We start from the raw sequence: 142228 nt of genomic DNA, 5'->3' as shown, positions 1-142228 counted from the left end.
ATCTCTTTTACAGGCAGATGCCAAGGACCAGGAAGGTTTTCAGATGGCAGCATCACTGCCTGGCAGGCAGCTCATTAGCAACGGAGCACTTGTTTCTGCAATGCTGATGCAGCTACAAGTGTTGCACAAACTCCTATTAGGTGATCTGGGCTTGATGCCACACACTTCTTTAGTAGCAGTTGTTTTTTTTTAGGCAAACAAATTTTACTCCTTTCATGTTCAAATATGAAACACTTTCATGCCACGTAAAATTATGTTAAAATGCCCAAACTTAAACACTGAAGTTTATTTTCAGCAGAGAGGCATCAGACATATATAGATAAAATAGAAGGATATTTCAGAGTTGTGTATCATAAACATTCATTGAAGTCGAGCAGAGTGGCTTTCACTGACTTCAGCAGACACTGGATGAGATCTTTGAAGATCAAAGGGTGCAATTATATCTTACTTGCTGCTGTGAATCTGAGTCTTAAGCAAATTATTATGATGGTCTCTTTTTGGAGGAAAGCTTCCTCTGAAAAAAGAGAAGGGACAGCTTTAGGATTGAAGCCTGCAAGAAGGCCACAAAAGAACTGCTACACCCCCCAAAAGACAACTGAGATACCTGTCAGCCTCCTTGAGGCTGGGAAAACTTATGTTCAGAGCCATATTACATCTAAATTCCAGGAATAAGCAGCAGGAGACACTTGCCAAGGGAGAGGGCAGGTGACAGCTAAGAGCAGCCTGGTATCCCAAGGACTGGAAGCATCAGCTGACATTCATGGTCTGAATCAGGCTGGGGTCACACCAAGCCCCAAGAGCTCCTCTGCTCTCTCAGCCCAGCAGCAGGTACTGTGGGCCCTTGGTTTCTGCTTATTACCTGAATTGTACACTCATTATGCTTACATGAAGAGAGAAGGGCAACATGCAATTATTTAATTCATTAACTAATCACTTCCCAAAGTTTCCATTCACTGTGCACCATTTTGACACACCTTATGTGCCAGGTGGCTGCTCACAGCAGGCCAAAGGCAGAGCTCACCGCCAGCAGCAGGCTGGGGATGCTGTGTCAGACAGATCCTGCAGAGTGGAATTACACAGCTGAGGTGCCTGGGTATGGCAAGGCATGGGAAAGACATAAACTTGTGCAAATATCTTGTTTTGGACAGTGCTACATGCCTGCTGGGAGCTAACAGATTAAAGAATGCATTCTTGCCCTCCAGTGCTTGGGTGGCTCATGACCAGCTGCCACCTCTTGCTTCCATGTGACTGTCCAGCATCTTGGTATGGCTGTTTGGTGCAATGCCACAAAAATCCCTGCCATCAGAGGTCTGAAGCAGCCCAGCACCTCAGGGACTTCCCTGCATGTAGACTGAGTACCTGAATGCTTTCCAGTACATGGGACATTTTGAGGCTGGTCACAGCAGTATTGGTCTGAACTTTGGCTCAATTCAGCAAACCTAGTGTCTGAGCCTTAAGCTAAATTTTGTCTCATCTTCCTGCACATCTTCCCTCCTCCTCACCTGTTTTCCCCCATTCCAACCCCACCTCCTCTCCCACCCCCCTGGCCCACGCTGTCTGTCTGTCCCCAGCCAGGCTGTCCCAGGGACACAACCGCAGCACTGAGAGGGGCCGCAGCTTTTTGCTCAGACAACACTGTCACCAGCAGAGCTGAACAAGAACTGCAGCTTTAGCTGCAGCAACCCCGACAGTATGCCCAGACAAAGCCAGGGGCTTTAAGGAGCTTTAGGTGCTCCAACAGGAGCTTTTGCCCACCCCAGAGACACAAGTGCCATGAGGACTGTGCCCTACTGGGTCCCATCTGGGTACCCAGTGCCACCTCCCTGTCTGACACCCTGCCAGACCTAGCATCCCAGAAGCCCTCTATTGCAATTAATGCATATCTTTTCCAAAAATGAAAATCCACAAGGAGTGCTATCAGATAATCCCCGGGATCACCCTTTACTTTACCCACGCAGCAACAGCCAACCCACTCCCCAGTGTGGCTGTGGATGAACAAGTGTAAGTCACTGACAAACAGATCATATTAGGCCGGATTAGTTAATTAACATCTGTAAAGGCCTTTGAAGTTGACAAGGACCTACAGCTGCTACCTGTTGCACTGCAATGGGATCTGGAGCTGGTCACTACATGGAAAGCCACCATGCTCTCCCCTGTCCTTCCCCACGAGTAACCCACATTGTGGTAGGACTCGGGGCACAGCACCATCCCTAGGCACAAGCCCTCACCCAGCTGCCCCCACAGCTGCTCAAAGCAGAGCTGGGAAGGAGGAGACCCAGAGGTGCTGGTTTTATCCACCAACATACTCCTTCACCCTATGTGCCTGCGTCACTTGTGTGATATGCAATTCACCTGCACTGACAGCAGAGAGAAACTAATGCAATTTGCATTTCTAAAGCACTCTACATCCAGTCTGAATCTTGGTGCTTTTAAAAAAAAAAAAAAAAAAAAAAGAAGAAAAGATGAAAACCTATTAATGAAAAGCATCGCCACCCTCCCCTGCCCCACGAAGGGCCCTTTGCCTTTGGTTTCCAACTGCCCTGCAGTCTCACCGTCACTTGCAGCTGGAAACACCTGAAGTGCAGCTCGTAGTGAAATAAAGCCCGAGTCTCTCCACATAAATCATCGAACCCTGTGACTATCAAACCTTCTGGGAGGAACACAGACAGAAAAAGTCTCACCCTATTTCCTCGACTACTGGAAGTTGCTGCAATAGCACACACCAACTGCTGTGCAACCCCCCTCTCCCCACTCCGGGTGGCTGCAGGGGCAGCCACGGGCAGAAGCTGGGCCAGCTGCCTGCTTGACAGCCAGAGTTTAAACAGATAACACAGCAAAGATTAGTATAATTAGCCCCAAAGTAAAGAGTTCCTGTTAAAGTGGGTTTTACTGCTGTGTGTCTGAACTCTTTTCTAGACCGCGCTCGCGAACCTCGCCATTCCCCCCGCGGGAGCCCCCCAGTTCGTGTGTATTCATTAAAATCCTGTCCTAATTGCTCCCTCATCAGCTATGAATCTTAAGAAGCTTAGCTGCTAAGTGCTTAAATTGTGTTTACTGACAGAAAATAGAATATTTGCTAATGACTAGATGGTGATGACTCGGGATTATTGCGGGGGCCTCACACCTTGGAGGAAAGGCAGCAATGCTTGCTTGCACTGAGATTTTGTCCTTAAGGATGGGAGACGTGGTTTGTCCAGACTGCAGTGCCAAACACAGCCCTGCAGTGCTGATGGGGAAAAGCCTCCAGCCCAGGGTCAGGGTCCCCTCCAGGTGCAGGAGGAGGGAAAGGCAGCGGTGTTGCAGGGAAGGATGCTCTGTGCCCTCAGACCAGCCTGCAACTCTACAAGCGCCTTCAAGGCATCCACCCACCTTGCCTGTACAGGACAGCCAGCAGCCACTGCTCAGGTACCAGGGCTGTGCTCAGCACCCAAAAAGCAGTCTTCTAAGCCTTAACATGAAAGAAACTGACTATTGCAGAAATATATATTAGGTTTTTTTGTTTGTTTGGTTGGTTGGTTGTTTTTTAAGCTCATATCCCTTGGCTTTTGCTCAGAAACTGCTGTGGGGCAGCCCTGCATTGAGTAGCTGATATATTTATGAAGTCCTAACTTCCAAAAATATTGCCAGCAGCAGGCCATAATTCTCTGACGTGTGACCTATGGTTTTTAAATACTGACCTGAACAAACTGGCTACTGGGAATATGTGTGTTTTTTCCTTCCCAAGTTCTCCTCTGAGACATATTTACTGAAATACTTTATTACCTCATCAGTGAGCATAATTTAAAACTGCAGTTAAGCACTCAGCGTTTAAGTAAAAGCATGCATCATTCTGACAGCATTTGGTTGTGAGGGTATAAAATTTTCCACGAACTATTAGCCCCCAAATTTCTTAAGATTCTCAGCTATTAGCTCTACAAGAAATGCTCCAATTTCAGCACGCTCACTGAAATGCATCTCAGAGCTTTAGCTTCAGCTGTCTGTGCTTTAAGGTAACTGTTGTGGATTGGCAAAATGTGTGAATTTAATTAGTGTAATCTAAACAAAAGAATCATTTCAGGGCTGCTTTAATCCATATGAGACCAATATGTTGATTTGTCAATGTGAATTTAATTAGTGTCTTCGAGTCTAAACTCCAACTCCCCCTTCTTTTATCTAATTATCACATTTATAAAAAACATTATCACATATTCGTTGGCCTAACTGTTTTGCCACGCAGTCAGACCAAAGTCCCAGAGTCAACATGCACTTCTAATAAGCTCAATATGTTTCAAGAGCACTGCGCTTGGTTCAGTGGCACCCCGTACAACAACTGCAGCACGCTTCCTCTCGAGAGGCCGAGGACAACTTAGCAGCCATTGTATCTTTCCCCTGTACTTTGCCATGCAAAGAGAGATCCTTCTGGTGTAGCCATTGGTGAAATGCATCAATTGCACGCCTTTCTGGGGACGGCCACCACAAGGCATTCACTTATGGATGACTAATTGAGCAGAGAACAATTGCTATTCATTTCACAAGTGGTTCCCAAGGGCTGGAAAGGGGCAGGGGGGACTGCGTCAATTCACTGTTCATCAAGTAAACATCCAAGTCATAAGCACGACCCAAATCTCTCTGGGGTGGTTAAAGATGTTCTCATTTCTCCCCGCAACCCCTATTTGTTAAAGGCGGTGCGGCAGTTCCCAAAACCAGCAGCACAGCTGCAGGCAGGGTGCTGGCCCCAGGAGCCCCACAGTCACAGCAGAGCCCACAGTGGCCAGGGACCTGCAAGGAAGCCCTGGTATAAGGTGTCAAAGGTCCCCATGGGAGCACACCTCCCATGCGAAGGAAGAAGCAAGGGGAGATTCCCACCTGGCCACCCACCAGCATTGCAACAGCTCTTGGTGCCTCTATGGGCCACAGCCACCAGGCTCCCCAAACCCTTCCATCTGCCCCAAGTCCCCAGACCAGGCAAACTCACCTGCTGGAGGCATGCAGGTGAGCTGTTGCTACCTACCAAGCTAGAAGCAAGACCCTCACTCATCCCTGGCTACAACTGCCCTGCCTTGTGCCTTCCCCTACAGACAGAAACCCTTCTGCAGGTTATTCATCAGGGAGCACACAATATAGTTCAAGGAGGTTGATACTTTAGGCCCAGATATTGTCTTTTTAGTTAGGCAGATTTCCCCCAAGTCCAACCCATTGCAAGTTCTTTAAGATAGACATGGAAGGAGTAATCCCAGAACTCCCCCGACCCATTCACAATACAAATCAGAACTACCCCTCTTTTCCCACTATAAAAAAAAAAATATATATATATATCCAGTACGAAAGAGAAAGGTTGGATTTTAAGAGGAAGAACAATGCTCTTCTCCAACACAGCTGTGCCCCATCCTCCAGATCATTCTCCTGCCTGCTCTCCTTCAGCAGGGCAGCAAGACATGGGTAGAGCAGCACATTGCTAGATTCTCCCTTCCACATGTAACTACTGTATTTGAAGATAAAACTGGCTTCACATTCCAGTTGTGTTTATCAGACAGTTTGACTAAGAGAGATCAACAAGACAACATTCACCACAAGCTGCTGAAGATAACATGAGGCTTTACAAGAACACTGATCAGGTTTCTACTCAGAAGGAGGTAAACAAGCTCTGCTAAGAGCTAAATCTTTCAAGTGTTCATACTGCACTTCAAAAGCCAAAACTGTGTCAGGATTGGTGTCTGTATGAGTTGCTTCGCTATCTTGCCTGTGTCATCAGCAATCTATGAGAGATTCTAATGTCCTGCAATCTAGCTCAGCTCCTCTCCTTTCCTCGCATGACGCGACGGAAATGCACACCCACTTCAGGAACTACATGCTGGAAATTAGAGAAGAAAACTTGAGAAAACTAGCCTGGGAAAGTTATTTAGGTCAAAGTTTCCTGAAAGTCTTAACCATGGACAAGTTGTTGCTCTCTAGAAATCCTGCCTCATGCATGTGGTCCTTGCAAATTTGGTCTCCTTGAAGTCAGCCTGAGCAAGCAGATAAGATGGAGCAGGGTTTTTTTGGGAGCTCATTTAACACAGCTGGTATAAAGAGCAAAAGCTTAGTCTTGCATTGGCTGGAGAGAAAGGGTTGCAGAAGGGTCAAAAACAAGCCAGATCCAACCACTAAACAGCCAAGCCACTACAAAGCTCTCCAGAAACAAAGGAACTCAGGGATGAGGCCAGCGCTGGGAGCAGGAGAGCTACGCAGCCAGCCATCTCCTCCAGCCATCTCAGAAATTACAGGGAGTGGAGCAAGAAGAGAGATTCCCTGGTCTGTTCCCCCCACCTCAAGATCATGTAAGCCTGCATCCCTACAAACACATTTAACATGCTGTCCTCAAGCCCTCCAGTGCCAGAAATGCCCTGGGCAATCCCGTCCTTGGTGACTCCTAACATCTCAGAAGGATTTCCAGGCACGAAGCCCACACGTTCCTGCTGCAGCCCAAACCCCTGACTCCTTGCCTTAGCAGATACAAGGAACAGATTACTCTTCTTCCCTGCAGCAGTTTTGGGTATTTGTCTGCCATGTGTGCATGAGATGGGGTGGCAGGAGAGGGGGAATCTCCAGCAGCAAGAGCCACTCTGTCATGCAAAAAGATGAAATTCTGCTTTTTGGCAAAAGTGAATTTTCATTAATTCCCCCAGCTGGAGATTCACCATTTTCCAGAGGAATTTGGCCGTTTTCCCAGTGTGCAAAGCCTCTGTGGGTTAGCACCAGCAGGGTTTCATTTTCACAAGATCAGTCTCCAAATACGCAATACAGCCTATTGTCTAAATACAGTATGAGTACAGCTAACACCACCTGATCGGGGGCCTGGTTTCCTGGCATTTTACTTCCCCCATCTGTTGGCTTTTAGCATAAATTGAAGCGAGAGTGCCTACTAATGCTAGTCTCTCATTTGAACGTGCTCATGAAGCCATATTCGAACATGCAGAGCATGTTGGACCAAGTTCAGTGTTTGCAAAACGCAAGGCGCATCCCCAAGACAGAACTGGAATTGCTTTGAGGGCGCATTCTTTGCCCAGACCACTTTCTGCTATGCATGCATATGCTGGAGTCTTCTTTTTGGAAAGAGAGAAACGCACGTAAGTGGGAGCTTCCCCCAGGCTAACTCTGATCCTGCTCCATTTCTCATCTGACCCCCAAACGGATTCCAAATGAGCTGGGAGGAATCAAGACCATTACGTGGAAGATGTGGAGTTCTGAGTGATGATCTCCCAAATTTCCTCGCACGTTAATGGCTTGGATGCATGACAGTGATGCAGCTCTGCACAGCAGGATGGCTTGCAAAAGCCAGGCTGGCATTTCCAAGCTGCATGGGGCTTTCACATTCTGCAAGGATCCTCTGTGCAGAAGTGCTATGGCAAACCTTAGCCCCTGTAACTGGTGAAAATGCAATGGATGGGTACAGACACCAAAGCTAACATTTCACCATCAATCATTTCTGAAGAAACTTTTGTGAGCATCACAGCTCAGCTTTGTCTCAGGGAGCTGGGACTCTGAGGGGCTGGGCTTTGCACTTGCCCTTGACCATTTCCTTCACTCTTCTGCCCCAGGTCACATCCCTGCAGTGCGGGGCCCCTTGCGTGCTGCCAGGGATTGCCATGCTCATCCCAGGCCTGAGTTTCTGAAGGTCAGTTACCCTGTAGCCCGGGCAAGGAGGGATCACACTGATTAGGTGCTGATTTTGGTAAGCTTCTTAGACCCAACCCATGAGGCTTTTCTGGATTTGTGTGCCTGTAATTTCAATAAAGGAGCTTCTTCCATATGTGCACCTTCTCAGTATCTCAGTTTGCCTTTATCTCTTTGATTCATCCTTAAAAACAGCCATAAAGGCATGTTTCACTTTTCATCCTGTATTTCTCAGAAGTGCCTCCCAAGGACAGAGGTGCACCAGCTCCCTTCCCAGGGACCTGCAGGTCAGAGCATGACTGCACCAATGGAGTTTGCACGCCCACGTGCATTGACTTGGTGATATATCCGATATTCTTTCTAGGGCACCCCCTGGGCCCTGCCCTTTGAACATCCAAGCAGCAGCACAGAGCTCTTGACAGTCAGCATGCTATTTTCTACTTTATATTCCTCAGCAAGTTCAGCCAAGACCTTATCTGCATCCCTACAAGTGCACAGCAGACCGAACTCCTTTCTGAGCTCAAATCTCCATTCACTTTCTCCTTCCGCCAGCACCACACGCACATTTTGTCCTCCCCCAGTGTCGCACGTGTGAGCTGCAGGCAGGAGCAGGAGAAACTGAGCAGGCACAAGAAGAGGGTGGCATAGGGTGAGGCAGGAAGGATGCCAGGAGAGCCACCACACAGCAAGGGATGTGGTCCAGCAGCTGCTCGTGCCACAGGCCAGCTCCAACCCTCCACCAGAGGCTCACAGCTACCAGAGGAAAAGAATAACCCAATCATCTTCCCCCACACAACGCCCTTCTTTGTTGGGAGGTCTGAAACGCTCAGCTGGAACCACCCCCATCTGCAGGAGGGTCCCAGCCCCTCCCCTGTTGCTATCCTCTCTGCTGCTTACCCCTCCTGTGGGAACCCCCCACACCAAAATACACTGACAGTACAGGCAAAAAGGGTGCCAAAGCATTCACAATGTCCCCAACGGCCAGTGCCGGCAATACAAGTGCCTCTTTTTCACGGCATTTGTTTCCTCACCCTCAGTTTGCATCATTGCCTGCACAAGCCCTGAGCTGCCAGGAGGTCCAGGGCCACATCCAGCACGGCGCAGCACTGGCTGCATCCATAAGCCAGCTCCATGGCACTTGTGGGGCTGAGGCAGATGAGGAAGCAGGAACATCCCCCAGGTGAGAATGAAAAGTGGTTAGAGATCCTCCATGCACACCTCTACTGCCTCTCCTGCTCCTGCCCTCATCCCTACCCAAACCCCACACGTTCAGGCATGTTTTTCCTAGAAGACTTTCCCCTTTGCTCCAGCTTTAGTGGGAAAAGGCATAGGTGCCCCACAACTCCGGGGGCTGTTCTGAGAGGGCAGCAGTGCCAGCAGGCATCATTCCTCCAGAGGACGGTGCTTTGGCAGGGAACATCCCGTTCCTCCTCTGGAGGAACAAAAGGACGTGGGTTTTAACCGCAGCACAAACATCTCCGTATATAGCCCTGTGCTATTCTCAACCCCATGCAGCTCCTGCCCAGGGAAGCCACTGAGTGAGAGGCACTGTCAGGGCTTGCCACACGCCCCAGTGCTGCATGGCAAGCCCAGAGAGACTGGAAGAAAGCTTTCAGGGGCCAGAGCTCTTCTCTTGCCTATGCAAGACACCTCTCAGTGCTGGCCCTGCTTGTGCTAGGAGCAGTGTAAACATTCTCCAAGTGACGCTGCATCCCAGGTGAGCCTCCACACAGGCATTGCCTCTCCTGAAGGCTGGGTCCAACTCGGCAAAATCCCTCCCCAGGCACAGAGCAAGGGGCTCTTTTACTTCCTCATGCCCAGGGCAGCTCCCCAGGGCAGGACCTCAGCCCAAAGAACCCCTCTCCATTAGCACAGACCACATCAGGAGACAACCACTCCTTTGCAACACCAGGAGTTTCTCAGCAGCCCTGGGTAGGTTTGGAAGCTGTGAGCCCAACACTGGGGGCGCACACACACACCCCTTCTTTAAGGAAAAAGGAATTTATCTCCCAGTCGATGAAGGAGTTAAATGGGGTGCTTAGCAACAGAGCCAAATGGTTGGGTCTGTCCTAGGCAGAGAAGGCTTTGGAAATGCTGTGATTCTCTCTCTCACTTATAGATGGAAAGAGAGGGAACTGTTGCTGACTTCCCCACCAGCAAGTGGTTTTGGTTGGAACTTGTCCATTTCCACCACTTTCTTGACAGCAAACCAAAAACCAAACTTTCTGCTGCCAAAGTGCTTTTTAATGTTGAAGCTGTAAATTCTCCTCAAAGCCTGTAACTCAGTCTGCTGCACGTTCCCTCTGCGTGGCTGTCCCCAAGGAGAGCTCCGCAGCCCCATGCCCTGCAGCCCCCACTCCAGCAGGGTCACCCAGCCAGGCAGTGACACATTACTGGTGTAAGAGGGGAAAACATTCTGTAATGCACCACACCAGACCTCCTCAAAGAACAAAGCCCCTTTTTAGCTAACTTGCCTCAAGTTGAGTGCTTTCTGCCCCATACCCATTGTGGCAATTGTGGGCAGAGCCCATGCCCCTTCCCCTTGCAGTGCAGCACAGACAGGCCTCCCAGAGGGAGGGACTTCCCACCTGTAAAATCCACCCACTTCAGTGGGAACTTCCCTGTGGACCACTGCAGGCTCTAGATCACAGAATCATAGGATATCCCGAGTTGGAAGGGACCCTTAAGGATCATTGAGTTCAACTCCTGGCACCACACAGGTCTACCCAAAATTTTAGACCATGTGACTAACTGCACTGTCCAAATGCTTCTTAAATTCCAGGCTCTGGTTTTCCAGAGCTGTTGGATTTGATTACAGTCACCTCCCAAATACACCCACTGCTTTTATTAATTATTTTTGCTGACAAGTATTTCATCCAGGCAGATTTGTGCACATTACTGCACGCCAACTTCAACCCAGGTAGGAAAGTAACAGCATATCACACCACAGAGAATCCAGCAGAGTATTTATACTGCGGACTTCAACATAAATCACATAAACCTTATATTTCTCAGTAAACACTCCGCCAAAAAGAAAATGCCTGCTCCCAGCTCTGTCCCTCCCTATCCCAGCATGCAGCTTTGGATTCCTGTGACTCCTAGACAAGAGGAAGCCTTGCCAGCACAAAGACTGAGTGGAAACACAGCTCAAGCTGGCCATCACCACTCCACATCCCATGGAGCAGCAAGAGCCAGGCACCTGCATTCCTGGGGAGCCAGCAGTCCTACACCTGGAAGTGACTCCAGCACCCACCACATGCGATCTCCATTCTGGTCTAGTTCTGCATTGTCAGAAACCAAACGAGACCCAAGTCCTGGGCAGATTTTGGATGCCATGGCTGGCCCCAGCAGCAGTCCCACACAGCACACATTGCCTGGTTGTCACCCTTGAGGTTCCCAAGCAGTGGTCCAGCCCCAGGAAAGATGCTCTGAATTTTAAACAAGGGTGCTGGGATTCACCTACTATAGGCAGCCTTTCAGATGCTGATATAACACTGCCTTCCACCAGTGCATGACTGTCTTCCTTCAAGCACAGCAAATATGATGTGTTTTTTGAACAAAGCATTACATGCAGCTCCTGGGCTGGAGTTTAAAAATGCTGATGTCCTTTGGAGGTGTCATTAACTAATCAAGGGTAAACAATGAAGTCCTCCTGAGTTGCTAACAATAGAGGTGCAAGCACTTTCAAACAGCAGTTGCACTGTGACAGCAACTTTCTATTACAGTGCAGAAAGGCAGCTGGTGGGCACGAGGCTGAATACCTTGTGTACTTGAGAAAGTGCATTTGCACACATAGCGTGCAGAGAACCCAAGCTCCTGGAAAAGCCTGCTCCAGTCAGATCAGATCAGACTTTAAAAACTGGCTGCTTTTGGGGAGAGGGGAGGGCAGGGAGGAGGCTAATGGCTGCTTTATTGCATTAGACAGTATCTTCATTAAGGCAGAAAGGAGTAACCGAGGGGAATGTGCACGTAGCGTGACTTCTTTGCTAGAACCCCACAAACCGCCAACTGGCAGCTCCTTGGCTCCTGGCCACTCAAATCCAGGGGACCATCTGGCAACTGGTTCAGTTATCCCTCCCCACTTAACAGATGCGCACTAGATGGTGTGGGAACAGCATTTTGCAGAAGCAATTAGTTTAATCCTTAGCTAAACAGTTTAAATTCCAAGCTATTTTGGAAAAAAAAAAAAAAAAAAAAAAGCCACCCCAAACAAGCCAGCTTGCTTCTAATGTCATAAAGAATAACCAACTAGCAGCCAGTTCTGCTGGTGACACTGCTGACACGTGCCCATGAGGCTGGTGGCAGCTGCACCAGCTTTCGCTCCTCGTGCCAGACAGCAGAACGCTGCCAGATTTGCTCCAAGGCTGCAACCAGCATCACATCACCTCGTGGTGCCAGCATTCACCGTCCGACTGCCGAAGCCCAGCTAGGTAGAGGCCGGTCTATGAAGTGTAGACCTGAACTCCAGCTCCCGGTCCAACCTTGGGAAAATCATTTAGCCCCTGTGCCTAGCCCGTGCTTCTCGCTGTCTCCAGAAATTGGGGTAGATTATGGGATCCTGCTCCAGGGAAGGTGGAATCAATTAGGGTCTGCGAAGCACTTGGAGAGTCTTCAATAGGATGAGTCATAGAAATGCTGAACATTAATGACAATTACACTAACTGATTAATTATTAGTGAATTAGAACAATTTCATTCTCTCAAGAGGAGAGAGATTTGTTTTCTAGCCATTTCTTTTGCTTGTTTCCTTAAAAGAGTGACTTTCCGACCGGAGAAGACTGAATGAGGAGCTTAACCCAAATAAAATAAATTGCCAGTAATTTCTGGTATCCCCTATGCCATTATTGAACAATTTGCATTTGAATCAAGGCTTTTTCCATCACAATCCTGCTTCACCTGATCCTGCTCTATAATCACCATCCCCATTTATGAAATCCCAGCATGTTGCCGCAGAAATTATGTCACAAATTCATCATTATGACTTCCTCAGCAGGAGCAATTGGAGCTGAAGATTGGCTGTAAAAGTTGCCTTTTTACCAGTCTTGCTTTAAAGATATTTTAATATTTTTAAGGTAGAGAAGTGAGATTAGCTACCATGGGGAATTAGGCGAACATGTCATAAATATCCCGGGGATATGAGATTACACCCATGAGTTACAGGAACCATAAAATATGATCAAGAGACTTTATAGAGGATGATCTTTGAAATCAACTCCTAATCTCTAAGAGGTTTACATAAAATAGACTATTAGTTAAAAAAAAAAAAAAAAAAAAAAGTAATTCAAAATTCAAAAGAGAACCAGACTGATAATAGCAAAGTTGTATCTATTTCCATAAAAAATAATAAAAAAAAAGCAGACCTACCAAGACACTCCAAACAGCAAGGCTTGCAGGTTTGTGCACTCCTTTGGTAACATGCTAATTAGTCAGATACCATGGCAAGAAACAGTCAGAGTGAACTTTTTTTTTTAATAATTCATATTTACATACTTCAGACTCTTCCCACTAGCTCCTCTCACTGCCACTTTTCAGAGACTGGTATGTGTCATATTTCCTAATAAGAACTACTGAAGAACTTTGGGAAAAACCTTTAAAAAAAAAAAAAAAGAATATTTACATTATAAACAATGTACTTTACTTGTAACTGTACTGTTCCTGCCCAGCCTAGGAACCACATGCAGCCTCAGCCTGCCCCACGTTTGGTGCTGCTCTCCCCATGCACTATGTTGGTACCCCACTGATCACTGCTCCATTGCTGCCAGGCAGCCCCATGCACACAGGTGGGCACCACCATGACCACAGCATCCACCTTACTCCAGCTCCGCAAGAACAATGCTGCTGCCCTAGCCTCTGCATCCTCACAGAGACAGGGCTAGGTGGAGTCCCCCAAATATCCCCTGGCAATTAGCAAAGGAGAGGGGCACAGACTTTTTTTTTTTAATCCTACTTCAAACCACCATGCAGTCCATTTGAGTCCTTGTCCAATAGGCTCAACATCATCCTGATGCTTGGCAACACATCACATCTTGGAATATATTTACCATCTTCCACTGTTCCACCAGTGCTTTGTGGAGCAGGGAACGATACAGAGGAAATGGCACAACACAGACAGGGTTTGGGGTGACCTGCACAGCAGAGAAGCAAAGCGTTGGGGCTGGAAAGAAAGAGCACATGGAGGAATGAAGGGAAAGCAAGAGGAAGTTTTCTCCCAGCCACCCTGGGCACTTGCTGGGCTCTGCTCCACTCAGTCCTTTCCAGGGATTGCTCCAACACTTGTGCACCTTTCCCACGTTGTCCAGGCAGCTGCAGGGCCAGAGCTCACCAGCTCCTTCTGGGTGGCTGGAGAAGAGGCTGCTCCTGTGGCAGAGGAGATCAAAGCCACCACGTGCCAGTTCCTCTCCGCACAGACTGTTAACTCAAGCTGCCATCAATTCTCATTTGTGCTAACACAAACTATGGCAGCTGGAAAATTACCCCGTTGTAAATCACAAGCACTTGTTGTCAGCCATCAGTCTGCTGGTTCTACGTGCAGATTTCTCCTCTTCTCCACACCAGCTTTCCAGCTTTTCTAAATTAAGAAGTGAGGAAGCCAGACAAAAGGTATGTCCTGTATTTAGTAACTATATACACATATATATATATATAATGATATTATTAAGCAGTCTTGCAGGTTAACTAGTTCTTTGATACTTCCTACCATGCACAGTTTGACTGGTAAAGGAGACACCAGCCATTTTAGACTAGTTAAAACAAGCAAGTGGCAAAACACAAAACTTTGCCAAAAACATGAAAAAACAGGGGGGGTCCTTAGCTTAGGAGATCAGCACAGCACACCACCAGTAATCATCAGCATTCAGGTCCCCCAGCTATAAGCAGGAGTTCTTTGAGCACTGTTAAGTCTGTTACACCACAATTGCACCCTTCCACTTCTGAGCAGCCACAAACAATAATTAATTAGCAGCAAACGCTCTAATGGCTATTTCATTCCTATTCTAGCAATTAGACTCTTTCAGCCAAGAGATCCGTGCCTGCATGTTCCCCACTTAGCTCCATGCAGCACAGCTCATTAAAGGAAAGAGAAGGAAGAAAACTCCAGAGGCATTCAGAGCCTGAAGAAGGGGGAAATAAAGGGGCCCATCCCTGTGGCTGGGTCCCAAGGAGCAGCTAATGAGATCCCCAGCAGACAGCAAGCAGAAAAAGCTGGTGTCACCCACAACACCTCAGCACCCATGGCAGGAACACACCTGCCCTGCCACCTCTGAGGGCCTGCCACCACGAGGTAAGCCCCCATCTCCTGGTTCAACACTCAAGTTTAAGTTTCACAGTTTAGGCACTTCGCCCCAAAGCCATTTGGTCTCAGTCAAGCTCAGGACAACCCTTTCCCCACCTTCAGGCCCTGCAGGGCCAGTGGCCCTTACTGTAGCAGTGCCATTACAGCCTGGGGACACCCCACCACAGCTCAGCCACCCTCCCAGCCCAGCGGCACCCCCACCCTGCAGGGAGCCCCAGAAGCCAGCTCCCACCTCCCCATTTCTGACCAGGCAACCCTTATGCCAAACACTGCCAAAAACACCCTCCTCTTTCCTAGGACCTCATTCAGAGAGGAAAAACTCAAAAAGCACACCATTTAACTCACATTACCGCCTGCTGCTCGGGACCACAGGACCAGAAAAAGCTCCCCCAGCACACGCATCCTGCCCCAGCTTCTCTCCCCACTGCAGCTGGGAGCACTCCCTATGGCAGTCAGGGGGCCCTGAGAGCTTTGCTGCTTAACCACCCACAGCTGCACAACGAGCACCAATTCACTGCTTGGTTTTGGTGCTGGGGCTGCTCACACAACCCACAGAGACACATGCTAAACCACCTGATCTGCTTTTCTTCTTCTTCTGCCTCAGTATCCCTAATTTCCATGGGACTCCTTCTGCCTTCAACACATGAAGGATGACGGGCAGTTGTTTTGGTGTAGTTTCAGTAACCTAGTTGCTTCTTTTTTTTTTTCTTCCCCTTTAACCAAGGCTTCACTGCCAATGCAACCTCTAGAGGAGGCGTTTAGCGAGGACACCTGGCTGTGTGACCACATTTCCCCCAGCCTGGCCAGGAGCTGCCCACTGCTGCCCCATCCACCCCACTCCAGAGGATACCTGACCACATGCAGCCATTTCACTCTGCTTGAACACATTGAACATTATTGGAAAAAATACCCCGTGCTAAGGCAGAGGAGAAGCTCCACATTGGTCCCTGCCAATCTGATTATCTGGATTGTTTCTTCTTCTTCCAGTCTCTGGATCTGGCTCGTTTAACCCCAAACACATGACTGACAGACAATGAGGCACCTGGGCAGAGAAAGGCACCAGCAACATCTGCTGAGTTGAGCCAAATGCAGACCTGGCCTGCACAGTTTGGGGAAAACACCTTCTTTCTGCTGGCCACAGCACCTTCAAGGCAGCAGCTTTTTCCTGCAACCCCCCAAAATGCCCAGCTATTACTCACATCAAGACCTCAAAAAGCCCCTAAAGAAGAGGCAGGGCTGCTGCAACCACGATGGTCTCAGGACAAAAATGAGCAAAGCTCCTCTGGAAGAGGGATTGTCTTTTACGAAGCTAACTAATCCAGCCTGGACACTCAGGTTTCCTCACTGTGTCTCTTTTTGCCTGGAGCTGTATCCTCGGGGATGAGCATTCCTGAGCACCTTCAGCAGCACACCAGGACCAGAGGCACAGCTGCAGGGATTTCCTATGTTGCCCTTTGCTGAGAGAAGTTATAGCTCAGTTACATGTCCTTTCTCTCCTAATGGTAGCTCAGGAGGGAGACACATACCCTCTAGATTTACAAATATAATCCTCATACTGTAGAATCCACTTTTTTTTTTTTTTTTTTTTTTTTTTTTTTCCAGGTCTCCCACGCCTTTTCACATTTTGCGAAGCCTGTCAAGGAGCAGCACAGGGAGGAAAACTGAACCAGAAAATATGGGAGGCACATGTGCACATCTGATTAACCTGACTTTTTATGATAAACAAAGCAGCTCAAGGGCCCTGTTCCCTCTGTCCCTGCAATAAATCTCCTGGTTTTACTGTTTTATGATGTCAAACAACTAGGAGTTTTCCTTTGCTTGCAAATAGAACATAAATTACCTTGGGTAAACTCCATGGAGGCTAATGTTATCTATAAAATCCTGGCACTAATAACTTCATGGAAAGTCTAAGGGCTTCCTATTTTATATGAGTAATGCTAATTAGCACTGTAACCAGGAGGCATCTAGATTGGGAAGATAAAGTACTGCACTGTGAACACCGTAACTGTAGCTACTTTGGATGCCAAAATCGACAGTGACTCTGACCTGAGGTTTTGGGTACAGGCTTGCAGCATCTCAATAGAACATGAAAGGCATCCATCCTCCTTTTATCCCATCAAAGTCAGAGACATCTCACCTGGGTGTAAAGTAAATGTACTAAGAAGGGTACTCCACGTCTCTGGGCAAGTTGCATGGCTGGTTGTTCTCCCACTGGAAAGCTTAGGCTGTTGTTAAACCCTTTCCTACCTGCTCTCTGCCACAGGAAGTTTGTTCTCCACAAGTGAATCATACAGCGCCAAGTCACCATTTTGCTCTTAACAAAGAGGCTAAAACAAACAGGTTGATCTCTTCTCATAACACTTTCCCCTTCTGGCTTTGTTGCAACCCCCTGGCAAAAGGGACAGGGTGTAATGCTCAGATGTTCATAGCTCCCCCAGAGCAGCACAGTTTTTAGTCCTCAAAGAGGCTTAAATAGGTAATGCATGAATCCCATATGCATATTGGCACCTGACTTACCCTCGCTGTACATCAGCACGGCCTTGTTCTGACATTTTCATTCTGAACTGGGAGTGAAGATGAAGTTGTGTCTGTGCAACACTATTCAAGCAAGTAGAATGAAACGTAAAACATCAGCACGGAAATTCCTTCCTTCTCTGGGGCTCTTTTGTAACTTGTCAAGTCTTACTTAAACTATGACAAACATGACATTCTACAAACTTTGCTGGATTTGGGTGTTTCTTACAAGAGAAGTCTCACAAGGGAAATGCTTTACTTCATTTTCTGAGTCCATTACTGGGAGGGATGCAAAAATGGGTTGTAGATACCTATAATTCTATTTCAGAAAAGGTAAACCTTAGCTTAATTTTTTTATTTTTATTTTTGAATAGAGTGCAGAAAGGCTCAAGTACCGGCAACAGGATAGGGAATGCTTTACTAAGTCCATTGTTCTACATAGAGGAAAGCCTATTCTGTGCCCAATAAAATTAAAACCAAGGAATTTGTCTACTGCTTTCTGGCTAGGTAAGCACACAACCTTTAAATTGATACATGCTCCTAACAACCTGCGTTTAACTTGCAGCCCTGTGGCTTTCTCTAGGGGAGGTGTAAAGCCAAAAGACAGCTTTCAACTTTTCCTCAGTCAAAAAAGATGCCAGAAAATTCTTTCCAAGGGTTATGTCCAGATTCTTTCCAAACTGTACAAATCTCAAATCTGGGACCAGCAAAAATATTCAGATGTGGAGGACTTCAAGAGACGAGAAGGGGAATTGTCTCTTCGGCAAGGGGAGCACAGTAGTGACAGCAAATCTCATTGCTGCCTGCTGGTGGGAAAACGACAATGGACAAACTGTCTTGAAACATGCATCATTGACTGTGGTTTCAGTTGCCACCTCCCCTCTGGATTTTAATAGCCAGGGTTCAGACACTAGTCAAGATACAGCCTGGCCCAGCTCACCATTGTAGCATACTTAAAAGAAACGAAAAAAAAAAAAAAAAGAAAAAGAAAAAAAGAAAGACACCTTAAAAATTCACTTTAAATATACATAAGCATACAGCCCATGACAGGCCATAACAGCAGAAAAATTGTCTTTGCCACAAAAAAAAAAAAAAAAAAAAAAGTTTTTTAGTGGCTGCATGAGAATGACTGGCTTTACTTTTACAGCCATGGCTCTAGCCTACTTGCAAGCTTCAGAAACTTACTTAAGTCAGCTTTACTTTTTAACTCCCTAGTATTCACAGTAAAGCAGAGAAGGCATTGTGAATATAATTTTACAACTCATTTTATTTTGTCTCTTGTGAAACACATATTTATTAATCTGGCAAAATTTCCTGCCAGCATTTCATGCCAATTGTAGCTCCAAATTCTCTCATGAATTCGTTTGCCTTTGAACACGTAAAATTGAAAAGGAGCTTCAGCCAGCATTTTTTTTTTATTTTTTAATGTATCTAGTAAAATAAAAAATATTAAATATAAGATTTAATAGAAAGGACCTTTTTAAACAGAGCAACATCAATTTCAATATGAGCATTAAGTCTTTAATAGAGGGAACGGTGTTCTTGGACTTGCAGATAACTGCAAGACGATCTCTCTCATGGCAGCTCTCTGGGCAAAACAGAAGTGGAAGCAGAGATTTTGGTGGTAAAACAGTCGGGAGGCCAAGTTGTGATCAAAAGCATACCTGAACCTCACTTGAAACAATCTTGACAGTTGCCAGTTCCTCCTGGTACACTAACTTTAAAGTGCTTGGATCTTTTTTTAATCAGTTTGTCTAAAGCTGGTATTCCACAGAATAAAATATATTGTATTGTCATAGCTTTATGAGAAGAACTCCTAAAAGTACATGCAATAACATGTATCCTTGTTGTATGTGCTTTGTAAGCTTTCATTTGAAATTGCTCCCTGTCTTGCCTTGGAAAAAGAAAAAAAGTACATGTATATGGCTTATGTGCTCTGTGGGACCTACCAGCAGTCTTCCCAAATTTGTAATAATTTGAAAGCAGCAGAAAAGCATCCGCTTGAAACAGAGTTATTAGTATAACCCTGAGCACAACAGTACGACACAGCCACTCCTCGGTTAATGCTCTAGTTGCTTGAGCAGTGAGGTTTCCACTGTGGCTGCACACTCCACCCAAGCTTCCTCTCACCTGAACTATATATTCATATCCTGTTCCCCAAGCATCAGGATTTTTAAAGCTTTTTTTTTTTTTTTTTCTTTTTTAAATGTCACAGGCACTGTTCTGCAGATGTAGCCAGGTACATCCACTTAGCCAGGTGATCTGTCCCACACATAAGTAACCTGGAAGGAACTACAAGAGGTGAAACTTGAAATCCTCATACCAAAGTTACAGCTTTGAAAGGATATTAAACACTAACTACAATTACCTGGTATTTATATGACTATGAAAAGATATGGAGTCATTTTGGGTCTTGTTAAATTGCTGGCTTAGACCTTGAAAAGCAGCTTCCAGCAATGAATGTTTCCATATGCCAGTTAATAAGCTTTGAGTATTTCACCCATTAATCTGAGTGAACATCCCCTTATTCATCTCCAGCAGGGCCAGTAACACAGCCATTTGAATTATGTCTGCAGTGACTTTCTGCTCAGCCTCAAGTGCAATTCAAGATGTTGGAGAGTCTCTTTAAAGCCTTGACATTCCTGAGAGAAGAATGCCTGCAATCTTGTAACTGAAGAAGCTATTAAAATATCCATATCATGTAATCCAGCATTTAAGCACAGCTCTGCAGAGTGGGAAGAAAAGGTTTCACCTTTAAGAATCATCAGTTCTCAAGCCCACTAGATTCACGGCTAAACCTTCTGACAAGTTGCAGAGTTTTCCTAGGATGAAGAACAATGAGATGCATGTTTCAAGCTGCTAAAAGAAGGGAAAGGGAATTTGCTCTAGTATAGAAAGCAAAGATTTGCTAAGCAAAAATGTTGTGGAGAGAAAGAAAGTGCACAGCTGAAGCACAGCAATTTCATAAGCCTCTGGCCATCCTAGAGACATAGACTCAAGTAGCATAGCAGTCCTGCTTGCAGAGACAATTTCCAGCCATAGAAGAAAAATAGTGCGTGGATGTCATAGCCAAGCTACTTATAAGCAATATAAATTGGACGGCTATCAACGGGTTAAGCTAATGTGATCTGCGTTCAAATAGTGAAGGCCTAATTAACAAAAAAGGCAACAAGTCAGGTGGAGTTGTGCAGTTTTATTTGAACAAAAACCAGTGTCGATATTTTTAATAAAGTCTACGTTACACTAAGAGCATGTACAGTTGTAAGAAGATATCTAGTTGTACAGAAGGTATAGGATAATATGTACAATCATAGTTAAGTTAAAAATTCACATTTTACATAGATTTACTTGACAGTCCTGTGCTTTGATGGTATATAATTGGAAACCAAAAAAAAATTACAAAAAAAAAATGCAAGAAAATTCAGCTGGAGGACTGGTATAACGCATTCATCTCTCAAATAAACTAGTTCACAGGGTTTTTATTTCTTCTAAATCAAATTTTGGATACAAGTTTTAGAATGATTAGAATTAACATGTTCAATGAACATACTGATGTAAACTTTTTTTTTCCAATGGTGCCATTTCCTTCCATTAAAAAAAATGTATTTTAAGCTCTAGTCTGCTGTTCAGCTTTTACAAATTAGAATTACACAGTGTGTTTCTCAATACATGGTAAAAAAAATATCAAACAGCAAGGGAGATATGTTCAAAAGACACTTTGAAGCTTTTCAGTCCACTTTCACAACACTGTAAATCTTACTTACAAACCAGAAGCAGGCAAAAAATCCAATAGTTCCTAAAATGAGAAAGTGAAAATGGTTAGTTTAATCCTCCAGTCTGTGTTGAGAAAAATTTAACAAGCATATCCCAGCAGGACAGAATATAACATTGTAATCCAGCTAACTATCCAAAATAACAACACTTGTTAAATTTAACAACACACGCACTCATCCCCAGGCTAAGTTATTTATTTAGATCAAAGATGACTTTTAGGACCAGACTACTGGATGGACATTTAATGCACTGAAGGTGGTGCTACTATCACCACTACCGGGCACACAAGTGCCATTTAAGAAAATGATTTTTAGATACAAGCAAAGTCAACATTTACCTAAATCATTCAAATTATTTTATTTTATTTTTAAGGGCTACAGTATCTCATGGTCATCTATGACTTATGCTAGAAAACATGAGCTTCAGAAAAGTCACCTGGCCTGGTTTTCTGTTCATTGTGCTCTACTGACACTCAACAGCAATGATCTAACTCTGTATATCCCGTTACTTCCTTTTGCTAAAACAACGCTCTGAGCACTACAGCAGTTGGGAGCAAGAATCAAACAAACTAGCAGTAGCAAGCTCAAACCAAAATGAACAATTTTTATGTAAAGTATATTCAAGCTGTGGATTTGCTTGCCACAAGTCACTACGGGTAATAAAAACATAGATGTTTCAGTCAACTGAACAAATTAATGAACAAAGAAATCCAAAGGCTATTAATTACAGAGACACCATTTCAAGTGCTAAAAATGCCTTTGAGCCACAGGTGATGGAAGGCTGAGAGAAAGTGTCACTAACATGCTTGCTCTGTTCTCACACCCCTCCCTTGGAGTACTGCTGTTAAGGTTCTTGGCTATAACCTTCCTCGATTTCTTACCAATCCATTTCTTTAGCCATCCAACCCAACAGGAGAAAAAAAAAAAAACAACAAAAAAAAACAACACTCTGCAGGCACTTTGTACTTTGGTAACTCAAGCCATAGGACTTGACATGTGCCACAGAGTAAGATGACGAAGAGATATGACAACACTGAATGAGATTGGCTATACCAGTTTTCTGTTTTTAACCTGAAGAACAAGACTGTGTTTTTCATCCCACAGTAACTATTATGGGACAACCGCAAAGACATTGTCCAGCACATTTATTTATGAATTCCTTTTAAAACTTCCTATGCAAGGAGACATTGACTCCCATACAATTAAGTCTTAAGCTACTTTGGGAAGTGACGCATTGTTTCTCATGCTTTTACCTATGTGTAAATTGCTATGCAGATACTAATATTTGCCAGTTAAAAAAAAAAAGTCTGTTTCAGCTGAACTCATTTCTCAAAGACACAACTACACACCATCCGTGTGACAACACTTAATAGCTACACTACCGTCACTTTCAAGATGATGCATTCAGCTCCACCAATTTTATATTCCTCATTTTCTATTTCTATAGCCCACGTTTAACATCAGCTCCAACCTTTTTCACTATTTCATTGAGACTGGTGTACTAACTAGGAGGTTCATTATTAGGTATTTGTCTCTTCTGCATTCATTACACTTCCTACCTTTCAGATTCCATCTATGCATTTGGTAAGTGAGGAATCTGTCTTTGGATGCTTATTATCTATATGCCAATTCTTGTGTCCTTCGTGCTACCACGTATATTTGCAGTTAAAGGCTTTTTGACAGCCTACTATTACGTGCCACAGATTACCCTTTCCCTCTGAGTTTGCAGTTATCATCCTCTGAAACAGTAGGAGACAGCAGATTTACTGCTCTTGATAGGAGATCAGACACTAACCACAGAAGGAATTTAATTCCTTTGTAGGCCTGACATCGCAAAGTCTTTGCAGTTTATGGTCAATTCTCATTCCTTCCTACTGTGCCCAATACTCCAATATCAGCATTGTTACTCTAAGCCTTACTCTCATGTTTTCTTTTCCTAATAATGGTGGTCAGCATCTGCTTTCTAGTTGTATTTATAATATAGCCCACTTTGAGCCTTCTATGGCTTTGAAAGCAATGTTTCTTCCAAATGTTTAACAGATGACATACCTTAAAATCTATCTGCTGTTCTACAACAGAATTGTAATATCACAAGAAAATGGTAGAACTTTAACACAAGAATGAGATTTACCAGTTTTCTGAACGTGTCATAATTTAATATGGGAACATACTCTAAATGCACAGCATTTTCCTCCAATCCCTGTTGTTCTGAATTTTTATGATACACCAGCTTTCTAAAACACATGGCTTCATTTATAGCAGAATCAGCAGACTTCACACTGTGAACAAGCATTTTATCTATAAACAGATTTTCACAGGTTTCAGTAACACTGATTTTCAACTTCCTTCTTAAAAAGGTCTGTTTAGCTAATCAAAGACCAAGTTCCCCCCACTTCATTTTTTTAAAACTTTATCAGAAATTTTGCCAATGTATTGGAATTAGAGTAAGTCAGTGTTTTGTAACACAAGCAGTAAGTGGTAATGTTTGTCAGACACCAGATTTGAAGCATGAACTTACAAGCTCAAGAGAGAAAGGCTAGACTCATCACCTAAAATAGAGCCTTATGTACTCATTACCTTCTTTGTCAGCGGAGTTTCCTTCTGTTATTACTTCCACAGTGCTTTAGTCCTACATCTATAATTAGGGCTTACCAGAACAGCAATTTCTTCTTCCCCAGAGACACAAATGTATCCTACAAATTTCAGGTGTGGATTGCTCCACAGACCATAAAGGTCAGTGCATGGGTGTGTTGATCTTACACCATCAGTATTAATGGATAGAAACTGACATAAGGAAACGTTATTTATAAGGTTTCCTTGTATAGCTACTTTACCTACAGCATAGCTTATGTTAGTGCAATGAAAAGCTTATTTATTTATTAAAGAATGTAAGCAGTACAGTGTCTGCTTCCACTGATATTCATTTTTTTTTCGCCCACCTCAGACCTACAGGTGCCGGTGATTCCATGAACTTCTAAAGAGGTCCACAAATTTTGTCAGGTTTCCAATTTTCTATAGAGCAGTACATATCCAAATTAGAAAGGGATATTCAAATGAGTAATGACTGGGGAAAAACAACTCTGACCTAGTTTGGTTTTATTAAAAACAAACAAACAAACAAAAAAAAAAAACCCTCTAGCCAGAGTGTTTCCTACATTTTAGACCGTTTCACAAATCTGCCATTTGTTACAAATTTTAGCACTTTATACAAAAGCTTCAACACACTGGACCTTTAGGACAGCGATGACTTGGGTAGCAGATTCTCAGATTCCTCTTTTGCTTTAACTAAAGTTAATTTTAATACAGATAAGCATACAACCAGTTTCCTACACCTGTCGCTCTACCCAGTAGAGTTGTCATTACTGGTTGCACTACTTATAGTACAACTTAGCCATCCAAAGTAGCATGACTTGAAGTGTATTTTCTTGAAAAGCACTCAGCTCTTCAATCTTGAGCATTTTTGTAAGCACATCCTGTTCCTAAATAAAAATCATCCCTCTCAAATTATCAAATTATGCTTCTCTCATTAGAATACCAGGACTACCTAGATAAGCTGTAATCACCCAAGCATCTTGCTTACATATGTTTCTTTCAAACACATTCAAACTGAAATCAAAGTCTTGAGGCACTATCAACAAAGAGCATACCTCTTCAGCTTGCCGCTTCACTGACACACATCAATGAACGCAACAAAACCGAAAACAGATACATAAAGACATAAAGTCTTTTTTCCCTTAAAGCTGTTACATTCTAGCAGTAAGTACTTTCAAAAACAAAACAAAACAAAAAAAAACATCATTAGTTCAAAGAAGTAACCTCTAAAGTTATTCTATGATTGGTCTAAACTCCTTTCCATTATAAGGTTTTCACAGCTTTAATATGCAAATCTATTAAATCTCACAGCACAAAGATACCAAGCCTGACACCAATTCCTCCACTGAGCCTGTAAAGTCTGTTTGTTTTAATTTAACATGATCAATTAATTTTGTGGGTAATGTCTACCTTAAACCAATCACAAGTACTCAGAAGCTTCAATTATATGAAAAGGCATTTGAAAACATACATTTAAGAACTCACTTTCGCAGAATAAGCCTTTATTTTTCCCTAAGTTGGTGACCTTCCTATCTTAAGATTCTGCCTCTCTAAATAACCCCTACTAGTCTAGGAGGCTGATGCCATCCTAGTGCACTGCAGCCCACTGCACATGACTGCTCTTCCTAGGGAGGCACAGCTAAAAGTTCATTTTTGTGGGAGACAGTTAAATTCAAGTACCTAATTGTAAAGATGCCTTGAGTAGTTTCTCCATCCAGGAAGCAAAATACGTCCAATGCACCTGTTTATACTTACTAGGGAGACACTGACATCTCAGGTTGTTTTTTTTTGAGTTTTTGGCCTCCAGTTCCTACAGTGTTGAATACTCTGGCCTGTAATATACACTATCTCTCAGCAACAGTTTTCTCATATGAGAAAGAAGATCAAAAGCTAGCAACTAACTGGTTAAAGGAAGGTTATTAGTAAACTAGTTTAGATTCAATGTTAAAAACAAGGATTATTCCACAGAATAATGCCAAAATACATTAAGCAGACTTTTCTGCTCTATTCATCTCTCCTAGCTTTATTGTTTAATGAAGAAAAAAGAATTCAAAGCACGAACAATTTGTAAGAAAGCAAATAGAAAAGCACTCTGCACTTGGCTGATACTTCTTATGTACCTTAAAAGCTCTCTGTATCATACTGGTTTCAATCATTGCACAGTGGTGGGTGCTTCAGAATCTCAGATTCTAAACACAATCTACCCAGAAGATCAAAACTCAATTTTGAAAATGGCATTAACCCACAAGTGAAAATGATGTTCAAAAATAGAGGTCACTAAAGCAACATGCTTTGACTACGATCAGCATTTTTGTCTCCTAGCATAAAATGCATGTAATCATGTAGCTATCCACATTTAACCATACTTATTCCTTCTTGAAATGTTAGCTGCACGTTGAAATAGAATTGTCTTGTTTGGGTGTGCATGCTTAGTCTTCACCAGATTATATTATTGTCATTGTTGCCATACAAGTATTCAGTTCCTATATAGTTACGCACTACAATCTTTTCTGTAACATTCACGGTAACATAACACACTGCTATGTAGGAGGTATTAACACTGCCCTTCATATTTCTGTCACAGCTGCTGAGACCTAGTATGCAACACAGAAAACCAGAATGCCTACTGCTAACTTAAGTGGAACAGGCCAACGTCCCATTTTGGGAACATACGTACAGGAAGAATGCTGTTACTACAAACAGTGTGCCAAGTTATGTTAGTAAACCATTTAACCTCCATAAACTTGTGAAGGACCCTTACTTTCCAAAGCAAGTGTTATTAAGGAATATTCTACAAAATAAAGCTGAAAACGTTTAACTTTGAATCATTTATCAGCAGTAGCTTAAATTTCAGCCCAAACATCAACTATCAAACTAAATACTGGACAACAAATTATTACTGCGTTTTAAATTAGCAAAGATTTATTACACACTCTATACACCTTTCACCTTTCTAGTGACTAGCTATTCTACAACAACTTTTTTTTTAAGTGACCACATGAAAGCTTTCCTCATGAACTACAAATATAGCACAGCCACCAACATATTTAAAAATAAGTAAATAAATATAAGTGACAGCATCACGGCAGTAACGGCAGCACAGTTTATTATTTATTATTGTACTTTTGGGGCCTCACTGGTCTCCACATCAAGAACTCCAGGATCAGCACATCTGAAGCTTTTAATGCCATTTCAGCAGCTGCCATGACAGTTTCAATTATCGTTTTATATATGAAAGGGATATTTTTAATTCTACCAATTTGCATCTTGTAAGTGAAATTGAAATTGGCAGAACAGCAGCTAACCTATGCTAAAACCCAGACACATTAACATATTGCCTTAGTTTAAAAGTAATTAAAACATTTCAGACTACAGGGTGGGTTTTTTTAATTTCTTTTTAATAAATATATTATATATATATTATAGAGGACATCTGGAGCTTGTCTGTTTTGCCAGGATTTAAGCAGGGTTTTAACTGGCAATATGCCAACTTCTGTGTTTGCCTCCTAATAATAAAGAATTAGAAGAATTAAGTCCTCCTTGTTTTCCTTTTTTTTTTTGTTTTTAAAGCTTCTTTTGACTTTCCTTAGAAGATAGTTCTAAATAACAAGCAACAATAAAGATCTAGGAATAGGTAACAGTTATTATTATTAAATTTAATTTCTAGAGAGTATTTGTTTTCTTCAGCATTTTAATATGAATAGTGCTATCTTTTTTGTACATACTCAACTAGTGTTAGAGACAGAAAGATGAAGGAGGTCCTTCTCACTGCTGAACTTACAAAGTATGATGCTAAGGCTTCTTTCATTACTTATTTTAGCCATTCTTTTCTAAATTGCATCAAGGGAGTTAAGTGACACATTCCATGAAGAAAACAGAAAGTATTTATGGCAGGCTTTGATAATCAGGTAGATGTTAAGAAGTAACAATGTGAACCATTGTACCATCCACAACGAGATCCTTTTCTTTTGGAACAAATTTCAGGAATGAACATAAGGCTGGTTTTACAAACAACTCATTATCATTATACATGAACTAGCATTTCTTCTAGTTTTATCACTGCAGTACTTTCCCATGTCAAGTAGAGTAATACATAACTTGATGTGTTAAAACTACATACAGAACAGCAGCAGCGAAGAACACCAATATAGAACACTCCTGGCTATTAGAAGCTTCAAAGAGCTTCTAATTTCACATGGTAAAACTGGCATGGCTTTCCCATCAAATCAACCACAAAACTATATTTTGAGCCGCATGACTATGAATATTGGAATAATTATGTAAAAGGCACTTAGTCTGCATAAGTACCATCAGGAACAGAAACTAGATTACTAAAATGGAAAGCTGTATTTCAAAGAGGTTCCTCCAGTTAAGGTGTTTTCATGCCATTAAGAAGGGGTGCCACAATTCATCAGGTACACAATTCGCCTACTGCTAACAGTACTAGAGCTCACTATTGTTGTCCAGTACCATTCTGCTTCACCTACTAATAGTGAAAGATGAAAATACCTTTTATCCTCCATATACTGAGTACAATCTTTAACTACAGAAATAGAACCAATTATGAAATCCAAAATTAAGTTAAATACCCCTGATATCAAAGTGAACAAGAAAGGCTCTTTGAAAATACAATGGTTTGAACTCGCTGCTAATATAATATGCAATAAAAAGAAAATTGCACTATAAAAGTAATTTCAAGTTAAACAAAAAGCCTCTGAGAATATCTCATTGTGGTTTCACAAACCATAAAAGTAATACTGACCAAGGAGTCATAAATTGTATTTAATGTTTCAGACTGGAACAAGAAATGTTAGGTGAAATTTAGACAAATAATGAAACCCCTGCATTCATTTTACATTGAATGCTATACTCACCCGTGAAAAGGAAGAAAATCAAGACCATGATCATTGTGTAACCAAAGTATAAAATAGTGCTAGCAGTTCCTGTTATTTGGAGTTTAGAGAAGAAGTAATGAACTGCATAGATAAAGAGATAAACAGCTGTAAAGCTGCTTGTCAAAAATGATCGCCACCACCAGTGATAATCCTGAAAAAAACAAACCATTAAGTTGGATAAATCACATAGAAAACAAAAAATAATCTGTTTTTTAAAAGATAGCATTGTTTCATGAAACAAGTTTTGAAGAATCAAAGGTATCTCCAAAAAAAAACAACATAGTACATAACTAGTTTTTTTTCCCTCAAAGTCTGCTGTACTGTTTCCACCATTAACATTAAATTATTCTAGGATCAAGGCTGTTTATTTGTGCTTATCTACTGCGGATGGTTGCAGAAAATAAAGGTCCAGTCTACACTGTCTTATGTAAACGTAGGTTTTCCTGCCATATTTGTACCAATATTACTTATCAGCTACATGTATGCAAAGGGACTTTTTGCTCCAATGGATTAATCTTAAAGTTGTTAGTGCTCATTCTCAGACTGGCAACTTTACAAATAGTAACATATCACCATAAAAAAAAAAAAAAAAAAGTAGCACAGGTGCTCTAGTATGCAGTTTAATTGCAAGCACAATAGACACTAACTGTGAGGAACAGATATTAAAAACTGTAGTTCTCCCTACTTGCAATGCATACAAATGTTATGGATGCTGGGAGTTTTTGTAAATCTGCCCTGGTCAGCACACAAAACCTTTAACTAACTGGATACTGAAACTGTATCATAATGGCATTATGCAGTGCTTGACAGGACAAACCTTAGGTCTTGCCTTCTCCCAAACATTAATGGAAAGATACCTTTTAATGATATAAATTTCATTGCTGAAAAAAAGTCTAATAAAACCTGAAGCACATGCAAATCTCATAAGTCAACTTGAAAAATTTCTCCCCTTTGCACACCCGTTGCTTTCTACCACTAAGCTAAAACAACCATCAAATAAAGCCTGAAGTCTTGTATGACAAGTTTGCATAGCAGTCTTCCTCCTCAGCCTACTTATGAACAGAAACAGTATGATCAGAAGGTTAGTGCTGATGTCCATGTACTTTCAGAAACACCTGCACCATTAAAGGAGGCAGGCAGTTTATAATGGTAGTTGTAGTACCACTGGAAAAACTACAATAAGTTTTTGAAGCAGGAGGTGCATTTCAGAGAAGTGGCCAGGATAGGAACGTCAAAGGCTGACAATACAAGCCATTTACATTGTCCAGCACACCACGGTATATGTGAATACCTCAATTCTACTTCTAACGTATTCTAGCTAAAAATGATATCTACATCAGAACTGTACTTTTTACCTCTGCACAGAGATGGAAGTAGCACAGCAAAACTGTAGCCTCAGAACACGTAATTAGAAGAATTATAAAAACTAGGAACAGGAAACCAAACATGTAGTACATCTGATGAGACCTAAAATAAATAAATAAATAAATACATAAATAAATAAATAAATAAATAAATAGGAGCATCATTTTCAGCTGAAGTTCTGAGTTAACTTACAGTGTTACATGGCCATATAATAAGCTAATAAAAACAGACAAAAAATCATCACACCCATACAGACAGGAAAAAAATTTCAGAAGGGGTGGAGTCCTTGTTTTACAGAAGATGGAATCCCAAGATATTGATCTGATTTAAGAGCTAAAACTGCTAGATAATATTAGTTTCATAGATTACATTATAGTTATACAATAGCTTAAGCTCTGCCTAAGCACTGCAGCAAGAAACTGTATGTGCTGTTCAGAGCTGGAAAGATAAAACAAGACAACTGGGACTCTAATTTTATGCTTCATGGGTGTCAATAAGAACTATTTTTTTTAAGCATAGGAAAAAAATATGCAGATTCTGGAAATTCCAAAAAAGTCTGCATGACGAATTTGTTATTCCTCATACTAACTGGCTTAGAATGTTCAAACTCAATGCTCGCTATCAAACCAGTGTAACTAGAGCAGTAATAACAACAAAGCAATACTCACCAAATGCTATTCAGAATGAAAAAGAGTTGAATGAAAATACAGCCAAAGGGCAAGATGCCACCCATTATGATACCAGGCAATGGTTTTGTGAAAAAGGACTGTTCCGGAATTTGGCGAGGAATCTGGTTTGTACGAACTGGGTGTTCAATAGGCTTTGAATGAAATTAACATGATTAAAAGATAAATTGTTACATCATAAATAAGATTACTTTTCCCTACTATTAAGTATCTAAAGATTTTATAAACTTAACTTTCAATTCTTTTCATCCATAAGCTATCACAAGTTACCAAACTGAAAAAAAAAACAAACTACAAACCTGATATCTATCATTAGGAAAAATACACACACTTTAAACACTCTAGCTATTGGTCATTAAGCAAGTTAGAACACAGAGGAAAGAACTCTGCTGTCTTTAATTGAAAATAAAATAAAATAAAACTTAGTTGCCTGGCATTATCTCAAACTACTGAAATACAAATTGAAGTTACTTCAAAACTGAAAAGGGTGAAGTGCTACTAAAGTAGAAGAAACAAGTGCTTAAGACTTCTACAAGAGCACTATCAAATTCTGATTCCAGGAGTCAGAAAAAAAGTTTGGTGCAGCTTTTTTATGAGCATATATACAGTTTCAAATCATAAGAAACTGAAACATCATTTCAGTCACAGGGCTGTATTTCAGTCAAACCAGTTCTTGTATTAGGGATTCAATGGCTCAGCTGCAGAAGACAAGTGTATTTCAAAAATGTATTCAAAGAGCCCTACCTTCTCCTTGAAGCCAAAATATGCACCAATAAAGGTTAGTGGAACTGAAATTCCAAACCACATGGCTAGGATAGCAACCAAAGTACCAAAAGGGATGGCAGCGGAGGATCCTTTTACCCACAGGATGAGATTCATAATGAAGAAATCAGCAAAGACAATTCTGAAAACAAAAACAACAGATAATATAAAAAAAACACTCAGGAAATAATAAATATCAGTTAGTATTAAAACCAAGCCAGCTAAAGGCCTGCATAAGAAAAATGTTGCTTCTTGCAGTCTTTCATTCTCTAACAGTCCTATTTACTTTCAGCAATAGTGCAGTTGATATAAAAATGCTTGTAACATCCAATGCCTCTAGTGCAGGTATCTATGGTAAAGCCACTAACTAAAGATAGTACACATAAAACAACAAAGTAACAGAAAGATTCCATTATAAAATCTATGCTAAAAGACTAGTTAAAAAATAAAAATAAAAAAATCTCAAATCCGAATCAACTTTCCTAATATTGCCAGTCTTTAACTCCTTTACACAGGTCCTTTCTAATCAGTAAATTCTCTCTGAAAAAAAAAAAACAAAAAAAACACCATACTCAGTGATAGAAAAATCTCGTAATTAGGAGGCCACGGCAGTCTCACAACAAACATACACCACACTACAACATTGCAGAAGGATGGAATGTTATGGGGAAGATCTCTCAAGAGCTGTTTTATTAACACCTTATGAAGTTACACAGTTCAGTAGCTCACACTTTGGGAGAAGTTAAATAAATATGTCATCAGTTATGGCATATCTACAGACCTATTCTTTCCTCCCACACAGAGTGCATACACCTCATTTTCTAAACAACTTAGAAAAACAATTCCAAGATGAATGATGAAGATTTCAAACATCCCATTCTGAAAGTAATACAAAACATTCTAACGTTCTACAAGGGAAACCCATTTAAAAGCCTGACTGAATTCCCACTGTCCTGTGTTCTGAATCTTCTGAATTCACGAAGATTCAGCCTCAGAAAGGGCCACAGCAAAATGCATCATCCTCTGTGTTTTGTTAACAAAGGGTTCCCAAGGCAGAATTTATACTACCCTTAAGCAAGCATACACACTCCACTCTATTTAATTAAGAAACAAAGGGGAAGGAGGGTGTGACTAGATTAATAGGCAGGCAGAAGAAGCCTTACACTTGCCAAAACCGTTTGGGGGAATAGACATATTAAATAAGCACATTCAAAGTTACCTACGGTGTATGCATCTTGTTGAATAAAAAATAAATCCATTTTATAATCTGCCCACGCTTTTCATGCAGACCCCACTTACCCCCTCCAAAGTTAGAAAAAAAAACAACAACCTGCATATATGAAAACCCATCAGTCTACTGAGACTCTAAGTGCCTTAGGTTGTTTATGATGTTATGCAAATTCACTGAACTAGCATAGCATAATCAAGACATCTGTTCCTATTTTACCATCCCCAATCATTTTACTTCCTCTGTGAAACTTAATTTATTTGGGAGTTTAAATGATCACAACAATATTTCTTCCACCGATAAATAGTTTCTTCTCTCTCAAGATAATATCTAAATGACAGCAGGGAGACTGAAGCACATTTTGTTTAGAAATAAGATCTCATAGAAATACTACACTCAGTTGTTATCGAACACATTACATTTCATTTGATGAAGGTCTATGTTAGTTGAAATCAACTTATCCTTTTTTTTTTTGGCAGAAATACCTTAAAAAATTTATAACCTTTTCCTTAACCTTTGCCAAGGGCATTTGTCAAAGGATAACTTCATGTAGCCAAAGTTGAAACCACGAAATACAGAAGACTTGCAGAAGAAATTAGTTTCTATTCCCTTTCTTCACTGACCTAATTCTCACAAAAGGTCTTGAGAGCTACGAGAAAAGGAAAGGTAGGAGAACTGTCACTCTTCCCAAGCACAACAGCATTGGCCATAGTGTTATACACAACCACAGCAATCTCAGAAACTGGACATTACCTACATTTATATAAACGCTTACAACGTTAGAGAATCTCTGCATTATTCTCACCTGGAAGCATATTAAACTTCTCCAAATTCTTAGATCTGTTTTGGATTAAGATCAACTGCTTATTAAAACGGAGTTACACTGCCGAAGTTAACTTCCTAAGCAACATTTTTCAACTGGTCACTCAAAAGAATTCTAAGGTAAGAGGAATTTTAAGACCAAGGGGAAGCACTTACCCAGGACAAAGCAGAGCTGTAAGCAAAACGTTTGTCTTCCACTTCTCGCCTCTAAATGCTGAAGGGAAGAAGGAAAAACAATTTCAAGGTGTAGACTTTTTCCAACTGTTTTACAGCAGGGCAGCACAAAGCAGGTTTATTGTCTGAGACATGAGCTCCAGTTGGAAGTATTAAGCTCAGCAATTCTGAGTTTAACCTGCTGTGCCACATTAAACAAATGCTTCTACTTACTCTTGTACATTCTAGCAGACACATAACCAGCCGGAGTTCCTAGTAAGACCCACAGTACAACTGCACAGGTCATCAAAGCACCACGGTTGGCAGGAGAAAGAAAACCAAGGCAAGCTAGGACTAAAGATACAAAGAGATTTAGATATTCGTTGAAACATCAGATTCTCCTGTAACACATATCAGAGTACAGGCTTACCCCCTTCCACCACCAGGTATTCAGATGGAGACTACATGTATAAGTTCTCTTATACAGTATGAGAGTACATATGACAGTACCTCTACCATCAATGTTTCCTTCATAACAAAGCATTATTTCCAGGTCAACCTTTACAGGAAGAGTCTCATAGCCAGCAGACTAAAAAGCAACACCCCTCCCCAGAGACAAGCAATGAACTTGAACCACAATGCAGCTTGAAGAAGCCTGTTTCCAACATCCTACGTTTCTGCTGTAAACACGTATGGCCACTACTCACACGTGGTAAGTAATTAGAGAAGTTTGGTATGCACCATAAAGCAGATGTGAGAACAGTAGGTCTGAACATGCCGAAAAATTGGACAGAGCTAAGGGTTGTGGTTTGTTTGCCTTTTAAGATAGAAATAAACATGGAGATGAAAGACTAAGTCAGTTGCTTGAAATACCATGAAAGCACTCAGCCACCACGATGGACAACACTTATCTCAAGAACGCATTACCTTGAAAATAGGCCTGTCTATAAAAACAAACAAAAAAAAGTTGTCTGAGTCCAAAGTAATTATAGAGGCCTGCACAGCGAGATACTCAAAAAAGGAGTTTTAGTGATCTCAGGCAGAAAGTTTTGTTTGTAGCAGAAAGAAAAATTTCTTTCTATGCACTCTGGTTGGGCAGAAAACTACCGCAGTTAAGTAAGTTAAAAAGAGCTATAATCAATAATGAAGAACAAACCCACAAAGAAAATAATGTGAAGTTTATATTAATCTTACAGCATCATTTAATGAATAGAAAAAAGAAGAGCTGTTCTGTGGTAGCACTGAAAGACCATGATGTCTAGAAAAATCCAAAAAAAAAAGAAAGAAAAAAGAATGGTAATATGCTTTATAGATAACATAATAAAACACTGACTTGTGACAGGTACCAAAGTCAAGTACATGTCTAGTTATTTATTGCAGACTGTCATTATCTCAATGTTATGTCAGTATTATTTCATCAGCATGCATTCTAGCTCTTATTTCTGCATGGCTGCAGGCTGTTGTGTCAAACGTATTAGATAGAAAGTGTTCTGAGAACATTAAAGCTTTGATTATACGTCTTTGAACTTGCATAACTGGATCCTTAGATAATTTACACCATGACAAACTGTGTTTTTTTTGTTGTTGTTGTTTTGTTTTTAAGGAAGCTTGTAACAGGGAAGATTCAATACTGCAATCATGAAGAATCTGAACTGGTCCAGGTACCACAACATTTTAAACAGGATCATTTCCAATAACATTACTGAAGCTATCTAAATTACTGTTATGAAACAGCAGTGATATTTTATTTTATTAAAGGAAGGACTTCACTTCCAAAAGAAGGCTTCTAATATTTGTGTAAAAACATTGTATCTTTCTTACACTATTGCACTACAAACACATCACCTTAGTAAACTAAAAAGTTACTTACATAAAGTAATAAATGTCATAATGAAAATCTGTGTTCCTTGGCCCAAGAAGACAGACAGTAACATTCCCTTCCTTGGAGGTCTAAACACATCTCCATGAACCAGCTTCCAGCCAAATTCCTCTTGGGCATCTTCCTGTACAAAATCAACAATGTCTTTAGCAAAAATACATAATGCAGTAGTGAATTAACAGAAACAAGAAGTGAAATACATATTTAGAGTTTGATTAACCTCCAGCTTAGTTCTAGAGACAGACTAATTGCATCTGATTCATCACTCATTGATTTTTATAACCCCCTAATGGTTCAGTGAAAGAAAAAGGCAGGATTTATCAAGAAAATCCTCATCTCAGAGCAAGAAAAAACAAAGTGCAATTAGCCAAACCATGTAACATCATTCTAAATTTAAACCAAAACAAAACATTTCATTTAATTTAACTTGGATTATAGCATTTCAATGTAGTTCAAGCTAAGCTTTTTTTCTTTTTTTTCCTCTTCCAAAGCATATCAGTCTCAATGACAATACTGAAAAGGATTAAGTGGTCTGTTCCCTGTACTCCAGAAGAAAGTCTGCTCCCTAGACTCACTAGGGGCAAGTACAAACATTCTTTGTCCCACTGACAGAAGTGAATGGATGGATGGCATGGGGGGAGGGAGGAATCCTTAGTCCATTGGTACTAAGGAACCACTGCTGAAGAATACAGCTTTTCAATGAAGTTGCTAAAAACAAATACCTCCCCCTCACAGAAAACAAAACCTAAACACACAACTGCAAGCAAACAACCACTCAAGAAGACTACTCTCTTCCTCATACAGTTAAAAGCTCCAGGTTTCATTCAACCCAAGCGAATTGCATATAGTTCACTGGACTGTTTAAACACCAAAATCACGGCACACAAGAAACGGTGCAACAAAGAATACAGACCAAACCGGTGAATGACACAAAGCATCTTATCTTTATCTTCCTTATGCTGATACTTCTGCCTGCATTTGTTAGCTAGAAATTACTCTCAGAAGTCTGGTATATTAAAAACTGAGAAATGTTTCTTAAACACAAGATAACACTAATTGTAACTATGCCCATAAAGAAAGGGATACCAGGTATCTCAGTATAATTCCAACACATCAGTACTCTTCCAGTAAAGGTTTGTTTAGTTAAAGAAGAATGAAAACCACACTTTCTTTTAAGTCACCATAATTAGTTGAAGTTCAGAAGATAAGAAAGTAAAGGCAGAAGGAAGATTTTTCTCAGGTAACTGCAAGGAATGAAAGAATGTAAAAGGTTACCATCTGAAGCTAAATTTTATCTGTTTTCAAAATGGTGAACACTAAGCATAAACACTTAATACTTTAGTTCCTGACAAAATGAGGAAAATGTTGTGCAAGTTTGGAATGCACGGCCCATACATTTCTCTCCCTTCAAGTGTTCCAGTGAACCACCAGCATTCCCTAAGTGAGATTACTAATCTCATTCACTGCATCTTCCTCAGACTGGACCCTCTTTTGCACCATTATTTCACACCTTTTTAAAATCAGCTCCTTGAACTACAACAGATCTTTAAGTCTATTACACTGGCTAGAATACAAAAAAGTGGATTTTTGAAAGTTGGACCTATCCCTGCTGTTATCCGTAAAAACTAATCAAACTTTTAAAAGTCTCACTCTTTATCACATTAAGAATGACCAACTAATAAAAAGACAACACAGTATAAGATATTGAACATGATTTAATTGAGAGATCAAACAGGAGCTTCATAAAAAGGAGCAGTTAAAGAACATGGAAAAATTCTTCCACTTTAATTACTGTCTGCATTTGCATTAACAAAAGACATTAAATATCAAAAACACAGAAGAATAAAAGTACTTTCAGATGTTTTAGTTTCAATATTAAACATTTTTGTGCATTTAAAGTATTTTTTTTTTAATCCAGATAGCCAGCAACGACAGTGCAAATTCAAACCTTTATAGTATCTGACATTACTTCTCATCTTTGGCTTGCAAATACCACTTCTACCGATTAGAAAGAGTAAATTTTCATTCAGTCTTTCACTCTCAGTCAACTGGTCAAGTCTTTTTTTTTTCCCCCCTCACCATCAGTTATATTCTCTTCCAGGGTAGCAAGCCACCATAGAGACTTGCCCCTTTCCCATTCTGAAGGGGTAAATATTTCAAAAGAACTTGTAACGGATTCAGGCAGTCAGCAACAAGCTTTGGTCACACGAACCAGGTTCAGTTTGATACAGGGATTACAAGGATAATTGTATTAGCACAATAAACAGTTGCATACGCCAAGTAGTTCTAACACAGCTAGAGACTACTTGAAAATGTACTGAAGTCATGCTGCACACAAAATACAATACTGTGATCTCCTCAGTAGAGAGGGAGTATATGATTCCATCACACTTTCTAGCCACTGACAGAAGGCAACATATATTTGTATTAGTCTACATTAATCAGAATCTCTCCTGTCACATTTAGCAAGAAAATACTGTTCCTCGCATTCATTTTACTCCATTATTAGCCCTTAGTTTAATTTTTATTTATTTATTTTGCTATAACTGTCAGTTACTTTTAAGGGATTTCGCTTACCTTACAAAGGTGCATAGAATGATATTTCTTATGAGAGTATGCTTTCTGGACAAGCTACCTGACAAACTACTACTACCTTGGAACTGGAAAAGTTACAACAAAGGAGCTTCTTATTGCAGCTTCAGATAGACACAATACCTGTCTGCAGTAGTTTTTAAGCCTGATCTGTCATCAAGAGGGGAAAACACGGCTATCAATAAAAATATCTGCTCTTCACAAGTTTGGCTGTTTAAACTTTAAAACACATTTTTAGAAAGAAAACATGCCAAATGGATAGCAAAATCTTTGTTTCTGTGCTGCACATATACCTACAAAAATTACAGCACAGCTCCTGTGTTAAATCTGTGTTACATGACTACAAACAGGGCTGCACTAACAAGGAATCTTCTGTATAATCCCAGGTTGCCAGTCATAGACTCACGGACTAGCTGAGGTTGAAATGGATTTCTGAAAGTTATCCTGTCCAACCCCCATGCTCAAGTTGGGCTACCTAGAGCAGGTTACCCAGAACCATGTCCAGATTGCACTGGTATCTCCAGTGATACAGATTCCATAAAGATCATTACTGGCTGCTTAGATCAGTGACATGTTTACCCTCTGTACATCCTGACTGACTCCATAATGCAGTCATAGGACTCAGAGCAATTGATACCTCCTGATGGTGAACCACTGACAGAACACTTTCCTTCAGCTTTTCAATGTCTACAGTGTATCCTGTGGCTGTTGGTATGCTGTGAAAATCTATGTTAAAAATAAAATAAAAACACCAGCTTTCCTTTGTTAAGACTTTGGAACAAAGGGACTTATGTTTTAAAAATGAGTTTCTTCACAAGCAAAAGAAAAAATCTGTGAATCACTCCACATACTTCCTAAAGCTGAAGTCTGTCCTTGCATATTAAAAGTTATTAAAACGACTCCCAAGAAGTATGACTGTCATATCTGCCCATTTATTCCTTCCGTTAGGAGAGATGAAATAGCAATAAAGCTATTTTTAACTACCAGATAAATTATCATGTTTCAAATTCTAGATAGTTATACATCTCTTCATATTGTATACACTATTTGAGAGATATCCCCATTGCCAGAAAACATGCATACATATACAAAAGCTGTAAATCTTACTCACAGAAGAGTCAATCTGGTTGTATCTTGCAATATCTTTATGAAGGGTCCTCAGAATGATCATAGCCACCATGCCAGATAAGAAGAGAACAATTACGAGGGAATTCATTATACTGTAGGTAAAGAAAAAAAAAAGTCAGGCGTTCAGTCTGCTTATTCAGGTTTCAGGACATGCACTCCAATTCAAAACCACATGTACAGATCAAGTCAATAGGAATAGCCTCAGATACTCAGATATTAGTCAAGACATTCCGTCAGACCTTTTAGTACTTTCTCATACAGAGAAGATACACCTTTTTAAGTTGTGTACCTTTATGACTTCTTAGGAGACAGAAGCAAGAATACTATTTACGTTGTTAATTCTCAAGACAGTTACATATTGCATTTCTTCATCTTCCTTTTTATATTGCTCCAAAGGTATTTTCCTAGTGAAACAGCTACAGCTCTCAAAGCTGATTTTACATGTATGAACCCATCAAATCTACATCATGCCAGTTAGTATTTTCTGGATACATATTTAATCTGATCAGCCTTTTCAAACACTTAATATTGCACATTATAATTTCAACATAAATCATATACTTACTTGATATATTTTACTCATAAAAGCAGCCCTTTTTTTTTGTTTGCAGCTGCTCTGTACAAAACATGCAGTGCACATATGTACCTCTTACTTCACAAATGGAAAAAGTCAGTAACAATAGCAACATTGCAGAGCAGCAACTTCTCAGAAGTTTTACAAAATGGAGATGAAGTAAGACCATAGAGGTTGCCTTCCTTTTGGACACTAATGTTGCATTCCTTTGGTGAAATGCAATACTTCGGTTGCTCCCAAGAGATGCAAGACTGATAAGTCACTCCACATATGAAAACAAGAAAGTTTACTTGCCTGAAGACTAACAGACTTTGTTTTACCACAGTAGAAGTTATGTATCTCTAGAAGCACAAATAAGAAACCTTTGTGCTCCCCAGCAAGGTTATTCACTGCATAAATACAAGTCATACCTAAACCACTGGATGTTTGTGTGTGGCATGGATTCCAAAATGTAATCCCATCTGGAAGCCCACTTAATATTATTCTTTTCCTATAAAGAAATTAAATAGCAATTAATAGAGACAAATACAAGTTTGTTGCAGTCTCTGAGGAGAAATAAGCACACAATCTCTTCCAGAAACCTTCCATTCAGCATTAATATCTAAGCTTGGTATCAGACCTGGATGTTAGACCTCCCTTGTGCATTAATAATTCTTTTCATCTCCTGAGCCTTTCAAAGAATATTTCATTTATTGAAATCTCCTATTCGTGCCTTCTACCTTCAAGTGGGGCTTCACTAAGCCTCATCTTCCCATGATTTGCTATGTAGCTGCCTGCAACTCCCAAATACAATCATGCCATTGCTACAAGATATTCCCAGCATAGCACATGACATGAATCTTCAACTTTGTTCAACACACCTTATGAGCATGTTTCTAGTTTCCCCTGGATTTTTCCCTTTCTCATCATCTTTAATGTGTTTAGCACAAACTTTCTTGCTCCCTGCCATAATGGTATATGACACAGACTATTTTCCACTCCTGGCAACATACCCACTGACAACTTTCTGTTTTCCCTTTGAAGGATATAAGAACAAATCTTTCAGCAAGTTTCCTCTTCAAAAGAGACTTCCATCCTCTCCTACCTCCTCCTCTAGATGCTTCATGTTAAAGTGGTACAAGCGATAACTTCTTCTGACCTCCAAGCCTTATCCTCCACCAGCTAGTCTCATGGAAGGTACATTTGCTGTCCTGCTACTAAACTCTGTCTCCTGACTGGTGTGAAGTTCATACGAATTTCTTAGCCTCTTTACCAGATGATAAAACTGTACAGTTAATTATCAAAATTCAGACTATACTGGCAATGACCTAGGATTTAAGTTTCAAGTGGTGTTCTGGATCAAAAAAAAAAAGTTACAATGAATTGCACCAATACAGCTAAGTGGCTGAAATTGCCACAAGTTACTCTTTACTAGCACAATCTGTAGCTGATCAGTAGCAAAAGGATAATTTGGACAGATGTTCCAGAAGGGTGGTTTTAAAGTTTGTTATTTGAGTATCAAACTGCTCGCGTGCTTACACTTCTGTACACTTGTGTATTAAACATGTGAGACACAATTGTAACCTTTCACACACACAAAGCTGAATACTTGTCCTTTTATAATGAATTAGAACAGACACCAAAGTTTTCTCATCAGAAATCAGCTCTCATATCAAAAAGGGCAATAAATGCATTTTACCTGTTTATGTATTCAAGATTACTGAAACTAATGTTCTCCTCTTTTAAAATAGTTTTCACAGATGAATACTACCCTTTTAATTTATTTTGAAACTATTGATAATGCCTGATATATTTTATTTTTTCTTTCATTCCAAATCAAAGCTAATGGATAAAATAGAAAAGTCAATTTTGAAGTGCCTTGAGTGCCATCTGCTGGAAGCATCTGAACCAACAGCTGTTAAAACTTGCATGCTCTATTCCCAAGAAAAAGAGAGTAAATAGCCCAAACACCTAACACATTGCATCTATAACAGGACAAAGTGCACATTGCAAGTCTACACTGCAATTCATCATCAAAATTTAAACAAAAATGTTAATAGACAGGAGGTTCAATCACGTAGTAAAATCAGAGAGTCTCAAAGGAAAAGTAACAGCATATAGAGCCTTGCACCTCAAGATCTCTGGTTCAAATCAAATTCCATTTGGTACAACAAAAGCTGTTACCACATGATGGCGACTTGACTGCCTATGCAAAATAAGCCGGTGGTCTCAAGCCAAATCCTTTTAGATCAGTGTCTTACATCAGAAGAATAACCATGCCTTCAGGACAGACTGGAAGTGAGGCACAAAGGTTTGCAATAGTTCAAACCAAGTTATTCTCACCCCCACAGGAGGCTCACTTTCCATGCTATGGTAAAGACACAGTAGCAAGAAAGTCAGATTTCCTCCTGACTAAGTTGTAGCAGGCTGAATAAAGCATAAATACTCTAAAAGACAAATGGCCCACTATGCCAAAAGAAAAAAAAAAATGCTACCAAATGAAAGCATGGCACCATCAGACAAAAAAACTCTGAAAAACGCAGTATAACTCAAGGAACAGAACTCTTTAAGTTATTACTAAGAGAAAGTCATTAGATTGAATAAAACAGGGCAAAACTGAAGTCTATATTTTTTCCGTTTGTTTTCTAATACCAAGAGATCTGGTTCTCAATAAGACAGCAAAGATTGCAGTTACAAATAAAATTTGAGGATATTTGACCCACAGAATCTTGAATGATGGTAATGATGGCGGGTGGATGAAGGCAAAAAGTCTCTACATATTCCAAGTGTCACTTGCAACTACAGCAATGGAAACATCATAGTTTTGGGGAAAAATGCTTCACAAGATCATCCTCATGGAGTTTACACTGCTTTAGCCCAGTTACGGTTCTTTGCAAATTATCCGTTTTTTCTGGGTTTGTACTTTTGGGGAGTTACATATAACAGATTCAATACTTACTTCAAATGTCACTGAGTAAGTATAGATCAAATTCAGTTTGTTGTTGAATTCTCCAGGAATCTCCATAGGTGGACCTTCACAGCTTAAGTTGTTTTCATCTGTATGTTTGTAACTAAGGAAAAAAAAATAGTTAAATAAAATAAAATTACACCTAATCAACAGCAGGAATTCTCACAATTTCTTTTTAAGGGTAATCAGAATGGGTTTTTATTGGAAAAACAAACAAACAAACAAACAGGAAGAGCTCTGCATATAATTTTGAATCAGCTATTCAACTTCCTTGAGAACTTGTTTTTCCGTGCTTCTACCACTAAAGGTCAAAGATCTTCAAAGATACCTCTATTATCTCTTATGTTTGTAGTTACAGATAATATGAAAGAAATACATGTACATAATTAGGCATCATTATTCATAATTTCTGTGACAACTTTAGTGTTCAGCTCTGCTGTAACTCTATTTCTCACCAGCACTTGCAGTGAGTTAAAATCTCCCTAGAAAGCATCCCAGGGATTTGGAACACTATCTTCAGTTAATATATGTTCAGACTTTTGGGCACTTGAGAACATTACAGGTACGCTCAGGATTGCCAGGTATGTGAGAGACAAGAAATTAAGATCTCCAAAACTATGGGAGATATAGTTTTGCCCAACCCACTTTTTTTTTTTTTTTTGCCACATCAGAACAGCATCCTAGTCCTAAACTAATATGCTGCTTGATTAACTGGGCTATGAAACCTGAAGATCTTTACCTGGTAAGAAGGTAAGTTTTAACATGAAATACGCCTTTCTCTGCCATCATACCTCTCCTCCACATTTTAAACAAGACCACGTTATTGATGAGGGACTTAACATCAATATATGCTTGTCAACAAGGAAGATGGAGACTTTATCAGTCTCCCACAGATTCTTATTTTCCCTCAAGTGTCATTAGGGGAAGGTTGTATATTTTATTTTTAGTGGATTTGTGAGTGCCTTTTATTTATTTTTAAACGCTGGGGCAACAGAAGTGACTGTGTAAAGCTTTTCATTTTCCATTCCTATACAAGCAGTCTAATGTCACCTCTCTTCAGTCTTTAATACTCAAAAAATATAGAACAACTCCAAACAACATTCTACAGTTCAAAAGCATAAACCCTTCTCTGTTGCACCTTACTACAGCTATAGAAGCACAAAATCAAAGAAACCTTAAAGTTTGGTTGAATTTTCTCCTGTGAATCTTCTCTAACACTGGAAAATAGCTTCCCTCTCACATCCTCTCAATCAAGATGTAGTTACCCAGCTTAGCTACACAATTATTCCTTATATGCATTATTACATGACAACAACTGAGTCAAGCTACAAGATAATAAAACTTTCATGAACAGTCTAGGGTGCTCCAGCCTCAAATACTCCCCACTGGGAGAGGCTAAAGGTTGAAGCAAAGCACCAAGCAAAACATCAGGTCAGAGAATGACAAAATTAAGGTTATGTGCAAACTAACTGTGCCCCCTTGTGGTCTGCATTACAATCAAGTTCTCTTACTTTTGAACCATTCAGGATGCAACCAATAAAGCATTAAACAAAAATGGAGAAGGTTGGTAGAATCTTCTTGCCACCATCTGGGAGCAGAGGTAAATGGAAGGAATAAACATGCATAGCAAGTATAACTCACTAAAATTACACCATGCCATGGCAACAGAAAGAAAAAAAAAACTACACCCAAATCTCCACACAAATCGTATACATCTGTTTAATTTGAGAAGTTGTAGTCACGTAATTTAAGAACGTACTTAATCCCTATAGAAAAGGGGAAGACTGAACTGCAGTTCTCAAATACATATAAGTATTAACTATGCATGAGCAAACTGGCAATAGGCCAAAGTAATCACTTCAGTCCAACCTCTGAATTCTTGCATCTCCTTTCTTGGTCAACCTACTAGTGCAGAAACCAAAAAGCTACTTATAAGAAGATAAGTCAGTCTTCTCAGATATTATGTTGTTTTGAATGGCAGTATTAACTTGATATTTCACTTGAACCTCAGTATTCAAACTAACGCAGGAAAAAGTATATCTGTACAAATATAGTATGTATATATAAAGTATATCTGTACCTTTGTACAGAGCACATTTGGGGTGCAGTGCAGCAAAAGTAAGAGAGATGACAAGGGAAACTTTAACTCAATTAATGGATGCTTCTTATGTATCTAAAACATATTTTAGAAAGGAAAGATATGCACAACTATATGCAAATCAATATAAACATGAGAATGCTTCTATTGTTTGTGTCAGGTTATAAGACTTCACAAAAGCAGTTTTTCCAATCAGGATGGACTTCGGGAAACATCTGAAAAGCAAAGTTATATGACATTTACAGCCATGGAACTGCTCTTTACAAACAGTTCCAGCTGTGAACCAGTATACTGAAAACTTTACCAGAGTTCAAAATAACTGGTTCCTCAGAACTTAGTAACACCAAACATCATTTCAAAGTTTGCAACTACTGATAGATTCCTCAGTACCAGAATTTGCTGCTCTAATGCAGAATTACCTTTGTGGTCTCAGTCGTGCCATCACCAGTCTTGCACCAGGCCAGTTTTCATCCTTCCCACTATGGTACATGATTGTTATGTCAACGTGGTTGAAGAGGTAGAAAGTGTTCTTCTTGTTAAACTCTGACTAAAAAAATATCATCAAGAGCTTAAGAAACTTCCAGCAGGAGAGGGCGCAATGCAGTCATGAATTTTAGAATAAGACTACTGTCCAATAAAGGAGCAGGAAAAAACATTTTTCTACATGCTTGTATAAAATATATACACATTTTCTTAAACAGTACATTGTAGCATGTTATCTAAATAATACCCACATCATAGTTAAAGCATCACGTGTTTCTATTAAGATATAAAAGCGTATGACACTATTTTTGCACAAAGCTGCCAAAACAAGTTCAAAGATCTTATTCAAGCTGCCAGTAATTCAGATTTGCCACTGCTTCCCGCCCGACATACAGCCTACCTGGTAGACACTCCAGCTACTGAAGCTGACAAAATAGGTTCTGCTTCAAAAGAGTACCTTTCACTTTCAGTAGCTATTCTGCTTTGTCATCCATATCCTTCCAGAACTTGGAACTGAAGAACTATATAAAGTTCATATTCAAAAAAAAAAATCACAGTAGATACCTGAGTCAATTCAATTTGATTTGAATTTTCCTTTCTTCCCACAATTGTCATTGTTTAGAAAACTTTAACTATAACTTTCACTTGAATTAAGGGACCAGAATAATGGACTTCCAGTTGAGTTTCTAATTTTAAAGTTCCTTTCTTGGTTTTATATGTTAGCCATTTTCCAACTGCCATAAAATATTCCTCTCCTGTCCCTCTCAGCAAAACATTAAAGTGTCTTGCACTAAAGTTATCTGGATTCCTCATCTTTAACTGCCAGAAGAAGACTAGAATCATGCCTGTATCATACTATAACCCTATCTTTAGGTACCTTTTCCCTACAATTTAAAGTAGCAGCTGAGGCAGTAATATAATTTGTTAGCTACATAAATGTAAGGATGAACGGTAGTTCTGACACTGCATGATAACAACCTCTTTTCTGCCCCATTTTGAAGGGATAATTACATCTTCCAAAATAGTTATTTAGGTATACTTCTTGAGAAGAATGATATTGCCCAACTCAGCCCAGAAATCAGTCATATTCACTGTGCTACGTTCTTATTTGCCAAGGTAGCAATCCTTTCTTCTACTGCTGTGCTTTGCAACGAGATGCTACAGACTAAAACTGAAGCTGAGTACTGCAGCTACACTAGCAAAGCACCCACACCACAGCTAGCACACCCAATGTGTGCAGCATTTCATGGATATACCATACAATCTCCCTGAGCACTCACTAGGAAATTCAACTATTGCCACTTACATATGAAGCTCATCCTATAAAAAAAATAAAATTGTTTAAGTTACTGACTTTGCCACAAACATTTTCCATGTACCACAAAGCTTCCAAGACAGCAGTATCAATGTAACATAAAATCAATCTTCTCAATAACCCTACAGTATAACATCACAAAGTAATACAGATGAACACCTAACTAGAGCAGGTTATTCAAATCACCGACCATTTTCAGAGTTAAGTGAACATGCATGATAAATGCATCACATGTTAATACAAATAAATTGACTGCACTACATACAAGCAGTAAGTTATGTGGCAGAGCACAGCCACAGCAAACTGCTCTCTCAAGAGGGTGGTCCTCCACCTCAGAAGAACTGCATCACTAATATATGTAACAGCAGTAGTTCACCATACAACTCCCAGGATGAGTGACACATTTCAAACTGTTGTGAATATAATTCTTTCCTCTATCACAGCTGTGTTATCTTCCAGCCATCTGGGAAAAATCCTGAGATATTTAGGTTGTAAACTGTGCTAGACATAGCTTTTGCAACTAGAGCACTGCTCATTTCTGGATCTTCACTAGACAGCTTGTATGTGAAATCCATAAAAGGTCTTGCACACAGACACAATTCAAGTTGTATGGACACAGAATTAATAGGTAAGGAGATGGATACATATGACATTTCAGAACAAAAACTCTGAGTTTTCTAAGGCTTTCAGACATCAAAACAGTTACTTTATAGCATCATGTAGACAAACAAACAAACGAAGTGTCTTTTTGGACACTTCTATCAGAAAGACACTGCATACAAAAGAAGCCATTCTGTTTTTTCAGTGCCCACATTCTGAATATTAACTATACTTACAAGGTTACCTATTCTTTTTCAGGAAAACAAAGCTTAAAAATAAAACTCTGAAATAAATTACATCTACTATACTAAAGAAAAAAGTTCCACCACTTACATTTATAACACAAGCATCTTTAACTCTACCATCTGGAGTAACAAAACATCCTATTGGGAATCCTGGATTACAGTACTTTTGTCCATCTTCCACATCATAGCACCATGTTACAGGCATGTTATCAATAATCCTATAAAGAAATCATCAAAGAACAAGTCCTCAGGAGATATGCACCTTATTTCATACTGACATTTAACATCCATGTAATGCAGTTTTCAGTAGCACCCACAAGATGCACAGTAGAGGACAACAATCTGATAGAAGAAGGAAGAAAGCAACCACTTAGAAGAAAAATAACGTGATGCTAAAAAAGGAACTTGAAAAAAGCTCAAGCACACATTTCAGCTTACCAGTGATGTTGATAGTTCAACTGCATTCCTTTCTTCAAGAAAGCCAGCTTGCTCCTATCAGCACTGTTTTCTGGGTCATAAGACCTTGTACAAACTTTCTTGCATGTTTCCTGCTTCTTAAAAGTGAACTGGTATGAAAGTACACAAAGAGAGTAATTTAAGTTTTGCTTCAATAATCTGTCCAGACTTCTCTTGTAAAGCTAACTTATTTGACGTACATCCCTGACATGAAAGTTTGAGGCAGAATTCCCCATAAAATAAATTGCTTTGACTAAATTTCAAGAGTTTTGTATATCTGGAAACTGTATTCCCCTTTCATGTTGCTAAAAGTCTACAACAGCCCAGATAAATTACCTTCAGATGATCAACATTTGAAAATGAGCAGAAAAGGTACTGCTTTCTTATTTTTAACAGTTTATTTTGACAGTTTCGTCATCTGTTACACCAGATTTTAACTAAATCTTTTTTTAATGTTCTGCTTTAATTTTAGCTGTGTTTCCCTCATGATTTAAGTTATCAGACAATACTGCCAAAAATGTAACATGTTGCACAATGTCTATGCTTCAAGGGCAGACACCACCTAATGCTAACATGCTCACATTTGTATATCAAACTGGTATTCTAACCCAGTTAGGATTTACCTGTTACTGAGCTAACATAACTAAGACCATGACTGAAAATTCTAATATTATTAAGGCTTAAGCGATAACCAATAACAGGGCATTTTTAATTACTGTACTATATAGCCATTTCAAAGACATAACTGTTACAGTTCTTAAATTACAGGTATCAAGCCCAAATGACACATCATGCTTTGTATTTAAAAGCTTCTTGTGGTTAGCAATCATACGACTACATTAGCTCAGAGAATAAAGGAGAAAGAGACCTCTAGGAGAGCAGGAAATAAGCCCCAGCTTGGCTTCTCTTCCCACTCTGGAAGTTGCCTGATAGCACAACTAAGATGTATGTGAAACAGTTCCTGAACCAGCACTTTATGGCCTCCTATATTACAGCTCAAAAAATGATTTCAGATCACCTAACACTCTAGGCTATATACCCAGCTGTTCAAGAACTACTTAGTTTCTTGATTCCTCTATCATAGAGAAACAGGAGGGAAGAGTGATTACTGGCTCACAGCTTCCTAACTTTTATTAGTCACCCTTCAATGCTTTTGGGACTGGAAGGATTTTTTTGTTCATTTTTATTGCATAAACTGTACAAAGTTTAAATGAATAACAAAAACAAAAAACTCACAAATTCTTCAGCCATGTCTTCTGCTATATCAACAGACTACAGCCATTAAAAAGAGAGCTATCAAATTTAAACAGGATCGTATTTAAGAGATGAAACAACCTTATATGGAGATGATGCTATTCTCTCTCCAAACAGCACTTGCCCAAGATTTTCTGATGGTCTTTTCTCTTCCTTATCTTGACAGAAGTCAAAACTGGAAAAAAAAGAAAAAGAAAAAAAAAAAAAAAAAAACAGTAGAAAAGATAACCTTTAATTTTTAATTACCATATAATTGTAAATAATAGCCTAAAACAATTTCTTAAGTTTTGTCCTTAGCATTGCAGTTTTCATGTTTCTTTCAGTAGGCCTGCAGCTGTTAATAAAAGTATAAGTGCTTCTGTATATATTAAATAGAAATATTCCTATTTGATGTCAGTTTCAACCAAGGTATTTCAAAGGTAAAGTATATTTAACAAAACACATGGCTTTTAGTCCAAACAGTCTTTTCAAGTAACAGTTTAAACAAACAATATCACGTTTTGCATTAAAAAAAAAAAAGTCTGTCCATTCTCTTGGAAAAAAAAAAATAATAAAAATCACCCCCCGTTCTTAAAGGGGCTTTTACAAAGACTCTTTAATATGAAACACGTTCCAAAGAAGTACTTCCAATATTAATATTCCACACTGCCAAATACCATTCACCAACTCTTTTTGACTCAATATAGTCTGAAACAGCTGAAAATTGGAGCGAAAATATAACCATTCTGTGTCTTTATTATTTAAACATGGGCAGCAGTAGGTTAAGAAAAAGAGATTCACTTATCTTTGCTGAATAAGTACTTTTCCTCAATGTGTGGGCCTAAATTCATTGGCTTTCATAAAGTTTAGTGCAAATAGAGATTTTGTTGACTTTTTGAGCTAGTCTGTGGCCTTGTTGCTACTGTTGCATTACACAGTGTTAGAGCTACATTAACAGCTAGTTTTTCTTTTCTATGTTAAACAGCAAGACGATTTTATTGATTGCATATAACTGCTTACTAGCAGTGCTTTTGTAGATATAGTATACATCAACAACAATCAAAGTGAAAATAAAACCCAAAAATTAGATACAGAGCTTTGGCAGTAAAAGAAAAATAACAGTGACTTTCCTTTCAATTACTTTAGTTGCTAGAAACAAAAAACACAAAGATTTGGATTTGACAAATAGGAAGGAGTTTCAAATGTGTCAGACAGTCTGTGCTAAGTCTAAAACTGAGCTCAAATGCAAAGAACCGGTAGAAACTCAACAGCCTCATCTTTAACAGTAACAGAAGGTGGTCAGGAGGCACAGGGTTGGCCTTCATCCTTTCCACTGTTGCATTTTAGTCCTGCTGATGAGCACTGGATTTGCTCTGCTATCTGTAGATCCAAAACAATCCTTTCTGTACACCCAAAACAAGGCTTACAGGAAACAAGAGCACTTGTGTTATGGGTTGTATCACTGCACTAAGAACAGAAAACAAACTTTCCAAATGCCTCTGGAAGCCTGTCGTGGTGTACTTACGCATCATACTCATATGGCAGGACCGATTCAACCGAGTCCAGTCTGTTCACAAAGAGCTCAATTAGCGACTGAAACGGAGAAGAGAAGTATGAAAATACAAATCTGCAAAATCAGAGGCACGGCCAACACGAGGCGCATCAGCAACTGTCAGGAGCTAACCAAAGTTGCAGCACGCCACAGTTCCTGCACTCTTCTGACAGGCCCCGACCGCAGCGCCGGGCCACGCCACAGCCATCCCCCAGCAGCCCCGCCGCCACAGGAGGCTGCAGCAATGAAGGGAAATTTGCTTTTTTTCCAGTCATGACTGAAAAATTGGGCGGGAAAGGGAGAATTCCGCCCTCCCGGGGGAAACGCCAGGTGTGCCTGGGAGAAGGCGGCGGGTGTCACTCCCCGGAGCAAAGGTCCGTCCCGAGAGGGACCGGCCGGGGCTCACGCCTGGAGGGTTCCTCGGTCGCAGAAACCCCGTCAAGCCCCCTCGGTGCCTGCACGGCCATGGGGGAGCCCCGCCGGGCCTCCCGCCAGGGCTCTCTCACCTTGCAGCCCTCGCTCTCCTTGTCGTCGTCGCAGAAGCTGACGGGCGCCAGGCCGGGCAGGTAGAAGGCGGTGCAGAGATGGGCCAGCAGCAAGATGCCGGCCGCCAGCAGCCTCATCTTCCAGCCTCAGGGGGCGAAGGCAGCATGAGGCGAGGCGGCAGCCCCGACTCCCACCCCCCCGGCAGCGCCTTGCGGAGGCAGCCCCAGCCCAGGCGGAGGCCGGCAGCGGCGGCGTCACCACAGCGCTGGGGCCGCGGCGCCTGCGTGCTGCCGGGTGAGGCGCCGGGCGCCATCTTGAGGTAGGGCGCTGCGAGGCGCGGCTGCTCCGCTCCTCACGGAGCTTGGGGCTGGCTCCGGGGCGTTTTGGGGGAAGCGATTTCTTTTCTTCCTCGCCTTCCACGCTCACTTTAGTCCTTGCTCTTCTCTTACTCCTGTGCTGGTACTGGGTTCCACGCAGCTGCACCTTCTGCGGTGCTCCCTATTTATTTCCAGTTTCACGATAAATAGAAAGGCGCTCTTTTTCCTAAAGCCTCCTATGGGTGATTAATACCAGAACCTCTTTCCAGGTTCTAGCCCCCTGCATAGCAGAGAAAAACTTAAATTTGATCTTTACCAGCTCAGAAATTGGGGGTGGAAATCCCAGATACTGCAACCTTGGGTTGCAACCATCGCTTTCAAGAATTAAATGTGGTGGGGTTTGTACAGGGAGCAGGGGGGCTGTTTGCTGGTTGTTTTTTGGTTTAGTGTTTTATTTTTGTTGTTTGTTTGTATATCTGGTTCAGCAGCTTGTGATGTTTACGGCCAGTAACAGTGGGATGCACACCAGCTCTTGGTGTTGCTCCTTCCACCCTATGATGGAGCTTCATCGGTGCCACGAGCGTGGTGTCAGGCTCCAGGACCACTTGCTCAGGTTGCAAAGGCAGGAGCAGTGTTCAGGGGCAGCTGCAAAGCCTGTCTGAGAAGCAGGGCATGTGAAAGCACTGGCTGCAATCCAAGCTCCATGCCACTATGGCAAGATGTAAACTCACTGCTGTGACATTAAGCTAAAAGTATTGCTCTTGATCCAGGGTAGGTAATGCCTCCATCTTCCTTTCTGTAATTCCTGCTTAGGCAAGCTGTTGCCACTCTGGTTTCCAATCTATCTGTGAAGTTACACGTGCATTTCCCATGCAAAACTTCTATGCACAACAATTTTATCCAACTCATAAGTCAGTGGTGTGTTGCCTTTACCATTTTGCAATGGGCAAAAGGAGAAAGAATAAAGGAAGGGTAATGATTACTTATCTCACGTGTCTTTTCTGTTGAATCTGGAGAAACTGAGATGTCATTTCAGGAAGCTCCAATTATAGATCAGGGAATTGTGATCCATCTTGTATTGCTAAACTGAAAGGGAGCACAACTAGATCCCAAATAGGTTATTCGGGAGAAACACATAATGGAGTTGTGGTTTAGAGAAAGTTGACAAAAGTTAATCCTAGAAACAATTGGTTTGTGCTGCTTTGATCCACTCTATCCTGATTTTCACAGAGCAAAAATACTGATTTTCTATAAATACCTATCAAGTGACAGCTGCCCAGAAAATTGTTCTTTGTCATGGAAGTATTAATCTGATCTTTTCAGTTATTAGTTTTGGACTGTATATCTGGAGGGAATTATGTTCCTTTTTTATTCATTCTGATTACATTTTCGAACATACTTTTAATTCTTTCTCTGCTCAGACATTTGGAAGATACGCAGTTTGTTCTCTATATTTTGTTTCAGGCTTATTCGATTAGATGTTATATGTGCAGATCTGTTTCTGTGATTATATATGCTTGTTAGCTTGGTTTTCTAAAAATGAAGCCAAACAAACAAAAACCCCAAAACAAGTCTTATGTGATCAGATTATTTATGTACTCCTCATCCCCAGCTCTCCTGATCCCTTTATCTGAATTAAGCCCAAAGTATGATGAACTTGGTGAAAGGCCAATATTTTTGATGAAAAAATGCAGGATCCAAAGGAGGATCCAAAGTACTGCCCTTCTGCATGAGTTACAGAAGGTCATCTTTCCCTTTTCCTATAGACAGTAACATCATCCAGAAACTTGTAGCATCTATGCTGAAAAGTTATCTTTTAAGTACATACTGCAGTCCAGAGTGTTTGAGCGCTACCTTCTTTTGTATTCTCAGCAGATCTATGAGGTAGTCTGAAGCAATGTTGCTTTCTGCTCTCACTAACACATAGGGCAGTTGAATGTCAGTAACTGAACAGAAGGGACTGAAAAATTGAAGATAAGAATAGGGTCTGGTGTTCTCTTATCAGGATGTGACAATTATGTAGCCATGTGACTGTAAGTGCACTGGGCAGAATGAATAGAGTCTGTGGACTCTGCGGCACCTCTGAGGAAGAACAGTCTGAAGAATGCCACATTAGTGAATACAAGACACAGAGGGCTTGGGCAAGTGCTAAGAAAATGGATGAGAATGTGCAGCTGGACCCTTATTCTTTGTCTCCTTTGACTGCCACAAGACAACACGGCCTGGAAAACTATACCACCCCTTCCGATTACTTTGAGAAGCCCTAGGAAAAGCCATTGGGGACCTGATGCCACTGATGCCGACGCAGTACCAGAACATGGAGTGGCTCTGGAAACTGGCTCCTCACAGTTAACATCCCGCAGCACAGCAAATCCATGCCTAGGAATGCACAGGGACTGGCCACTGGCACCCTATTTATTACTCAAACCTGAGATGAGGGAGCTTCATGTGAGGTTCTGAGCTCCCTGGTTTTTAACTAGTAGGATTTCAGTATAGGAACCAGGTGTATTAATTTACTGTGATACATCTTGTCACCATTCCCTCAATGTACAAGGATGAGTTAGGAATTATATGAACCCCCTAAAACATTAAACTACAATTCCCTATTTTTTGCATCTTGTAGGAATCAATTTAAGGGATCTGCAAAGAGTAGGAATGACATTAGTAATCCTGGCAACCAGCTACGCTTTTTGAATTTTTGTAAAAGATAACAAATTGAGAAAGCACTTACAAAACAGCTATCCGGTTTACAACCTCACAGAATAAACAATCAGGCAACTTCCCTTTTGGTTTTGTCACCTTTTTTTTTTTTTTTAAGAAGGTAACAGAAAAATCCATTTTTGCTTTTAAGTTAAAAGACTGAATGATATTTATACTGTGGTGACTCTACGAAAACAGGCCTCGCTGACAGTTTAGATGAAACACAAATGCAAGCTATGGAAACCTAGCGAATTTCTGTATGCACAGACTTCTTCCCAACTTTTCAGCTATCAAATTTACTTGGCAAAATAGCCACCATTCAACTTCAGGTATAATTAAAAATGGAGGTAGTTGAAATAGTGGGAAAATCCGTGTTGTGAATAATATATTTCATTTTAAACCAGGCTTGTTTCAGGTCACCCTAAGTCTCTGAGGAAGGGGCATTGCCATACGCCTGCCATATGACATACACATATATTAATTAACAGAGCCTTGAGACTGCTCCAAGTGTTGAACTCCCACACAGACACTTCCACCGCGTTTGACCCTCACAGGGACTTATTTCCAAAGCAGCGAGGCCGCCCCGCTCCTACCGCACCCCGAGCGCGGTGCCCCCGGTGCGCGGAGGCTGAGGCGGCCCCAGGGAGACCCCGGCCCCCCCCCCCTCCCTCCTCACCGGCGCCGCGTGCATCCGGGGCCCCGGCCGGCCGGTGACGTCAGCGCTATAAAGGCCCGCAGCGCCTTTGTTCGCCCTCATTGCGCAGTTGCGGCACGGCGGGAGCGGGGGTGAGTGGCGCCGGGCGGCTCCGGAGGGCTCCGGGCAGCGGGGATAACGGGGTCCCGCCGCCGCCGCCTGTGGGCCGGCCGCGGAGGGCGGCGGCGCGGTGCGTTGGTGAGGCAGCCGGGGTTTCCCCGAGGCTGCCGCATCGGGTCTGAGGTGCGGTGGAGCCGGGCCTGGCCGCCCGCCCGCCCCGCGCAGCGCCGAGCTGAGGGAGCAGCGCGGTCGCAGCGGGCCGCGGGGGGGTCCCAGGCGCGCGGGGCGCGCTGCGGCCGCCATTTTAGGTGCGGGGGGTTCCGCGCGGGGTCCCGCCGCGGGCTCGCCGCCTCCCCGGGGAGGATACGAGAAGGCCGGGGCGGAGGGATGGGGGATACGGGGTCGGGCCGCGCGTTCGGGTCAGCGCCCAGGCGGTCGTCGTGTGGGGCCGGCGGGGAGCCGAGTCCCCGCCGGAGGTGGCCGCCATTTTGTGGAGGTGTGTGGAGAGCGCCGAGGGTCTGCCGCCCCCCTCCTTGTCCTCCTCCTCCTCCTCCTTTTCCCCTCCCCGGCTCCGTGGGGCACGGAGGGGGCGGCCCCCGCGGCTTGTGCCGCCGCTCGTGAGGCTGAGGCGGCCCCGGCCCGGCCCCTGGCAGCCCCCGCCTCAGGGGGCTGCTTTGTCTCGGCGCCCCGCTGCGGGCTTTCCCGCCTGCAGGCGAGCGGGTAACGCTCGGCCACAGGCGCCAGGCGCTTTGCCAGGCTTTGCTTTGCTTTGTCTTTGTTCTGCTCTCTCCCCACTCCCCTCAGCCGAGGCCTCCTTGTGCAGGGTTGCAGTGATGGAGTGGCATCCATTCAGGCTGCTGTGTTCTCTTGGCCAAGACTGACTGACGTAGCCTCGATGTTCTTAAAATAATGTAAATGGTGGTGCTTAATTTGGAGGATTGGCCCACCTGGCTTTAAATTAAGTACTTTGGTTTTATCTTGATGCAAAAGGTATATTTATTGGAAAACCTGTGGCAGGGCTTAAGAGCAAGCCCTAGAGTTGTTATCAAGGGCAAAAAGGCAGTAAACCTGCTTTTCCACGTTCACCAATACTATTTGACGTTAAAAGTGCTTTGCTTCACTTCTCAAAGTTGACTTACTCTATTTGAGATAGCTATTTGCCTTAGCCTATTACTCTGTTTTTTTTTGTCCATTATACATCAAATCGCTTACTTGACGTCCCATTCAAGGAAAACTTCCTTGAATGTTTGAGGAAAGTTGAATATTCCATGGGGTTGTCTGGAAGTCTCATTTAGTTTAATGTTTTGTTAATGACAGCTGTATGCTTTTAATAGGTCATTCGTAGCATCAAAATGGTTGAAGCAGATCGTCCTGGAAAACTGTTCATCGGGGGCCTGAACACAGAGACAAATGAAAAAGCCCTTGAGGCTGTATTTGGCAAATATGGACGCATTGTGGAAGGTAAAAACAATTACAAAAAAAACCTGTAAGATTAAAAAAACCTTAGCTGTGATGACTCTTTGGTGTTGATCATCTGAGATGATGATACCTTCACGTCCTCTAAGAAGTTCTGAGCTTGAAGGTTAAATAAAGGCTGTGTTGTATCCTAATTACAGAAAAAGAATAACAAAGCTTTATTTCCACAGTCCTCTTGATGAAAGATCGTGAAACCAACAAGTCCAGAGGGTTTGCATTTGTAACGTTCGAGAGTCCAGCAGATGCAAAAGATGCTGCCAGAGACATGAATGGAAAGGTAGGAATTAAGATCAATCACACTTTGCTGTTGCTACTAACCAGAAATACTGATCTATGGAGTAAATTAACTAATAATAACACTGGGAAAGACAATCCGCTAGAAGATCCTGGAGGCAAGTCATAGCTTTAAATCTGTCAAAATGTATTACTTCTGAGCTTCCATGAAGTTGGAATCATGTTTTCCTTATCCTGGATATGACACTAGAAAGTGAAGCCTGACCATCAGTCAGTCATAGTTTTTCTTTTTCAATTGGTGATAAATGATTTTCTAGTAGACAGCTCTTCACTATATCATGTTGTATAATGCTTTTTTTTTTTTATTATTGTATTTGAATGTAGTGCTGTAGAAATTACAATTTGGGGAAGTGACTTACCTGAAAACTATGAATGTTCCCCTTAACATGGGTTTAATTTGACTTCCCTACTCTGTGGTGCATTGATGCACCCTTAATTTATAGGTGTCCTTACATATGTGAGTTGCATCGCCAACCCGCTTGGCATGTATGTGGAGCATCTTTCCAGTTACTGTGAAATAGTTCTGCAGTTAACTAGCAATTGAATTGCTTGTTTATACCCTACAGTGGAACTATATGACTTACTAGAGAAAATACTAAGTAACTAATATGTATTTAATGGCTTTAAAAGAAAATAAAACCTGAAAATATGGAGCAAAAACTTCTGAGATTAGCATCAGGATAACGTAAATTCCTTCAACAAGCTGTTCTGATCTGTGTCTTTTTCAGGATGTGTTTGAAAACATAGATGCAAGTCTGTAACTTAATAGTCAACAGCAGCCTATCTTCAAAGAGATGCTGTCTTTTTAGACAGTGCAAGCTGTCATCTCAGTTAACTTGATTTTCAGTCTCTGGTCTTTAATGCATAATCTGAACAGGTCAGGTGTTAAGGTCATGCTGAATCGGCCTTTCTGTAAGCAGTGCTTCTGGTGGTGCTTTCTTGTAAGGTTAAAGCCTCTACTTAACAATGATTGAATAATACTTGGGTTTTTAATAGCTGTTGGTGCAAGATACTGAATTGAAAGAAAAATATCTGTTGCAGTCCATAGGTAATGCATATAAGTATTTGTGCTTCTAGCAATAAAAAAAATCTTTTTCTAGTGTTCACTGAGAATGCATATAGTAAAATGTAGTTATTCCTTGGTTTGTGTCTGCTGTGTGTGTTTCTTAGTTCCTGTGTGCTTGAGGACAGTCTCATGATGGTTAGTGTTGCTTTCTTCAGAGGCTTGCTTCCTCTTTAAACAAGTTAGTCATTTTTCTCAAGGTGGAGAGTGACAAGTCAGATAAGGTCCTTTCTGTTGCTGGTCTAAACATCCTTAAAGGTGTGCATGTTACTAAATGTACCTCCCATTGTGTAGTTTGCTACAGTTCTGAAGACCTGTTTACCTGCAGTTTTGAAACCCTGATTTCCTCTGAATTAATCATTCCACTGAACCCTCACATATGGTAACTTGAAGCACCAAAAACTAACTGTCAGACTGAAAGGAGTTTAGTCACTGTCGTAGGAATTGTTTGTGGAGTGCACCATTTTCATTTAATGCCTCTGAAAATAAAACACCGACTGATCTAGATCTTTAGTACTAATCTTTTTGATCACATTGGAAACATTCATGCAAATAATGCTCAGTAAAGTAGCTAAATGAGATTTAATGCTTGTCTGAGATGTCTGTTTCGGACTGCACCACATGCATCACTCAAGAACTGCTAGAAGGTATTGCCTTGTGGGTCATCATTCTAATGGATTCTGTCTTCAGAGCTGCAAGCCTAAACATGCTTCCATCAGCTTTGAAATTTGAACACCGAAGTATGAGAAGAACTTTCTCACTCAGGATTTGACCAAGAATGACCATTTAACATAAACCTTGTAGGTATTACTATATATTATTCCAATTCTGTAGTGGTCTAGCATGGTTTAATCATGGATATGGAAGATGTGGAAGATTATTGGGAGGTAGCCTCTCGTCCTCGTCTTGAGAAAGCCTTCTGGACAATAAGTGATGCTTGTACTTCAAAAAGACTGTACTCTAGATCTGAAGAGGAGTGATGCTTGAGGAAAGCTGTGGGAAGAGATCGTTCTAATCTGTCTGAAATGGAAGCTTCTCTTCACATTTGGAAGTGATGGGTTGGAGTTCTAATGAAAATTCCAGGCACTTCAAAAGACACAGCAGCAGAAGTACTGTGCAGACAATAAATAGTTCAAGCAATCTGTAAGGAATAAGTTACAGTCTAGGCAGGGGAGAAGGTTCTGCGTGGCCTGTGTGTAGCTCATTCTGTCATTCCAAAGAAAAATTAAACTTGCAGCCAGTAGAAGAGGCTGACTTCAATGACTTCTGCAAGAGTGTATCTGCAGTTGCTGTGTTTGGAGGGGGGAAGGGAAGAAAAGGATTAAAGAATTTGTTTTAAAATGAAGCAAGCAGAGACTAGTTTATGCCTGTTCGTTGAAAATTTTAGTCCTGAAGGTCAGAAGAGAACAGTTTTGGGGGAAGGGCAATTTTTTCAATTAAAATTATTTTCTCTGCAGAATTGGATCAATCTTAGCCTGAGCAGCACAGTAAAAACGTTAGTAAAAAATGTTAGTAAAAATCTTAGAGTGAATTCTTCAGAAAAACCTTAATTGCATGGCAGTAAAGTCAATATCCTGATGTCATGAAATGGACCTGCATATCTAAATACAAGTGTGAATACTCCAAGCATGTATTGAACATTCTGTGAAGCAGGCTGTTGTGATCTTCTGGTCTTAAGCCCTAAGGGGAAAAAAAATCTATAATTAAAGAGAACATGACCTTAGAGAAACATACAGGACAAGCCAGAGATAAAATTCCATTTGAAGCATTCCATTCTTCCAACTGAAGAGCTGCCAAGCCAGCTGGAGTGTGTTGAGATACTGGAAGCAAATACGACAACCCAAATGACGGTCTAAACTGTACTCAGCACTAGAGAAGATTGTCTTCCTCTAATCATCAGAAACTTACTTCCCATTCTTCTGGTGAAGAATTGATAAAATAAGCAGCAGCTCAGCCTGATAGGAAATTATCTTCAGTTCTTGAATGTATTTGGCAAAAGGAAGCCTTCATGATGTGATGTCAAAGAACATGGTGGAGTCACTGCAGCATCAATAATGAAATCTTCCATTTGAGAGGAAAACCCTATGTGATGCTAGGCTGCTGTTTCATGCAAGTTTCTTTGGAGCTCTTAAATTATGGCCATTGAAGTTTTCAAAATACACTACATTTAACTTCTTTGTCAGAAAATGAGCAATTTGCAGGACAGTTCTCTAATTGTTTGCTTGAGGTTCCCTGGCACAGTACAAAATGGTACAGGTTGTTCATTTCACATGTGGGAGTTTTTAATTATGATTTCAAATCTACTACTAGCCTTAGATGATTGTTCAGTAGACTTCCCCACATTCTAGTACTAAGGTGATGCCACTCAGTGGTGCCCGCACCATACTACAAATGCTGCTGTAACACTGATTCAAGATTATAAACACCAACTAATCAGTTCATTTTGACAGTGTTTTTTTTCTTTGGGCCCATCGGAAAAACAATTCCTTATTCTGAGATGGCTTGTCTGAGTTTTATCTGTTCATTAAGATCAGACCTCTCTCTACTTGACCTGAAAACTGATAACATGAAAATGTTCCCTTCCTTTAAAATAGGACAAGCTTTCACAAATGCCTTCTGGGTTAAAAAACTTTTTGGATTTCAGGACTGCTGGAAAGCAGTTTGAAAAGAAATCTGTGTTTTGCCTTGGTGAGATGCATGGGTTCAAGACATAAGGAAATAGTAGAAATCATTGGTGAAACTCTGCTCCCTACATTTAAAAAAGTGAATCAAAAAAACACACTGACTTGGCATCCAGATACTCAAAACCCCATGGTAATGAAAAGTGATGATACTTGGTTTCCAAAATCAAACAAGCTGTCGGGAACTTCTCATGAAATAGGACAGCAGCGGTTGTGATGGCAAAGTTTAAGGCTTCAAGCCTACTTTTTCCAGTTTTGAGAAGGATGACTGAGATACGAGATGTGATGGCAAAATTATGAGATACAAACTAAGTTCCAGGGATTAGTGGTGTTAATGCGTTCTCCTGGAATGTTTCAGCTTGTCATGCCAGATGTGTTTTTGAGAAACTTCATATAATTAAAAGACTTCTATTAAGTCAAAGACAAGATCAGTGTGTTTCTGCTAGTATTTTTTTTCACAATGTCAAGACCTTTGGATATACACAGGTTTTTCAAACAATAGGTACAACTCTGGTGGCAGAATACATGAGCTACTAGAGTGGATGATTTCAGAAAGGGAGATCTCAGTGAAGAAGATGGCTGGTGATTATTTACCAAGATAAAACAGTCAAGAGTAACATACTGCTGGCAGTCAGTTTTTGACCATTATTGCAGTAAAGAAGTGCAATTAACAGCACTTCCCTTCTAATTCATTAAGTATTGTAGCAGAGTCAGATATTTTAAAAAAAGGCAAATAAACATATTTGCCAGGATGGATGTGCAGTAAGCCAACTTCAGCAGAGCTTTTGATTTTGACTCTGTTCTCTTGACCAAATGTGAGGTGTCTGAAAGGCGATACAGAAATTTGATAAACTTAAGTTACTCAATATGTCTTACTACCTGCTCATATTTGAGGTATAATAAGCTGGCTGCGGAGTTCCTGTTACTGCAGGTCTGTGCTCCAGAAAATACACTTCAAAGAAAAGTCCCCTCTGCAAAAGCAAGTAAGAGTAATTTGTGGCAGTCACCTCTTTGAAAACCCAGTTTGAAACAGTAGAAAAGAGGGGTGAATTACCATACTCAGTCTGCTTTGTAGATGCTGAAATTACTTCTAAATACTTCAGTGATCACCGTTTAATCAGGACATCAAGCAAATGTACTTAAACGGCCTCCCCATTGCCAGAAACCCCAACTGAAGCTAAGATACCTTCAGCTTAATCCTGTAACTACTGGTGCAGTCAGTTTGGTACAAAAGTTCGTGGCAATTGGAAGTAAATTGGAACTCATAAATCATATTTCATTTACAGTATAAATGACATGGGGCTGCCGTAGTCATTGGACACTTGTTTTGACTGAAAATCCTTTTCGATGCTGCTATGTATTTTTCATCAATACAACAAGAATGAAGTACTGTAGAAATAGGCCCAACATGCTGCTGAGTACATGGGGACTAATACTGAAGACTGAAATCTGTTCTAGAGTTGCTCTAACTTTATAAAATGGAAGCCCTATAATAGTGAAGCAAGAGGGGCTTAATTTAAGAAATACAAACATGACTGAGCAATAAGTAAAGCAGCTTCTTCTTTAGTCATTAGATGGGAAAGCAATTAAAGTGGAACAAGCAACCAAGCCCTCCTTTGAAAGTGGTGGTAGGCGTGGGCCGCCACCCCCTCCACGAAGCAGAGGTCCTCCCAGGGGCCTTAGAGGTGGAAGAGGCGGAAGTGGCGCAAGAGGACCACCTTCAAGAGGGAGTCACTTGGGTATGTATTTACCTATCTCATTATATACTTGGACAACATACAAGACAATCCCATTGGAAGATGACAATAATCCTACTGGAAAAGTCAAAGAGCTGAATAGTGCACTCCTTGTTCACATTTCATCATTTTAATAATGATCTCGGCAGTTGAGTCAAATTTTGATTGGGCAAGTACACCTTAAGAAAAAGGCTTTCAAATATGAAGATTCCCTTCTACATCTAACACTCTACCTGACTTTTGGCTATGAAAGAAAAACAAAACTCCTGCCCTGCACGTGAGAAAGGAAGCTTTCTGGTATTCAAGTTGAAAAAGTGATTCTCTTCCACCAGGGACAGGGAACTGCCTTCTGTTTGTATGTAGAAAGTGGTCTAAACTCAGTAAACTGTAGGTGTTTAAATGACTGATCCTTCTGGGTCACAATGGCAATTAGGGAAGTTAAATGTTACTTGTTACAGTGTTTTAAGTTGAAGTTTTCTGAAGTGGGGGGGGGGGTAATATGCTACTTGATACTGGATATTCTTTAACTTAGGTATATCTTTATTTAGAGACTTTTCAGTATCAAAATAGTCATTTAAAAATAAAGCAGCACCTGAGGTGTAATGGGGGGAAAAGATAGAAATAGTGAGAACTCCATTCTTGGAGAGTCTGTGTAGTAGGTCCTACAGTACCTCTGTTCCCTCTTTATGTAGGATCTTCTCTAGTACATCTTCCCAGGTGGCTTTTTGTCTTCTGAGGACAGTAACTTGTTCAGCATTTAAGCTGTGATGACAGATACCAGTTTTCTTTCTCCCTTGCATCACACCCTGTGGCTTTCAGTTCACTTCTGTAAGACAATTCTTAAAAGGAATTTAAGCTGTGAAAGAGTTAATTTGGCATGCTCTCAATTCTGCCAGTAGCATCTAGTAGTGGCCAAAACACAAGAAAAAGGGGTTTTGAGGTGCCTAATATTAGAGGTTTGCTGTTGATGACATGGTAGTGGTAACAGCAGTTATTGCAGTTCAGGCTTTTAAGGGCGTATAGATGAGTACTACAGAAGTAATGAGGTGTGTGGCTTACCCTTCTAGGGTCTTCTCGAGGACCACTTCCCATGAAGAGAGGTCCACCTCCACGAAGTGGAGGCCCTCCACCTAAAAGATCTGCACCTTCAGGACCAGTGCGTAGCAGTAGTATGGGAGGACGAGGTAAGAACTTGATAAACTACATTATTGCTTAGTCAGCCATCTTGCAGTATGTTAGTCTTCAGAAACTAATGCAAATCCTTGATTTTTTTAAGTTAAATCTGTTGTGGACTAGTGCATTCTCTTTACTAATCTGTCAGTTCTCTTATTTACACCACTTTGTAGCTGTTGGTATAATTTAGTGTGATTCTAAAGATGTTCCTGTTAGTGCTGCTTTAAAACTATACAAGCAGAAATGTAAATTATTGCAAAGGTAAACTGCAGATGGTGTTCCTAAATCACTGTAAACAGTTTACTAATACTTGGCTAATACTGCCTTGAGGAGTGTTCTGTGTGTTAAGCACTGGTTAAATTCTAAAATTTGGGTTGCTTCTCTTAAGCTCCTGTGTCACGTGGGAGAGACAGTTATGGTGGTCCTCCACGCAGAGAACCGATGCCATCACGAAGAGATGTCTACATGTCTCCAAGAGATGATGGCTACAGCACTAAAGACGGGTAAATTTTCTTACTAATTTAGCTTGGCTTAATTTTAAATTCTTCTAAGAAGAGTTTTGATACCCGATTGTTTCGAAATGTGACATGTAGTTAACAACTCGATTCTTGTTCTTTGTAGTTACTCGAGTAGAGATTATCCCAGTTCCAGGGATACAAGAGACTATGCGCCACCTCCACGGGACTATGCATATCGTGATTATGGTCATTCCAGTTCACGTGATGAATACCCCTCGAGGGGCTATAGGTATCTACTACTGGATTTTTGTCCATGTCCTTTTATTTTTGCTGTGGTCCAGCTGATTTATACTAAGTCTCAGTAGTCTTTCCTCTTACAGTGATCGTGACGGATACGGTGGCGGGCGTGACAGAGACTACTCAGATCATCCAAGTGGAGGATCCTACAGAGATTCATATGAGAGTTATGGTAAGAATTCATTTTGAGGTTCACATAGTAATTTTTACAGGTGTCATTAAAATCTGACTTTACTAGGTTGCTCGTGTTTTAGGGGGAAGTGGCACGCTTTTTTCCCCTACAGTGAAAGTGCAGTTGTTGGTTATCATTTGATCGTCTTGTTAAATAAGCTATAAACTAAAGAAGCAAAGTCTACAGTTCAGAATTGCAACTATCTCTGGAAAATGTCTGAGTTTCTTCTCTAAAGTAACAAGCTGTTCTGGAATACCCAGTAAAGAGCCTGCCTGAATAAACACCGTCTGCATTCCTTCAAAGTCTTTAAATCCACTCACTGCCTGATACTCAATTCCCACTTTAAGTACCCTTAACATGGCAGATTGTATAAAGAGCATCTCGATACATACAAAAGAGTAACAGTAAACATTTAATACAGCAGTTCTGTAAATTCAGATTGAAATTGTTATATATAACTTATGGTGTTGCCATATTACCTGACCATTGACCCTGCAGGTAACTCACGTAGTGCTCCACCTGCACGAGGGCCCCCGCCATCTTATGGTGGAAGCAGTCGATATGATGATTACGGCAGCACACGTGATGGATATGGAAGCCGAGAAAGTTACTCAAGCAGCAGAAGTGATGTCTACTCAAGTGGCCGTGATCGTGTTGGAAGACAAGACAGGGGTCTTCCCCCATCCATGGAAAGGGGCTATCCACCGCCTCGTGATTCATACAGTAGTTCAAGCCGCGGAGCACCCAGAGGTGGTGGCCGTGGCGGAAGCAGATCTGACAGAGGTGGAGGCAGAAGCAGATACTAAAAACACTCTTAAATTTTTTGGACCAAGAAAAATAATTTCGCAAACAAAAAAAAAAAGTGGAAGTTGTTCTATCTTTACTACCAGAGGACTACTAAAAGGAAAAGTTGTTTTTACCTTTTTTTTATTGTTGCCTGTTAAGTTTTCCCCTCCATGACTTTTATGCTTTTGTGAAGAAAAGTTAAACCAATGTTTAATTTCATTTCAAAATTGTTAACATTTCTTTCAAAAGGCAGATGTTAAATGTATAAAAGTTGAGCTGTGTACTAGTGTTGTAATTTTCAAAGTAAAGTTTCCCTGAAATGCCACGCTTCCCATCTGACTTCCCTCATGAATGGAATAAGCAGTTCTTATGATCTTCCACACAACATCTAACCATCTAGGATGGAGCTGGATTGTTCTACATATTCAGCATCTCATTCTTAAAGTATTGATTGTGATGTGGAGGGTGGTGGGGATATTCCACACAAAGTTCAGTTTTGTCTAGAATTTGAAGTCAGTGTTCCCAGTTCAAAATGCCTTCAGATCCTTGTGTAAAGAAAATAGAGGATATCATTCAATTAACCTGAATGAAAAAGCAAGTGGATAATACTATTTTTTTTGCCTTCCTTCTGTTTCATGGGGAATTTAAAAAGATGTCCCCTTCAAATGAACCATGTACTTGTAAGTCAGCTACAGAATACTGTATAAAAAAAAAGTAAAAAATAAAAAGTTTGACCAATTCCATCAAAGAAGCTGCAAAACGATGCTTACTCATACTGTTTCAAATTTTTGCAACTCTGTAGTGTTTCACTTTTAAAGGAACATCTTTGATTCCAAAGGAGAAAATAAGATAAGCAAGGAAGTCTTTCTCTCCACTTCTCAAAGGCTTATGGCTTCATAAAAACAAGTGAAACTTTCAGCATTCCACAGCTGATTTAAAGCATCAAATGCCTGTGAAACAGCAAAGATGGTAAGCAAAGCAAACTAGTTTTTCAGTCTAAGTCAAAATTGAATCAAGTTGTCTTCCTCTAGTACAGTAAGACAAGCTGCACGTCATGGCAATGGAAGTGCTGTCTAGATTAAAAAAAAAAAAAAAAAAGGAAACGAAAAGCTTCAATGCATTAGAAGTTCTCCAAATTCAACATTTCTTCTTGGATAAAAGCATTTATGGCACTGATTTTGAACCTAAAGACGTGAGAATGCAGCTCGCTGTTAGACAAAATACTGTGAAGTAGGGTTGGGAGGGGATATTTTGTGCCCAGTATCTTTCAGTGAAGATGCTTAAACAGGCTGCATATACTATTATTATAAAAATAAAAGCCTTGTGAAATCAGGAATTGGTTTAGATTGACAAATACCATCTCGGCTATTGGGAGTTTGAAGCAAGCCATTGCAAACTTGACGTTTAGTTGGATGCCTGACTAGTTTGACACTACGTTACAGGGATATCTAGCACATGTGGCAGAACCTGTGGCAAGTTATGACTCAGGTAAAGCCACGAAGTTCAAAAGATGCTCTTGAATGTAATAGACATGAAGACCTCCAACTAAAAACAAAACAAAAGCATTGTGCTACTGTTTAGTCCTCAGTAAATTTTGTCGTTCAACTTATGGATTTAACATGGCAGTGAACCATTGAAAAGGAATGAGAATCCATAAGCCATGCAACCTATCACTAAGTCATTCCAGTCCATTCCAAGCCAGTGAATCTTCCACCACTTAGAAGAGAAGTAGTAAAACTTGCAAGAGACTAATCTGCAAACCCAAGCTTGTGACTTGAAATGGGGGGAAGCACTGTAGGTTGACTTGCATTTTATAATGTACTCTTCTCAGTTTGTTCTATCTTACTTTGATTGCAGGGTGATAATTTCTGGAAGATGCCAATGAAGTAACGCTGGTTCGTCTGTGGATGGCAGACATGAGTGTTGCCTGTACTCATAGAACAGGTAATTATTGTACTAATGAAGTAGCTGGATGGAAGATTTCTTGTGATTCTGTATTTATAGATTTGGTTGTATGCTCTTGGTGGCTAACCGATCCTTTATGATCTGCTGATAGCATATTTCAGAGGAGGTGGTCTTGCTGGGCTTTTTAATTGCCGAGTTAAGAATGACAATCTTACCAGCAGTTTTAAGAACAGCATATAATAAAATATAAGTCCATCATAAATAAAGATGCAGAGTTTGCTTAATCTAGCAATCTTCACTAAATAAGACTAAAAACTCCAAATACTAGATGTTGGTACAGACTTTTAATCGGTCTTGTTAAATATGGAGAATGTAGAATTTAATAGTTACAGTAAGTGTAGTCTTCGACAATGAGTTAATCTGCAAGTGTCCTTGGATTAAATTCCAGGTTTACACTCATGTCAAAGATTGCATTAAACTTCTTAGGTCAGCTGTTCTTCATGATTTCAAAGCCTACTACATTTAAAGTTAATTTTCTCTGTGACTGGAGGGACAAGTCAGTGTTGGAATAACTGTTTAGACCTCGTGAAAGTGTCACTGTTCTGTTTCTCTGATACTTAGCAGGAAAAAAGAAAGCAGTAGTGGGTGCCCCACTAATATAGTGCCCTGGCGAACTTGTCCACGAAACATTATTTTTTAAAAAAAGTGTGTAATGCCTGTTAAAAACTAGCATGGAGTGAAGGATATGTGCAAGTCCTTTTTTCAAGGGCAGTACTGATGTAAGAAGTGTGTATACTTAGGGAAGTTATGCAAGAATGATTTTTTTATTAGTATTCAAAGTATGCTATAAATATAAGAACATATTTTGATGCTACTTTCAAGTACTGCTTTTGAGAACCAGCTTTGAAATGGTGAGAAGAAAAAGCTGTACTAGATAGTGTTGTTCATTTAATGTATTATCATTGATTTTAGGAAAGATCCATCTTGAATTGATAGGTTTTGTTGCATACTGTGTGGTATTATAATCTCAGTCTGCTTACAGTTTTTTTCTAAGATTCTATAGAGAATGTTTTTGTCAGAACATTACAGTAATATTTTGTACATGATGCTCCTGACAAATTCTTCTTTCATTTCAGAGTACTGGATTTTATTTCAGATAAAAACAGAAGCATCCAAGTATATTTTCTATTCAGAGTTGGAAAATGCACATAGTTAAATAAAAGCTGTTAACCTGGCCAACTTAATATTTTGCTGTTACTGATAAAATCTCAATGAACAAAAAATGCTACTTTCTTTGTCTTTGTGGCACTCTTGAGTGTGACTGTTAAAATATTAAAATCACATATCCTGTTGGAAAGGGGACAAAGCTTGAATTACCACTGTCTTTTTAAGGATGAAGAAAAACAACCCTTTCTTTCACTGAATTACTGGTATCAGTAATAGGGTACCAACGTGGATTAGGGAAATACTTCTTAAATTAAGTTCTTTTCCCACCCTTCCCCACCTACAAAAAATTAGGAGTCAATTATCAAACTTAAAGTTTGAGGCTGGTCCAGGTCATGAATTCTCTAACAGAGATAACAGACAGTCTTTAATATGCAGCATCCTAAGTGATTTTAAAAGGTTTTGCCAAATCATCATATAGATTGTGTCAGAATGTTTTCAACTTTGTAATACATATATGCCATGTTAGCTTAAATTCTTTGTATTAGTTGGGAAGTAGAAAATTTCCCCCCTGATTTTCTCTAGGCAAATGAAAAAAGCTCTCTAAAAATTAAGGGCTACTTACTTTATTTGATGTGTTTTTTCACTTGCTAGTGCTTAGTGTGGGCCATACTGTAATTAATAAACATAGTAAAATAATAACACGCTTTCTCAGCCTACTCTGCAGCTTATAAACATTTCCAAGTTTTTAACAGGAATTATGATAATCTTAGTTTAGGGAGCGTTAAATAGAACTGAAGTGACTGCCTGGCAGGAAAGGTAATAGTAACTTTCTAAAAAAAAACCTAATTGTACTAGTTCAGAAAGCTGATTGCTTTTTTATCCTACGTTTTATTGAATTTGTAGCACATTATTTATAATCGGTACCTTTGTGTGTACCGGTTACTTAAAAGATTGTTGAGTGGTCAAAAAACAGTGGGTTTTTCAGGTAGACAGGATTGGAGAGGAGGGCATTACTTGGTACTCAGTCTAGAGACACTGTTGTTCCATATCATTAACAATTGTTTTCAGATCATTTTAATTACTATGGTTAGCTTCTGATGTATTTTATGATCCTGGGACAGTTTGGAAATAATCCAAATGTATTTGTTGAATATGCAAAAACAACTTAGTTTGGCTTTTTTAATGTTTTTTAGTTTCTGAGAGTATATTAACTTGAATTTCCTTTTTTTCAGAGTAGAAGATGGCAGTGCAGCAGTGGATATGCTTGGAAAATTGAAGGATAACATAAAGCAGCTGATAGAACTTGTCTTTTGAGCATGGTGTTACGCAGTATTTGTTTTAGAGGGTTGTGTTACCATTCAGGGAATTGCCTAGTGCTACTAATCTCTTGGATACAAAATATGTTCAGATAGGTGGAAATCAGTTATTGTGTCTTGCAGTGAACATCTTCCAAGAGTGTCAATATTCATGCATCACTAGATTGTGCAGCAGAAAAATAATCCAGGGTATTCACATGCAGTGTTTTCCCTCTCTGATGAAAAATAGCCAGTTATATGAAAGTAGGTTTTAGTCACCTAAATTGCAAAGGACTAAATTGCTGCAAATTCTACCTCACAAAGAAACCATCAGAAGTTTTACAGTATTCTTACATTAACAGTTTTATAATTATCCAAGCCTTCTGGAGTAGAGTAAGAAAGTGTTGATGTACTGAGATGATGTAGTGATAAATCTCGAGAATGATCTGTTTTTACGTATACTAGGTTCTTACAGAACTCCACCCAGCAGCACATCTTTTAACAGGTGTAGAATTCCATAGAAACGATGTTTTCTTCAGAATATTTTCTTGGTTTTGATGCATTTTTGTCCTAAATATATGTTGATGTGCCAATGTATGTGAGAGTAATCCTCAGGCATTGGAATGTCAAACTAATTTCACATTGACAGAAGTACTTAGTGATGGCTAATACAGTTTATAGTATTTCAACAGTAGACAAACTTTTCTCATTTAAACAGTTCTGTTACTAATAAGAAGCTAAGGCAGAAAAAGCATTTATGCCCTTTCCTAGGCATTTATAACTTATTTTTTTTGGTATAAGAGTATCACTAAACTTCAGTTACAGACTGCAGACTCTAGCAGTAAGTCTGCCTGTGTATAGCAAATAGGTATAATAGCAATATTTTCCTGGGCTAATAAATACGTAGTTAAATAAAAGCATTATGTATTTGTTCTTAAGAAAATCACGTTACTCAGCTACGCTTGCATAGTAGAAATGTTTACCAACAAGTACTTTGTAGTGGTGGTATACTGTTAAGAAGTGGTCTGTGGTCTCAGAGACCATACCTTACTTTGAAAAGAAATAGTCATCCTCTGTAATAGTAAGACTTCTTTTTCAGCAGTAGCTTACAGTCTCAGTACTGCTGTTCAGGCTAAACTAGATTCTAACTGAAAGCTAATGCCAGTGTATGAGCTGCATGAAAAAAGATTCATATGTACTGGAAATGTTACATAATTCACGTCATTGGTGTATTCTCATTAGCTCGTGTGCTGTGTTTCAGACTTCAACATTGAAAATGAATGGTTTAAATGTAAAGCATTGTTGGGTGTTTTCATCTGTGCCGAAAAAAAAGTTACATAAAAGTGACTTGCGTACAAACACTCTAGAATGGTTTCTTGATTCTTGTTACTTGTTGTAACTTGCTCCTGTTACTGATTTTATATGCTGTTTGTTAATTTGATCTAGACCTCCTCCTTCCTTTTAAAAAAAAAAAAAACAACAACAACAAAAAAAAAACTAATACTGTAATATGGTCATTATTGGTGTAAATCAGGCTGCAAATAAAAGCTTGTTGGTAACTTGGGGGTGGAGGTTGACTCTGCAAGAGATGGTAGACAATTCATTTGTTTCATTCCTCTTAACTAACAAGCAATGTTGAAGCTTTTTCCAAAGACCAGACAAGAAATTGTTCCTTGCTTGGTAGGTGGTATACTTTCATATTCTGGGTTCCACAACAGACCTAATTCTACTGTGAGGGTAGGTGAACAAACTGGAAGATTACTAATTGGGTGCTGATGCTTTTCTGAAAAGTTGGCTTTTAAGTGGCTTACCTGAAATGTTTTAAATCTGGGGGGGGTTCTGAATATGTAAGAGGTCACCCTTTCAAGCTCTTGTTAAGTATTCAAGATACAGGAAGTATTTTCATTTAATTGTAGTTTAAACCATCAGCACAATACATGTCTGGCTGCAACACATGAAAACAGGCATAAACCTCTAAAACTGCCTATCTGGGGGGGGGGGGGGGGGGGGGAAAGTTTGTAGGAGAGAGTGAGTGACATATTCTGTGTTCAGGTTTGTGACATGAACTGTGGATGAGTGTGTAATTCTCCATCTACTGAAATAGCAACACACATGATCTCTTGCCTTATATATCAGAAACTTGCTATGTTCTGATTAGATGGCTGAAGTGGATGTCTTCCATATATATACAGTGTTCCTATACACATGTTGACCCCAGTAGATGAATGAATATTACCAGTTGTCTTACCTACTGTAGGTATGGTAAAAGAAGAAGCAAGCTATGAACATGGAGATTGCCTGTATTCAGTTCTACAGAGTAGTGCTCAGAACTGTAAACTAAACGAACCAAACTACAGCAACAACAAAAACACGCCAAAGGTCTTGTAATTAATTTGAAGCATTTTGCACACATATGGATAGCTATAGATGCACATTCCCAGATGGCAGGGTTTTGTGATTTAGCTTCAGCCTGCTTTACTGTTCACGCTGGCTGCTGCTATGTGCTATATTTTCACACGGTGTAGAACTCATCTCCACATCCTGTTAGAGGTCAAAAGTCTGTATAATCCTAAAAAGGCAATGTTGATTTCTTATTGGTGGCTATTAAAAGTGATAATTAGGTAGGTCCAAGTACCAAGCATAAGACCTGGAAAATGATGAGACAAAGCCATGCATTTTCATTGTATGTAGCTTTCATGTTACTGTTCTATTTCTCTCTACACTTCAAATTACTGTGTAAGCAGTTTAGCAGAGCTGGTGTCTTGAAAGCAATAACAAGGTTAGGAACTGGCTTGGAATATTGTCATTGAGAAGTTGTCTCTGGGATAATTTCCTGTTTTATTACTTTAATCCATAATATTCTAGGTAGGCATCATAAACTGATGGGAAAATTGCTTTATTTTCTGTTTGAGCTGGTGAAAGCAGTTGCAAATGGAGACTGCAAATGACTGGGCTCTTCTAAGTTAATGTGGCCGATACTGATGGTTAATATCTCCCAGTTCAGGGTGAAAAACTGAAAACACTTGTTCTTTAGACAGTAGATCTTGAAGAGCTGGTAGGAGGTGCCGTTTTAATAGGACAAGTAAAATTGTTGGAAATTTTCATTCGCAACGTTGGGTGACTTAGTTGTGAACTTTCAGAGTTACCTACGATATTTGTTCTGAGAGATTACATTTCATCCAAAGAACCATTTTGGATTATATGTGTTTCTTACATAAAACAGTTAAAAAATACATTTTTTTTTTGTACATTAAGTGGATAATCAGAATTTATTTTTTAAAAATGTCTTGAAAATAGGCAACTAAAATGGCAATTTTACTAACAAGGCTTACTACAGAAAAAGTTAAGAAATGTTATTTAAAGTTAGTGTGACATTCACCCCCAGTCATCTTTAGTGGGAATTTCAATTTTACCTCTGTAAATATCTCAGTGTATTAAAGACATTTAGTTCTTTGGGCAATAGCCACAAGTTAAGACCAGGATTACAAGATGATAGTGTCTGGCAAAAGGAGAAAGTCAGTAGGTAAGAGGTTTTGTGGAATAAACATATCCACATTAAATACTTCTATTTACAATAGCTGAAGATCTGCTTTCGCTGTCTCTTTAACAGAGCATGCTAGAAAGCATTTTGTAAAAAAAGTTGTTTCTTACCTTAAAGTAACATTACTTCTGATAGTTTAGCTTTGGTGAGCATTGGTGCTGAGCAAAAAGGAGGGAGAAAAATAGTTTCACATTTGAGCTCTGCAACCAGCAAAAGAGGCAGGAAGATGTAATCGCGGATGTGGGTTAGAGCAAGCCTCTGCGCAGAACTGCGCTGGTGGCAGAAGTCTCGGCAATGAATCCAGAAGAGCAAATTGTAACGTGGCTTATTTCACTAGGAGTTCTGAATTCCCCTAAGAAAATAGTAGATGATCCAGAGGAGTTCCTGAAAACTTCTCTGAAAGATGGAACTGTGCTCTGTAGACTCATCAATCGACTTCTTCCGGGATCTGCAGAAAAGGTAATTCTCGTAAGATGTATTTTGCTAGTCTGAAATAACTGCACGGTCATTTTGAGAGAACATTTTCTTTTCTTCATCAATTAGATGAATGATTAACGTTCAAGTTGCTAGTTACACCTGAGAGCAGAGTATGATTTAGCCTTACTTCTTTGGTTTTGTCTCTTGACATCCAGAAAAACAACCCCAGACGGTTGCAGTTGGCTGAGTTAGCGCATGTTCATTCAGTGACAGGAAACACTGGGCCTACCAGAGATGAAAATCGTGGGGTTGAATAGGATATGCAGTTTGTCTACATTTATTTAAATACCATGAATTACAACAGTGTAAATGCACTCTTTCAGAACTGTTACTGTAAAACACTTTGCTAATAAGGAAGTACACTAGAGAACAAGATTAGGAATAAATTAACATTACATCTATGCAATTTTGAGCTGTTCCAAGTCCAGCAAATCCATTGGTACTGAAGTCATTTAAATCATGTGAGTACCTCATATTACAGTTTTACAAGGCATATATTCAATATATTCAGACAGTCCAAAAGTGCTATGTAACTGCAGGAGAAAAAAAAAAGGAAGGACTCCAGTGAGAGATAGGAAATGGCAACACAGAAGAGAAGCTGTTAAATTAAAAAAAAAAAAAAAAAAAAAATCTGCACTATAAAACAGGAGCATTTATTATTAAAAAACAAACAAACAAACTTGCTAGCTCCTTTTGCTTATCTGATGGTTTGGGACTGTGTGTTCTTAAAAGTCATCAATTTCCCCCTGTCATTTCGGGCATTGTCATATGCTGACATTCAAAACAAGATGCCGACCATTTCAATTTATGCATCACTTCCTCCAGTGGCTCTTTCTTCCTGGTTCGACAGCTTGCCTGCCACCCCCATCCGCCCCCTTAAGAAGCTTCCCTAATTCAGTATAAAACACACGTGTCAATATTCATGCAGGCCTTCTGACTAGAGGCTATGCGGAAGGTAATGCAATGATCTCAGTGGATTTTGTTTCTTTAGTATTGTCTGGAGCCTAAAAATGAAGCTGATTGCATCAGTAATATCCAAGAGTTCTTGAAAGGCTGTGCACTTCTTAAAGTGGAGGTAAGTCAGCTTATATCCTTTACATTATTTTGTTGTAATATTGTGCTTGTTTAATAAACCTGAATGGAAGCCAAATGCTAGACGGACAAAACTGGTAGTCATTCCTAGTCTTTTGTATTAATAGCATAAATAGGAGGATCCGTAATTTGATATTCTTGCTGGAGAACTTGAAGTGTATTGATTGTGAGCTTAACAGGTTCCTCCACATCTTTGGGAAGAATCTAAATGGTCAGGTAGAAATACATGTGTCGATAACAGGACTTCTGTCTAAACAGAGCTAAGCAGGGTGAACCTGTGCATGTTTTGTTTTGTTTTGTTTTGTTTATTGGAGGTAAGGGCTTGCAGTTTTTAGCCTTGTTTTACGATAAAGATGAAATACTCTTAATCCTGCAGTGTTTTTCATCCCTTTGCAAATGTTGCATGAGATTCTGCCAAAGCCATAATATTAAATCGATCCTTATGCATATAAACAATCCTAACGAAGACAAAGAGTCTATCAGTGGCTATTCCTGATCCTATATACATGCAGATTCTTATGCCTAAGCATAATTCATATTTGCAAGATCAGAATCTAAATGAATTACTTAAGACTTAAGCTAATGTGCCATTACATTTTTTACTAAATGCATATGGATTTAAAATGTATTTTAAAGACTTTTGTATCACACTGGCATTCCTAAAGTAGAAAAGAAGCCTGTAATTAAGAGCTGTCAATGTCTTGTTTAAAATACCAACATTGTGAAAAAGACAAAATCTGCCAGAAGCAAGGAACAGCATCCTTGAGCATTATGCAAAACATTCACGCACCACAGTGAGGAGAAAGTCCAATTCATGGTAACCCTGTTCCTGCACGTCTCCTTTGAAGGTCTAAGCAAGCAAAGATCCTTTCTTCTCTTCAGACCTTTTCAGCTAACCAGCATGAAAATTTGCTTATTCCAGAACTGTTTCATTAGCCTGTTGTTTCCCAGTAATCCATTTCTAAAGCCTTTTGCAGCAGCATAGTTTAAGAGCAGATATATATAGAATCACCAAAGGCCTGTCACATCAGAAATCAATGTTGACAGTCTTCTAGTACTTGACCATGTGATTTTCTCAAATTTTCAGAGATTATTTTTCTGTTTAAAAACTTATCATAATGGTTGTGATGGAAAATATCACAAAATAGAAATATTAAACATCTAAAAGATAAGACAGGAGTAGTCGTCAACTGTTGTGCTTTATTTAACATCTCATAGTATTTAAACCACTTCTGCAATACTGCAGTCATTTCATGATTTTCAGATATTATGGACTAGCAACACATCTCGCTCCAGGTGATGCTTTGATCTTCCCCATTCCTTTTCTTCGTTATTTTAACTTAAGAAAATTGTTCTAACTTTGTTTGTTTGCTTTTTCTGTTTCTTATTTATAACCCCCTTAATCTTTAAAATATTCTCAGCCTTCAGTAGCTTTGGTAATACTCATGTGGCTGTCTTGGCTGAAAGGAGACCTCGGCAGCCTTGTCTTGGCAGCCTTGTCTTGGCTGAAAGGAGACCTCAAAAACTGAATAAAAGCTCATGCTCAGATCTCTCCAGCTAAAATGTTTTTTTTAAATTATTTGTTTTCAAAAAAAATAATAGCCATATTAGAATGCCAAGTGAAGAGGGGTGCTCAAGGCAGGACAGCTGACATGGTGGACAATTCATGGTACATGTGTTATGTTTCTCTCCAGCTCTTCTCTCCCCACACTACCTGTTTTTTTCTGAGTGCTCTAAAGGGAAAGCCACAGGGAACTTGAAAACCTTCTGCCATTTGTTCCTCCCAAACTGTACTGTTTGGACCCTCTTGGCAATGGCACTCTAAAAGCATGCCTATAGGTGGCTCTCCGTCATGTCTGATACTTAGTTTGCCTTGGGAAGGGCTGCTGCCTTTCAGAGGGATTTTCTGCCCAGCTCATTACTCTGAAAGCATGCCGGGAGCATCAGAACAGGCAGGGAGCCTTCTTGTTCCAGGATCTATCAGCAATGAAGTTGTAGTGATCTGGTGTTAGGTCTGAGGAAAATGAACACAGGACAGAAAATCTGTTCTGCTCCAGTAACTGGGCTAGAGGAAAGGGTAATATCAGGAAAGCTTTTAGTTTAATAATAGGTTTGAGTTCCATGACTGCCATGCTGCTGCTTACACAAACTTCAGATTTGACAAACAAACAAACAAACAAACAAACACTAAAGTTCAAATTCAGTCCTTCTCCAAGTGCCGCAGAACACTTAGTTCTCTTAGGAAGCAGTAGCCTGGCATTAGGGCTGAGCTACTTCTGTCTTGAGACTGACAAGTGCACATTAAGGTCAGAGATTCTGTTCCTGTTGCAGATGTGAGCAAAAGAGGATGTTTGAGGACATGCAGAGCCCAGAACTTCCTCTGGATAAGGACCTGTATGAAAGGCTAGTCCAGGGGAATCTCAAGCATTCATGACATCAGCATCCCCTCCTAGCACCCCATGGCTTTGTCATGCTTTACTACAGCAATCCCTACCTTTATACTATGCCTTAAATTTGTTTCAGTCACCACACGCCTTTGTATAGCTGCCACTTGGAGCTGCATACATCCCTCACGATGCGTTGCTAGTGTGCTAGGAAGGCATGGGTTAGTGCAGAAGGTAGGTTTTCCGACAGAATATGGTTGAAACTCAAGTCCCACCTTCCACTGAGTAGATGCTGCTTGGCTCTCTCTTGTGGTGGGGGCATGCGGAGAGGTTACTCCCGCAGAGCTACATACGTGCACTTTCCTCCCACCCTTCTTTGTTGTCCTGGTAACTCAGTCTCAGGAAATGGGAGACAGATAGAGCAAGGCAAACAGCACCAAACAGCCAGACATAGGCTTGGACCCAGTGGAAGGGAGGGAAAAGGACACTGTGACCTTTCTGCTTCGAGTGGCTCTGTAAAGTTGCAGCAGCTCCACAGGCTGGTAGGGTGAGCTGGAATAGTGCATCCCGTTGCAGCGTGTAAGTACCCGACCTCTTCCTTTGCTTCAGCCCAGGACTGAAGCCTGCAAAGATTTGCTGCTTCAGACGTGTTAGTCCTAAAACAAAGGAGGCAAGCAGAGGAGTCAACACCTACTTCTAATCAGACAAGTGCTGTAATAAGGTGAAACAATGAGACTGCATCTAAAAATTTCCTGCTGCTCTTCAATGCCAGAATTTGCCTATCAGGAATGCCTATCAGCCCAGCTCTGCTGCGACAGAGGATGTGGGTGCTTACTTGGAGCTTAACTGTCCTTAGGGGATTCTGTGGTGGACTGAGGAGCAGTGCAGATAACCTCACTGCATTTTGTTTACACTGGCTTCAGCTCCGAGCTGTGTAAATGACCCAAGACCTGGTCCAGTGAGGGTACTGCTAAGGAAGTGGCAGCTGGATGCTGGTGGGTCAAGGGGGAGACTGGAAGGCAACGGGGTCTGTCCCAAGGGCCAAAGAGAGTCTAGTGTCAGAGGGATCAAAGAGAAGGATCACAAGGAAAGAGAAAAATGATGAAGCAGATAAAAAGCCCTAGCTTGTTCTAAAGTCAAAAAATGGGAACAATGAGTTGCTTTTGCTGTTGATACCTCTGCAAATATAACAACTAAACAGCTTCACTTACTGCTGAAGAAGCACGAGATCATAACTCCCATTCAGCAGCAGCATTTTATTGCTAGTATGACCACAAAACTTCTGGCAAGGGGATGGAATTTGTCAACTAAGACTGGTTTCTGAAGATAAATCAATATCTGGATTAAATCAGACTGTCCAGAATGACCGTGAAGCGTGCAGCGTGTCATTGGCATTGTGGGTGGAAATGAAGCTCTTTCTGAAGTTGGAGGTGCTTGCAAGTTTCATCAAAGTCTTTGTAGGCTTTGACATTGGGAAGGCAGCTGAAAAATCATCACCTCTTGGCTCCCCATCCGTGTGCTTCCTAAACCTGCTCTGCTTTGTCTTTGCTCCTGCTTTCCTAGCTGGGCGATGTCAAAAGCGAGAGCCCCTGCCCAGCACCGACCAGTGCAAGCACTGGGGAATGGATATGGCCAAGACAGTGCCCCAGCACCTGGAGACCTCCAGCCCAGAGGTGTAGGGGGTGTGTGTGAAACCCCTGCATCCCCCATGGGGTAGGGGCCTGGCTGGGCTCCGCAGGGGCTGCCAGTGCCTTCATCTCCTTTCCCTGCTGCAGCCCGCTGCTGTGCGGAGGTGTCGGGGGAATTTCAGGCTCCCCGCAGGAGCGCGTTCCCGAGCAGATGGGCACACGCAGCGCAGGCTGTGCGAGGACACGGCGTTTGGGAGGATGTCACTGCCTCCGCCGAGCTGCGGCTCGAGCACAGCCCTGCTGCAGTGTGTCTCCGCGTTGCAAGAGCGCTGCAAATACCCAAATACCATTTACCACGGCTTGCGTTTTCCCTTCTATCCTTTCCCCTTCGTTTCCTTTCCCCTTCGTTTTTCCTGTCGCTTTTTTCTCTATATTTTTTTCTTTTTTTTTTTTCTTTTTTTAAAATTTTTTATTTTCCTCCTTTCTTTTCCCTCGCCTCCCCTTCCCCCCCTTTCCTCCTTTCCCCTTCCCCACCACCACCACCTTCTCCCTCCCGCTGCCTCCCGCAGGGAGCCGCGGCGGGGCGGAGCGGGGCGGCGGCGCCGCCTTCCCCTTCCCTTTCCCCTTCCCCTTCCTTCCCCTTCTCCTCGCCGCGATCCGGCTCCGGGTCAGAGCCGCAGCGGCCGGCCCCGGCCCGCAGCACCGCCCGCCGCCGCCGCCGCCATGCCCCGGGGCTGCCCGCCCGCCCCCCGCCCGCCGTGAGTCCCCTCCGTGTCCCCTCGGTGTCTCCCCGCGGCTCCTCAGCTCGGGCTCGAAACGCAGCCCCAACTTTTTTGCTGCACCTCCCGGGGTTTCGGGTGCCGGGTGGCTTGCCGAGTTGGGTTTATGTAGGGATTTGGGTTTTTTTTTTTTTTTTTTTTTTTTTTTTTTGGAGGGTCGGGGAGGTGTCCGCGGGAAGGGTTCCTCCGGTGGCTGTCCCCTCCTCGCCAGCGAGGGCTGGCAGCAGCAGTGCGGTCTGTCCGTCTGTCTGTCCGTCTGTCTGTCTGTCTGTCTGTCTGTCCGCGGTGTGGAGCTTGCGGAGCAGCCGGAGCGATTCGCTGCCCGAGATGCTGGAAGTAGGAGAAGCGTTTTAACCCAGATTCCCTAAAGGCAGCTGGAGATTTGATTTAAGTGGGGTTTTGCTTCCGTCCCCCAGCTCTTCCATGAGCTAATAGCAGAAGGTCTCTCCCTCCCTCTCTGTTTTTCGTCCAGCCTTGCAGCTTGTCTTGTAATTAGGAATGGCATTATGGATGGATTGCACTGGAATAAGCAACTTTTAGCTCATAAACGAGGACTTTTCTATAAGATCAGTTTATTCTGGTACAAGTAGAAGAGTGAATTTAAATTATGCTGGCTCAACTGGAAGAGTTTTTCCCATTGTTTCACAATAGCTGTTCCAGACAAATTCTCCATCCAGAAAAGTCCTAAAAGTTTGCTTGCTTTCATGCTAGGATTCATTTGCGTATCCATCACCACCATTTTCCTCTGGACTTTTGTCGGTCTGATGACTCTGAGCTTGCAGCATTATTCCGTGCATTAAAGGGCTGGGGAAGTATTTCTCCACCTTGGTCCTTTAAGAAAAAGCCAGCATTCATTCAAGGCAGGACTTGTTTTTCTGGACTTACTGAAGTGGAAGAAAAAAAGGCCTGACTGAGAAAATGACACACCAGAGGGATGCACGCAAACACTGCAGCCTCGCTGTTTACTTTCCGCTGCTGCTTGGCAGGCGGGTGAGGACGTGTTGCTGTAACGTTGCATCCGTTAGTGGCTGCCAACGGGGTCAGCGTGCGCTGGGGCTCTCCGTTACCGTCTCCCTTTCCACGGAGGCTCTAACGTTGCTGCTCGGGGCTGGAGGCGATGCTCAGATAGCATCGGTTGCCACTGCGAGGCAGGAAAATAGTTCTCGCTCCATTTGGCACGGGGGACAGGGTCCGCGTGGTCTGCAGGAGCAAAACCGAGTGAGAGCGGGCAATAGATGAGCTCCAGATCAGCCCGAGGTAGGTGGGGATGTCCCAGAGCTGCTGATTTTAATGCTTGTAATGTTCGGGTGTGAGCCGCAGCAGTGTTTCCCCTCTGAGCACAGATTAAATTGCTTTCTCTCGGGTAAAGCCTCTCTCTCGGTATCGAGTGTCCGAGTCAGGTTTTAAAAATATAATCGACAAAGAGTGGCCTTGTACTGCCCGTGTTGGACTTTTGCTGCACAGATGTGTAGGGGAAAGAGACGCCGCGAGCATCTAGGGCTGCAGAAAAGGCCAGTCCCATTCCTCGTTGAAATATGCCAAGCGTACCCAAGGAGCTGTATGTGGCAAGCAAGAGAGGGCCATTTTAGAGGGCAGTACTACCCTAAAGATAATTAATGCTCTTGTACTTATTTAGCAAGTTAAACTCCTCAGTACATTGGAAGTATTTGTGCGTAGATGGTGTCTGACAGGACAGCTTTAAAATCACCTTTTGTACTTGTTGGATTTGCAGATCTGTAGCCTCTGTCTGCAAGACAACGTATTCATGGATTAGCAGGTGGTGTCTTGGTGGTACCACGACCAGGGGCTTTTTGTATCGCTTATTTCCCCTTCATTAATGAAAGGGTTTGTACAGTCTGTCTGAACTCCAGGGCTTTTCTCCCGTATTAGTGGGGATTGCAGTGCTTTGGAAACTCAGGTTGCCCCTCTTCGTGGTGGGGGTGATTTGTAGAGGGCTGGGTTTACAAGATCAGGTTTACCAGGCACAGAAAATAAGCCGTTGCTATCCGTGTATTTCTGCCTTGCCATTGAGACTCAGCAGCACAAAATTCTTTAGAGTGGGATTTTTGCACATAAAATAACCTTTTCTTGCTTCCTGTGAAAAATTGTAAATGTATTATACGTGCCATATTGCAACAGCAGAAAATTCTGTGTTTGTTTCTTCTGCTGTGGAAAGTGTGTGTGTGTGTGTATGTACAGCCTCAATCTCTTTAGCTTTAGATAACAAAAATAGCAACAAAATCTTTCCTTCCCTCAAGGCAAGCAGTAACCTTCTCAGCGATTTTCAAAGGAGTCCCTTCTCTGCAGGCGGCACCACTTGCTTCCCTCTGTGTCTGCAGCACTGCACTCCATATGCCGATGGGTGCCCCTGCCCTTCCCGCCCCCCATGCCACCGGCACCCCAGCAATGCCCTAGCCCCGAAGGAAATTGGACTATCAGCCCAAGTAAAGCCCCTAGCCCTACAGAGACATTTGGGCTACTTCATCATCTCTGGTGCCGTGCAGCAACATGGGCTGCTCAGACGCGAGAGTGAGATGTTTTGTGCTAAACTGACAAAGTTCTTTTTTTGCAGCTATTTGATCCACATGATTTGTACACCGGAGAACAGTTCTCCAAGGTCCTGAGTACATTAACAGCTGTAAATAAAGCTACCGAAGGTAAGAAGAAGTTTTGTTTTTTTTCTGTTGTATTTTCAAATGCTATTTCATATGCATGCTGGGGTGGGTTTTTTGGGAATTCATTGTTTATGATGATTTCTGGAGGCTTGTCAAATTGTGCTGTCAGCCTTGTGTGCCTGCTACTGAACGCTAGGATCAATACTTCATGTTTCTACCAACTCCAGGTTTAAATGTGGTGCTTCAGAGTTGCTATATGCGCTTTGCAGAACAAGATTATCTCTTTGCTCTAAGGAACCTCTGTTCATTTTTGACAGCATTAAGGGACCTCAAAGTAGGTCATTGTAAAGGAGCCTCGACGTAAATTAGCATGTACCTCTCAAAATGCAAATGTCAGATTTCAAGTAGCATGTTTTAGAGCCGAGCAGAAAAGCAGATCCATCTGTGTAGTATCTTTACTGAATGTCAAAACAAACAACGTTGCCAGATGCTCAGTCAATTGTATTGATGTTCCTCCTCAGGGCTCTGTGGAGTAGGATCCCATAATTGGGAACCAAACGCTGACAATTGCAGCTGATGACTTTTCCTGTCGCACTCGGTGCAGGAGCAGGCTGCTGAAGCAAAGCAAATCATCTTCTCTTTTTACCGTCCCCAGTATTTGGCTGTTCTCTACGGGCTGCTATATGCCAATGTATTCAGTCACTCGGGCTTTGAAAGCAGAGGTTTGATGGGAGGTACAAAAAGGTTTTCTGTATCTTCACAGACGGTTCCCTGCTTTCGTACTGACAGAGGAAAGGGTTCCAGTGTGGTGTTCAAGGGAGGGATACAAGGACCAGGGTCTCCTTACTGAGGGGCTGAGGAACACGTCTGCACTGAGCTGGAGAGGTGTTTCAGGGTGGAGAACACTTATCACCCCATCATACAAAATGGATTTGCACAGAGAGTCCTGCACACCCTCCAAAATCCAACACCAGCATGCGAGTTCAATTTCCCTGTGGGAATTACATTTTAGATGATTAAAATTAGAAAAATTCAAAACCCAAAACGCCATTTTCCTTTCATGGGAAGGTTTTTCTGTTGATTTGCTGTGTTTTGTCTAAATTTAGTTTGTTTTGGTTTTGAGTTGTTTCACTTTTTCCATTTAATTTTTGCTTTGTGATTCTTGTCTGCTAGTAGAGTGCTGCAGAGCTGCTTGGGTGCTCAGTTAAACAACCTCATTGCTGGGACTCTTCTTTCTATTTCCCTATTCTGTTCTGATGCAAGGTTTTATAAAATCCTTTTTATATTTATATGTAGTATATACTGTGCTTATATAAACTATTACATAAACTCTAATGTATATATTATGTAAACATCAAGGGGTATATGATACATATACATACACACACACACAGAGAGAAGTAAGCTGAGCATGTGTGTGCAGTGCTGCTCCAAAGAGCCACAGGTTGCCAGACTGGCCCTCTGCAGCCAGCCCTCAGCCCTGCCGCCAGCCTGTTCCCCAGCTGCCCGTGATGGGAAGGCAGCCTCAGCACATCTTGCAGCCTCTCACTGGCCCATTAAATGGCAGCACCCAGTGACCCCATTTGGAAAATTCCCGCGGTTCAATATGATGCGGATATGAAATGCAGATCACCTAGACAAGGAGTAGCCTTTGCAAACGCTGTAATTGTGATAGACATTAGCTTCATTATTCTGAGAGCACAGAGTCAGAGGCTTTCCTGCCTCTCCTGGCATGTTGCTGGAGCACAGGGAGCATGCCTGGGTGACGATGGGACAGCAAGGCTGCCGTGCTGTCATTGCAGCAGTCCCCGGATTAACAGCCCCAAATTGTTTTTTGCAATCACAGGGGGAAGCTCAGGACACGGCTTTGCAGTGGAATAGTTTCTATCACGTGTTCCCCAAGGGGCTCTGGGGGAGCTGGGATCCTCTTGGTTTCATGGCAAACATCTGTTTGAGCATATGCTTTCTCTGTTTAAATGTTAAAAAGCGCAATGCCTGTGATATAATTAGCTGCTCAGGCAGAGAGCACCCTTGGGAAAAGTACAGGGTAAAATAAATACATGTCTAAAACGTTTGCTTTTTGGTGGCTTGGCCAAGTTCCTGAGAAACAGGAGCCTGCATCCTACAAGCCGCCACTGCGGATGGCCCGGTTTGTCCGTCCGCCAGGGCTGAAAGGGGTGGCAGGACCAGCCTGCTGCCGGCTCCTGCAGCTTCTGCTGTCACAAGGGCTCCGGCAGAGCTGCACATACAGCCCTTCCCTGCAGAGCACCCGACACCCATGTAGGAGACGGCGAGAGGGAGATGACAGCTAGGGAAGCGGTGCGAGAACGTGTTTCTGAGCATCCACTTGAAGTCCAAATCCTCACGTCTTCATGGGTCTTGCTATGCAAATAACCAGGGGCATGGTGAAGTGTTAAACTCAGTATTCGGCAGCTGTCCATCAGATAACAGCAACACAGAGCTTGATGCTTTTATCTGAAGGAGAGGGCAGGGGAGGAAAACCAGCTGTGATGGATCAGGCTAGGCTCTTCTGCCCAAAATAGTGTAGGAATGTGAGCAGAAAACCCAGCTATTTTAACCATAGTTTAAGCAACATATGGCAGCAGTGTTCCATGCTGGACCAGGCATAAAATAGGACGCTGTCATGATGCAATATAAATGATACACTTCTCTGCCAAACTGTCAAAGTCAGTTTTACATTTGTTTCTAGGTTGCTGCAGATATTTATAAAAGCTTTGGAAGATAGGGAGGGGCAGAGAGAAGCATAAAATCTGCAGCAACCAAGTCATTTCCGTGGGACTGTGGCTGATTGCTTGAATAAGCAGAGAAGTCTAGACTCGCGGTCTACGCCCTCCCTTTTTAGAAGGAATCAAGGGAAGAACATCTCAAACTGGCAGCTGGCCACCCCTCCTGGTCTGTGTGTTGCTGGGAGCAGCTGAAACCACTCCTGCTCAAATATCAGGGTGCTTCAGAGAAAAAAAAAACTGTGTTTGCAAAGCGCCTTTTCCATACCAAGAGGTTTTGCTATTGCTGCTGCAGTCTGGGGAGCTGGGAATTCACTGTGTGGTCATCAGGCAATTGTGTAATGAGCAGGGCGAGAGAGAAAACTGACTCACTGATGGCACACTTGATTTAGCATGAACGTTTTCCATCATTGGAGCAGGGATTGGACAGCCCGGTGCATGTTTAAGGTATGGCTGTTGACCTGTAAGGCAGCAGCGCCTGGAAGTCGTAGTCAGGGACCTGGTCCCGTTGTGCAAGGCATTGTAGAGAAAGACAAAGCAGAAGGCAGTCCCCTCTCCAAAGAGCTTGCAGTTTGTGTTGCTCCAGGTCTGATCTAAGGACGAGGTGTTTTTCTATTGAAACAAAAATCCTCTTGGGAGAATAAAAGCCCAGCTGAGTTCCAGTAACTCCCACCAAGCTTCCCCTTTGGAATGATTTTTCCATATTGACATTCAGATGGGAGGACAACAGGGAAACAGCAGTCTTAACTTTGTGTTTTCTGAGTCCTGCACACACTTGGTCACTTGATCACCTTCTCCTGTTGCAGTACTTTCAATGAATACCTCCAAATGTTATCCAGAGGACCTGCACACCAAGCAAAGTGACACCTGCAGACAGCAGTCTGCTCTTCTCAGGGCTTTTGTGATTTGCGGGCATGCAAGCTCCACAGTACAGCTGCAGAATAACTTCTCTGGAATACAGACATTTTCTTAGATCTAAAAAGAAGCTAGAAGGGAAATCTCAAAGTACTCCACACAATTTCCTGAACTGATAATATCTGCTGTTGCTTCATTTTTGCATGCTGGCACATAGAGAGGGGGTGATCTGATTGTTTTCCCACAGTGTGGCATGAGGCACAGTAGCAGAGGACTACTGGAAACTGCAGTGCCTTGAAACTCCTCTTTCTACAGCTGTGCAGCATCTTAGCAGGATTAGGGCTGGGTGCTGCGAGGTCCTGCAGAGGCTGGTGCTTCCCTTCAAGGTGATTCTCTCTCAGCACGGGGCAGTTGCAACCACAAAACTTTTTACCCTCTGGCAGGTTTCTCGGTGTCAATATAAAAGCAAATTGCTCATTGTGAAACATAGATCTGTGTCAGAGCAGCATTATTTCCATCATCGGGCATGTGGTGTCAGGATCAGGCCCAGAGACCAGTATGCAAAGCAACGAGTGAAGAAAGCAGCTCCAAGAGCTGCTGGGATGGTTTCTGTGCACTGTCAGTCACCTGGGGGTGAAGCTCCTGTCCTTCCTCAGAGGAACCCGAATCCCTCTCTCATGTGGCTTGTGGCACCAGTCCATGAACAGTAATCAAAATTGTGCACAGGCTCTCTCAGCTGTGTACTGAACCCAGAAGGATTTATCTAGAGAAGGATGTGCTGAACAGCTGTTAGCATTCTTCCCCACTCTGCGGAGAAGCCCACGCTGCAGCTGCAGAGGTGACCTAAGAGCTCTCACTTGCGAGCTAACCTTTGAAACACCTTCAGTGGTGCTTACTTGGATCCCAGAGACATTCCCAGCTGGGCAGCACCGGGCTAAGCATTAGTCTGTTTTTCAGCTGTTTTAAGGGCGATTTCAAACAAATAGTGCAATTGGATATGTGGCCACAGGGCTGGCGTAATGTAGGAGTGCCTTGGGATGTAATTCAGCTTCTTCCCTCATGGAAGAGTTAACCCAGCCCAGCTAAACCATCCTGACTGTTGACTGGGAGTCGCTTCGGTATTGTGCTCTGATAGATGCTTCTCCAGCTGTTGTCCCATGTTCTTGTTTCCCTTGTGGGCGTTGTTCTTTGCTTGGTGTGATGCAGAGGGATTGGGGAGTGCTGGGTTAAACTCAGATGTTGTTTTTGCTTTACCAGATCAGCCGTCAAAAGGGCCATGTTCGCATCTGTCGTCTCTTAGCTCTGCGGCTGGAGGTGCCCACGCTGACTCCAACAGCACAGCTTCACAGTCAGCAAGGGTGTTAAGGAGGCAGTCCAAGCCTGTGGTATCCTTTATTTAAAATTTTATTAAGGGTTTAATGGCTGTGGGGGCAGAGGGACGTGATCACTACCCCTGGGTTCTGCATGCCAGCGTGGCTTGTTCTGCACTGATCTCCATCGCAGCTTTGCTGCCTTGGCTGGAGAGAGTCTGGTGGCTTCTCAGACTGTGGTGCTGCTCTCTGGGAAATGAAGAGGGCGATGCTTATCTGCTTCCCAATGCACCGTGAGACTGAGTTAATTCTTGGGAGGGACCTCGTGATCCTCTGGCGGGACTGCTTACACAAGAGCAAGATGTTAGTGCTGTTTTGAAGTGCAATACTGAAAAAAACAGCTGTAACAACAAAGAACAATGGCTTGTCCTACTGGCTTCTGCTTTTTTGGACTATCCACTAATGTTTTTCCATGTTTCTTTCCTTAGGAGATGACCGAGAATGGCAGTCATCAGCTGGTGGTAAAGGCCAGGTTCAATTTTAAGCAGACCAATGAGGACGAACTCTCCGTTAACAAAGGAGACATTATTTATGTCACCCGGGTTGAAGAAGGGGGCTGGTGGGAAGGGACCTTGAATGGAAAAACAGGCTGGTTCCCAAGCAACTACGTCAGAGAAATCAAATCCACCGGTAAGCAAATTGCTTTCAAGGGCTGATTGAATGACAGTGGTATAATGCAGTGTAGATCCTTATGCCTTTGGGAAATTGCTGCTATTTATTAAGGACCGTTAGTGTGCTTAAAGCAGCAGTGCTAATGGAAGTATGAATGGCGCCAGGAGGGGAAAGCCCAGTCTTTCGCATGACTTGTTTGAGAGCTGCTTTGCCCTCTTCCCCAGTGTGCTTTGCCGAGCCCCAGCAGCACAGCGGCACATCGCTGCAGACGAGGCTGGAGATTGCTCCGTGGGTCTGCTTGCCTCCCGCTGTTCTGGGGAGCTGTCAGGTCGCTCCAGTGTCGAAACACAGAATTAGCTTTTTGTTAGAGTCCTAGGTCAGGCAATGCATCTGCCTTTGATCCTGCCATTTCTGGCAGTGGTGGAATGGATGCTCCCAGTCTGAGTGAGGAAAGCAACAAAAACTCTATGGCCTTAGGGAAAGACCCCTGTTTTTGTGCATAGCAATGGCTGATTTCACATAGTACATTTTCCCCCAGATGCATTTTCTGCTGTGAAGCTGCAGGCAGTGTTGAGAAAAGAGTGAGGGAACAATCCATCTGATGACATTTGCCTTTATTGAGCATTGTCTCAAGTGTCCTTAACATCTTCTGCGATGTGATTTTAACCAGGTGTGGGGTGACGATGACATGAAGCATGCCCCTGGCGAACTGCCCTTAGTCTTACATAGCCATTCAAGCAGTTCACCCTATCGTGCTTCTGAGGATGCGTGACAGTAAACTTGTTTTTTCTTAACGTGCCATGAAGACTTACAATAGATGCAGACCTGTTGTGTGCTCAGTGTTGTGGGTCAGAATCAGCCCTGGCATCAAACACCGTGAGACATAAAGAGTGGGCTGCAAAACGTGCAACCCCCATTAGACATCGTTACTCCCACACTAGCAATCAAAAAAGAAGAGGAAGGAAGAACAAAAGTAATGAGTAAGTGTTCAGAATTAGGCCAGTTTTTATTTAATTCTAAATGAAATGATCTTTGTTAGGATATCTCATCTCCCACTATTTCCCTCGGGGAAAATGATGTCTGAGCTGGAGCAGGACGTTGCAGCAGAGATCGAAGCCTTGTCTGGCACAACCCAGGAATCACTAATTAAGTCAGTGAGTGGAGAAGAGCACCATTTTATAAAAGGAGAGCAAAATTCAGTCCCACGGGATAAGGCAGATGGGAGCTGCATGAAGTAGCAGTACCTCACTGAAGCCAAGGATGAATCCCCCATTGATCCCGATGTAGGAGCCCATCAGATTTTTTTTATGTGCCAAGCTTTCCCCCCCTGGTCTTCCCACTTCACGTGGGAGCAGGGCTTGTTCCCGTGGTGCAGGCACAAAGCCGAGGAGCAGTCTCCTCTTGCTGGAGGGCACATGGCTGTATTTCAGCAACGGATGCAGGGAGCATCAGCTAACCCACCATGACTGCTGCTCGGGGGACAGCCCTTGCTGCAAGCCAGCGGGAGCTGCTCTCCTCGCCTCCGAAGCGCGAGACTTGTCACTCTAAATAGAGTCACTCGTTTTTCAGCAGCGTCTGTAGTTCCACCGTGTCCTAAGCGTGCCCTTTGGGTTGAAAAAAAGAGGCTCCTCCAAGCCTTTAAACGAGACACAGAGCTCCTGGCTGGAAGTGACAGGAAGCTTTACAAGGGCAATAATTAGACAATACGTCAAGCTGCAGTTCCCAGCAGCTAAATTTATCAATTTCAGCTTCTTCCCTGCTGTCAGCATGAAAGTAATTGCCTTCCCTGAGTGCATACAGGGAGAAAGGCCGGCCTGGCCGCCCTGCACATCGCAGCCCTCCGAGGGGCTGAGGACTGGCTGGCTCTGCAGCTGCGACCGTGGGTCTCTCACCTGTGTCCTGAGACCGAACCCAGCCTGCAATGGGAACATCTCCCAGCAGATGTGGGAGTTTCCCAGCTGCATGTCCTGGCAGCAATGCAGCAGAGGTCCTGCTTCCTCTGCTGTGAGCACACCCTGCTTGGTGGTGGGTCTGCTGGCTGGGGACGCGCTCTGCGAGGGAAGGACTGGTGTGGGGGTGTGTTCGTGCCTATGCGCACGTGTGGCGTCCGCAGCGATTCAGCAAATGCGTAAGAAAAGGATGACAAGAATTGACTGCCAGGTTTGTGTGAGCTTTTTGTCTTCAAATCTGCCTTCATTCACACATGGATTTTGCATCACAGCTGACTGCAGGGATGGGTCAGGGTTAATTTACTGATTGGTGTTGGCGTCGGTTTGCAAATTGCCTGGAACTAAACACTATATCCAGCATTTTTGGTAGACAGCCGTTTTTAAAACCCAAATTTTGTGGGCCAGGTGAAGGTGCACTGTAGCTCCAAACCGTGAAAGACACGGGGCTGCTGCCAGGGATTTGGGAGCAAACCCGTGAGTTGCTGCCAGGTGCTGTGCACTGCCACGGCTGCGGCTCGCTTGGCTGCAGCCGGTGACTGCACGTTGTCAATTCACTCATGAATTTTCTGAAGCAGAAAAACCAACCCTGCAACTGAAGTCGTGTGTTTACAGGGGTGATGTTATGGTTGCTGGACATGATGCAGCAGTGACTCTTCCTGCTAGAATGAGAGCTGTGCACTATAATTTATTGATGTGTTTTTTTGTACAGATAAACCACTCTCTCCCAAAGCATTAAAAGGACTTGAAAGCACTCAGCTGACAAAGAATTATTACCCTGTGGTAAGTTTTAAAGTGCTGATCATACATTTTAATAAGTAGCACATTATTAATCTTCTGAACTGTCTCCTTACCTTAGAAAGCATTGAAACCATTTGTAACAATTGGTGACGAGACTCTGTATTTAAAATGCAGTTGTTGCCATTTCCTTGATTCAGGGCTATCAAGACAATAAACCGCAAGTGGAAGTCACTGTAAAATGTCACGAGGAGAGGCTGAAAGTAGGCAACTAAGATAGCATAGCAGAGGTGGTAGTTTGAGATCAGTGTTGGAGAATAAGGCACGATATCTCAGTCCCAGTCCTTTCCTGTCTGTTACTATCTCCCATTGATAAAGATAGGGAGATAATATCATGGTGCAAGGCGAGCCAGATTAGGGCTGTGACCCACGATCTCTTGTTTTGGGTTTGGCTGGAGGTGTTACACCTGAGCTGTCTGCCCTCTGCCTCCGCCAGAAGCTGCAGCCCCCGAGAAGGGGCAGTGGTCACAGCTCCCAGCCTGGCTTGTTGGCCTGGTTTTGGAGCAGGTCGGTATGCCAGGCTGTGACGTGTGGCTGCGGAAAGGTTAGAGAAAGATTGCCTGTTCTGCCATCTCACTACCAGAGTGCTGATGTCTGGCAGAGGGGGCAGGTACCTTCCTCCAGGCTTGAGTAAGGCCCGCAGTATAAGCCAGATAAAATGCATGCATGTGGACGTCCCTGCCTCTCGGTGCTGGAGGTGAAACATGCTCATCAGCATGTCTAAATATATTTCAAACAAAGCAAAGCAGAAACAATATCTCCAGACAGCTGGGAACCACCTCCACTGTCTCAAAAGCTCTTCTGCATTGAGAAACTGGAGTGATTTTTTTTTGTTTGTTTGTTTGTGTTTTTCTGCATTTTGAAACTGGGAGCGAGGGCCGTGGGTTTGATGTACCCTGTGCTGGAGGCAAATTGGCTGCTGAGGTGGAATCGCAGGGCCAAGCCAAATTCAGCACTTCCTTGCAGTGGCCAGTGAGCTGTGCCCTGGCTTGAGCTATCTCAAGAGCCGTCCTTATTCCGGCCACTGCTGTGTTTAAATTGTTGCCTGCCTTTGTGCAAACGGTGGTCCCAGGATGCATGCACGAATCGTTTGTTTGCATACCTTGGCAGCCAGTTCTGCATGCAGGGTTAGGCATGAGCCTCTCAGGAATCAAATACTAAACTCAGATGTGAACTTACATTATATTCATGCTTTGCCAGAGAAGAAGAAACAGCCCTTAACACCCGCTGTCCAGGCCTCCCCCGGTTTGCAGTGTAAAATCCATAAATTGAACCACCAGGGTTTTCCTGAGCATTCTGGGTTCTGCATTAACAATTTTAAATGCATTCATGGACGTAAAATACACTTCTGTGGTTTGCCACACTTGGAAGCTGATGTCATGTTCCTTTGACTAGTCCCTAGTACTAAGATCTACTCAGTGCTCTGTCTCTCACCCTAGGTGTTGCAAAATATTCTGGAAACAGAACGAGATTATGCGAAGGAACTACAGTCACTTCTGGGAACTTACTTAAGACCCCTCCAGTCTTATGATAAGTAAGATATAAGGGCATCTGAGATGGACAGAACCCCGTAAAATTGACCGTAGTTCATTACTTTCCTGCTTTTGAATGTTTAGGGACTGTTACTGCCTCGTAAAGCCTCACAACTTCTCTGTGAACCAGAAAAAACCCACACGTTTGTACAGGTTTCTGCTCTTTCCCATTCCTCAGCAATCACGCAGGCGTTCAGCTGCTAGAGACGGGCATTTCTGTCCGACCAAAGGCTGGCTGCTACCTCCATCTGCAAGCTCCTGTGTGGCTGTCCTGGCATGCATGTTTCCTGGCGGTGTGCCTTGCATGGCTTCTTCCCTCGTAATTTGTCTTGCTGTGACTTCTCAGCCCCGGGTGGCACCTCCTAGTCATCTCTTTGTGTAGTGAGCAACAGCACATATTCCTGTGGTTAGGTTGCTTCTCGCTAAACCCAAACTGCTGCTGAGCAAGAAGTGATCTCCCCATCTATGCAGTGATCTGTTTAAAGTCCCTCCGCATCTTGCCTTCCTTCCCCAGATCTTCACATTGGGATATTTCCAGCTGTGAAAATTTCCCGTGCTCCCAGCCTGCCTCCCTTGTAGGTGGCAAATGGCTGAAACGAGGAGTGTAAGGGAGTGACAGAAGCAGGATGACAGAAGCAGACATGGTACTTTTGGTTAGGAAAAATCCAACCTGGAAAAATCCAAAGGGAACAAAGCAACCCCCACCTTAGGGGCTACACTGCAGGACCCTCCTCATGTAGGAAACCCACAGCATGAGCCCACGAAGACAAAGTTGTCTCTGTGTCTGTGCACACACCTCCCTCCCTGCCCCTGGAAGAAATCCCATCTGTCTGTGTCTATTAGACAGCTAAACATCTGAGAAGATTAGCGTGATTAAGTGATTAAAATCCAATTAAGGTAATCCTTGACAGCAGACATCTTCTCCAGGAGGCTGTGTTCTGTAGCTCACAGATCATGGGTTTTGTGTTTCCCCACGCCCCATGGTGCATCTGGGGAAACAGAAATTCTTAGGCCTTTTTGGAAGGGCTGCTTGCAGATACCATGGGGTGCTCCTGAGAGCTGTGCTCAAAGGCACTGCCCAACATCCTTTTGATGCTAATTGGTGATTTGACTCTTCTAGGCTCAGCGCCGTGGACATCGCATCATTGCTGGGAAATGTGGAAGAAATCAGTGCGTTTCAGCAAACACTGAATCAAGCCTTGGAAGATGTTGCAAAGTAAGTTCATGCCACAGCACTAAGGGTGTTAAGCTATTGAACTGCAGCTAAAAATAATAGAAAGACCCATTCATTAATGTTCCTCCTGGCTGCTGTCTTAGGCTTGTTAAATATAGAAGAAAATAACAGGATTGAAGAAAGGCAGCAGGTAGTGCTTTGGCAGGAGGTAGAAGAAACGTTGACATTTCTACTATTCAGGTGTCTGCTGAAGCAGCTGACTTCAGAGTGTCACTAGCCCAAAGATGGGAGATGTGGTAGGCATGAAGATGGGATTGTCTGTGAGCAAAAAGCAAATTATCAGAGGTAATCCTTTCCCTTCGGGACCAGCCACAGGGGGCTGCAGCATCCCATCCACATCTCAGCTGGTGAGACAGGGCAGGCTGGGTCACCCTGTGTCCCGGGCTGGTACCGAGCTGTCTGCAGCACAGAAACCCAGTCTCACCTGAGGACCTCCTTCCTCCTTCTCGAGTGACAGGCATGGGTGTTTGGATGGGTGCTGCAGTCTTGCAGTAACCTGGGAGCGTCCCCGTGCAGTGGGTGGCTCCTGGGCAGATGGGTGAGTGTGTCGTAGCTGTAGGGTGCAGATGAAGAGCCTTAATAACAGTGTGCTGGTGTGTTGGTGCTTGTAGGCTCTCCGAGAACCAGCAACGTGTGGGAGGCTGCTTTATGAACCTGATGCCCCAGTTCCGGTCCCTCTACCTGACCTACTGTGCTAACCACCCGTCCGCAGTCAATGTCCTCACGCAGCACAGGTGAGTAATGGAGGAGGAGACCCAGACCAAAATTCCTCCTTTAAAAGTTACTTCTGACATTAGTATGTGAGCCAGCATGGCTTTTGCCCCTCATGTTGACAGCAAGGATCCTGCTGCTGGGAAAACTGCTGGGGCTTTGGGCTCTTCAGCATTGCCTCTCTGCTACAGCGTGCAGATATCACCTGCTGCTTTGTTCAGCTCATGCAGCTCTGCCATGCACTGACCTGAGCTGGTCTCACAGGTCCTGTCTGTGCATGCAGAGCTCTCTTGCCTTGGGTAAAGCAGAGGCAATAACCCTTTGCAGCAGCAGCTCCTGTGCTTGTTACAGGCTAAGGCCCCGGATGCTGTTTCAGACTCACTGCTGCAGTGCCCACACACTTGCAGATGGGGGGGATGTTCCCTCGTGGCATGATGGTGTGGGGCACATTCTTGTAAAAGGAGGATGTTTGTTAAAATCACCCAGTTACCCAGTTTAATAACTGAGCTGCTGTTCAGCTGTCTGGTTGCTCTGCAGACTCTTTGATAGATCACAGTAATAACGCCTTCCTTCACAACGTGTCCCACTTGAGCAGACACCTGAATTTGTGTAAGGTCATGCTAAAGAGCACACTAAGCTGAAAGGCTGCCACTGTGTCATCCCTAATGCAACTTAGCTGTCTCCCTGCAGTGATGTTAAAGCCAGGATCCCAGCTGTACTGTTTAATTCTTCCCTTTCTGTAACGGAAGCTTGCAATATATTTACTTACCTGCTGAAATCCAGCTTTATTCAACTTTACAAAGATCCAGGTTCCTGTAAATGATTCATTTATTTGGTTCACTAGGCTGACCCCTTTTCTTAAAGAATCAGCTTGGACAAATGTGCTGACACGGGAGTTGTGTGTGCTAACACCAGCATCCCAGAGGGGTCCCGGTGGCACAGCTCCCACCACATCGCTGCACATCCCCTGGCATGGCATGAGCATTGTCAGCCAGCCCACACCATCAACCAGACACCTTGCTCTGGGCCACTCTGCTGTGCCATCACTGATGTGCCCCAGACACTGCGTGCACAAACACCCACCACCACACAGCATCCACGGGGAGTGGGCTCTTGTGCTGCTGTGTTTGCAGATGGTTACTGGGAGGGGAGGCTGGAATGCCTGTAAGTCAAGTGCAGCTCAGAAGAGAGCCCCGGCCCTCAGGAGAGCAATGGGAGGCAGCAAAACACAGCCCTCGGCGGTGGTGAGCCCAGCTTCTTGTTGTTGTATCTATTTATAGTGATGAGCTGGAGAAGTTCATGGAGAGCCAGGGTGCGGCCAACCCAGGCATTCTCATCTTAACCACGAGCCTCAGCAAACCCTTCCTGAGGCTGGATAAATACGTGACACTGCTGCAGGAGCTGGAGCGGCACATGGAGGTAGGTGGGACACCAGGCAGGCTGCGCCCCTGGGTGCTGCAAGAGCTGTCCCCAGACTGCAGGAGGCATCTCTGCTTCTTCCCCCAGTGTTGAAGCATCACCCTGCTAAATGTCCTTAATCCCCACTCCAAGGAGCTGGAAGGGGCTGTTCTATCTGCACGGGACATTAGCTGCCCCAAAGCAGGGGAGGTGGGGGAGGCTGTGGGAAGACATCGCCTGCTCTTTGCCTGAGCCAAATATGGGCCAATCCCAAAGTGGAATTCAGCGTCAGGCTACAGCTGGCATTTATTTGCCCAGCACCTAATAAATCAGAATTTTTATAACTGTTTTATGGGATTTCTATCCCTGGCTGCTCAATCCTGCTGCACACAGGCATGTCCCCATTCCTCGCCCAGGGCTTGTGCTCGGGGCTGGAAGCAGAGCCGCGCACACAGGCGTGGATCTGGCAGCCAGTGCAGACACGGGGGCGGAGGAGCGAGTGCCTGGGAGCAGGGAGAGCAGCCAGCGGGTAGAGACTTCCTCAGCGGGCAGCAGATCTGCTCTCCGACGTTTGTCCCCCCAGGGATCGTTGTCGTCTCTGTCCCTCACTGCTTTGGTTCTGCTACTCGCCTGGTGAGATGAGGAAAGCAGAAGTAACAGTCTGGTTTAAAATGTTTTTGCTTTTCCCTCTTCTGATATTAATTACTACCAGTTAATTATTCAGCAGACTTAGCCGTGATCATTCAAATCCACGTCCCAACCAAAGGACTAAAACCTCTGTGTTTGAGCAAGAGGTTTTTCTTATAGGAAAGGTCATAAGACCCTGTACCTTAGGCAAACCTGGCCTCCCGTCCTCTCGCCTGGCCTGGCTGAGCTGCAGGGGCAGAGCTGACCTTGGATGCAGCCACTGTGACCATACAGAGACCAGTGTGCTCTTTGCAGAATGCCATGTCAGGGTCAGCAGTGGATGCAGAGACATGCACATCACCTGTTTCTTTGAGCTTCTAAGCCGGGTGTGGGAGTAGAGGTTTTATTACATGAGTAAGGAGGGTTGAGGTTTAAGCTGTGATGCCCTGGGAAGTGTATATATGTATACAGTGTGGGTATACGCAGTGTGGATGTATATAGCACAACATTCCCTGCACTGCTGCGCAGCTGGAGATGGGGCAGGCCTCTGAACAGCCATGGAAGTAGTTGCATCACAGCCTAGATACCTTATGATTTGCTTGGCATGAGGTCTGGATGATGAAGAGCTTGTGATGTAGGGTCCTGAATGCCCAGGGAACATACCAGTGTGCAGCTGCAGCCAGAGATAAGAGGCAGCATCCTGCTTTCCCCTCCCTGGCCTGGGATTTGCCCTCCCTTAAACCAAGAGTTGGAGATCCCACTGATGCTCATGGAAACTGCATCCTTTATGGTGCAATGACTGGAATATTTGCACCCTAATAGAAGTTCCAGTTGTGAATGTGAAACTAGAAATCCACCCTACCTGCCTGTAGGGTCAGCCTGTTTGAATTTATTTTCCTTAAGCTTTGTAAAATCATCTCTAGTCTTGCTCTGTCCTCTTTACACTCATTAAATAGGTTGATATCATTGAATTGCATAGCTGCTTTAAAAGATGCCAAGTTGAGCAGGATGGTGAGGAAGCCAGCACTGGTACCTGGGGGATTTGGGCTGCCCCCTGCAGTCCCTGATGCCTACCCCTTGGGGCTTTGCAAGCCCTGGGAGCACTGGAGCCATCAGTCATGTTGGGCGCTTTGCAGGGCTGTTGCTGTTAGTGATGCAGGGTTTTTTCTCTCCCTTCACTAGGAGGCGCATGCAGATCATGAAGACATCTTGAAAGCCATCACATCCTTCAAATCTCTTGTGGTAGGTGGCAATTCTTAAAATAGAGCACTCCATTTCAGAGCTGCATTTCATGAAGAGTGAGTCAAGCCTGACATTTGTCTCCTCATTTAAAAGAAAAGAAAGGTCTTTTGGAATGGAAAAGATGGGTGATAAAGACGCTTAATTTCAGGTTTCAAGCCTAGAGTGCCCCTCTGGTTGCATGTTTCAGCAGTTAGACGCTGGCTCTGTGCACTGCTGCAGAAAGCCATGTATGGGTAGTGGTGGTGGCTGGGTCCCTTTCATCTCCTTTTGCCTTTTTACCCTGGTAATTTCCCCCTTGAAACTATACAACTCTACTGCCCCTTGCTCTTGCAGGTGAGCTGTGAAAGGTTAGTACTGGCATCTGACTCAAATGCTAGTGCCAGCCAAAGGGTCCCCTGTGTGGACAGCTCAGGGCTTTGTTGAGATGCGCACCATGGGCATCAGGAGGCCCTGGCCATGGTGCAGATATTTGTGGCTCCTGGTTCTATGGCCATCAGTGGGGAATGGACAAATAGCAGCAAACTGATGAGTCAGAGGAAGATACCAGCTCTGTTTCTGTGCACTGTGTTACCTATGCCCCTCAAAATCCTAGTGCAATGAGATCAAAAAGAGGGGTGAAAACCATCCACATGCACAAAGGTTTTACCTAGCAAAGCTTTTTTTCGATTATAATAAAAGCTGTCATTTCCCTTTGTAGCCATTAAATACCTTTCACTATAACCGCTCCAGATGTGGTCCAACTTCCTTCCTTAGCATGGCAGATGCAGGCTTTCAGTGCTTAGCAGTGCAGATAAAAGATGCGGAGGAGAAAGTTCATAGAAAACAGGAAAGGGCGATCATGTTACATTTACTTAGAAACTCAGCTCCCGTTCCATTAATTCTAGTAGGTAGTAGGGGAATAATTCAGTTAAATTAGAAGATGTCATTCATCTGTAGGAATGCTCGTAAGTTTTTTTACTTGAAAAGTGCACTGAGCAATGCAGTGTAATTATGGTAGAACGAAAGGGGTTTGGCATAGGTTTGAGGTTAGATGGGCAGAGATGCTCCTCGCAACGCACACGTGGTGCCTGGGACCAGAGGCTCCTGGGCAAAGGCAGAGCAGTAATTGCAGAACTCTGCCATTTGCTGCCTCTGTACAGATCGTGGTGGACTGCTGTGCATTTAGTATGAATTTGCATCCTGAGAACTTCAAATTCAGACAATCAGGGAGCTGCTGAAGCACCCAGTAGTTGCAAAACCGGAGGAAGCCCCCACAAAATTGTGTCTTTTCATACTAGACCCAGGGCAGCCTTTCCTTTGGGCGTGCCTGAAGATCTGGATAGTCAAAGAATTTGCATGAAACTCAACTCCTTCCTGAGTCTGAAAGGAGGAAAATCTCCATCAGAAACCAGGGTTTGGAAAAACCAAGCAGTGGGTGAAAACTGAGCCCAGATTTGGCCTTGCAGCAATTTTTCCCATTGGCAGAAAGGTCAGTTAAAACAAGTTTTGCTTGGATTTGCAGGGCTGCCTTTGCTCAGTCAGCATTGTCCTTTGCTTGCTGAAAGCAGCTGCAAGACCGGCTGCTCCATGGAGCTCTAAGAGTCCAGAACTGCAAGTATCACTGCAGTCTTTCAAATCGTGGCAGCTTCAGAAGCTCCCTTTTGTGTTGCTGTACTGCATTGCTGAAATACTATGCCAAGTTCTCACGTCTGGGTTTGCAGATTTTGATAAGAAAATATCTGCCTATCTGAGTTGTGGGGGCTTTGCAGTGCTGCAAGGATAAGTTTTTTTGCTGTTTCAGCAAAGTAGGACGAATCTTTCTGAGCACCAGCAAAATGAGCAACATTTAGCTCTGTGGCTATCTTGGTTTGGAAAATGTGACCCCGTAGTCTCAGAGGTAGAACTGGTTTGGAAAGAAAGGTTTGCTCGGTACAGTTTGCAATTTCTTTGACATTTTAACGTATTCATTACATCATAAATTGCTGTGGTGTGATTTTTGACAAGGTTTGTGTAATAGAGCCAAAGCAGGCTTTTCTGGTTGAAAAGTAGTGATACTTTCACAAGATGGCAAGCATTTTGTATGTGTAACTCTGGCCAATACTATCGACCTTTGCTAAGTTTGTCTCGTCATTCTGGGTCTCTTTTGGGGTAAAGTGGTGAAACTTGGAGCACTGCAGTCAAGTTTTGCATGTGGTGCAATCTGCTGAGCACTGAGCCCACATGCAGGCTTGGCTGGTGAAACCATCTTCCTTAGGATGGTCTGCATTTTCATCTGCACTTTTGCTAACAAAACATACCGTGGTGATTTCCAGTCTCAGTGTCAGGAACTGAGGAAGAGGAAACAACTTGAGCTGCAGATCCTTTCTGAATCCATTCAGCGCTGGGAAGGAGAGGACATAAAAACGATGGGAAACATCATCTACATGTCCCAGGTTATGGTGCAGAGTGGGGGGAGCGAGGTGAGTGCAGCTTCCAGGTAAAGACATTGTGACCAAATGCCCTCTGCTTGGGGGATCAGCTGTGCAAGGTGACAACTACTCTGACCCCAGGCCGGCAAAGTGCTCACAAATAATACCGGTACATAATTTTACCTGGACAAACACTGCACAACTGGAACTGTGCACGTCTGTTAGAGTCAGATATCAAGACCTGGTTGCTTAGCTTCAGCCCTTCAGTGACACACTTTTCCAGCAAAAGAAGAGTCTTAGTGTCATACAGTACACTAATTCCCCGCCTTTCCCCCTGTGACTGACTCTGAGAAATGAGAGTGACTTTCAAGTGTGCATTAGCATCATCGTTTTGCCACGTCCTATGCGCAGCATGATGGCTGTAATGATGTTCCACTCCAGAGCTGTGTTTAGCAGGGAACTGGAGGGATCCCTGCCAAACCCATCGCTGGTCCCGAAGTATCACACCTGTGCAGATGCTTGCCAATATTGTTAGACCCATGTATGCCGCATGTTTGGTGTTTGCTGTCTGTGAAAGTGCCCACTATCGATGAATTCCTTGCTTGCTATAATAACTTTTCCCTGGGAAGGGAAGACCTGTAAAACAAAACCCTGCAGAGTCTAGTCCCCGAGTTTTGTTTGGGATGTGAACTGCTGGGGACAAATTAGTAACATCTTTAGGACTAGCAGGGTGCAGACAAAAATGCATGTAGGCTCCCTTGGAAAAGCTGGTACAGAAATAAGGTGCTGTAAAGAAATAAAAGCCAAAATAATTGGTTTGAGTTTGGTCTCTCTAAGGCTGTGGTTCCAGCTGCAGTGGGTACCTTTTGCTGCAGGAAAGTACTCATGGTACACTGCCAACTGGACTAACCTAAATTCTTACCCCTGCAGGAGAAGGAAGAGCGGTATTTTTTGTTGTTTTCCAATGTTTTGCTCATGCTGTCTGCAAGCCCACGGATGAGTGGGTTCATCTATCAGGTAGGCATGCTAAATTTGAAGTTGCAAGGCATTAGGTGTGAAAAAGGAAATCAGATATCTCTGATCAAATTCAAATCCCCTCCTTCCGTAAATCTCTGTTTTATGTAAATGGGCTGGGAACCAAGGCTCGGTTTTGCCATGCATGCCAGGACACTTACTGCAAGTAGCTTTGTCCTGCCAACTGATCAGGCAGCATTTGTTAAGTGTGAATACTTTGAAATTAGAAAAAATATAAAAATCAAACACACCAATCCCTATCCTTCATGCTCTTCTCAAGAATTCAGTGTGTGTGTCAAGTGTCGTGAGCCAGCTGTGGGGTTTTGCCCCAGACAGCCAGCTGGTTGTCAGTGTTGTGCTGTCTCCGTACAATATCTCACTATTACAAAGCCCACTATAAACAAACCCAAATCTCCTGTGTGTGAGGCACCCCAAATGATGCGCTTCAGGTGTCTTACTATTCTGAATGGCTGCCATCAGGCTCTTTCGAGCTTGGCTTCTCTCCAGTTGCCTGAAACAATCTATGCCCTCCAGGAAAAGGACACTCCTCTGCTGATGTGTCATATGAGAAGGTGGTGAGACAGACGGTGAAGATTTGGGAAGGATTTGGCTGGGTCTTTAGATTTTACCCACCAGTGGGAGTAAGGTGAACGGGCAGCGCGCCATGCAAAACAGAGGGAAAGGGAAGGCTTTCAGAAAAAAGAGGGGAAGTTGATAGTCCTGACTTCTTTGTAAAAAGGGTTTGCACCTCATGAATAGAAAGGGTGGCAGATGAGCTGGGGATGACTCAGTTGTCATGGGAGCCTCTTCTCAGGGGGTTGACCTAATTGTGCAGGGAAATCTAGATCCATACATTAAAGGATACTCTTCCTACAGTCTGAGGCCTTCGCTAATCAGTTTTTAATGGCAGTTCCCAAAGAGTCAGCAGAAAGGAGCAGAACAACATGGGAAGTAGATGCAGACATTGACTCCTCCTCAATTCTCCTAGGGAAAGCTGCCTTTAACAGGAATGACGCTGACAAAGCTGGAAGATGCCGAAGGGAACGAGCACATGTTTGAAATTGGAGGTGAGTGTGGCCCCTGCCTGGGGCTGTCCTACCAGTCCGAACAGCAGCTGTCACCAGTGATACCAGTCGTCCTCCTCCTCACAACCACCACGCTGTGCTTTTTGCTCTTTTACCATGCGTTGTCTGAGTTCTGGGCATGTCCCTCCTGGTTGAGGCTACCTTCTCCCAGTGCCAGTTCCCTTGGCATCTCTGTGCTGCTCCAAGGCTCCCTAGCACTGGCAGCCCAGAGCAGGACAGGCAGCCACATCTTTGTGGTCTCTGGCCACTGAACTTTGCAAACAGAGGAGCCACTTGCTGCCCTGCTGAGCTGAGCTCCTCCTGCGTTTCTTCCTGCATCTCTACCACTTGCTAAGATGGTTGTTTGACCCTCTGCTGCAGGGAACATGACAGAGCGGATCACCGTGTCCTGCAGCACCAGCCAGGACTTGCACGAATGGCTTGACCACTTGCAAAGGCTGACCAAAGGGACATGCAACACCGTATCCAAAACGCAGTCCTGGAGCGCTCATTCGGTAAGCGTGCTGCCTCCCAGCCTGTTTGCTGCCTGTTGTTCCTCAGCCCTGGCTGATCTCTCTTTTTCAGCAGCGTGCTGTGATATTGAGGTAATACAGCTATAAAACTTTTCACATCCTGCAGTTTTGTTTATAACCATGCAGTGCTTGTACCATTGTTCATATATCCTGCCCTAATTTTGTTGCAACTCGGGTATCTAAAAGGCATTCATGGTGAACCTTTGTCCATCCCCCTCTGCTTGACTACTTTGTTTGGTGGCTAACAATCTTCACTGCTTCTCATCTATTTTCTCAGACATTTAGCTCAACCGGACAGATCCGTGGCCCTCTGGAACCCCCCAAAATCCTCAAGCCTTGGAGCTTGAGCTGCCTCCGTCCTGCTCCTCCACTCAGACCATCAGCGGCACTGAGTTACAAGGAGGTAATCCTGCGTGCGTGCAGAGGACCCTGATTTCATGGCAATCCCTAGCGCTTGTGCCCAGGTTTCTTACCCATCGCGAAGGCACAGGTTTGCTGCTCCTTCAGTTAATAGGGATGCTGAGAAAAAATACTGTGTAAAGCTATGCCCAGCCGTGCAAACCAGTGATGGATGCTTGTCGCTGCAGCTGGCTTTGAGCTGCAAGCAAAGCATGAGCACGTGTTTGCAGAGTCAGCCCTGTCCCTGGTGTTTGCTGTAGCCAGCGCTCTTGGGACAGGTGCAGGGGATTTTGTTGCTGTAGCTTGCAGCGTCCTTACTCCGCCTGCCGGATGTCACCAGTCTCCTCTGGGTTTGGCCAGAGCTGTGTCACAGCAGCGCTCAGGATCGAGCCCCCAGCCATGCTGCACCAAGAGGAGGAGGGAAAGGCCTGTTGGTATTCTGTATGATTCCCACCTATGTTTTTGTAGGGTGCTCAACCCCAGTGCTTTGCATACCCGTAACTTGCGGGGATGCAGCAGCTGGGGCGTCGCTTCCCCCACAGCAACCCCCAGCCTGGGAGGCAGGAGGTGGTGTGGGGAAACCCAAAATAAACCCCAGCTCCCATTCTCACCCCCTGTTGCAACTGCAGTGCTGTCCTTCCCTACCTTGCGGTAAACTTTTGGGATTACTCACCAGTAACTCTGTAACGTTCCTTTTACTGAATGAGCACTCCGGTTCTGAGTCACCAGCCTTTCTTGGTACAGCAGCCTGGGAGCGTCACTGCCCAGGCTCCCAGCAGGGACAGGGACAGGGATGGAGCTCGTGTCTGGCTCAGTCCCTCAGCATCCAAGGACTGGAATGCCCAGCAGCCGGCGGGGCTGTGGGTCCTCTGCTCCAGGCAGATTCTGGGTAGCTTCACAGTGTTTTGTTAGGTTTACTTCTTAAAATTCATTAAGCAGTGTGTTTCACTTTGGGAATTAAATTGTTCCAAAACCAAACAAGCAGGCTGGAAACCACCCTTAATCTTTGCATGTTCCAAATCCCTGATGTAGACTAAACAGTCTTGTGCTTGCATGGTGCATTAAAATATAAGGAAAGGCTTTAATTAGAGGAGAAATTTTTCTGTGTGAAAGTGCAAGGATGGTATTTATTTATAATGCAGGGCAAAACCACAAATTGAGTGATATCATTAATACCACAGCTCTCTGCAAATTCTCAGTTATTCTCGGCTGCACACAGCAGAAGTTAAACCATCTGCATAGAAAGGAGCCGAGAGGTTTTTCAAGAGAGGCTGTGCTGGCAGGGAGCTCCAGGGGCAGGATGGGGCTGCAAGCTGGATGGCAGCATGCAGGGCGTGGAAGGACGAAAAACGTGGACACAGGCATCCCTCCCAACTCTAATGAGCCTTCAGGTAAAGGCACTGCAGAGGGTTCTAAGTCCCCAGATAGAGAAAATCCGTGTCCTTGCATTGGGCGTGGGCATGCAGCCCACGGACACAAGCTTGTGACGACAAACACGAACTAAGTTCAGTTGTTGGCCCAAAATTAAAGTAGGGCACAAAGTGAACTATGCTAACAGCTCAGCACATCACCTTTCTATAACGAAGAGATAATGAATGAATACAAATATCAAATGTTATTTGCAGGGAAGGGAGTAGGGGAGTTTGGTTTAAAAGATTAGAGATTTTCAGACATCCAGTGTTACTTTAATTGGCTACTAGTAACGTAGGATGGGATGGCATAGTCTTGTGCATTTCCTCATACCTAGTTGTGTTCAGGAAACCCCAGAACCTGCTCACATACCGCACAGCACTGTTGTTATTTCCATTGAAATTGGGTCATTTTTCCTGTTCTGTTTCCAGTAATCATTTGAAATGACAGAGCAGGTGCTGTGGGTAAAGCAGTGTGTCCGGATTCAGGTTAGCAAAGCGAAAAAGATTTACAGATGATTTCCACTTTTTTTTTTTCCTTTTCTATTTTTAAGCGGCCTGCTTTGCATTAGGTGAAGGGGTTTTTAACATCGGGATTTCTAGCTTTTGTTGGCTAGACTGGCAGGAGAGCAGTGAGGCTCCCTGTGCCGGGCATCCCTCGGATGGGACCCTTTGCAAGGTGTGGAGGGAAATCCTACTGCACTGATGCCTGATACTATCAGGTTTCCAGTGAGCATGGCAGGTGCCCTCCAGGAGGGTCCCCTTTGAGAAGACAAGGTCCTGGAGGATTGTCACCAGATTGGGCAGAGCAGCACATCCCTTCCTCCCCAGGGCTCAACGGAGCCAGGCGTGCTGGGTGGCTGCAGCACTGGCACCAGCTATGTAGGTGCTAGCTTATTTTAAGCACTTTTCTCTTAAGCAACCAATAGGTACAGAAGTCTACTACTAACACAGGAGGCATGTTCTCTATTTTGACGTGTTCAGAGTGCATTAATGCCCACTTACCATGCGTTTCACATGTAACTTTTTCAGTTTTGCATAACACCGTTCTTTGCATGTTGATAGCAAAACCAGTACAGAGGGTGTGCCAAATTAATCACAACACTAACATTTAAATGTGGTTTAGAAATGTTGATTTAATGGACTTGGTCAGTAAAATCATCAGTCTCTCACACTCATCTTCTCTTTCTTTGCATATTCATTGTAGAGGATGTCTTATATCTTAAAGGTAAGGGTAGATACATCTCTTTGGCTTATCGTGGCAAAGACTGCTTATTGCTGTTCATGCTTCTTGTGCTTGCATGACTCTAATTTTGCCTGGCTGTATCAGTAAGTTAACATGAGAGTCAGTGGTGACTGGTAAATGTATTTTGAGAGATCATTCATGAAGGATTTAGGATTGTGGTACTAAACTTCCTCGCATGCCTCTCCTGCCACTTGTCATTCCTTAAAGTTTGTATTGCATGTAACCTATTAATATACTAATTCTCTCCAAATCAGCATGACTTGTAACTCAGTGAAGGAGATAAAAGCTAAAAGCTTGTGTTTCTTACTTGTGGAGTCAAAGCAAACACTAACTTTGTGTGTATTTGTTTGTTTTCCATGTATGTTGGGGGGTATGTATACTATCAAACAAATTGTATACATTGAGAAACGATGTCATTTGCCCACTTCTTTTTAATTAGAAATCAAATTGAGTCAAGGAAATAAACAGTATTTAAGGTTTTCTAACAAAGACCACAGAGTTGATAAACAGACCCGAAGTGCTGTGAATATGTTGGAATTCTTTGGCCAAAGGATATTAGCTGAGGGATATTTGCTAAAGGAGTGTGTCCTGCCCTGGACCTGCAGGTGCAATTCCCACCGCTGTTAGAGGGAGCAGTGGCTAAAGGACTAGTGCATGGGAAAGGCAAAAAGCATAATGTCCTCCAGCTTTGCCATTGTCTGCTTTGTAGTTCTCTAATGTGTTGTGCATAACACAGATAGCCACATTCAACCTGAGCTGCTCCATTGTTTGAGCTGCCTTTAGTTCTGGTCAAGTACAAGAGTCTGTTTCTCTATAGGACTCCAGCAAAAGTCCAAAAACCATGAAGAAGTTTCTTCCAAAAAGGAAAACTGAGAGAAAAGCATCAGATGAAGAGTTTGTTATTAGGAAAAGTAAGTGTTGAATTTTTCTCTTCTTTTCTGTGGTTTCTTTGTGCTCAGTAATCTCCACGGGGCTTTGAGAGCAACCTTTCTTATGGCGCTGAATGTGGCACGTGAGCAAGCCTACGTGCTGCTGAGCATGGGAGGCTCCTGCACGTGCAGCCTTTCCCAGGCACTTACAGATCCCCTGTTCTTGCAGAGATGTTCACCTGCAAAGAAAGATGTCCTGACTGCTACCTGAAGCCAGTCTGGGGTATTCCTCGGGAGAGGGAGGGGTGAAAGGCCAGTGGTACGCTGCTGCAGTATGACCCTGAGGTTATTTGAAGTTAGCACTGAACCAGGGTTAGGAATGAAGACTTCACCTTTCAGAGTCCTATTGTGTTGTGGCTGTACCAGCCATCCCCAGGGCACTGTCCTCCTCTGGGAAGCCCTCCCAGGAAGGCTGTTCTGCCTGCCCATCTCCCTGTGTTGCTGGCACCCAAAGTCAGGCATCATCCCCCAAATTTTGCTAAGGTGAGCCCTAGAAGGGCTTTTTCATACCATTTAGTCATAGTGCTTGATGTCACAGGATGTTGCAAAGGCCAGAAAATGTGAGGGAATTCAAAAAGGGATTAGGGAAAGTCCCCAAGACTGTCAGTCAAGGAAACAATGCTGTCTTGCTCTGAAGTCCCTGAACAGGAAGGCTGGGAGAGAAGAATCCAGAGCACTTGGCTTTTTGTGGCAGCTGTTGTCTGCAATGTTTTACAGGTACTGCTGCATTGGAAGAAGATGCTCAGATCTTGAAGGTGATCGAGGCATACTGTACCGGGGCAGGCTTCCAGCAAGCTCTCAGTTCAGGTGGGCACAAACAGATTATTTAATGTTCATTCTGCCTGTAACGCTGATAACCTGTCTGGGAAAAAAACAGATGGTTGCATCAGACAGCAATGAGACTCATGCTAGGAAACTGTGTGGTGTTCAATCTTCAAGATAAGGGAGCTTCATCTACCTAGTGGTTTAGTTGCCATTGTTTTTCTTCTAAACACAGAGAATGAGGAGGTAGGAGGGTAGATGAGACACAGCTACTTCACCAGCACTTGCAGCACTTGTTAGGAATTAAATGAACCTAGTCAGTGCCTGTGGCTGTCAGCACTGAAAATCTGATAGTAATCTCAGGTTGCATATAGCTTTAGAAAGGAAGCATGAATATTATCTCTCAATCAGCTGCATGTTAAGAACAAGCTACTTCATAAGAACCTATCTAACATCTTAAACTCTGGAAATATAACTATTTATCATTGCTGGTAAGATGTCAAATTAAATCACTGAACTATCAAATAATGGCATATTTATAGAAGGGAGACCATATTTCTTCTGAGAGCTCTTGACCTGAACTGAGTGATTTAATTTATAAATAATGATGTAGCTTTAGGTGCCCTGAGCGCTCTTGGAAACTTTCCCTTCGTGGCCTGGCTCTGGCTCAGCCGCACACCCCAGCCCGCATTTAACCCTGCCGAGCCTCCCGCTCCCAGGGCGAGTGACGGCTGCATTTGCTGTGCTGCCTCCGGCACGGCGTGGGCGCCAGGGAAAGTCTCCCTTTTTCTTCCTGATGAGTAATTCTTGCACACAGGCTCCCGTAAAGACTCCATCCCCCAAGTCCTTCTTCCTGAGGAAGAGAAAATCATCATCGAGGAAACAAGAAGCAATGGCCAGACTGTCACGGAGGAAAAGTAAGCAAGGCTGCAGATTCCCCTGGCACTTTTTGGAAGGATGGTTAAAAACCAGTGCCCTCTCCGTCCTCCGCCCACAGAAGTGGTCAGGAGCCTTATCCTGGCTGTGCCAGAAATGCCGGGCTATTCCAGTTGCTATTTTGTCCCTTTTCGAGAACAGAGTCACATTCCCAGCTGCTCTGACATGGCTGCAGCCTCCTGGGAGCCTGTGCCTGGGTCTTGAGAGCATTTATTGCGTCCCAGAGCTTCTCCGGATGTACTGAACTGGGTCAGGGAGGACAGAACCAAACAAGTGTTTTTTTTGTTTGTTTGTTTTTTAAGCTACAGACATAGCAGGCTGCTGCTACCCCTCGTGAGGCTGTGTGATGCTGCCTGTGAGTGCTCCCAGTCTGCTCCATAGCGCTTAATGCTTCAGCATCTGGGTTATTAGGTTGGTCCCCTCCTTTTCTAACCCAGGCAGTGCATTCCTTTTTTTTTTTCTCTTCTCTCCAGCACAGCCTCAAGGAATCAGGGCCATTTAACAAAAGATACTCAGGCACTTCAATTTTAAAAACCTTTTTTTTTTTTTTTTTGCAGTAGCATAAACAAGGAAGCCAAAGCCACAGACCTTTGTTGTTAACTTAAAGAGAGCAGAACAAGGTTGCTTGGTTTGCTTTTTTTTTTTTTTTTTTTTCCTTCAGTGTTGAGAAAAGAGCTCTGAATTTTTGGCTGGTAGTCCATAAATGCTCCTGGGCTCTGTTTCCAGAGTGACTTCATAGGTAACAGTGCCAGTGGCAGCCCAATGCCTGCAATTGGCAGTGGAGAAAAGGGAGCTGGGAGCGCCTTCCCCATAAGTGCTTCAGTCACAAAAGCTCCCACGTTGTTGCTGTTTTACTGCACTTCAGCTCGTTCTGTTTTAGTTTGGTTTTTGAGTTTTTGCATATTTTTTTTTTTGCAGGAGCCTAGTTGACACAGTTTATGCACTGAAAGATGAAGTCAAGGAACTGAAGCAGGTAATTGGCGTGGTTTTGTTTGTGCTGTGAGTCGACTGGTCCATGCCCAGGAAAAGTCTCACCGATTGCTGGTCCCATCCTGAAGCTGCTCTGTGCATGCAGCTGGATGGTGCCATGACAGGGTCCTCCATCCAGGCTTGGAATTAGGTTTCCAGGAGGATGCTTCTGCCTGCTTAGTCCTGGAACTTCTTTGCGTGTCCGTAAGGTGGTGAGGGTCTGCTTGAACAGCTCAGACCACATGTAATGAGTGTTCATCCTCTCAAATGAGCATTGACCTGCCAAATGTCCCTGGTATCTTGCCTCTGAGCCACATACAGCCAGGCGCACAAGTACTTCATTGCATCAAGTGCATGAGCATTAACTGCATCTTTGTTCCTTTATTTTTCACCTTGTAGGAGAACAAAAGGATGAAACAGTGTTTGGAGGAAGAGCTCAAATCCAGGAAGGACTTGGAGAAGCTGGTCAGAAGGCTGCTGAAGCAGACAGATGAGTGTGCCAGGGAGGACACGGGGCGCAAGTCGTCTCTGATTGCCTGAATTTGGGGAGAAGCTGCTGGCAGTGGTGTGTGACCTCAGGTGTTTTTTGGGAAGCAGAACTGGATCCTTTGCCTCTTCTTGCTCCTTATTTTGTTGGTTTGGGGGATTTTGTTACCAAAAAAATGTCAGAGAGAAAAAAAATAGTTTTTCTTCCATCCAATAAGGAAATAAAGCAAACAGAAACAATCGATCACAACTAAAACAGTCAGCAAGCGGTCCGTGATTCACAATTCATCTGCAGCAACTAATACCTCATCGTACCTACTACTGGGAGCAAACACAATCTCTGCTAGCGATTGCCGCTCACAAAGGGTATGGCAGCAGTTTCCTAGAGGAAGCTTAAGCACTTTTTAATGCTTTCATTCTTTTCAAAAGCACCGGTACCTATTTATTGAATGAAAACATTACTGAGTTGGCATTGAGCAGAAACCAAAAAGCACCTTGCTCCTTTTTTTCAGATAATCACGACTGGGGAAGCTTTTCCCATCCACCTTCTTTTTTCCCCATTAGTTGACTGTAGCGAACTAGAGCCCAGCAATACTGTGGTTCCCGTGTGGCCTTGATACTGATTAAAATGTGCAATTAACATGAAGACATTTTAACTCCTTGGGGAAGTCAGATGTGGAGCACCTGTCAGAGCGCACGGGAAGGTATGTTGCACAGTACTGCCTCCTAACAGCTCGTGATTAGCACAACGGGTAACTGCTGTTCTGTCCCCAGCCCCTTTTGTTAAGCATGACCTGAAACTCCTACACCCTGCCTTCTTTTCACTTTGAGTGTCCAGGTATTGTATGAATTTATAGTTTTGCTGTGCTTCCCCTTGCAGGACATGCTTTTCTCTGTATGAAATGCAAACACTGCTTGACAGCAAAAACAACACCCGAATACGCTTGTCCCCTGCTCCCTTCTGCCCACGTTAGGCTCTCCTTCCCAAAGGCTAGGAACGTGCAGCCAACAGTCACTTCTCCCCCATTGCCCCAAAGGGGCTTTGCTGTAGGAAAAAGGAACTTTTGGTATAGGAAAGGTATTTATATTTAGGCTTTGACAAGAGCTGTAATGCTCCTGGGGCAAGGACATGCAGTACCTTCCCGATCCATGCACAGCTCCTCGAACACAGCACACAGACAACATGCATATGTATCGGCTATCTTCATCTTATTTGGTGTTACATCCTAGTTTATAACTGATGTTTTCCTTCCTTAGCAGCATTATACAAGTAACCTTCTGTTAAAGTTAATAATAAGTCTTATGTATATCACAGGGCAGCATGGTCCCAGGGTGTGCAGATACACTGCAGCTCCTTAGTCATACCGTTACATTGTTCATGAAGGATATAATAGAGGCAATAATAACAACTCCCTCATTGCAATTAAAATTCAGCCAGAACATAGCAAATGGTGTTTGGGGAGAACTAGACTCTGAATCATCACAAGGAATGTAAAAAGAAGCCCTCTTTAAGCTGTTTCTAGGACAAAACGGGCTTTTTAATTTTTTCCCTGGCTACATTTGCCATCTCCAGGGCATCCTAGTTGGACAGCAGCTCTCTGCATCCTTGCCTGGGTACACAGTTGAAAGATTGGGTCAACAATTGAGTTCTGCTGTGCTGGATAATCATTTTCTAGGATAAAGACCTTTGCTGCACAAGTTAGCATGGCTGAAGTGCTGTTCTGGGATGCCGTGCCCAGATGCCCCAGCATCATCCAGGCCAGCTGCCTGCTCGAGGGTGGGCTGGAAACAAGGCTAGCAATGTGCAGTCAGTGCGAGGAAGTCAACCAAGGGCCATTTGTGCTCCCACGGGAAGGTAGAAATGTTTCCCTGCTGCCCACAGTTCAGTTAAAACCCATGCTGTGTACATATGCATGTTTCTAAGATGTAATGTGATGCAGGGCACACTGGGACATTTTGGATCAGGCACTTGTCAAGAGCTAGAAGCCAAAAAAAAGAAAAGAAAATAAAAAGGAAAAGAAGCCATGCCAGATGGACAGCAATGTTTCCATATTTACTTTGTTTACAGTGCTTTGTAAATAGGTTCCAGTGAGTCCGTCTTTAGATGGATGTTGTGTCAGCTGCCTTCCAGTTTATCTTTGTCATGTAGGTTTATTTACTGTAACTACTTATGCAAGTTCAACTTTTCTAACATGTTTTTATTTTGAACAGTTTTTTAATTGACATTTTCAACAAATAAAGAAGGATAAAAATTGCTTCTTAGCCCTCAGTGCTGCTTCCTTTGCGTCTGTCTCACCTCTCTCTGGGGCTGCACCCGGGGAAGCAAGAGGGTACATACGAAAACCTCACTGAGCGCTCAGCAAACATTAGAATGAAAGCAAAGCCAACACTTGCTCTGGGCATTCCTGATTTGAGAAAAGATATCAAAACGCCACAGCTTCATCACCCACTCACCCCCGGTCTACTGGGCACCGGGGGGTGCTTGTGTGAATGGTCACGCTGGCAGTTGGACTGTCACTCCCACCATTGCATGGTCCCACAGCAGGGAGGGAGGTGGTCCTGGGGCAGGGTGATGCATTTCCATCCCTCAAGTCCCACATGGACTCTGCTAACAGGGATGCTTTATGGAGAAATTGCTCTTCTCCATTGCACCAGTTGGTTGCTGCAGATAAGTCATTTCCTGCCTGAGACTTTTTTTTTTTTCTTCTGGGGATTAGGTGTGGTGACAGGATTTCCTTTGGTCTACCACTTGGACAAGACCTCCTGCATGCTGGTATTTTTAACTCTTTGGTGAGGATGCCACATTCTCAACCTGTACCTGAAGTGAGTCTGGGGCTTGACCGCGGCTGCTGCTCAGAGCCAGCAGACCAGCGGCACAGGAGAATGGCTGAGGATGGCTGTTCTCAGCATGCAGGAGTGCCCAGCCCTGCTCTTCCTCTCCAAGCACATCAGTCAGAGCAGGAAAGCAGAAAAACAAGCAAGGCACACTGACCGTGGGTGGAAAACACTGAGGTCTGCAAGGGAGCACATTTGAGCCTAAGTGGTGCTTCAGGGAGTTACTGTGGAGCCAGAACAGGACCACATTCAGACCCAGGTAACCCCGAACCTTTTGGAAGGAACATTTCCCCTCTTGTGCCAACATGAAGCCAAATCCAGGCCTTGTCCCCTTCTGTTATGCCAGGTCCCAAATGTCCCCTTTGCACAAGCAATATAATGGAGGCAGCACCAGCATCCTCCAAGCAGCAGGGTTTGGCATCAAACCACCATCAGTGTGAAATCAGACCAGGAAAGAAAACACCAAAAACCAGTTTCATCTGTGCAGCCCAAACCGCTGGTGTGGCCGGGGAAACCCCGGAGGTGCCAATTCACAGTAGCCTCCCTGGCACATGGCACTGCCACAAAGCCCCTGAGCCTGAGCCAAAAGGATGTGGGAAGTGAAGGCTCCCATCGCCCACGGGGCTGCGTGGTGCTCAGAACACCGCCTGCTGCATCCTACTGCATCTCGCCACCCAGTGTGGGGTCAGCAACCGCAACACAAGGGGAAGCAGGTGAGCAGGGCTGGTCTTTCTAGGGACAGGAGAAGATCATTTGCTAGGCTAGTAGTTGGACTTGACAATAGAGGTCTTCTCCAGCCCGAATGATTCAGGAAGGGATGCTAGGGCAGGCTCGTCAGATCAGCAGCCACATCACCGCCATGCAGCCCTCGGCTTGGTGGCACAAGCTGGGGGGACCCCACTTGGAAACTGATATCATGACTTTTGTTTGAGGAAAACAAACAAAACCAAAAGCCTCATTTCTTACACAAACCTAAAACCCAATACATTTCCCAGTGGGATCAACACTTGCAAAGCCACATGAGCACCATCCCCAGCAGATGACCATGCTGTTGTGCCACGGCTCATCGATGTCCCTCTGTGCCAGTCCTGCCAATGTGCCCAGGGTATTCACCTCCCCCTCAGCCCCTTTTCACTTCACTCAGAACAAAGAAAAATTGTCTCACGAACTATAAATTCCACAGCCCAAGAAATGACAGAGAGGCCCCACAGTGAGGGAAAAATCAATGTATTGACGACCTTCAAACTTTCCACGGGGAGAGGAAAACTGTCCGCCACGGCACCGGGGAGGAGAACAAAGCCGCTCAGGAGAAGGCCACGGTCTGAAATGCACAGCTGGATGGCAGCACACACATCTCCTCCCCTCCCACGCATTACCTCTCATCTGCATCCCACAGGCTATTTTTGGCAAGCGAAGAAACAGAGGCAAGAAACAAAAGCCCCAGGAAAGACAGTGGCACGAGGCAAGGAGCCCCACTTGCAGTGGAGGCAGCAGCTGTTGTTGCACAATTTCATTTAGTGGTTTTTCAGCCCAACAGCGTTTCTGCTCCTGAAGGTTTCCTGCGCCTGAGAGCAAGCACTTCCCTCCCCACCCACTCGCACCCATCCTACTTTTTCTCCTTTCTCAGAGCGCACAGCTTCGATAGCTTTTTGCTCCCTCATGAAGTATTCAAGACCCTATCCCCACAGTGGCCACGCACATGCACATCCCCAACCCCACGCTGTCCCTGCCACCCCCCACTGCCCCCACCAGCCCATCCTGCAGGGGCTGCCTGGGTTTTGGCAGCAGCAGGGATGCAGTTGAACCTGTGCCACTGCAGGAGCTGACCAGTAGTCCCTGCCACCCCATATACAATAGGTGAAGTATCTGACCTGATGCAGCATCCAAAGCAGACAGCCCTGCAGGGCTTAGGTGAGTGTGGGAATCTTTTCTTCTAGCCAGGTGCTGTAAATCCCCCTAAATGAGCCCCTACAGCTGTACCTCATGCCTCATCACTGCCCTCCTGCCCCCTGCTCCAGCCCAGCCTGGCCAAAATGCATCTAGTGCTGCCCAGCCCCAAATCCCCACCGTGCCCCAAGAAGGGTTTAGAGGCTGCCCCAGGATGTGTTTGGGACTGCCCATCCCCACCGTGCCCCTGCACTGTCCTGCTGCACTCGTGGTCCCCAAACCCTGAGCAGGGCCCCAGGAAGCCTCAGCATGCCCCAAGCAAGCCTCAGCCCAGGTGAGAAGGGGCAGTGACATCCGAAGCAAAGTGCCCAGCCACAGATGTCTTAATTCATAACTGGTGTTAGCTGTAGCATGATGGTGTGCAAAACCCTACACTAGCACATGTTGTGGGGTACCGAGCTATGCAGCCTGCACGGTGCTTTGGATGTGCTCAGACAGGGGGACCCGAAATGTTGAAATAAACTGCAAAACAACCATGGCCACATTCACCTCATTACGCTACGCAGTTTCCCATGCACTTTGTGTTAGTCTCCCTTTTCTGTCCACAAATACCAGGCAGTTTTAGCTCTAGTTAAATAAACACTTTTATACATAGCACTGGACAAGAACAGTCCGTTCTCTGGCAAAGTTATGCAGCTTTGAAGAACAGCTACCCAACTGCAAATTAAATTACAGTGATACCAGGCGGGCAGCCTCCGAGCAATCCTCTCCTGCCTTTGGGAGGGGACAGTGGCAGGCACTCACCACTGGTAACGTGGTGCAACGACTGCCCCATCCGTCCTGCCACTGCCTGCAGTTGAGCACCACAGTAGGAGCAGGTCCGCAGCCTCAAGCCAAGCAAACCCTAACGAGTGCTCAAATCGGAAATCTCTTCCACTTGCAGACCTGCTGACTTGTAAGAGTACTGCCAGTCTTTGTGCTCAGATAAGCATGACCTGGATACCTAAAATCACTGTACCAGCAGCCTTGTGTCCTTCTGTGGCTCAGCTCACCCTCCCTGTGTGCCAAGCTGGAGGAAGAGGGTGAGGGGATGCCCTGGTGAGCTGTGTCACCTGGGTGCCCCTGCCTGAGGGCATGTCCTGCCCGTCTGCATTGTCCTGCTCTCCTGGAGCACCAGACAATGTGCCACCGTGGACACATCCGTCCTCATGAGGACAGCCAGGAGATGCTCTACACATGCTTCTTGGAGGACTTGGGAAGAAGCTGTTCCTGCCACCCCTGTGCTTTCCTGGTCCTCCTCCCAGGGGAAGACATGTCTCAGGGGAGAAAGCTGGTCCAAATCTGACCATGGTGGCCAATGCCCCTTCCACAGAGTCTGAAATAACCCACAGGCAGAGGGCCCTCAGCCTGGGAGGAGGACAGCCTCACGAGCACATTCAGCTCACCAAGAGCACCACCAGAGCCTTACCGGAGCTCTGGACTGAAATCAGCAGCCACCCCTTGGCCACCAATAACCCCTCTGGTGTGGGGCGAATTTTGCCCAGGGCAAACCTGGCCGAGACAATGCCGCTCTGAGCAAGAAGGCTTGTTGAGCTCTGTAGATAGCTATGGGTGGAAAAAAAAAGGGAGTTCTCAAGATAACACAGGCAGTTAGGGTGGCAACGATGCATCACCAGCAGTCACCACGTAAGGACAGTGCATGGCTGATTGATTCCTTTAGAGGAGACGTTCCTAAGCCTTTTAATGTTTTTTCCATTGATGTTTTGTAAGCAGATTGGTACAGGAGATAAGCATGAACCTAGCGTGGAGGGAGTACCCTGAGCCATCCTATGGTGTTAGGAAAGAAAGGCTGCTGGTAGAGCCTGCTAAATAAAGCTTATGTGGTACAACTGAGCCACCAGCGGGGCACAGTGGTGCACAGCCCCAGCACCTCCCAAATGGTCAGGAATGAAAGAAAACAGCAAAGTGCAGACAACGACAGCTTCAAACTTTGTTCCATTTCTGTTCATAGGGCCCCTTGGCCCTCATTAATAAATAACAAAATATACAAATTAACAAACAAGGGCAATAAAGAGGCAGAGGAACATAAATACGGGAAACAGGGAGAGCCACTTGGCTCAACAAAGTTGGGCTGGGCCTCCTGGGGAGGGGGGGGCGGCTTGGGGTGGCCCCCTCCTACAGCTTGAAGATGCCAAAGTAGGTGCTGCCATGGCCGTAGTTCACTATCGTTGAGTCTGTCACGTTGACAAAGATCATGTCGCCCTCCCGGAGCTCAAAGACGCCTCCCTCCCGGATGGACTGGAAGTCACAGACAGCTGTGGAGGTGCTGTGCGTGTTGAGTCCCTTCAGCAAGAGCCGGTCCTCTTCCATGGGGAGGTACAAATAAATATAGAGGGTAAACGGTGCCGAAGCCGCTGCCTTGGTGCAGAAGCTGACTTGTGCATAGATGTAGTAGAGCCCTGCCTTCTCCACCTTCAGCTTCCCTTCGTGGTAGGATATCAAGCTGTTCATTGGGGCGTAGCTCGTCGTCTTCCACTCTAGCACTGTGAGGAGAAAGCATGGCTGTTGAGCTGGGACAGATCCAGCATGGGAGGCTGATTTTTAGGGGATAGCCCCAGGGACATTGGGCATCACAGCCTCCATCTCCTATGGGGCAGGCAGGGAGGTGCTGTCCATCTCAGGACACCTTCTTCAGCCCATGGGACATGGGTCCCTGTCTCTGAGGCTGGGGCATGCTTAACCCCTGTTTCTGGTTGCTGGCCTTCCACAAGCCTTGTGTTGATGATATGAGTGGAAGAGCACTTTGCTTTCTTTGTCTAGCCAAATGGAAATACTTGGGATGGAGGACTGCAGACAGTTGCCACTACAGGCCAAGTTCCCTGGTATCTCCATGGCTTTTGGTGGCCCAGCCTCCAAACGCTCTGAGCACTTCCAGAACACCCTTCAGTTCCTATATTCAGAGGCACCCATCCCAAGCCACACAGTTTTTCCAAGCTGGAAAAACTGCATTTCTTCCAAAGTCCTTTCTCCACTTGGCCTCCACTAGCTCCTGGAGAAGATAAGACTTCTCCAGGGAAGGACAAAAATGACCATCCCTCAGTTTTGGTGCACTGGATCCCTGGCAGGGTGCAGAGCTCCAAGGGTTTGCATGGTACATGGTGCTCCCACCTCCCAGAGCTCTGTCCACCTCACAGACCTGCTGCTGCCATAACTTTTGGGGCACTACTGGTGTCCTTGGAGCAGCTCATGGACATTAATTCTGACTGGAGCCAGCACAGAGAGCTGAGGGACAGAAACCAGGAAACCACAGCCATGGTTGTTGAGCCGGGCTATGGCTCTGGGAAGGGTTCTGCACCTCCTTCCTACAGAGACCATCATGCGAGCAGTGAGGGTGAGCAAACCAGCTCCAAACCCTGCTCCAAGGGGAACCCCACGCAGCCTGTGGCCTGTGCCTGTGCATCCCATGGGGACACCCCTGCTCCCCACCACCGAGCTGCAGAACCAGCTCCGGGCAGCCTGCTGAGCGCGGCGCAGCGTCAGCCTGCTTTGTAATCGCAAGTGCTCGAGCGGGGAGTTTTAAAATGCAGCAAGCATCTCGCTTCTTTGATCTTATCTAACACAGAGCTTTCCACAGGTAGACTGAGCTCTGGGTGAATTGCTGCGTCAGAGATGGAAAGAGCAGTTGCTGATTACTGGCAGTTACTCCAGAATTAAATCAAACATGCTCAGGTTGAGAAATCCTTCCCAGATTGAGAGGCTGACCTTGCAAACTCTTATTCACCTCGGAAAGCCTTGCTCCTGCAGGTGGGAGGCTTGCTGTGCCATGGGACATGTTTCTGTGCTGGAGGTGCAGGGTCCCCATCCCTGCTGGATACCCACCACCATGCCCAGCCCTGCCGGGTGGCACCGAGGGGTCTGCCTTACCTGGCACCGCCTTGTTGCTCTTCAGTCCTGCCATGTGGGCTGCAATCGGCTGCCTCTTCTCAGCTGAAATTGGGAAAGGTCAATGTTATTGAAGGCCGAGCACCCTCTCTCCCCCCGCAGCATGGCTTTCCACCAGGACCACAGCACCTCCCAGCCTTGGGGTTCCCCCAGGGGCCAAATCCAGCTCAGAGACACGGTCTCCAAAGCAGCCCCTGAGTGAGGCAATGACAGGACTTGGACATGTCCGCTCCTTACCTGCCACAGATGTCTCATTCCTGCTCTTCAAGTGGGGGTGCTCATGGCCTGCAAGGAGAAAAGGCCGCAGTTTTAATTTTGGGTTCATTTTCATTGACTTTGTGCAGTGCAGCTGACTGGTGAGATAGCCGTGCCTGGCACCCAGTCTCTGTCAGCTTAGCGTCGTGCAGTCCTACCCCATGGGGACGTCCTGCTACGCCCAGCTGACCCCACCACGGGCACCAAAGGACCTGACCCTGTCCCCTGCAGCCGCTCATCTCCCAGCCCTCCAGCAGCACCAGGACACTCACCTCTTTGCATTTCAAACTTTGGCCCCTCCTTGCTGGCTGCCCCATCCTGAAACAACAGCAAAAATATGCATTTGAAACATATATCCTTATATTTCTAAAATATAATATTTTAAGATGTACATATCAAACATTGGTAAAGCCTCTGTGTAAAAGATGCTTTCTTTTTAGGTTGGTGCTGTTTGGCACCAACAGCCCTGCCAGATCTCGGCAGAAGGCTCCTGACCTACCAAGCCCCCCAGGATTGTGTGTGGCCATGGTCTGCCCTGCTTTTTTGCAGTGGAGGGGGGGAGGGGTTGCAAGGCTTTTGTTCTTAGGTTTTATGTGCCTAAAATGCTGTGCAATTAAAATGTTGTGCAAGGTGGCTCTTCTGCACCCAAATGAGAGAAGTCTCTGGACTGGCAGGAGGTGGTGTCCCTGAGCCATGGGGAGGCATTTGCACAACGTCTTCCTCCTCCTTGCAGGAGCTGTGCTGCCTGGCCCAAGCCCTGCACCGTCATCAATGTCAAGGCAAAGAGAACATAAAGCTGCTCCCACCATCAAGTGGCCATGAGTATCCTCGTGCCTACCAGGTGCAGGATGCAACAAGGTGCCAGACAGCAGAAAATCAATATTTTTCAGGCCACGATGGAGCATAGAGGTGGTAGCTCCATCCCACCCCACCTTGGGCATGCCACAGTTGGGCGCGCTCTGCTCAAGCCTGCTTTCAGAAAAAATGGATGAGATTTTTCAGTAATGTCAATACAGTCTAAAAATATTGTGTTAAAAAAGAAAAGAATAAAAAAGGCCACATGCTCTGCAACCCCAATGTTAAGGACCCCCCCTGGTTTTCAAAAAACCTTTGGGTGATGTGTGTGTGTCAGGGATCCTCCCTGCACCTTCAGCATGGTTTGTATCCACTCAACATCAATCTACCTTGTACTGGAGGTCCTTGAAGCCTTTTAAAATTTTTTCACAGTCCAATAACGTCGACTTCTGACCTTCTGCTGTTTGGCATTTCTGTACTTTCCTCAGGAAGATGTAGTCTTCATTTAAGCTCAACGCCTCTTCCATCTGCCAGCGGGGGAAAGAAAAGAGGGTCAACGGGCTGTTACTGGGAAAAGCAGGAGCGCAGCCAGGTGGTATCTATCCCTTCCCACAAGAAATTGCAGCCTGGGAAGCTCAGTGGCAGTTGCTCAGCTTTGGGAGGAGAAGGGTAGACTCCCACGAGCTGCCAGCACGGCATGTGTGCACACATCCACCTGGAGCTGCACCAACCCGCTGGCTTGTGGAGAGGAGAGCTGCTCTGAGCCTCCTGGACCTGCGTCAATAATTAATTTATATTTTCCACTCTACTTTTTACAAAAGGTGGCTGGCAAATCTGCATCGGACTGCACTTATGATAGTGGCACAGAAATGCCAGTGAGCAGGTTGGGCAGGCTGCTGGGAAGCCTGCCTAGCCCACCAGCGGCAGCTCCTTGGTTTTGGGTAGCTTATAGGTTAAACAAGCTGCCAAAAGGTCAACACAGCTTGTGAAATGTGGCTGAATTCTGCTAGGAGTTTGAGATTTATTTTTTTAAAAAAAAAGGATTAAAAATTTCAGAAAGCTGAAAAAGAATGATATATATATAATTGTATATGTAATTATATATATATAATATATGTCATATATAATTATATATTATATATGCGATTATAATATAATATAGTTATAATTATATTATATAATATAATTATATTTATATAATTATATATATACATATATAAAAAGATTGATTTTTGAAATGACACCTGTTTTCAGAAAAACTAATATTTGGCTAGGCAACAAAGAGAAGTCCAGGCTGACTTCTGGCAATATTGGGTCAGGTTTAAAACCTGCCACGAGCACTACAGAGAGCTGTAATTCTCCTGCCCCTTATGACTGCCCCCCATCTGCTCTGCTGCAGTGGGGCAGATGTCACAGCCTGGAGTTGCCACACTTGGCTCCAGCAGGGACCCCCAGCCCCCAGGCTGCAGCCCTCAATGCAGCAAAGTCCCTCTTCCACCCTCTGCTCCAAGCCACCCCGTTCAGATTTGCTGTCCGCCCTTGAAGATCAGCAGTTACCCACTTGTATCTCAGTTCGGATCAAGACAACACATTTAAAACCCACTAATATATATCGTATCTTTGCATCTGCTGAGGAGATAGGTTTTCTGTAACTGGTAGTCTATGTGTTTTCTGCTTTGGGAATGAAATGTTTTAGATCGGTGATTTTAAGCACCATGCAGTGCAGCTGCAGTTATAGCAATCTCAAAAACAGCTTTTCAATTTTTTAAATTTTTGGAATGTATTGTCCCACATGTGGGACAGGATTATGGATATTGTGTCCCTTTCATAAAAATAAAGACAAAATATTAAGATCCACTGTTTCCTTCCCAAAGCAGAAAGACAGTATCTAAAGTGCGATACTGGTAAAATTAATACATGCAAACGCAGAATAAAAATTAATTTCTGGACTCCCTCCTCCTCTTCATGAGCGCCCCAGTGCTGCCCGGTGCCATGGCATCAGAAAGATCACCACGTAACCCAAAAAGCCTGAAACAGTCCTTCGTGTTTATGCCCCCTCTCCTCTCCCAGACCGGCCACTGTCTGCCAGGTTTGCTCTTAGCAGCTCCTCTTTATTGACCCATTCTCTCTTTGTTAATGAAGGGAACAGGTCTCTTCCTCTGTGTACATCTTCACTTAGTTGCAAATTAAAGCAGAAATAAGCACATGGGTGTATAAACACCACTCCTGCATCAGTCCAGTGGCCATCATCATCTTGCACCATATTCATCCTGAGAGCGATCAGGGCTGTCCACACCGAAGGCAAATTGTGTTAGCAATCCGTCAGAGACACCCTTATTTTACACTTACCTTATCCATCTTCATGTGAAGATACAAACAGAAGAGTACAGTCCCGATCGTCTGTACTACCATAAATACAGCGAGGAAGCACATGAACATTTTCATGGTGCTGGGAGAGGTGCTGCTCATGGATCGGGGTGCAGCAGAGCCGTAGACTTCATTCATCCTCCGGGCACGTCGCTGGGGCGCCTTCAAATGATCTGCTTGCAAGTAGCATGAGAACTGTTGTGTGAGCACCCGCTGCTCAAGGGATACAGGTTGCAGCAACCTACACTTCCTGGAAAAAAACCTTCGTAGTGGGTACGTTTGTTCACTACCATCTCCCACAACAAAAAAAAGGTTACTTAGACTTTCTTCTCTGGTTCACTTCCATGCTTTTTCCTACCATCCTACCAGAAGCAGATATCGATTCTTATTCCGTATATTCATATTTGCCTTCGAAACGCTCCTGACTCTGCCCCGGTGTTTTTTTCCTGTTGTGGATGAAAGCTTCATGACTAGTCAGTCTCAGAGCAATGAAGACTGCTCCATGGGCAGCACTGCTGAATGGTGGTGCAAGCTGCCAGGGGTTAGGAAGCACTTGGGAAGCCTTTTTTTCTCAAAAGAAGAAGGGCTTTCTGCTCTCAGTTTTCTTCATGAGAAGGACAATTGTGTGGCTGAGGCAGGTGGGTTGTGCTGGCTCCTGGCCTTCCCTCATGCTCCCTGTAGGTGAAATCTGCCCAACTAAGATGGATGCTCCTGGGGAAAGGGACATCTCTTCAGGCACTGGGACCTCAATGTGGGTGTCGTGCTCTTTGATAGACAGCCAGCAGGACTTTGGGTCTCAGTACTTGGCCAGCAGTTTGGAGAGAAAGGTTTTGAGCCATTTTTCCAACACCACAGTGAGGTTCTTACCCTGAATCCATGGGCACAAGAATCCTCAGATCATACTCCCATTTACACATATTATATTTATTATCTGGGCATAAAAATAGCTACTGAGGACATTGCCACTCCTGACAGCCACTGACATCCCAGCACCACCTCCATGCAACTTCAGGTGTCCTCCCCATGTCCCTTGGCCCAGCAGCAGAGGTGTGTTCCTGCCCCTGAGCATCCCCTGCCCATGTTTGCAGCTCTTCAGGCATCTGACACTATGCAGCCATGCAGGACCCATACAAAAATTCATGGTAAATGCAGAGGGGTCCTGCTTTCAAGAAGGGACAGGCCTCCTTTGCTCCATGCTTGAGCAAAGAGGATGAAGCTGGGCTGCCAGGCTGCCTGCACGGGGGCTGGGGCGCTGGTTTAAAGGCAGCGATCAAACCATCATGCAAAGTTGTTTTGAAAGTAACAGCCTGAAGGCAACGGTCTTATCAGATGTGCATGCAGCAAATAAAGGGCCGGATCCTGCCAGCAGCAGAAGGGCACTGAGCAGGGTGCTGCTTGCCTGGCAGCCACAGCAGAGGATGGCACTCAGCACCGTGGGGTTGCTCAGCACGGCAGGATGAGGTCCAGCATTCGCTTTTTCTATCTACCCAATCTCTCGCATCCTGTCCTGTGTGGTTAGGGTGCTCTTAGCTGCAAATGCAAGCTCTGGTAACAAAGCACAAACATCTCTGCAACTCAGTCAGCTTGTGACCTTGGCAGGTTACCATGTGCCTAAATATAGCACCCAAATCACAAATGTGTGACAGCGCCAGGGTCTTTGCTGGCAGCAATTCAGTGACCAGGCAAAGGGCAGCCTGAGGCTGATGCCCTGATGGTGCTCTGGGGCCATTCATTCCCTTGACTTGCTGGGGCTGCCACCTCCCTGCACCAAGAGGAGCTTTGGGATGGGTCTGTAGCACACCCCCCCACACACACACACAGCCTGAGGACACTGCCAACCAGTCCTTTCCTTCTTTTCTATCTTAAATTTGGTGTTAATTTTAGAAATGCCAGCCCTGGCCCCCTGGCAGGGGTCTGAGCTAACACCAAGCTCCCAGGCACTGTCTGCCATGGAGAGTTTGCCACCTTCACCAGCAAGAAGATGTTTTGTGGTGGACATCTCCAAGGACACCCCATGGCACTGAGGGCCACAGCTGTGCTGCTGTATAGGGTTTGGGGCCATGGCGAGCACCAGTGCCTGTTCCCCAAAGTCCTTGTCCCATCCATTGACCAGATGGCAATCACCGACATTTTCCAAGGCTCTTCAGAGTTTCCTCTGAACTGAAGAGTTATGTTTGGAGGAAGTCTTCATATGAGAAACAAAACGACATGAGAAGTCATTACTTAATACTTTCCCCGAATCCTGAGTGTCAGGACTCAGAGGCAGCCGATAACGTGTGAAACCACAGCAGTGAGTGATGCAGAGAGCAAGTGAGGTTTTGCACAACTATTCCTGAGCCCTGGCCGTCCCCATCAGACGAAACTTTTTCAAAGACGTTTCTGGATAGTCACCCATCACCATTTCACTGAAATGAGAAGAAGCTGCAGGTAATGACGGAAAAACCCAGCACAGCTCTGGCCACGTTGCACACACCTGGCTGGGGAGGCAGAAGTTCGGTGAGGATGAGGAACGGCTCCCCTTCAGCATCCCCAACATGAAACATCGACAGAGGGCTGGCCAGCTTGCTCTGAAAACCAGGAAACCCGTACTCAGTAGTCACCAGCACCCTGACAAAAAAGACGGGGTGGAAATTATGACAGGGGGGATCCTGGCAGAGATTCGTCAGCACGCCTCGCTGGGAGGGCAGGCTGGCAGCTCTTCTTCAGGAAAACATTGCTTTGTGTTGGCAACCCAGTCCTGGCCATCTCCTCCAGCCCCCATCACCAGGTCCTGTGGTGGCTTCTGCTGTGGGCAGGAGCCCAAATTGATGAGGAGGTGTTGGCTGAGCTCTGGGCAAGGCAAAGCCCCGTCGAGCCATGCCCTTACCTCTGCTGGGCAAAGCCAGGAAGCCTGGTAGGTGCTCTGTCACTGTTTCACACAGATGGTAGGGATGGGGCACGAGGCTCCGAATCCTCAAAGCTCATGTCATCTCTTGCCAAGGTCAGGTTGTGTCGTGGCTGCACATCCTTGGCCACTTGGCTGCTGTAGGAGCTTGGGGGAGTGTTGCAGAGAGGTAAGAGAGGGTCATGGTCCAAAGGGCTGATAGGCAACAGAGGAGGACCCAGTGCCTGAGGGAAGAGCCTGCCTACATGAGACTTCCCCAGGGCAGGTCAAGCCCGGCACTGAGCAACCAAAAGGGTTTTCTTTCACCCCAAACTCTCCGAACATAACCATAACCATCTGCTTGCGCACCCAAACGGGCACGGTTCCTCCAGCCAGATAACGCCTGTGTGAGACGATGGGAAAATGTGATCCATCGCTTGCATTCCTATTGACCTAGTTGCGGTATTTCCGCTGATCAGCAAATTGTCTCCACTGCACTCGGCACTCGGCTTTGTTTACCGAGAAAATATCCGGTTGCCTGCCACAGTGATCTGTCAAAGGCTGGGAGCAGTTCTGAATGCAGTAAGGTGAAAGCTAACGAAAAGAGAGTGATTTTTTTTGGGTGCCTGCTGTGGTTTCGTATAACTAGCTCTATAAATTGTGCTGCTCACCCCACATACTCTTTACAATTAACAAAAGCCAGGTGCTGTGAAGTACTAAGAACAATAGATTCAGAAAGAGGATTTTATTCTGAGTCACAAAAGGAGTTTGCTTGCAATGTCGTGGGAGGGATGCAAAAGGGAACCTGTAAGAGAAACCTGAATTTGTCCCTTCAGTGCGGGGCTATGGTTAGAAGGGAAATTTGAGCTTGTCCATGATTTGTTTTGCCATTTCTTTAGATTTTCCTTCTGCCATATCTCCCAAGTCTTCAGGATTACGCCTGTCACCAGAGAGACGGGACAGACGGAGCCAGAACGTCACAGAAAACATCACCAGCATCCGGAGAAAGAAAGGTTACATTGCAGTTTCCGTTCATTTCTTTAACTGTATGAATTAGAGAATGCTCCAGAGTGAAGAGCAGCAAGAGGCAGGCTCAAGGATAGGAGGAGAGGTCAATACTCGTGATGGTCACATCTCCCTGCGGAAGAGAACAGCAGATGTTGGCTGTAGCCACTACTGCGGTAATGGCAGGCTGCAGCCTGGTTGTTCGTGGTGTCCTTCACCCATGGAGTCCCATGTGGAGGTCAGCAACCTTGTGAGGCTCCAGCAGGTGTGAACACAAGCCGTCCTGGGCTGTGACACAGCCTCGCTGCTGGGGAGCACCCTGGCTAAGGAGCCAGGGGCCAATGCCCAGACAGGTGAGGGGACATCTGCCCCATCTCTGCCACCTTGCAGAGCAGCAAAGAGCAACAGGGAAAGGCTGCAGGGGACAGCACCAGGGCTGCTCTCCCTCTGAGCTGTCCTGCTCCAAGGGCTGTCATCTCCTGTGCCCTTCCCACTGTCTGTCCTCTCCCCCAGCCCCTTGGATGCACTCCAAGCTGGTCTTTCCCAAGGGGATAGGGGGGGTGCAGAGCCAGGTAAGGCAGAGGAGCCAGCCCCCCTGGAGGATGGAGAGCACGGAGGGGCACGTGGCTCTCGCCACATCTGGGCAGTGATGCCAGCCCTGCCGTACTGAGCCACTGAGAGCGCGCATCTCCAAACTGCTGATGCAGAGCCTCATTGCAGCCGTGAAACCACAAATGGCACTAGAAACTTCTTGCAGTGACGGCTGCACCTACCTCTCCTGGCTTCCTAAAAATAGAGCTTGGCACAGGGCAGGCTGCAGCCCTGGCCCTGCCAAACAAGCGTGAGTCACCACGGAAGAAGGCAGGAGCACCCCGCACATCCCGGGGAGCAGCTCTGCCCGGCACAGGGTGCAGAGACCCGGAGCCATCAAAGCCGAAGCGAAACGCGCTGGGGATGAGCAAAGCACACGGGAGGTTTTGCACCCAGCGGCCGCCTCCCACGGCAGGGTGCCATTGGGTGGGTGGGGGGGGGCCCAGCTTTATCTGTGCGTCGCCCCCGGCTCCCCAGCCCAGGACAGGACCAAAACAGCCACGGCATCTTCATCTGTGTGGGACTGGTGAGCAAAACAAAAGTCTCAGGGAGGAGAGGAGGAATGCGGCTGCTGTGGGGGTCAGCAGTGCCCACCAGGACAGGGCCACCCACCCTTCAGCTCCCACTACCCCACAGGGGTCCCCGCCACCTGGGTGAGAAATGCCCCTAGGTCAGGGTCTCTACCTAAGGAAGGGGTCACAGCCCGTGGCCAGATTTCAGGATGTGAAATTATCAGACAATGGGGAATCATCCAAAGCTGATTTGGCAGCCTTTAATTTAAACTTCTGCCTTGCTCTCCCACTCTGAGCATTCCTCCAGCGCCACCCCAACCCTCCAAAGCAGTACTTGTGCAGGAAGGTGGCAGAGGTAGCAAGTTGCTGCTGGAGCCATTCGGGCTTCTGTCTGCCTATGCCGCATGGTTTGTGTCACCAGGCAAGCTGGAAAGCAAAGGCACGTTGTGTTGTGCTCCTGTCTCATCACTCCATGTGAGATCGGCCACAGTCTGAGTGGTGACAGCAGGGGCTGAAAAGGCTGGTTGTTAAAGCTTATTAATGTTTCCTCTTGCATTAACATAGGATTTAGACACTGTGGAGAAGATGGTGACCAAGTCTACTTGAAGGGGTCCCCCTAGAAGTGCTGGACAGTGGGAGAAGTGGTGTCTGCTTGGGAGACACCCAGCATGCATCCTCTTGGGTCACTGGGATCCTGCACAGCCCCTAGGTGAGAACGGGAGTCATGCTGCTGAAAATGACAGGAGGCAGGATGGCAAGGGTGAGCTGCCAAGTGGACGAGCCTTGAGAGTGGCAGACAAGGAGAAAAGCCTTAGCCCCTGGCTGGGACTGACCATACCTTGGAGAAGGCAGCACCTGCACATAAATCCACACACTGCCACGCTCCCTAATAGATGCTCAGTCTGAGAGCCCAAGCAACATGATGCACACATGTCCTGAGCCAGCAAAAACCAATCCTGAATCTCTCACAGAGCAACACAAAGGCAGGGTAGCATTGCCTTCAGTCGAGTGCAACAGACACCACAATGGTAACCCACAGCGCTTCGGTCTCAGTGCTGGCAGCAGCGAAGCTTTGAGCTGGGCTCGTGGATGCTGCTGTGCCTGCCAGGAGCCCTCTGCCCATGCCCTGTCCTGGCCATGCTGCAGCACCACAGCCTTGGCTGGTTTGCAGCAGGCCTGGCCACAGCTCGCTCCTTGGCCACGCTGCAATGGCCCGAGCCTTGGGACGCAATCTGGCTAACAAATCCAACACAAAATCCCTGTGAGCTTGCGAGAGATGCGGCAGAGAGTGGATGCTAAAACAACTCTGCCATCTACTGACTCCTCGGCTCCCCTCCCTCCCCTGCCCATCCCTGCTGCAGCCACGCTGAGGCTAAACCGAAGTGTCTGGCCGGATCAGAGCACCATTGCCTCTCTAATGAAATTAAAAGGAAATGACACAGGCAGAGGTGGAAATAGAAGAAAAACAGCCCTGAAGGCCTCAGGCCTGGTGTCATGCACCCGTCACCCTGCCAGCATGGGAGGGCATCTCTTGGGCTGAGCCCTAGTTGCGGGGTCAGCTCTCTCCTTCCAGCATGGCAAGGCAAAGGAGCCACTGCTGCAGAAAGTATCAGTGGGAGGCACCAGCCACGAGGACGAGGACGTCACCTCAGGGTGCTTCTGCAGAGGAAAATGTCAGCAGCATGGTGACAAATGTCAGACTTGCATCTCAGGGGCCACGCACAGCCTCTCCCCGTAGCCCTCTGGGGCAGACGAGGACATTTCCACGGCCGTGTGGCAGCAGGATGATGCATTGATGTGAGGGTGTGTAGGATGTTTCTCTTTCTAAAGAGGAATGCACAGAGGAGCTGTGGCATGGCCATGGGCTCTCAGCTGCATGCACTGGAGGCTCTGGGTCCTGAGCTCTGTGCCACTGCAGGCTCTGAGGTCCCTTATGCTCTCTCTTAGGGCCTTGGGTGAGAGAAGCAAAGCTGAGCACCCTGCTGAGCTATCTGGGCTATGCATCCTTTCTGCAAAGGGTGCTTCACACTTGAAAATGAGTAATGAGGTCAACAGACGTGGCCTCACACAACACCATGCAAAGGCACGGCATCAGGTAGCCCACCTCCACTGCTCCTTTCTGCCCTTTTCAGCCAGCCCCTGCACTTCTGATGGCACAGGCAGCTGCAGTGCCGAGATCCTGCTCCCACCCCCAGCCAAGCCCACCCCTCTCAGGCAGCTCCACTTCTCCTCGGGTGTCTGCCTTCAGCTAGAAGGCACAAGGCTCCAGGAAAAGCTTGGAGATGCTGGCTCTGCCCAGCGAAATGCCTGTGCAATGGATGGGAGCTGGCACTGGCTCTGCAGACAGCAGGTTGGAGCCTGAGCCAGGGCAGCCAGTGGGTCCCTGCTGCACACCCATGTCTCTGGCTGGGCTTGAGAGAGGGCAGCTGGGTGAGCTGGGGGTCAGGATGCTGTGTGGAGGTGGCTTTGCAAGGATTCTGTGATGTCCCCAGCAACTTCCCTCTTAAGGGAAGTAGCTATTTTCAGAGCCATCAAGATCTCCTCCATCACCTGAGTTTTGTGACCAGAAGGGGCTCAGTGCAGGCAGTCTGTAGCTGATGGAAGCCTATCCCAGGCAGGCTTTAGACCATTTTAACACCCTGTTCTTTCTCCACCACTCAGCCCACACCATGGCCCTGGAGCATCCCCTCCATGGGCTGGGAATCCAGGTTGGCAGATCTGCTGCAGCTGTCCCCAGGCATGACCAGTGCTTTGTGTGTGTACTGCTGCTGATCGCTGTGAATGTCACTGTTGCAACATCAGCCTTCCCCAAGGTGCCAAAGGGAGGGAGAAGAGAGGGTTTAGGCAGGCCAGAGCTCCCCCAGAGCTCCCCAAGTCAGAGAAGAGGCATTTCCAAGAAGTGGCTGCAGCCCCTGTGAATCACAGCTCTGGTGGGGAGCCGGGCATCTCCCGTCCTTCCAGGAACGCAACAGCAGAAAATGCTGCAGCCTCACCCCAGGGCCCTCTGACACTGGGACCAAATTCACTGCAGTTTCTGGGTACAAGTCAGTCTTACCAGCAGATGTGAAACACTTCTCGGAGCTTGCAGGCTGCTTGCAGTGGGCTGGGAGACGTCAGCTTGCCTCGTGTTCACCACAGGGGCCAGGCTCGCACCCAGGCAGCTGCTGCAGGGCGCTGCTGTGCTGGGAGCCCAGCACCCGGCCCTGGTCATGGTCGCATCCTGGCAAGAGCAGGGTGAAATGAGACAGTGCCTGGAGTCCCTTGGGACAGCAGGATGGGGCTAAAAACCCACATGAAAGGAAATGAGAGCTAGCCATATGCAGCCTCCCCAGGGTCACATCACACTGGAGGAGCAAAGCTGCATCTGGAAAAGGCTACTGCAAACTTACCCCACTCATCCTTAAATTGGACACAGAGCTCTGGGTGCATGTGCAGGGGCAGATCCTTACAGCAAACTGCAGAATCATGGGACTCAGCTTTCCTGCTAACATCCCAGTATCATGTTCCTACTGCCCCAGCAGATTTCTAAAAACCCTGAGAAATCCCTCTCTTGCTGCAAAACACCATGAAAGGAAAACCCATAGAACATGTTGAAGGAAAACACCCAAATGGCAAGAACCATAAGGAGAGAGAAAAGGATTGTGTTCAGGGAGGGGAAGAGGAACATGCTGCTCTCAAGAAACTGACACCATTTTGCTGAGCCATGAGAAAACCTACCCACATAAGTGCTGAGTGTGGTCAGCCCTGTGACTGTAACCTGGGGCAGCTGTGCTGGAAACGGGGCTGAGTGGTTTGAGAGAAATTAAAGCAAACCCCACAAACATCCCAGCTCCTTCCCTCAGACTCCTTCATGCCTGCCATGGGCCATTGGGATGTGGCTCCTGTTGGGTTGTGCTGCTGCAGTCTGTGTCAGGATGCTCGCGATACCCTGGAGAAGTCAACTGGGATGTATTTCACCAGAGGTGGGGCATCTCTGCTGCTGGGGAAGATCCAGGGGTGGAAAAAAAGCAAATCAACACAGTGGGTTTAGAAAAGAGTCACTGTGCTAGCTCTTGCCCGAAGAACAATAGGATTTCAGAGGGGAATTGGCTTCCATTGCTGCACTCAGCATCCCAAGAGATACAGCTGCTGAGGAGCATGAGTGAGCTTTTGGGTTTTCTGAGTGCAGAATTCCCCCTAATTATCAACAAACTAGGCAAACCCTCTGCAGTCAGCAGCAATATTGTAGCAGCTTGGTATTGCAGCACGATACTGAGCCCCCGTGTTGTTGCACACACACACGTCTCCTCCCCACCAGCCATCCCCCAAGACCAGCAAGGTCTCTGGCAGTGCCACGTGCCACAGCAGCTTCCAAGCAGAAGCCTACATTTGGTGCAGGAAGGCAAATTTCCCCCCATTCCCTCTTTCTGTGCATGAAATAACATCTGAGCACATGGTCTCTGAGGTGCCCGTCAGGACCTTCAGAAAGGGACCGCTTAGGTTTTTTTCTTTTATTTTGCACGGCAAGAACATCAATGGAACTGAAAGTAGGTTCACACCACAATGCCCACCCATGCAAAGCTATAACGAACCACAAAACCAGGCAATTACACAATCTTCTTTTAATATTTACCAGGCTCATTTTCCGAGTACTGGCTGATGCTGGAAATGGCCTCCGAAGAGTTTAGTGGTAGAAATGACCTCTTGGCCTGCTCTCGCTAGAAAAAACACTGAGCTTGTCCTTGAGGGCAGAAGCATGTGATTCAGGTCTCTAAGAACGAGCCCCAGTCTTCAAATAATCCTGCAAGTGCTTGGATTGATTCTGGTACAGTCCCAGGAAGGCTTATAATACTCTCCCTCACGTAGCTCAGCTCAAAGAGAGACGATGTGAAGCATCTCCACCCAGCTGACCTTCCTCACCCTCAGGCCTCTTCACAGCCTGTCAAGGCTTCCTGAATCCCCACTGCCAGCAAAGCCTCAGCTGATGGCTGTCAGGGGGGACACTGGGGTTTCCTTCCAGGCAGAAATCCAGTGGGGTATGTGGGCAGGACATGAGCTGCCATCACAGCATGCCAAAGCTTGCCAGGGCACCTCTTGCTGTCTCCTGGGGTCTCGTGCCCATCAGATGCAACCCAGGACCTCGGGGCAGAGGCAGGACAACCCTTCCACCAGCAGCAAGACAAGCACAGCTTTCCCTGCCGTGAAACCTCCACTTCCACTTAGGTAATGAGAATCCCACAGTAAAATCAAAGCACCCAGAACATCAGCTCATTTGTTGAATTAGCACATGTAGCCAATTAACCTCAAGCCAGACACAAAAGCAGTGGTGGATGCTGAGCAGCTGTTTACACAATGCAGCTCCTGCCAGGACATGCTGTGCAGGGCAGCCCATTAACCATGAAGATCAACAGCACAGTCCCACAGGGCTCTTTTTCACCCTGACACTTGGGGGATGCGATCCAAAGAGAAATAAAAGCCAAGCTCCCCTTGTCAAGCTCCAGAGACATCAGTGCAGGCTCAGGAGGGGCGAATGTTTTCCTTCAGAGATGTGAGTGGTAGAGTGTGCTGTGCACCCCTGGCAGAGGAGACGTACCAACGGAGTGTGGCCACATCCCGAAAACCTGCAATGCTTTCACAAAAGGCAGGCCGAGACCTATGTAGTAGGCTGGGGCAGCTGGGCTCTCACTGAAGTCCACAGACCAGGGAAGTGAGGATGAATTGCGGCCAGCATCTGTGAACAGGTTGAGAGCTGGGTTGTGATGCAGCCTGAACAACTGAGCCAGGCCAGCCCTGCTGGAGCTCAGGGGACACCATGAACACAAGACACCTTACACTGAGACCAAAGGTTTGGTGCCCAACACCAACAGTAGCTGATAGTCAAGAAAATTAAAGTCCCACCAAAATCCGTCTGCAATTACCTAAGCTAGGGTTTGCATCAAGAGCACTGCCTTTAGGAGAGCCTTGTGTGTACCTCTGCCTCTCCAGCATCCCAGGGCTGGGAGCACCACAGTTTGCTTACGCACTGCAGCAGAAACATTTCCTTTCCCTTGTTGCGCCCTGCTGTCTGATCCTTGCTGAGCCACTCTCCAGTTTTCATTTCCTTAACAGCACGAATTCACTAGTCCTGCTGATGCAATACAGCAATGTAGCACTTATCAGGCTAAACCTGGTGGGAAGTCGGCTTCCCACGCTGCACCACTTGCTGGCAGCTCTGGGATGCAGTGCGGCTCCCGGGGAAGCAGCGGTCGCTGTGGGAGCCAGGACCTGGCTTGCGGTATGCAGTCTGCTGTTGCCTCCTTTTGAGGACTATGGCACATGCAGGCACCAGCAGCATGCACAAGCTTTGCATAACCTCTCTTCCACTGGGCTTTGCAGTTTGCTTTTCCAAATATCTTCTTGTTTTATTATCAGGCAGGAGGACAGGATTTGCATTCCTTACCTCAAGCCATTCCTTATTCTTGCGTTTTGTTTTTTTGTTCTTTTGCTGTCTGTTCAGCAAATGTAATGTTCAATGCAGCAGACCATGAAAAATGTTAAAGTCTTTGGGATCAGCAAGCATCTTTTCATTCTGTGCAGATGAGCCTTGTCCTGAAGGAGCCTCCTGGAATTACCACGCCAGCATCAGAACTTTGCATTTTTCACCCAGGCACCAGATATCCATCACAGTCACTGGCAGCACAGTGAATCCACCCACAAACAAGTGGCAAACCTAACAGCGTGTGTGGCAGCACACTGCATGTCCTCAGGCATGCAAAGCACTGCTGTTAGCACTGGCAATATCAAACAGCAATATAATATACACAAGCAGCCAGAGGTGACCCTTGCTGTTTTGACTGCAGGTCCAAGCCCTGAATCAGGCCCTTTAAAGAAACAAAGAATAATGAATCACATTTATCCAAGAAATAAATGGCAACATTGAGCACTCAGGAAATGCACAACCAGACTCACTTCCTACATGGGGAGTAACAACATCTTCTTTCATGCCATAATGGCTTTCTGCTCTCAGGACTTTTACTGTATGCCAGATGACTGAAATAGAGCTACTTGTGTTTAGAGCCCCCGCAGACAGAGTGGAGTTAATGAAACTGTTACTTTGGCTGAGGTTTCAGAGGAAGGGCTTGTAGAGACCTACAGCAACAAACCAAACCTAAACGCAGCCTTGAGAGAAGGGCTCTTAGATTTATATCCAACCACTGTGAAAACCTTAGAACTGACAGATTATCAGCTGCAAAATTTACCCAAACCTACTTCTAAATAATCATGAAAGTAGCTGTCAACCAAGAGCAGTCTCAAAAACACACATCAAGAGCCAACACAACAGCTTAAAAAATCCTTCAAACGCATAGACAAGGGAAGCTGTACGGCTTGACTCACTTAATTGCTTAAATCAAGCAAAATTCCAGTTTAATAACAGCCTTATATACAAGGAATATGTCACAAATAATGCGTCAACAGAAATACGTTTAACACAAAGAAGTTAAACTGGTTCTGTGGCAGATGCTCGTTTACATATGTATTGATTTAATTACAGATTTCTGTCCCTGCTTTCAAGATTGCTAAAAAAGATTCAGAACACAATTCCAGAACCTCTCAAGTTGAGCCAGGGCGATGAGATGCACTAATTTTTCCTTTGGTTGTGCCGACAGAGATGTGCAACAATCCTGCTCTTATTGACGTAAACAAAGTCAGAGGCAAGGGCAGTCCTGGCACTGCCGAAGCTCCGGATGAACCACTGGATGTGCCGCTGTTTGTGGCTGCCTTCATACACATAAAAAGTGGAACCAGGCCAGAAGACCCTTGGGTTTTCAGTCGGATTAAAGTGAATTTCTGTGCATGCTTCAGCTGTGTACATGAAGGATGGGGGAAATGCGTGTGCAGAGGGGCATAAACCTGACTTTAGGTTCAAGCACTCCCCAGTTTGCAAACCACAGAAAGCATTGTTCCCAGGCAAGGAGGAGCAACAGAGAAGGCTCTTATTTCCCTGAAACCCCTCCCTTCCCAAGTGTTTCTGCATGGAGACAGGCAGCAGTTCTCATTAGTCACTGTTAGACAGTTGTTTTGTGCCCTCCGGCCTGTCAGTGTGGGAAAAATGCCTAAGAAAGCTTAGCCTGACAGCCTGCTGCAGAGCCGGCAGTGCGAGCGCCCCGCAGAGCTATTCCAGAGCTCGTTCCCAGACAGTTATTTCTCACCAGTGTTTCCAGGCTGCTTTCCTGTGTGAGGAACAAGAAGGAAGAACTATTTTTTGGGGTACCAATACAAGCCTGCAGGCAGACACTGGGTTTCTAAGCAGGGACCGCTGCAGCGAAGCAGAGATGGCACCAGGCAATTACCTATGTACCCAGTGATTGTGCCCAGATATAAGACGTGTAAGAGGTGGCAGAATTCACACCCCCAATAAGGGAGAGCCCCAGAATCAGACACCTGCATCTCAGGAATGCTCCTCACACACCCCAAAGCTAGCAAAGCATCCTGCTGGGATGCATGTGGTGACTGCTCACCCACGAACAGGGTACCTCTGCTTGCATCCACGCTTGGGCAGGACAACCCAAATCACCCAGGGCAGGCATTTGGCAATCGTTTCATGCTCCGTCAGCAAACAGGGAGATCAATGAGTGGGTGCTTGGAGTCTTCATACAGCAAACTGGAAACAGTCCCTGCCCCTCCTGCCCCAGCCCTTTTACTCAGTGTAAATCACGCACGGTCCTGCTACCTGCAACACCCTGTGCTCCTTGATGCTGTGCCTCTAGCAAGGACCTTTGTGATTCATGAGCAAAATCATGCCTAGCTGCTCTTTGCACACTTCCAGTCAGCACCTATCGCCAACACCTTAGGAGGGGAAAAGAGTATTTGATGCTAAACTCTTCTTAAAATGTGGAGTTAAGCTAGCATCAACAGGTAATGCATGGTGGATGGAACTGTTAGTATAACATGGCTTAAATGCCTCAGTTATGCAGTAGCTTGACTGAAGTCAGGATTTTTTCCTTAAAATCTACTTATTCTATGTTTTAAAACCTCCTTTATGCATCAAAAAGTCCAGCTGGAGTACTAATCTAATTACCCATCATTTTTAATTAGCCCTGGTGTTTTTCTCTGGAGCGAGTTGAGCTCAGTACCCAGATTGCACACAACGTTCCTCACCCTGGTGAGCTGCACATGGTGACGTCTGTTAAATATCATTTATCCGGCACTCTCTTGAGAATTGATAATATCTAGGTAGTTCACAAGAAGCGATATTTGTCCTTCCTGCCTTCCTGAGAAGATCCAGACCTGATGTTTCTGGTTACACCATACTCCTACACAACACTGTAAAAATCCAGAGGTCCTGGTCTCCAGAGCCACCGCCAGAACCAGCTGGACATGGAGGCTGCTCTGTGGGACCAGGAGCTGGATAGGGTCTGTGAAGCCTGTGGATGAACAGAGAGTTGCTCTGCCAAGATTGTGTCATGCTGCCTTTTGTTGTGCTTCCCCAAATTTTGTTCTCCTTCAAGTGTCTCTATCCAAGAGAAAAAACTTTTGGGGTCTCTTCATAATTACTGAAGAGGACAAGGGACTTTTAGGATGTGGTTTACCTGATCAGTTTTATACTTCAGGGTGGGATGTTCAGGCCTACAAACTCTTTTTGTCTGCACTGTCTGTAAAGAGACCTTAGAGAGATTCCACTGTCTGTCTACATGGCTAGATATGTATGGAGAAACAATCAAGACAAAGAGGAAGAAAGCAAAGCTTTCATAGGAACCAATCTTTAAAGAGCAAGAGAGAGTTAATCACATGAAAGGCCAAAAAAAGGTGTTATCCTTTGACTGCATCTTCCAGTGGTATCTGCAATAGTGTGGACCAAATTAGCTTCAGCAAGGATACAAGACAGGTAGGCAAGGCAAAGGGACAGAACAACAAGGAACAGAAAAAGAAGGAGAAAAGTTGTTTAAGTAATTGGTGGAAAACTCCTTTGTAGCAATGCACTGTGGTGGAGGCTCTGGGCTGGACAGGGACCTGCTCCTTAACATAGAGGCAATGCCTTCTGAGCACAAGGACTCTGCTGAGCCCTGGGTGCAGCCACCACCAATGCACACCGAGTACTTCTCCCCAGCAGGGCCAGCACTCACAGACGGCCAGACACAGGAGGCAGCTTGCGACAGCTGCGACAGCCCAGGATTATTCTAGGCTGTGCTCAATTACAAGAGACACCCTTTGGGCGTTCAGTACATTCAGTTTCCTTCGATCCACTCAATTTGTTTTTCCAGCTGGCAGAGGGATTTACCTAGAGTAACATTTCTCTTTGGTAAATACATGGCTTTGTGAGCTAATGCAAGAGGTTTATAACGCTGAGCATAGAAACCTTTAATCCTGGTGGCTGGGAGAGGGTTGTTACTTTATGCCTCACCCAGGCAGAAAGGTAGGCTGTAGGAAGTGTACAAAGCATTGCTTGTTCCTGTTTATGTTACCTTGCCCATTACCTAGCACTCGCCAGGTGAATAAAGACATGAGGAAAACACAGCTCGCTCTGCTCAGGCTGAAACGCAGAGTCTGCAAAGCCCAGGCTGAGAGAGCCTGTGATGGAGATGCAAGAGCACAGGATGATGCAAACCTTTGCACTTTCCTGTGAGCATGAGCTGGGTGCTCTTCTGCACAACCAGGACAGGTCTGCACCAATTCCCCTGCGCCCTAGGACCCGAAAAACCCATGGAGTGATGGAACCTGACCACATGGAGACAGCTCAAAGACCTCAGGTCAGCTTGGGGACAGCAGCGCTGCAGGAAGCTGGCACGCTGAGGGGCACTGTGGCTGCTGACAAGCAATGCAGCAGGAGTCGCAGTGGCTCAGCAGGGATGGGGTGCGCTCTTCATGCCATGCTTTGGGGACTGCCCCGTCTCAGCTGGCTCTTATCCAGCTCCAGCCAGCCAGGTCTGCCCCAGCTACAGCCACGCAAAAGCCCCAGGAGCAGCAGGGCCCCACACTGCTGCCACCCCCCCACAATTGCACCTTTGCACCTCTTCAGCAAAGAAACCACGATATCTGGATGATGCGACCACAGCCGAGCTGCTTGCACAGCAGCACTGTCACTGAGGTGACACACAGCCCTCCGAAACGGCATGTGATACCAAAACAGGGAACAAGTCCCAGCACCCAGCCCCTGAGGCACTAAAACCAACAGCCTGCAGCGCTTCTCTGCTGAAACCCTCCAAGATAGAGGAGAAGGCAGGGGAGAGCTCTCTGGATCGCTTGGAAATGGCACGAGAGGAGGCAGCCCTTCAGAGCGCCACACACAGGGCTCGGCTCAGCCGCCATTTTCCTGGTAGCTTCTGGGCACAGGAGCTCACCTACCCCATATTTGCAAGTGAAGATGAAAGCCTCTGTTCACATCACAAGATTTTCCTACCCTTGCTTTCTCTCTCCATGCTGGGGGAGGGAGGATGCCATAAATTCACTGTTCTCTTCCCAAAACTGCTTGTTTTCTTTGATGCTTGGAGAGTTTTTTCTTAATAAAAAAAAATGGAAACCTACCACCACTCGTTTCCTGACCTTTGTAGCAGTGTAGCTGTCTGAACTAAAGGTGTGAGACATGCCAGGCCTGCTCTGGCCAGAGCTTGTCCTTCCCCCAAGACTCAGAGCTGCTCAACAGGAGGAGGGCTGCTCGGTGGAGAGCTTTAAAATCAATAAGATGGCTGTGGCCAAGTCACCTAGTAGCATTCCTGCCTTATTTTTCTTTTCTTTTATTTATTTATTTTTAACCTTTAGGTTTTTCTTTAATAGTGAAAGAATTGTTCCTGTTTGTCACCACAGTCCGTGACTATTTTTAACGCTGCTCACAAGTGACTAAAGCAGGGTGGAGCAGCTAAGCCAGTCACGCTGCTCCCAGCCACCCACAAAGTTTATCTGACCATCAGAGCAGGAGCTGGAATGTGGCCACCTGTCCCTGCAAATGTCTGTGTCCAGGGACATGCATGGTTAAAAGGTGCAACAGTTCTGCTGGCTTATTAAAAAAAAAAAAAAAAAAAAAAAGGCCATACTCCCCACAGGATATGTGTATCAAATATACTTGCATACTTGCAAGAGATAGATGATTTCTCTCAGTGTTCATACTCACAGAGCACATAGTTCTCATCTCAGCTGCCCCAGTCATCACAAAAAGAAGGAAGGAAAGCCATCCATTCAAAGAAAATAATCCTGGGCTGGAGCAGAATGCTGTGAGCTTACACACTACCCAAATGAAGGCAAATAGCTGTTTCCTACAGGGTCAGTAAATTACCAGAAAATGTAATGCCCAGGCCACATTTGTCCTTCTGTCCTTTGGAGCAGTCTCTGCAGAGATGCATGAGCATGCAGGGAGGCGGAAGCTGCTGAAATGGGCACAGACCAAGCATCCCTTCTCCTCCCATCACCACAGTGATTGCTGCATTCAGAGTGGGAACCGAAAATAAACGTGGGAAGCGCCAGATGGTAGCTGCTGAATGCAGGGTGCTGCTTGCCAAGCCCTTCTGAGCAAAAGAGCACCCATTCTGAATGGGAATGAAGATGCTGTCATCAGAGCATAACAGCAGTGTGAGAGCATCAGGGACACGTCGCAAGGCTGAGCAGAAAAGCAAGAAACAGTACATTCTGGACAAACAATATTGTCGAGGAAGAAATAATATATATTGTAGGCTTTTTATAAATAAGATACCCTCAGGCTGGCCAGGCACTTGCTCTCTTTTGCCAGGTCTGCTGCACAGGGGCAGGACGACAACATTGCCAGGCATTGCAGCAATAGCTTGAAGCATTCTGGTGTCAAGGCAGAAGCACTGATGTCTCATGTCCTTGCAATAAGAGACATGCATTTAAAAAAACATTTCCACCCCCAACTCCCTCCACACACACTTTGTCTGGCTCTAGGTGGTTGGCTCACCAGAAATACTGACTTAATAGCTCACCTTGAATATTTTTTTCTGTGACATGCACAGGACCAAATTGTTTCAAGAAGCATTAAACTTTAAAGGCATTTAAATATATTGTTATATGTCTTTACAGACCTTAGGGATAAATCATTTCAGCATTTTCTTTTAGGGGGGATGGCAGAGGCAGACAAAAATTTTAAAGAAATAACTTCAATGGAATTACAACACAAATTGGTAAGGGAGATGTAGAGAGTACAGTGCAGAAATCTTTGCTTTGACTCATAGAGGAAGCCAGATTATTTTACCATGTAGCCTTAAAAAACTGGGAAAGGTGGATGTAATAACAAAAGAACTAATTGGAAATGTATTAGTAAAGTTAAAAGAGAAGAAAGGCAATTTTGAAAAAAAAAATAAAAATATATATATATATATATATATCAAAAATCACCTTGTTCAGATGGCTGAGCCCTGCAGTATAATTATTAAAAAAAAAAAAATCACACAATTTAGAAAAAAGTTCCTTTTTACCTGCAGAGAGGCTGGGAAAATAAAACATTCCCAGCTCCAGCTTTTTGCTCATAGTAGGATTTTAATCACATCCAATGATTTCTAGATTTCTTTCCAGATCTACAGTTAAATTATTGTTTTCCAGAAAATTATACATTATGAGGGCAAAACACAGCCTTCATGCATAAGCTTATGTAGTTTCTGAAGAATGTCTCCGTGAATTGCATTTGTGGCCACAAATTATCATATTTATATTTTGGGAAGTGCAGTAATGTACTTCTCTGGTGGCCTGTGGTTGTCTTGAAGTCTTGCAAAGGGAGCCCACAGTCTAATACAATTTTAAACACTATGGAGATATCAAATCAAGATAAGAAGTTGCAGCAATGAATTTATATTAATTGCATCCCTCCAAGATAGAATTGTGCTTCTTATCAAGAATGAATAAAAAGTGCTGAAAGTCCTTTCAGAGAGGTTTAAGTGTAAAAAGCCGTAAGTAGACAACATTTCTTCACAACAAACAGTCTGTTAGGTTCAATACGTTCAATACCACAACCATCAGAAATTATTTACTGAATAGAGAAAGATTTTTCATTCCTAAAATAGTAAATAGTATGTGTATTCTTCCATCTGAAAGAAAAAGCATGGCATAGCTGCAGTTCATTTCTTCTTGATTCACAGTTGCAAATAATAAAAGTTCATGGCAAGAACTTTCTCTGTCAGAATAAAGTAGAAACGTCCTGTTGCTAGAAGTACAAATCCCGTCTTCTGTCATGAATCTGAATACCTGAAAGACATAGCATTATCAGGACTGTCGAACAGCATAGTCCATGCAAACCCTTAGGATGTTGTGCAAACAAAATTGCACCTTTTGGTCTTCTCTGATGCAAGAGGGCACTTACTAGAATAACCAGAATGACCCATCCAAGGTCTCCCCAAAACATTGCACATCAAAGAACCAGCATCAGGGTAACCTCCCAGATACAGGATACAGACCAAAGAACAACACAGAAGCCCAAATACTTTGGGAATAATTTTGTAGAACTACCCTCCTAGCAGTGTTGTAGGTTTGCTGGTGAAAAATGGACCAGAGCTAGCACACAGGTCAAACAGGGAGCTCAGCATGACCTGGATGCTTGAGATACAAAGCAAAGAGCAGCCTGCTGCAAAGCCACAAACTCCACAGCTACACCTCAACACCCCTAGAGACACACAACAAACATAAGTCCTACAGAAAGATGTAGCATAAACTGTGCCTCACCAGCAGGGAAGACAGTACATTTCTTCAGCTAAGATTATGACAAATCCACCGCCTTACATTTGGCATCTTTCTGGGATTTGAAACTTGGACAGGTAGTGAAAAATAGGCATGTTGTGAAGTGGCAGTCTGATGCTACAACAACAAAAACTAAGGTAGATGTGATTTTTCTAACTTCATCTCATTTTAACAGAATGTTTTCCCTCTTTCTGGTTAATGTAATTTTAGGAGGTAGTATCTCTGAGGGAAAGGCAAATTTTGAAATACAGTCTGGAAGTAAACAAAACCAGCTTTAATCCTTTGTGCATAAGAAAGGCAACTATCCTTTACAAGTGAGCATTAATTTTTTCCAAACCTGCTAGCTTCATTACTCACCTGCAGTGGCATGGCTTGCACTTGTACCGGGATTTTCTGAGCCCTGGTAAGAGTTTGCTTTCCTGTCTTAAAAGAAGAAAAGAAAAATACTGGAGATGAGCAGAGATTCAGCATAGAGCTAAAAGTAGGAAGCAGTTCCTAAAGAAACCTTGTGCTTTTGCAGCCCAGCCTATAGCACAGGTGCTGGGGAGCTCTGTGCTGTCTGGCACAGAAATATACACTTCCATAAATATAAATATCAGCTGTTCTTAAACATGACACAGCGCAATGAGGAGTATATCTAACAGAGCCAAGAAACAGGGACTCTGACAGCCAGACTAGATGCATACATCCAAGGAACTTGCCAAAGGCTCCCTGTGAGCACAGGCCAGTTGCTTATCTATTCTTTTTGGTTTGCTCGATAAGCACATGTACAGCGTTACACAGGTGGTGTTATGAGGCTCCCCAAACATTCAGAAAGGCCTTGCGAACATGCCTAAAGAAAATACATTAATTGCAGGTGGTTGTGGGACATCAGGCAGTTTCATTTCCTTTCTTTTAATTTTTCACTCAATTCCTTTCTGAAACATTGAACTCAAGTTGACTGTTGTTAGTGTTATTTCCCCTTATTGACCCGAGTTTCATGAAACATCTCTTTTTTTTTTTTTTTTTTTTTTTTTTTGGAGGAGTCAGTTCCTCAGGCTCGAAAACCTTGGTAGGCTCACATTGCCCCCTTGGGGAAGAGAGCACCTACCCGTGTTCTTAAATGAAGTCCTAGAAACCCAGACAGTGTCTTTAAAGCAATTAGACTGTCCCTTAATAGCTGAAAAAAGTCTAGTATGCATGCCTGTGAAACACATACGTATAGTTTCAGCTAAATCTATATAGGTACCTATCATGAGCAGAAAATTTGCAT

General features: G+C 44.3%; 5 protein-coding genes and 1 non-coding gene across 10 annotated transcripts in view; 3 read left to right on the top strand and 3 right to left on the bottom strand.

The window, feature by feature from the left end:
• Positions 1-20609: 20609 nt before the first annotated feature.
• On the bottom strand, positions 20610-51523 carry LOC116494617 (transmembrane 9 superfamily member 2-like). The gene is made up of 17 exons (XM_032196571.1): positions 51321-51523; positions 50788-50855; positions 49365-49458; positions 48012-48139; positions 47662-47791; positions 45350-45477; positions 42824-42935; positions 40296-40375; positions 39295-39403; positions 35583-35715; positions 33947-34066; positions 33716-33773; positions 31492-31651; positions 30730-30881; positions 30052-30163; positions 28676-28847; positions 20610-21232 (listed from the first exon to the last, which is right to left on the bottom strand). The coding sequence occupies exons 1-17, from the start codon at positions 51435-51437 to the stop codon at positions 21165-21167; spliced, it is 1941 nt and encodes a 646-aa protein (XP_032052462.1). The 5' UTR covers positions 51438-51523; the 3' UTR covers positions 20610-21164.
• Positions 51524-55071: 3548 nt separating this feature from the next.
• On the top strand, positions 55072-66305 carry RBMX (RNA binding motif protein X-linked). Of its 3 annotated transcripts, none has more exons than XM_032196572.1 (9): positions 55072-55103; positions 56406-56532; positions 56718-56824; positions 62153-62324; positions 63389-63505; positions 63883-63997; positions 64116-64241; positions 64318-64421; positions 64920-66305. In XM_032196572.1, exons 2-9 carry the CDS (start codon positions 56424-56426, stop codon positions 65225-65227), a joined length of 1158 nt encoding a protein of 385 aa, XP_032052463.1. In that variant the 5' UTR covers positions 55072-55103; positions 56406-56423; the 3' UTR covers positions 65228-66305. The 3 variants fall into 3 exon arrangements, with proteins under 3 accessions (XP_032052463.1, XP_032052465.1, XP_032052464.1); XM_032196574.1 differs by having other exon boundaries at positions 64333-64421; positions 64920-65532; XM_032196573.1 differs by lacking the exon at positions 55072-55103 and adding an exon at positions 55144-55209 and having other exon boundaries at positions 64920-65532.
• Positions 56578-56649, top strand: LOC116494643. The gene has a single exon (XR_004253890.1). It is a non-coding gene; the product is annotated as a small nucleolar RNA SNORD61 (small nucleolar RNA).
• An 8309-nt stretch (positions 66306-74614) lies between the features above and the next one.
• ARHGEF6 (Rac/Cdc42 guanine nucleotide exchange factor 6) lies at positions 74615-111555 on the top strand. Of its 3 annotated transcripts, XM_032196164.1 has the most exons (21): positions 74615-74667; positions 82048-82132; positions 86947-87074; positions 87488-87689; positions 90330-90400; positions 91855-91949; positions 93068-93163; positions 93793-93915; positions 95173-95311; positions 97100-97159; positions 99451-99597; positions 100477-100563; positions 101549-101627; positions 102006-102139; positions 102435-102560; positions 105173-105193; positions 106029-106122; positions 106858-106947; positions 107720-107819; positions 108757-108811; positions 109207-111555. In XM_032196164.1, the coding sequence occupies exons 4-21, from the start codon at positions 87491-87493 to the stop codon at positions 109345-109347; spliced, it is 1857 nt and encodes a 618-aa protein (XP_032052055.1). In that variant the 5' UTR covers positions 74615-74667; positions 82048-82132; positions 86947-87074; positions 87488-87490; the 3' UTR covers positions 109348-111555. The 3 variants fall into 3 exon arrangements, with proteins under 3 accessions (XP_032052055.1, XP_032052054.1, XP_032052053.1); XM_032196163.1 differs by lacking the exons at positions 74615-74667; positions 82048-82132; positions 102435-102560 and having other exon boundaries at positions 87018-87074; XM_032196162.1 differs by lacking the exons at positions 74615-74667; positions 82048-82132; positions 105173-105193 and having other exon boundaries at positions 87018-87074.
• Positions 111556-116190: 4635 nt separating this feature from the next.
• CD40LG (CD40 ligand) lies at positions 116191-121512 on the bottom strand. Its single transcript, XM_032196523.1, has 6 exons — positions 121357-121512; positions 119397-119534; positions 118485-118530; positions 118195-118242; positions 117940-118002; positions 116191-116558 (listed from the first exon to the last, which is right to left on the bottom strand). Exons 1-6 carry the CDS (start codon positions 121510-121512, stop codon positions 116191-116193), a joined length of 819 nt encoding a protein of 272 aa, XP_032052414.1.
• An 18924-nt stretch (positions 121513-140436) lies between these two features.
• VGLL1 (vestigial like family member 1) overlaps positions 140437-142228 on the bottom strand; it is a 4192-nt gene continuing 2400 nt past the window's right edge. The window contains exons 3-4 of the mRNA XM_032196026.1: positions 141334-141399; positions 140437-140487 (exon numbers count right to left, since the gene is read on the bottom strand). Coding sequence (XP_032051917.1) covers positions 140447-140487; positions 141334-141399 — 107 coding nt within the window. The 3' untranslated portion in view covers positions 140437-140446. The remainder of the gene's footprint in view (positions 140488-141333; positions 141400-142228) is intronic.

Source organism: Aythya fuligula, chromosome 13 (genome assembly GCF_009819795.1).
Source record: "Aythya fuligula isolate bAytFul2 chromosome 13, bAytFul2.pri, whole genome shotgun sequence".
Classification (NCBI taxonomy): Eukaryota; Metazoa; Chordata; class Aves; order Anseriformes; family Anatidae; genus Aythya; species Aythya fuligula.
Note: the sequence above shows the minus strand (reverse complement) of the source record. Positions and strands in the feature narration are given on the sequence as shown.

Bases quoted from the DNA above. Each gene is read 5' to 3' on its own strand.
- CD40LG (XM_032196523.1), bottom strand. From the start codon at position 121,512: ATGAATGAAGTCTACGGCTCTGCTGCACCCCGATCCATGAGCAGCACC. The intron at 118,243-118,484 runs GTGAGTGTCCTG...TTCTCCTTGCAG, and splicing joins AAAGTTTGAAATGCAAAGAG to GCCATGAGCACCCCCACTTG. The intron at 118,003-118,194 runs GTAAGGAGCGGA...TCCCAATTTCAG, and splicing joins GAATGAGACATCTGTGGCAG to CTGAGAAGAGGCAGCCGATT.
- LOC116494617 (XM_032196571.1), bottom strand. From the start codon at position 51,437: ATGAGGCTGCTGGCGGCCGGCATCTTGCTGCTGGCCCATCTCTGCACC. The intron at 48,140-49,364 runs GTTGTTTCATCT...CTTTCATACCAG, and splicing joins TAGCATCATCTCCATATAAG to TTCACTTTTAAGAAGCAGGA. The intron at 42,936-45,349 runs GTAATTCTGCAT...TTTTTTCCTTAG, and splicing joins GCACGACTGAGACCACAAAG to TTACAAACATACAGATGAAA.
- RBMX (XM_032196572.1), top strand. From the start codon at position 56,424: ATGGTTGAAGCAGATCGTCCTGGAAAACTGTTCATCGGGGGCCTGAAC. The intron at 64,242-64,317 runs GTATCTACTACT...AAGTCTCAGTAG, and splicing joins TACCCCTCGAGGGGCTATAG to TCTTTCCTCTTACAGTGATC. The intron at 64,422-64,919 runs GTAAGAATTCAT...TTGACCCTGCAG, and splicing joins AGATTCATATGAGAGTTATG to GTAACTCACGTAGTGCTCCA.
- ARHGEF6 (XM_032196164.1), top strand. From the start codon at position 87,491: ATGACCGAGAATGGCAGTCATCAGCTGGTGGTAAAGGCCAGGTTCAAT. The intron at 97,160-99,450 runs GTAGGTGGCAAT...GGTGATTTCCAG, and splicing joins CATCCTTCAAATCTCTTGTG to TCTCAGTGTCAGGAACTGAG. The intron at 107,820-108,756 runs GTAAGCAAGGCT...TTTTTTTTGCAG, and splicing joins CAGACTGTCACGGAGGAAAA to GAGCCTAGTTGACACAGTTT.